Below are 133,035 nucleotides of genomic sequence, written 5' to 3'. Positions count from 1 at the left end.
AAACCGAGTACCAGGCACGTGCTTCAACCTCTCATACTGCTCCTCAATTATTGCCCTTTCTTACATTTTGTTCAGTCAAGTAAGGGATCAATTTATTAAAGGCTGCTCATACTTGTAGATAGAATTAAATTTTTACTTGTGTAGGTATTGGGTTTATGCTTGGCAATCTCGGTCTAAAGTAGTGTGCAAGTTGGGCCAGACCCTACCCCAACCCAAATTCGGGTTGGTTTGGGCCAGCCCAAGGCCAACTGAACCCAGATTTGTCCAGGTTGACCCACTCTCTCTCTCTCTCTGTGAATATCCTACCAAACAAGTATGCAATCGGGTAGGTCAAGCTAAAATAATCCGATACATATAAAGGAAAGGAAGAGAAGTTTAGGCAATAAAATCCGTTGAAAGGAAATATAAAGTTCTAGAAAGAGAAAGTTCAGGCAATAGCTTAGTATGCACTAAAATCCATGAGAAGTTCAGTTGATAAAAATGACATTCATATATAAACAATCAGATACATATAAAGAAAATTAAAAGGAAAGTGAACTTTGTATAGTATATAAGTGATTAAACTTCAGGGTGAGGCTTGCAAATCAAAATCTGCAATAACCCAAATCAAATAGATTTTTTCGATGAACCGTAATCTGATGCGACGCCAACACAAACACACAGCCTTAAACTCCTCCAACAAAACTCAGAACCCTTAAACTTCTTCAACAAAACATAAAATCAACAAACTCATACGTTTTGGGGACAGAGACCTCCTCACAGAATGGCGGTGGTGGATTGGCGAAGGCGACAAAGATCGGAGATGGAGACAGAGACCTTCTCAAAGAACAATGGTGGTGGATTGGTTAAGGCGAGCGAGAATGGAGTGGACTGTTTTAATTGGTCATGGCAGTGAGAGGCTGATCTTCCACTTCTATAGATTGAAAAACTAAGGTTCATCTTCCACTGAGAGCAACTAGGGTTCTCACTTCTCATTCTTGCATAATGATAAAAACGGTGGACTTCTCACAATAGGGTGGTAGGGTTAAGGGTTAGGATTTGGTTATGTGTAATATCAACAGTTGGAACAGATCATTGAACGGTTAAGATTTGTGGGTTTGTTTAATTTTGGGTTTCGGGTTAGGTTTGGGTCTAACCCAAGAGCAACCCAAAATGCACCCAGGTTTTTTGTTTTTTTGATAAGTAAAATGCACCTAGGTTTGAGATTGCCCAACGCGGTTTATGAATTAGTAAACCCCGGCCCAAAATTGGGTTGGTCTTGGGTTAGACCCGAACGAAACCCGAAATTAAACAGACCCCCAAAGCTTAACCGTTGAATAATCTGATCCAACGGTTGATATTACACACACCCTTAACCCTACCACCATATTTGTGAGAAGTCCACTATGTTCATCATTCCGTGAGAACCTTAGTTGCTCTCGTTGGAAGATCAATCCTAGTTTTTCAATGTATAAAAGTGGAAAATTAGCCTCTCACTGCCATGACTGATTCAAACACTCCACTCCTTTCTCTCTCACTTTAGCCAATCCACCACCGCCCTTCTCAAAGGTCTCTGTCTCCATCTCCGATCTCCCTCGCCTTCGCCAATCCACCACTGCCATTCTGTGAGAAGGTCTCTGTCTCCACAAACGTACGTGTTCGTTGATTTTATGTTTTGTTGAAGGAGTTTTAGGTTGTGTGTTTGTGTTGGTGTGGCATCAGATTAGGGTTCGTCAGAAAAATCTATTTGATTCGGGTAATTGTAGATTTTGATCTGCATCAAATATCATTGTCTGCGTCACCTTGGAGTTTAATCACTTGGATACTTTACAAGGCTCTCTTTCCTTTCAATTTTCTTAATATGTATCTGATTGTTTATGTATGAATTTGTCTTTTTATTGCCTTAACTTCTCAAGGATTTTAGTGTATACGAAGTTATTGCCTGAACTTCTCTTTCCTTAGGAAGTGCAGCTTGATTGTCGGGGGAATCAACAGGAAGGTAAAAATAAGGTAGATTATTCGATTCTCAATTTTTGTAACGAATTTGTGTTGGTCTGGGGCTGGGGTTGGGCCTTCCCAACTTGCACCAAGCATCCACTCACTACAATTTCTTAATGATGTAGGTGCTCTTTCAATGTTCTTACAAGAACAAAAATAATGCTGGAACTAAATTAACACTTAACAGCATGGATCATGTTCAAGTGTTCTTGATAACAAAGTTCTAATTTCGACTAAATGTTGAATTAAATTTTATTTCAACAAAAAGTTCCCATCTATCTCTTGTTTAATCTAACATCTTGGTAAACCATTTGTATTCTGCTTGCAGGTATTGAGTCGGTGTATCAGTGGCAGGGAGAGGTAAGAGTAGTTTCCTATATATATGTATGTATAACAAACACCCACGTATTTGAAAATGTAGAGGGGATACTAGTAGTCCTTCTGCCTTAAACTTCCATGAAAGAGGTTTAGAAGTTTTGTTATGCTGTTCTTTCCCCAAAGTTCTATGTGGTTTCTTCCAGATCCAGACAGATTCTGAGGAGCTGCTTATAATTAAGACTAGGGAATCTCTTTTGGAAGCTCTGACTGAGCACGTCAAGTCAAATCACGAATACGAGTAAGTGGTACTGTAATCTTTCCTGCTTAAATAAGCTAAAGCTTGTGCAACACACTCTTCTGCTTAAAATGCAAATTGTTGTGTTTTCCTCTTGCACACAGACATACACCTTGCCCTCCACTCCACCACAGACGAGAGAAAAACCTTCCCCACATCTGGGACCAAAACACCCACACACTACTTGTTACCAGGTTCCCAATCATTTATGCACTTGGTGTCTCTGTTACCAAATGTTAACATCCTTATATTGAAGTAAAGGACTTGAAATAGATGTAAGATTTAACAGTGAGATTTTCTACTCATCCTCTGTGATTTTTGTAATGCTCAGGGTGCCTGAAGTAATTTCCATGCCCATTACTGGCGGCAACATCCAGTACCTAGAATGGATCAAAAACAGCACAAGGGACTGAGTCTTCAAGCTACAAGATCTTGGATGAGCAAGGGGTATGAACACCAACAAAATTGGGACATGGTCGATGCAAATAAGGCCCAACTTGCAAAATGGTGTGGGAGTTTGGTATCAGCTAAAAATGTGTTCGGGATAAATTGAAGATGCTGATAATGTTAATAACTAAACTGAACAAATAGACCTCTCTGTTGTTACTATCTCTGTTCTGTTTTGTTCCTACATTGTGCTGTGTTCTTGTACAGATGATCGATCACTTGAGAAACTGCATATGTGCTTGAACGAGAAACATTCCCAACCCGCGCAAAATCGCAAAGGGTTTAAAACTTCTGCCTCACTTGATTACAGGAAACTGATTTGTGGTCCGATTCGGACCAATTGGCAATCACAAGGGGCCTGGTGTCGACCTTGCGGCACCTTGCGAGTGGTTCAAGCAGTCCAAATACGAAATATGAACTTTGTGTTAAAATTTTACAAGACGTGCAACAATGCAAGCAACATTTTGGCTGTCCACTAATAACTACTGTTTTTTTGTTTTTCAAGTAATCCACCAACTTAGAAGCCTTCATTTGATACATCAAAAGGCCCTCGATATGGAATTGTCCAAAATGTAAGCATAAGTGGTAGGTGCTGGATGATTGTGAGAGCAATTTTACATGCTAATTAGTATCAATCATTTTCAAATTTAAAACGGCATTACCCGCTGGCCTAGTTAGTTGAGTGTCCAGCTTTTCGAGAGAATGTGTTCTAGTTAGTTGAGTGTCAACTTCTCGAGTTATGTCCGTGTCCGAGTCCAGCATACCTATTCCTTTGAAGAATAAAACAATTTTTACACTTTTTTCCTTCCAGATAAAATTGCATTACTCCTTGCCTTCACTTGTTACTAAGAAAAGTTTCTTGCTTCCTAATTAAACTGAACTACAATGTAACACTAATGAGCAACCTTGTTCATACAATTTCACTTACATTCAAATTCTATTGCACTTATCGGATTGACGACAAATTCAAATTCATAAGAACTGCAAGAAGTTTATTTGAGAGTTTATATTTGAAATAAGTTGAGAAATAAGATTGCTTAAGACTGTTTCAAGGGCTAAATTCTTCCAAGGGAAAACATGTTTCCATATTTCTACACTTGTCAATCCAGGAAAGATACGGCATTCTGATTACAGCTTTTCATTGTCAACATTTTGCATCGCACGTTGTTTAAATCATGGATGCCCCACGGATGAAAGGCAAAACATTGCATTTCCTTTCACAACCATTCCAATTAGGGCAATTGCCAGTGTTGCTGCTATTTGCGCTAGCCCCCACTCCCATTACGGTGCTAGGCGCCTTTGTTTCTGTAACAGAGCAGCAGTGTCCTGCTCACCAAGTTTACGAAGCTGATCAAGAGAGCTACGAAATTCAAAGAAATTGTCTCAATCTTTCCATAAACTTGCAAACAGTAGTTTGCCCCGGAACAGATCTAGAACTACACTATGCACTCGCCCCCACTCCTTGTTTTCTCTCAGCAGGCAATTCACTGACATTACTTTATACACTAAAATGTATTTCTTACAAAGGAAACAGTCAGCCCAATTTTCCTGGTTGCAAGAACCCCAAAGGTGACAAGATTACATAATACAACCTTTTTATAAGAGTTCAAAGAGCAAGCATACGACGTTACATGATGATGTTGACAGCCCGTCATTTTCCAGTTTTACACGGGCAACTGATAGTGTTTAACCCTCTGCTTAATCCTAACTGCTGATCCTCATCCAATATATGTTGGTTGCAGAACCACAAGATACATATGGTGCATCATGGATATTACCATATCGAATGCTTCATCCCAAGGCCATTGGTTGTTAATATGAGGCCCTTGTAACGGTTTAGGTACTCCTACACACCGAAAAAGAAAGATTACTGACCAAGAGGAAGTAGAAGTGTAGAATAGCTAAAGAGTTTCATGTGGAAGAAAAAAAGGAGAAATTCTCACAATGATATTGTAATCATAGGCTTGTAGCATCCCTTTATTGTCATATTCTTGTCTTCTGATAGGATCACTAAGAACTGTTATAAAAAATCAAACACTTCATTGTTAGATATAAATTAATTCGTTATACCATCTAAACTGCTATTTCTTAACATGTATTTCAAAAACATCCAACAGAAACTAAAAAGAAATTGGTAAGCAGCAAACAGAATGCCCTAAACCAGTTACAGACCTAGAGATCATGATAATGGTACCATTCAGCTAGGCCAAGAATCTAGAATAGCCACACATTTTAAAAGTAGGATCAAACATAGTCGAGGAGGACTAATTTGCAAGTGTATGGAGTATATAGCTCTACCTAACTTATATTTCTCTCTATTTCTGAAAAGGTGAACATTCTGATTTCTCAAGTGTCAAGCCAAAAGGCTCCTGTCCAACTATTCAATATCTACAAAAAAGTTGTACATGGATATCTGAGTCGGACACTCGACCCTCTTTGACCCTTCTCAAGGCATTCTACGTGCATCAAATGGCTTTTCCTAGTATGGTAACGGGTCTCAAGAAAGAAAAGGGGTCAAGCTACCCCTTTGCATAAGATAAAAAGCTTCCTTCATATGCAAGATCCCAAAAGATTAGGCACAATAAAACAGTAAAGAAAGTGATACCATGGGTTCTAAAGGGGAAAGGCAAGATTAAGGGCATGACTTTTATCGCTTGTCAATCAATAATATAAAAGATCAGGCATGTACTGTCACCTATAGCAAGAGTAGATTAAGCAAAACATAGGGAGTACACATAATTCAACAACAGGGCAAGTAATAATATAGGACCGAATTGATGTTCTCTTTTTCTTCTTCCTCTTCATTTTTTTTTTTTTTTTTCTCCCTCAGATAGTTGATAAGACTGATAAGGAAGGAAAATTGTCCACTTTAGATGAATTGTTAAGGGAACCAAAAACATGCCTTGCTAATCCAGGAAAAATGCACCCTCTAAAGAGTGATGAAATCTGCTGAAAATACTGATAGGGAATAGGGTGTAATTCGCACACATGAGCTGCACGTTTTCCAACGTTATTTTTGGACAAGAGGAAAAGAGAAATAGAATTAGGAATTTTTGTAGCTTAGGGCTACATTATTATGTTCCTAATTATTTTTGTATTTTTCTATTTTAGGGATAATTTAGTGTTTTTCATATATCAGGATTTGCTTAAGGTTTTGCCTATATAAAGGCTTCTTTGTAAATGTACAATTCAGTTTTGAGAATACTGAATATTATCGTTGAGCATGCGAACTCGCTTTGTGTCTCTTCTCCTTCCTTGTTCTTGTTGTTCTTAATCCCTCAGTCTTTCTAACCTACCTCCTCCAATCTATTTTATCACCTCCTTCGTCTGTCTTTTCACCTCCTTTGTCTCGCCTCATCTCATCTTCTCATTCTCATTCTCATCCCCTTCTTTCTTTCTGGTTACTATTGGTTAGTAAATAGTGTATTCATCTTCTTCCACAATCAATTTACGTACCACCTACCTGCTCCATCTCTCTAGCTGAATTCGCCATTACTTTAGACCCATGACCCACCATCACTTCCATCTATCTCCCTATAAGACAAGTCCATTAAACCCATTCCAACCATCCTTTCACAAAACTCTGAACCAAAATGAAGCCTACAGTTCATTTATATCTATATATGCATATTTACACATACAGCGCTACATACTTCCCTATTAGCCGAGATCCATTGTCTAAAGATGCCTAAAAGCAAATGGGTCTCATAATTGCAGTGCTCTTCTCGCCATCTAGCAAAAATAGGTGAAAGATGATGTATATTTAATGTAGTGGGTGATAATATGCACAGTAGATGGTGGAGAGGTGGCTAATAAAGGTGGTTCTCTAGGTAGTTAAGGGTTTCTTTAAGGAATTATAAATAGAGAGAAAGGGACTGGCATTAAAAAGGAAATAAGGAGTTAAAAAGAGGGGTATAATGGTCTCTCTTTTATTTTATTTTTTTATAAAAATTACTAAAATAACTGGAGGAAAAAAACAACAAACTTACAAGCTCTGGTGACCGCATCTAACAGGATTGTTTGACAAAGGACTTCAATGTAAGTTACCCTAAATTCATCCATCAAAAAAATAATTCCATAGTCAAATGTGTGTAATATTCACAAATTGATATGTTTTAGCAGAGGCCACTTCAGTAATGGACACTTTTTTCACTAGATTTGGGTTTTTTAAAGGAAGACTAAGAGTTCAATGGACTTTGAAGGGACTGCATGTAATTTAATTTTGCAAACTTACCATTAACTTAACTCAATTAATATAAATACAGCAATTTGAAAAGGAAAAAATATATATTGAGTTTTTTTTTTTTTTTTGGAGGGGGGCTCTAATTCCGCCCCTGTATTTTTTTTTTGATAATTCCACCCCTGTATAAACTACAAAATGAGCTAGATAGGAGATAATATACTCCTTAAACATGCATGGATACATACCCGTATCGAACACACATACCCGTCCTCGTAACATAGGTTTCACTCCAAACTGATCTGGTGAACTAAAAAACGAACATACACCAACAACCTGAACCCTTTGGTCTAAACTTCTGCTTCATCGATATATTTCCCCCTCAATCCAAAACAAGCATAACTAATGACCTTATAAGTTTTGCATATGATAAACAAAACTGATTTACTAAACCCCAATCTTCTAGCGGAAATAAATTCACTATTTATTGGTCCAAGCGTTCCCTGAATTAATAAAATAAACATATAGGCTTGATCAAGCTACATGTTTCCATGGTTTATCGTTGCTGAAAGGAAGGCCTCAACAAATCAATGTCTATATATAAACATCAATGTTTCAGAACAACTAAAAAACAAAATAAAAATAAACAGCACAAGACTGACCCTGGTAAGCTTCGTTTATCTCTTGAAATCTTGAAGTAGCACAGTCCTGCTCTTTTTGCTTATCAGGATGCCACTTCTGCACAAAAGAAGCAGACCAGTTTATAATTGCCAAACAAGGAAAATAATGTTTCAGCTAAAATATTTGGACCATAAAGTATATGTAAAACCTCAAAAATGACAAGAAAAATAGCATCAGAAAGATGTGAACGCGCGTTCGCATTAGATTTGATTATAAGCAAATTTGACCAATTAAGCATATGGGTCTTTAATTTAATAATAACAAATGCAAGAAAAAACAGCACAAATTTGACCCATGAGTATATGTATAACCTCAAAAATGACAAGAAAAATAGCATTGTGCGTGCGCGAGAACGCATTGGATTTGATTATAAGCAAATTTGACCAATTAAGCATCTAAAGTATGGCTCATTAATTTAATAGTATCAAATGCAAGAAGAAACAGCACAAATTTGATAAATCAAATACAAACCAAAGCGAGACGGATATAGTTGTTTCTGATGGTGTCCTCCGTAGCATCATAATCCACTTCCAATATTCGATAGTAATCCTACATATAGAATCAAAAAGCGCGTCAGAAATAGAATCACAAAATTAGAAATAAATACAGAAGTTATATATATATATATTTCAAAAACACGAAATTGATACGAAAGCGATAGGTATATGTATGTGTATGTAAATAAACCCTAGTTTTGCTAAATATGATAAACTTACTTTGGGTTTAGACATAACAGAGAAGAAATCGAAGTTTATATGAGAGTCTTCTTGTTTTGTTTCTTCGTTTTCTCGAACAACGTCGTCCCATTCGTCCCACATCATGTTCGCGGCTTTCGGAATCGCAAAGGCGCAAATGCGAAATTGAGTGTGTGTGTGTGTGACAGAGAGAATGTGTGGTGTGTGTGTGTGTGTGTGTGTGACGGGGAGAGAGAGAGAGAGAGAGAGAGGGAGAATTCCTTGCGTTCTTTCTGTGTATGGGCTTAAGATGCGTACTCACTGTTTGGCAAATTTTATAATGGAAAATTCTGGAGAACACCTGAACGTTTATCCTTCTTTTCTTTTCTTTTCTTTTCTTTTCTTTTTCTTTTTAACCATCATTCACGGTATTAAAATAAGGGTCAAATTACATAAAACACCCCCCGAGCCCCGAGGTTAGCCATCAGCCATAAAACCAAAAGGGTCAAGTTGACCATTTTTTACTTTAGAGTTAAACCATTTGTTTTAAAAAAAAATTTAGAAAGTATTGTGTATTGGTAAGTTACAATTTTGCCCCTCAAAAAATCTAGTTGGGCTTCCTTTCTCTTTTTTCCCATATATATAACATGTGTGTGCGTGTATAGAAAAGCTTGTCTCTATATTTTTTGGACAATAAAAGTCCCTAATTTTGGTCATTTCATATTTTAATTTTGTTTTTTTTATTAATTTCATTTTGTCGCTATATGTAACATGCTAACAACACTATACTTTCCGGGCAGCCATGATTTCGACAAGATCATTTATTCCCCCACCACCACAATCTCCACCCCCGCAACCACTACCGTCGCCGGCACTATGAGTATTTCGGTAGATGAACCGCCACCCCTACGAGTAATAGTATGGCGAATCAACCACCACCAACTCCACACCCAAAACCACCATCACCACACCCAAAACCACCATCACCACTTTGCATTTGGGCAAATGAATCAGTACCGACACCATCATCTCCAACCAACAATCACCACCAAACAATGTATTTTAGGGGTGGCAAAATGGGTCGCAACCCATCAACCCGCTTTTTAATGGTCTTGGGTAAACCATATTTACAATTGGTCAAAAATGAGTTGGGTAATGTTTAACCACTTAATTTAAAGGTGAAGATGGGTTGAATATAGATACCCATATTTAACTTATATTTCACCTATCACATAATAAACCCACAACACACATCTATTCAATATTGCACTCAACTCATTTCTCTCTCCCTCAAATTATGTCTCTCACATCATCTCTCTCTCAATTTGTCTCTCATCAATCCCCCCTCTCTAAGTTTCCCTCTCTATAAATTTCTTTTCTTTCATTCACTTCTCTCTCTAAAACGAGTTGATAAATATTATATTTAACATTGTTTTTTTTATTTGTTACTAAGCATTAAATAAAATTTTAAAACCTTCCGAAAAAAATATTAAAAATAAAAAAATTAATTAAAAAAATAAATTTTAAAATAATTTATTAAAAAATTAAAACAATTAAAAAATTTTAAAATTTTTTAAAAATTAAGTAATTAAAAATAATAGTTAAAAAATAATAATTAATGGGTCCACGGGTCATAATGGGTTGACCCTATACAATTTTGACCCGCCCATTTTTAACCCATTCTAAACAAGTTGAATATTGGTCTTGACCCATACTTGACCCACCCATTTTCAACACAACCCAAACTCAGCCCAACTAGTCCATTTGCCACCCCTAATTATGGTGAATGAACCAACACTGTCACCACCACCATCTTCACCTCCATGGGAGGAACTATTCATGGGCTAATCTAGGCTATAGCCCAAGTATAATGAAAAATATATATTTAGTACTACTATTCCTATAAGCTTATGTACTATTCTTCCTCTTTCTTACAAACCATTCAGCCCAGCCCAATCCATTGTAAAACATAACTGGGCCAACCTAGGAAACCCTAACCATGTCAAGTCTGAATTATGTGATAATTGTGATCCATTCTCGCCATGTTATCTCAGTAGCCATATGATCTTTCTCTAACCCTAACCCCAACACCCTCTGCAAACCCTAATATATCTTCTCAATGACGAAGGTCAATACACATCGTTCCTTATTCATGATCTAAACTCTAAGATCATTCAACCCAATATCATTCGATTTCTAGGAAGAAAAGCTCATTTTGAGTTGTCAGTATTGATCATTTGCTTTGAATCATTGCTTAAAATCGTTTATTTCGAGTTTAGAAAGATATTTTTTGTTTTCAGTTGTAAGTATTGTGCCATTATCGTTTGGTTTTAAGATTTAAAGTAGATTGTTCAACATTTTTTGCTATTCTAAATTTTTTTTCATCAATTTTGTTGCCACTGCATACTAATTATAACACATTTCTTGAGGGTTTTCGTTAGTTGCTACAAACTTTTGAGGTTTTTTTCAAAAACTGTTGCAAAGTTTAGTGATTTTTTACGGGTGCTTTTCATCAAATTTGAGTCATTAAATTAGTTCCAATTTCATATGCTACCTCCACTGGTTTACCATTATTTAAATGTTCATTGATATTGTTGTTGTTATCATTATTATTTTCTTTGCTTGAAATTTTTTTTTTTCAGTAAATCATCTGTTTGAAATTTTGTTCATGTACTTTTCATTATTGTAGTTTCACAAATTGATAGATTTATAATGAGTTAGCAAGTCAATTCCACTCCATGAGTAAAAAAAAAAAACAAAAAATTGTAATCTTACTATTTACTTTATCCTGACTCTGCCCCTGCTCACTTCTAAACCACCGCCACCATCTCCAGCCCCACAACCATCTCCACCATCTCCAACCCAACAACCACCACCACCAAAATGCTATCGCCGATGATGCCGTATTGCAAAAGGAAATGAAGTTTTGGAGCTCAAGCCAATCGCATTGGCTTGTTTTGATTATAGTAGATATCGCAAACGCATTGAGCAAGAGTTGGGAAATGTGATTTGGTTTTTGAAATTACATGAATGCACACAATTTATTATGATGTGGTTATATCTAATGAGGTCAAACTTGTCCAAAAAACATGGAGACACGTTTGAGGGGAGGGGAAGAGAAGTGGGTATGGTAGTGTGTAAGTGGGTAACGGATCTAAACAAAATAAGGTTATTTTTGTATAGGTAAAGATAATAATTTAAGTTTAATGAATAAATAATTCGATTTTCTCACAAAAGAAGATTATTTTGGTTCAATTAAATTTTTACCCCTATTTGGTTTGACATTCAACATGCAGACGGAGGTCATCCGTCAATTCAATGAAACCACAAGGCTAGTTGACAAATATAATGCGCCAACTTCTATCAGCATGCAAGAGATGAAACTCTGGAGGGTAGTTTATGTAATTTGAACCGATAAATCGAATCGGACCAAATTGGATTATAAAGTTTGGTTCCATTTTTTCATGATTCGGTTTAGTTACAGTTCAGTTACGATTTGAAGTTCTACTAGACCAAACCAAATCGAACCGAATCTTTTTATAAGTTGTATATATATTTTGTAACTATATAAATAATAAAATAATAAGATTAACTTTTTAACCACTCAATTATATATCATAATAGGTTGAATTATAACAAAATTTAGAATCGTGAAATTAAACTGAACTAAGGCTGCGTTTGTTTGGACGTAAAATATTTTTTTCGAAAAAGATTTTTTTTTTTCAAATAAAATAGTTTTTATTTTTATTTTTACTCATTCGGTATTTGGCAAGGTCTAGGTTGAGGTCAAGTTTATTGGACGAAACATGAAAAATAATTTGCTAAAAATTGACGAGTAAGTTATATTTATTATAATTTAATATTTTTTTTCTTCGTAAATATTTTATGATAATAAAATATTAAAAAATAAAAAAATATTTAAAAAAAAAATATTTTACATCTAAATAAACGAGCCTAAACTATTTTCTCACGATTTTACTAGTTGGTTTCCATTGATTTTACGATTCCATTTGATTTTCGTTTTTATAAAATTGTAGGGAACAATTTGGTTCTAATTTTTTTTCAAATCGGTCGAATCTGATTGGCTTGGCGTGAAATGACATTTTGTGATGTCCTGGAAAATAAACAAAAGCTGTCCATGTGACAACTTTCTAAATTGATTCTGTGATGACCTGGCATAAATATGCTGAGCTGTCACACACCTCGCGAGTTCCATTCTGGCCTCGTGTTTCTCGTGTGAATCGTACGTATCAAAGAATACCCATTATCCAAGGACATTCGTAATACCATCACCAATAAAGGGCCATATTCGCAAATACATAAAACACTACCAACCAATCAACTTGTCAAGCCCGCACAAACCATCACCAGGAGAGAAAGCGAGACCTCACTACCTTCCGAAAATTTCCCCTCCTTTCCCTCCCCTACGGACTAACCATCTCCCTCCTCGTTTTCATCGCTCTCTCATTCTTTCTCATGGCGTCAATCTCAGGTCTGTGTTCTTCATCGTCAACATTCAAACCAGAAAAATTCATCTCCAGAACAACAAAACCGACTTCATCGCTCTCACTTCGCAAAGAATTGCTTGCATTTCCGAATCGATCGAAGCTCTCCGATCGATGTTGCGATCGGACTTCGAATCTTTCAGTTCATTCCGTCGCTCGGGACATTCCGGCGAGTCTGTCGAAGACCGACAACGAAAGTCCATTCAACGAAAAGAAAGGGTTAGAGAAAGACGCCAGAGCGCTGTGGCGAAGATACGTGGATTTGTTGTACCAGCACAAGGATTTAGGGTTGTATTTGGATGTGAGTAGGATAGGATTTACGGACGAGTTCTTGGAGGAGATGGAGCCGAGGTTTCAGGCCGCATTTCGAGCTATGGAGGAACTCGAGAAAGGCGCGATTGCGAATCCTGATGAGGGGCGAATGGTCGGTCATTACTGGCTGAGGAGTCCTCGGCTCGCGCCGAACTCGTTTCTGAGATTGCAGATTGAGAACACGCTTGAAGCTGTCTGCAAGTTTGCGGACGAAGTCGTCAACGGTAAGGTCAGTTTCTACTCAATTTCAATTCACTGCTTTCTATGAAGTTTTCAGATTCTAGAGAATCGTCTGGTCACTGAGTTATTATGCTAGAAATGTTGATGAGTTCAACTTTGATCGTGGGCACCAATATATACATTTGTATCCATATTTATGTGTGTGTCTGTGCGCGCTGGTTTGATCAGTTTATCTACTGTGTTCTTATCTGACATTGAAATGCAGATTAAGCCACCTTCTTCTCCAGAAGGCCCAGAAGGTCGGTTTACTCATATACTCTGTGTTGGGATTGGAGGTTCTGCTCTTGGACCGCAGTTTGTTGCGGAGGCACTGGCTCCCGATAATCCTCCTTTGAAGGTATATGGAAACTTTTTTAATGATATTTTTGCTACTGTTTTAATTTGTCATTCTTATTAGCTATTGTTATTCTTCTAAATTTCTAATTAGGCTCCTGCTACTTCGATTTTTGAACTATTTCTAGTTATATTATATTATATATATATATATATATATGTATATAGATTTACCTCATATATTTTTGTTTCCTGTTTGCATGTTATGAATCTTGTCACTTACCAGAAAAGGGTATGAATCTTGTATGATCAAGTGATTAACGCGTGGATGACATCCTTTTTTCTTTTCTTGATCAACTTAGTAAGGTGGTCTATATTACTCCTGCTAATGTATTATCAGTTATCACTAGGTTTAGTTTTTCAATTTTCTTCTTGTGTATGACTGCCAAATTCTTTGAACAGAATTGGCTGAATGATCCTTGTAGTAAGTATTTAGAAGGGATCCAAGATGGGTGAAAATTTATTGGCTGATATTTATCCACTACGAGTGTTGCAATAAATTCTGGTTGTAAGTGGCTGGGGGATGCAACATCCTTTTTTCTTTTCTTGATCAACTTAGTAAGAAGGTCTATATTTCTCCTGCTAATGTATTATCAGTTATTACTAGGTTTAGTTTTTCAATTTTCTTCTTGTGTATGACTGCCAAATTCTTTGAACAGAATTGGCTGAATGATCCTTGTGGTAAGTATTTAGAAGGGATCCAAGATGGGTGAAAATTTATTGGCTGAAATTTATCCACTACGAGTGTTGCAATAAATTCTGGTTGTAAGTGGCTGGTGGATGCAAAGTGCTCCCAGAGGCAATGCAAACCTTGACAGCCTTGCTGGGTAAAATGTATATTTCTCATGCAGTACTTGATAGTTAAATAACTTGTAGACTAATTTATTAAATTTGACTTGTTTTATCATATTGAAGACCGTCTGGCTAATGTTTTCTGTTCCATCACTGCCTCAGACTCTCAAAGTGCTTCCAGCCTAATAATGCAGTCAATTCTATTATGAGATGTCAATCCTCAAATAGTATAGTGAAATAAATAAATTCTATGCTCACGATTGATTGATGTCCCAACATTGCCCAATAAGCTTAATGTTTGTGATTAAGATGGCATAATATTTCCCTTTACATTTAACAATTTCAAATATCAGTTATTGTATATGCAACTGCATTCTATCTTTTATTTATCATTGATTACATACATACATACATATATATATTGTAAATGCCGACCCCATTCGTATGGGATAAAGGCAAGGATGACGATGATATGGATGCAGAAGCATCTTCTATCTGTTGTTTTGGAGGGAGCATTTTCCTTACAGTTTCAATGATTTTATATATTTAAATATTAGATTCCCCTTGAGGACTGGGTTCCTTAGCAATATCTATGAACTAAAGAAAATGTCCTTGCCACCAATTGTGAATAAATAATCCTCCTTACTCATGCTGTTTATTCTGGCCAACACCCCCACCGCCCCCACCCACCCCCCCCCCCCCCCCCCCCCCCCCCCCCCCCCCCCCCGGGTCTGTCCGTCTGCATCCCTCTCTATCTCTCTCTCGTGTTTGAGCCTGTGTGGATGCCTGGATAATGTTTTCTTTCCATGTTGCCAGATAAGGTTCATTGACAATACAGATCCAGCTGGCATTGATCATCAAATTGCACAGCTTGGCCTTGAGTTGGCTTCTACTCTTGTAGTAGTGACTTCAAAGGTCTGGAAATAATCTCTTATTTATTTATTTGTTAATTTGGGTTTTACAGTTGTCTCCTATGTCTTATTTGATGTTGTACTATATTGTACCCAGAGCGGAGGTACTCCAGAAACTAGAAATGGTTTATTGGAAGTACAGAAGGCCTTTCGTGAAGCTGGCCTGGAATTTGCAAAACAGGTTTTGATCTCAGGTTCTTGTTTCTGCTTTTATTTATTTTCTGCTCTCTTCAGGGTATAAATATAAAATTCTGTTTTGGTATGAAACTGGAGATAAAGTTCAGAATATTGCGGTTCTTGGTTGAGTTTCCTATGTAGTTTGGAATCCTCTTTTAGTTGCTTCTCTCTGAACTTCTTGATATCCTTCTGTAGTTCCCTCATATTTCTTGATTTCAACTGTCCAATATATTTGAGTTTTTACGCAAAGGAAATTTTCTGTCCCTAAAAATTTCTTACTTCTTAATTGCACTTGCTTTCATCATCTTTTCTTTTGTTAAGTCACATACGTGTCCATTTGTATAGTTGGGGACTTCAAGCCTTCGCCTTCCATTTGGAAGGAAGAGGAGATACCACTTGGGCGAAGCCTTTTGTGGTACTTGGTTCCATACTTGCTATATTTAATATGAATTAGTACTTAAAATTGTTATTATTAAACAAAATCTCAAGGCTCAATCAAAATTTCCAGGAATATAATATATATGCCAATACCTGAGCAACCATAAAAATCCATATTGTTTCTAATGCTTCTAAGCATCAAAATTGTTACAACAAACTATCAAGTATTATCTTTTTAACACTTAAACAAACTTATATAGATGAAGCTACAATCTGATATTCTGACAGTATGTTTGCCAACACAGTAATGTATTTGTATTCTATGCATGTCGAACTCACAATTTATTCCAGATTTCTGGCCCTACCTTAACAAATATTAGATAACCTGCTGGTATACATTGGGTCGTTTGCCACCAATAATTTTTTGGATATCATCCAATGAATGGGAAGCCAATTAGTTTTTTTTATATGCAATTTCCTCCCTTCTCTAACTGTGAAGGCGTGTTTTGTTGCTTATATCCGTTCTTGCACAGGGTGTTGCTATCACACAAGAGAATTCATTGTTAGACAATACTGCCAGAATTGAGGGTTGGTTAGCTAGATTTCCTATGTATGACTGGGTGGGTGGTAGAACTTCTGAAATGTCTGCAGTTGGTCTACTTCCAGCAGCACTTCAGGTGAGTGATCTTTAAATTCAGAGTTTGATCATTTTTAGAACTATTATACTTATTAGCAATTCTCGTTCCAGGGAATTGATATTAAAGAAATGCTTGCTGGTGCATCGTTGATGGACGAGGCAAATAGGACCACTGTGGTAAATCTGTCATTAATTTTTTTCTTGGACATGATCTTCTAATTGTAATTATAGTCTTGTTAACAGTATAGGATAAAGGAGTTTCTACTTTATAGAGTAATGGAAAATGCAATTTCTCCTCTCCTCATCCTCCTGATTCTTCCTTTTCTTTATATTTTATATTTGAAAAGGTTCCTCTTTCTGGCTATGTAACGAAAATGCTTCTGTTTCTAAGTCCTCAATCCCAATTGGATGCAGTGTTGTGCATACCATCTTTTGAGGTTGAATGATCTTTGAATGTTGTTTCCTGGAAAAAGTCCTGGTACACGTGCAAGGTCCATTTATCACTGCAGAAGCTTAGCAGGTTAATTATTCAAGACATAACCAGATGTAAACTTAGCATAAATATGAAGTTAGAGTAATTTTGTTCTCACAAACAATGAAGAAGTGAATTTAAATTCACTAATTATAATGTAAAAAATGTGGTTTGAATTTACCATAATCAAAGTTATGCTTGTAAAGGACCTTTCAGTAAGCTATTATTTATGCTTTTCATGCTCATCAACTTTTCTTATGCCGGGCTTCTGAATTCAGTTGTTTTGAAGCAGTAACTCTTTGCAAGGTCCTTTTCATTTAGCTTTGCGCAATGTAATTCATCAGTTCATATATTTGTTGTTTTATTATGTTTGAGTGTCTACGTATTGTTTTTTATAAAAAGGCCCATAAATTCCAGCACTTTAGTTGATTTGTAGTATCATTGGAAAGCAACTGGGACTATCTATTTCCTTCTCCACAATATACTTGTGGAGGCTCTTACCTGGTAGCAGTTCCTTCTAATAAAATTTAAGCTTCTACTTCTATTGTGAGCAATATGCACTTGATGAGAGAAACATCATTGACTGTGAAATGACTTAACTTGTTTGATTTATAGATTGTATTTTCATAGAATCCCACTTGATTAATATCTTTTGTTCAGATACGGAATAACCCTGCAGCATTGCTAGCTTTGTCCTGGTATTGGGCTTCTGATGGAGTAGGATCCAAGGTGTTAACTGCTTCAGTGAATTTATTATCAGCATTCTGTCTTACGTAGTTTTCCTTTGCAGTTTCACTCATAAGTAGATGTGCTTGTCTTCCTTTGGGCTTCTGTAGGATATGGTTGTCCTTCCTTACAAGGATAGCCTACTATTATTTAGTAGATATTTGCAGCAGTTGGTCATGGAATCGCTTGGGAAGGAATTTGACCTTGATGGTAATCGGGTAAGTTCAACCATCTCATGTTAATTTTTTTGGTTTGTGTTTCTATTTTTAAGTTGTTCGTTGATGCATTGTGGGCAAATTTTTTGAAGATTTTATTTTTGCTTGCCTGGTGGAAACTATTAATGCTATGTATTACTGGGTCAAGCGTTGCTTGATTTTGCTCATGAAAATCCAATTGGGTTTATTATTTTGTCAGAGGATATAATCTTCAAATTTTGTTTGTCCATATGCTTTGTTATTCTTGCTGCCCAGTCTTAGAGAGAACCTCATAATATCTGTTAGGACTAAAATCAATTTAGGTAGGTCACGATGTATATATATGTATATTGATAATTCTGCACCTCCTCCTTATGAAGTCACAGAAGATATTACTCAAGGTAGTATACATTCTTTGTGCCAAAAGGTAGAAAAGAAGCAGTATGATTTCCTTCAAGGGGATGGAGAGGAGTTCAAATGCCTTTTATTTCTTTTTTTCTTTTCTGATAAGTAAAAAAAAAAAAAGGAGATCCAATTTGAAATCCTTTCCCACCCGTTTGAAGGAAATGCCATCTTGTTGTTTTAAATACGGTATGCTCTCCGATTCAAGTAGTTGCTTTAGGAGTGATATGTTGAAGGTGTTTAATTAGGCTTTGGGAGTGTGGAAGACCATTTGAAGGGTTTGCTCAAAATGGTGATAATTAGTAGGTGTCAGGGGGAGGATTAGGAAACACTTGGTAGCATTCATCCACACCTTTTTGGCTTCCTATAGATGAGGAACTTTAGTTGCAAATGTTCATGGTATTGACACGAATAAAATTCTTTGGGATGTCTGATTTCATAGTAATGATTAGGGGGTTGAGTTAGTGGTTAATTTCTTGGAGCATTTATTAGAGAGGTTGAGGACTGGCATGATTATCTAGTTACTTTGTATTCTGTTTCTATCTGAGACCTAAAATAACATTTCAGCATCTCTAGTAAGCCAAAGTCATTAGTTAATAGATTATCTTCAGTTCCTTCCTCTTTATCAACCAAAATTTGATGATTCAGATACTATTTCAAATATAATTTTCCATCTTCATAATGTATTCTTCACTTGTTATTGATAACTAAAAATTTGGAGGCAACATATTGTTTTGTTTTATGATTATACCTGATGTATTATAAGCGTCCAGTTATTCTGATGCAAGACGTTGTTACCCGTCTGCAATAGACAAGATAAGTCTAACGTTGGATATGGTGGCAGATATGAGAAGTGGCCAAACTTTGTGATGGTTGCTCTTCATTAATCATGGTTAGAATAAATTTAGCAGTTCTTTTGGTTGATGATTTTTCTTATTAGCTTAAACTGTGAGTGTTCAAGCATGATTTTCCAAGATACCTTGTCAAACCTACACAATGATATTAACTGCAAGGTTTCAACCCAAGGGCATCTTGGTAATTTTGAGGATAACAACCTATTAATGTGAGTTTAACAATTTACTCGAGGGTTCTTATTCACAGATTTCTCACAAAGCTCAAGTACTCGAAGTTCATGTTCACCCATGGATTATAATGATGGAAATATGGAGGTCAAGATCATGGTTAGTATAGGTTGAGTGTTAGATTTGAATGTAAAATAAAGCATGATGCATGTGTTTTGAAAGCTGAAGTCTGGGACTCTAAAAATGGACTTAGGACCAAATGAATTAATTTCATATCATATTGTGGCCCCTAGAATGACTGACATTACCCTTGGACTTAGATGATTTAAATTATAAGGGTAAAATGGTCATTGAACTTGGTGAAAGTCACTTATCAAAAAAAAAACTTGGTGAAAGTCACTCTGAACTTCAAAAAGTTCAAATTCAAGATCATAAGTGACTTAAATGTCTTCATGGTTTGAACTGGACGCCTTCATGGCCTATGACAAATGAACTGAAATGCAAAAAAAGTTATAGACGTCTATAATGGTTTTACTGACATCAATACCTTCATGCTTTGGCAAGAAACTGCAGTGAGAAGTTTTCAGAAGAAGTCGTTATAAATGTCTACGGGCTTAAAATGCTCTCTGGTCTACTTATATTAAATAAATAAAAATCTGCAGATTCAGTGTTTTCTTTTTATGAAAATGTCTTACAGACTTCTATATCACTTAGACTTTTTGCCTTCCCGATTCTAGACTTGACCGAGGAGGCAATTTCTGAGCTTAACTCCTACAAACGTCTACTCGAAAGGGTGCAGATGTCTAACTATAAAGATGTAAGGAGTCATAGACGTCTATACAGACACAAACAGACGTCTATATGAGCACCAACTTTCGCCATCCGGGAAACCAAGTAGGCCTCCAAGTGCTATTACAGACTTTTCCCAATGAGGCTATAAATAGAAGGTCCTTGGCTCACTACCCTCATCTATTAACTGCTTTACTAAATTAGGGTATACATTTAAATATTTTTGAGCTTTCATCGCTTGCTACATCCATTACTCTAGAAAGAGCTTTGATTTGTTCTATCTATCCATTGAGGGAAATCTTGTGTACTTAAATCTTTCTATTCTTGAAAGTGTTGTAAAAGGGTTGGTGTAGCCCTTGAAGTCTAGGTGAGGTGTTCACTTAGCAAAGAGAGACAAACTTATGAAGCTTTGTAAAGTTGCTTTCCACCTGTGAAGGGAAGATGTGAAATTTTCTCTCCACAAGTGAAGGAGAGTGGTATAGTGGATTTTGGAATCCTCAAGAAGTGCTCTTGAGGGATGGAGTGATGGACATAAGCGGCGGTGCCAAACCAGGTTACGACTTGGTGTTCTCGTGATTGTGTTACTGTCAACTATTGTGCATGTCATATGTGATGCGGACCTATTATATATAATTTCTATGCTAGGATAACCACCAAGTTTGTTACTATAACTGTAGCTCTTGAAGTAGATTGAAATGCAACCCAATTTCCTTCTCGTCTCTTTGGTTTATTGTCTAGTGCTATCCACGGAATGTTACTTTGCATTTTATTAGGTTTGTGCCCTGAGTGGAATCTTGCTGCCAATATAGGTTCTGCAAACCTTGTAACCTTCTATGCCAATGTTATAATACGGTATGTTCTCTCTTCTTGACATTTTACACCTTCCTTTTTTTCCTGACAGGTGAATCAAGGTCTCAGTGTATATGGAAATAAAGGGAGCACAGATCAGCATGCGTGAGTTTTCATTCCCGTGTTGTAAATTTAATCATTTATATGTAGGTGCCAACTATGGTTAAGCCTTCCATGTATTCTGCAGCTATATTCAACAACTGAGAGACGGTGTGCACAATTTCTTTGTGACGTTCATTGAAGTGTTACGCGATAGACCTCCAGGTCATGATTGGGAGCTTGAGCCAGGGGTCACATGTGGGGACTACCTGTTTGGAATGCTACAGGTTAGCTTTCTAATCTAGTTATAAGCATTGTGGTATCAGGATACTGTCTGTGGTTTCTATGTGAAAAATTCCAAGGTGGGCATAGTGACTGACTGCAGTAGAGGTCTGGTGGCTGAATCTTTTTCTTTGATAATGTGCTACGTTAGGGATGGAGGAAAGCTAAAGTCAGATCCTCTTACTCAACTATATTTTTATATTAATTGTGAAAACTCTTCTAAAGATATGTGTGTGTATCTTGCATACCCAAAGAGGAGGAAAGAAAAGAGAAAGAAGGAAAGAGAAGGAAAGAGGAAAGAGAACTTTTCTGACATTCTGGTAGTAGTCATAATTTTCCACGAGGTTTGTAGTGAAATGGGATTTGTATTGACTAACAATCAACTCCCCTCAATGTATAATTGAATGGTGTTTGTGTTTATGTCCCTAATTAATGAGTTCTGTAATGAATTCTTTTTTGTTACATTCAACTCATAGTGCTAGAACCAGTGGTTGTTAAATATACTGGAGGTAAAGGTCCCTCTATTGGTATAATTGAATCTGAAGCATGATATTACTGCTATGAATATCATGATTTAATTTCAACACTTCATTACTTATTTTGTAAGATCTTCTTCATGTTAGTTACATAATAGAATTAAACGCTTATACTCTATAGTATGTAGTCAAAATAAATTTTACCACAGAAGGTTAATGCATGGTGCACTGTAAATTCTCGGGCTGTTAAACGTGAGAACACGGGTTCTAATTCTGGGAGCAATCACTTTGTGCAAATTATGCTAGAGGTTAGGTCTGTATTCAGTCTACCTTGCCAGCAGCCTCGATTAACGGAGACATACTGGGCTAGGATCCTTTTTTATATAGGTCCTTCATCTTCTGTGGTATTTCTAAGAGTAGTAAGGTGCCTAGATGCTTGTGGGGCTTATGTTGTGTATGTTTGGTATGGATGCTGATTTCAGGTAGCCTAGAAGTTGGATCACTCTGACCTGCAAATTTAATAAGAGGCGTGAAACTATAGACGGGGAGAGAGAATAATTGTCACCCCCCCCCCCCCAACAAAAAAAAAAACAAGAAGGAAGGAAGAAGAAATACACATTAAGATTTTAAATATGGCCTTGGAGAAATAGGAAGAATCTCCTATCAGTCTTTGAAGTATTGTGATTTTGAAGGAGAATTCGAATTAGATGTTTCTTTATACTTTCAGGAGAGACGAGATGCTAACAGTTTATAGTGTATTCGTTTGTACATTGTGTGTACATGGGCTCATTTCTTTAGGTGCTTTCTAATATTACTAACATGGATTTGAGCATGGGAAAGTACTGGTGCTTCAGGATTCGAATAACAAAAAAAGCCCTTGGTTGAGGGTCCATTTGAAAGCAAATTAATCTTTTATTTATATGTTTTTAGAAGTTAAAAGACAAAGCAGAAAAAAGTATTTGAGTAACTGCAGTTGGTGCCAGCCACTAGCCAGTGGTACTCCTGCATACGTGGGTTGCTCAGATGAAACACCCATGTTATTTTTCAGAGACGAGTGTTAAGCACATAACAAATATTAATAAATCCATAGATGAAAGTTCAACTTTATTGTATTGGTAAAAGTTTTGTTTTGTTTTTCTTCAGGGAACGAGGGCAGCTCTATATGCCAATGACCGGGAGTCAATTACAGTCTCCGTGCAGGAAGTCACGCCTAGATCGGTGGGTGCTATGGTAGCACTGTATGAGCGAGCAGTTGGGATATATGCTTCACTAGTCAACATTAATGCTTACCACCAACCTGGTAAATATTTATTTACTTTTTGTATTCCAATGGAAATTTACACAGGAACTGAGATCTAAATTGTTATTCTCTGGCTAACCATGCTTGTTGTTCTGGCTAACCATGCCTTCAGCACCAAGCTACGTGACCTAAAAGATAATTCATGCATCTATTCTATCCTTTCGAGTTAACTCATTACTTTAGTCTGACAAGCAGTTTTCATATTGGAGCTGTTATGGCCAGACTTGAATTGGCACTTGGCATTAAGAAGGATTATTATAAGAAATAACTGTAATATAGCAGTAAATAAATGGTGATAGGAAAAAAAATGTAATGCACGGAGGAACACATGCATTGTGTGTCCCTTCTCTCTGTGTTCCTCTTCTATGATCAACAATCTTTCTTTCCTGAAGGAGGACTTAGCACTTTATATACACAACTATTACACTAGTCCTTTGCACTAGAAGAGTGCTGCTGTTTGGGTTCTTAGTTTGATTGTTGCCTTCCATTTTCTTGTCTTTTCTATATCCGTGCTTTTTACTATCATCCCAGGTGTGGAAGCTGGGAAGAAAGCCGCGGGAGAAGTGTTAGCTCTTCAGAAGCGGGTTCTTTCAGTACTTAATGAGGCCAGGTACCTGTCATGGTTCTAATATCATAGCAATACGTACTTATAAAAAATATATATATTATAGCAATACAGGACTTTTGGTTCCTTTGTTTTAAGGCCTTGGAAAATTCTGTTTTTATGATGTCATAAATCTTTAACATTTAGCTTTAATTGAATAGGTCCATTGAGTGCGAAGTCCATTAAAGTGGTAATAAGTTTGTAGATTCCTTCTTCTTCTTCTACTACTACTACTTTTTACTTCTTTTTGTTCACTCTCTATTTGAAGACATTTTTCCATTTTAGGTGACAACTAATTGTTGATGTGATTTTGCATCTAGTGATATACATTTATATTTTTGAGAGTGACTGAGTTTTTGGCAAAGAAATGTGTCCTGGTTCCTCGTGTTGAATCCTGGTCCGGTCTGGCTGGTAGACAGGTGGGTTGGGCCGGATTTGGGCCGGGTTAAATATGGATGGGTCAAACATTCAACCCGTTGTAATAGGTCAAATATGGGCCGGGTCAACCCGCATAACCCAACAACCCATTTTAGTTATTTTTTTATTATTATTTATAAAATGACTTGTTTACAAGACTCTGACACGTTATAAGCCCAACTTGTTTTTCATAAATGATAAGAGTAATTTTTTTCTTTCTCTAATTAAATACTTCTAATGCTATGAAAGTCTAGAAGACTTGACCAAGGATTAATGTATTGATGAATCGCTGTGTAAATAAAAAATGAGAGAGAGAGTCCAGCATAATAGCTTATGCCTGCAAAGTCAAGAGAGCATTAATTAGGCATTAACAAGGGGCAAAAAAAAAGGATAGCATTAAAAATTAATAATCATGTTTTTCAAAAAGTTTCAATTTTTTTTTTTTTTTTTTTTCCTGTTACTGGACGTCAATGGTGCTATAGTTGATGAGATTAAGAAGTACCACTAGTAAAACTCTTAAATACCATGTTAAGATGTGAGCTTTTGAGGCATAGCATTGGATGACACATTACTGGAGACCTGAAGCATACATAATGAGAATGCACACACAAACACACACACACACACATATCCATATATATATATAGAGAGAGAGACGGCCTCACATGTGCACATTTGAACAGGCATTGTCATGTTGGAGTTGTTATAACATAGGCAGAGAGAATCTTAGAGAGAATTTTTTAGAGAGGGGGGGCGAGCCACAGAGAGATAATCTTAGAGAGAGAGGAGATCGTGATAGAGAATTTTAGAGACAGAAAGGAGGTGAATCTGGGTCTCTTATATAATGGGTGAAATATGGGTACCCATTTCCAACCTATTTATTCCTTTATAAATATGGGTGAATACCCATATTCAACCTGCATCTTAATATGGTTCACCCATATCCATTAAAAAGCGGGCGGATATGGGTGAGTTAGTGGGTTAGGAACCATTTTGCCTCCCCTACTGAATTGTGTCAATTGATCTGTTTAAGAATCCAGTTTTTCAAAAACCACCAATCAATCCAGGCAGGTCTATTACTTCACCTAGTGAACCGGCAACATGATTGAACCACTTGACCCAATGGGACACATTGCAAAAGGAGAAATTCTGTAGCTTTTGGCTTTGGACAGAATGAGAGGATTGATAAAACTGTATTTGAATTGATTCAAGAGAATCAGAAACTTTCTCGAAGTTTATTTATTACAATTTATTTGGTTAAATTTTTTTGACAATGGACTTTGAAAAGTGGTGAATATAGTTTTCTGACATTCCTGTTAGTGCACTGAGAGTAGTTACCTTTGGCATCATAAAAGCCCAACCAACCTGTTTTGTTGTTTTATCAGGGTGAACCAATCCAAATACTTGACCGGACCACATTTCCAACACTTTTCAAAACTGCTGCATGCATAACAGATTGCAGTAACACGTTTGATTCCAAAGTTGGAAAGGTTCAATGCATTTTTTTCCCCGACCTACCAACCCAGGAGCTTCTCTTGTCAGGCCTGAAACTTAATACTAATTGAAACCTGGTTAGAAAGAATAACCTTTACGGTGGGACATTTATTATAACCGTACAGGTTGTCTACCAGTGTTTGCAACACATTAGACTTGGATTATTGATTACCGAGCAAATGACCTGGTTGGAAATGCAATTCTCCTTTTGTGCTGCGTGTCTTTTGCCTTCCTGTTTAGGTTGAACACTGATAACTAGCATTGTGTTATTATGTTTTCCCAGCTGTAAAGAGCCCGTTGAGCCATTGACACTTGAGGAAGTAGCCGAACGCTGCCATGCTCCTGAAGATGTATGTTCTATATCCCTTGTATAAAATCCTTGCTAGATTGAAGCTATAATTCACTTTGGTATTTTACACCTCTATATAACAATATGAGTGAACTGTTTTTCTTTATTTTACGGTGGCAGATTGAAATGATATACAAGATTATCGCACACATGGCTGCCAATGATAGAGCGCTTATTGCTGAAGGGAGTTCTGGTTCACCTCGGAGCATAAAAGTTTTCCTCGGGGAGTGTAATGTCGATGCATTGTATGAATAAGTTTTATTTACGAATCCACTTTTCGAATTGAATGTGTGTTTCTGAGTTCAAACAATGAGGCTCCAATCAAATTGGTTTTGACCTTGAACTAAGTTGTTGTTGTTGAGAACCAAAGAGATTTTATTGAAATAATCAAGAAATAAAAAGTTGTTTCTCGTGCTCTACATTCATATTCATGTGTTATAATGTGTTATTAGTACTCATATTGTTGAAACCCATAGGTGGAGACCCGTAAGATGAATTCAATTCTCATAGGCCAAAAATAATTGGGTTTAAATGATTTTATCTCTGTTCCAAAATAAATGTCTCTTTTGGAAGAAAAAAACAAGACATTCTTTTTGGGATAGAAGGAATACATGTGATTTGAAGAACTTGATTGGTGGCTGATAGTACAAATACAATGGTTGGAACTTGATTGGTGGTTGATAGTACAAATACAACGGTTGGAGAAGTTCAAAGCTCGATCAATTGGTCATCAATGACTTATGCAAAATGGAACAATTTGATGGTCGTGGTATGGTGTTGTAGATTTGAATACAAGGATAGCACATGGTTTTAGACCCCACACATGGATGGCAACATCATTTCCTTTTTCCAAATCCAGGAAGAAATGGGGTTGGAAACTTCACCAACAGACAAACACCATATGATCACAAGTCCGTCAATTTTGTAGACAAGTTTGGTGCCAACATCAATTTAGAAGAAGAAGAAAAAAAAAGTTTGGTGTCAACTGCAAGATGAGTTTACCATGTTGTGTTGGTTGGTAACTCAATTTAGCGATTAATTACAATTTAAATATCACTTAAAACAGCAAGTATTAGTTAAAATTGAGAGTAAAATTTTAAAAAATCAACTGAATGCTCAAAACTGGAATTTTAAATAGTGATAATATATATATATATATATATATATATATATATATATATATATATATCATTTAGAAACTTTAATATTTAAAATTCAACTCTTAAAATTTTGACTACTTAATTTTCAATTTTATCGAATAACAATATATGAAAATAAAAAAGAGGTAGGAAATCCTCCCTATTTGGTAGAGGGAAAAGAGAATAAGACATGAAAGAAAATGATCTTATATTGAGATGAATATAACAAATGTTGTAATTAAGGATTGTTTCAGAGTCAAATTGAGTCCATAATAAATAAGTTTTTTGGGTTTAATCTAGGCCAAGTCATATTTCACAAAACGTTATGATTTATTTGGATTATTAAAATTTGCAACATGTTTTGAATATGAATTAATTTCATTAGACCCTATTTCGACCCGGATTCAAATACAAACGTTGAAATAATAATATCCGATTCAAACACAGACGTTGACAAAATTATATGGATCGGGACTTGAACTTATTCGAATAATAATTGGAACATAAATACTTAGGCCTGTAATGAAAAGGACAAAGGAATAAAAAATAAGGGAAACCAAAAAAAAAAAATGAAAAGGACAGACAATGCCTTGTATAGTTGTTGCTTTCCCACATGTGTAAGTATTACGTGCCGAATAATCTGATTAGGACAGTTCAACATTTTCTACTAGTATACTGCTGAAACTCTCTATCTTAAAAATAAATAAATAATTTCTTATTTTTTTTAAATCTCTGAGACACCGTGCATGGGCAGTATGGCATCTCTCCATACAAATCGAATAAAATGATACATAAGCCTGCAATTTCTTATCCTTTCTTAGGTAAAAGTATCCTAAATTTTGCTCGGGGTAAATAATATTTATTCTGACCTTTTCAAAATAAAATTGTGTTACTTGAAGAAAAATGCAAATATCATGAAATATAATGGAACAAAAGAGTAATGGTATTATCTAAATATATAGGTTTGTCATTGAAAATAAAAAAAAATCCATATATATATATATATATATTCCACCAATTATCCAAATTCATTAGACAAGAGTTACAAGAATTTGCAGTGCCCTGTACGTTTTAATTTTGCCAATATTACTAGTAGTGACAAGTTTTGGGCAATTTGGTCATTTAGCACGAGTCTTGAATCGCAAGTGACCAAACCAAACGACCACCACCAGCACGTCAAACAAATCACCGTTAAGAGAGAGAAACAAAAGAATGGTGGGTGGGACCCACCACACCATGTGGGACTCATTCTTCTCGTAGTAAGCATTAAAAGCGGGAAGCTAGTAAAAAGGTTGGAGAGCGTGTGTTCCCACTACTACAACGTTCGACTATTTTATTTCACCTGCCACGTCAGACTCTGCGCGTCGACGTGTTCTTTATCTCCTCTCAATTTTCGCTCATTTTCTCTAGATTTATCATTTTGTACACCCTACGTAATACAACGTCGTATTGTTTGTTGATAAACCCGACGCCGTTTAAGGGGGGATCACAACGGACATACAACGTCGTATTGTCTTACTTTGTAGGATTTGGTTTTTAATTGGGAATTTTTTAAAAAAATGCTGTAGTAAAAATGATAAAACTTTCTTTATTTTTAGAGAGAGAAATAGAGTGGCTTAGAGAGAGAAAAACCCCCTCCCAAATTGCAACTCCACTGCAATAGTAAAGCGTTGGCGTATTTTTGTCGCAGAGAGATGAGCTGAGTTGAGCAGAAGGGCTTCTTGTTTCCTTTCAATTTTGATCTGCTCTGATCTCTCTCTAGATCACATTTTTTCCCTGCTTCACTCTCTCTCTACAACACTCTGGTTCAGTTTGTAATCCGGTGACGGCCATTGGATCTCTGAAGTGTGATTAGTATGTGAGTTTTAGTGCTGTTTAATACTCGTAAGTAGTAGAAGATTTTGATGTTTGATTCTTGTTCGCAAAATGTGATTCCGATTCTGGGTTGTAGGTGAATACAGAGACTAAGCAAAAATATGTTCACTGAAGGACTTGACAGTGATGCCCTTCGATGGGTCAATGAGGTCAGACTTCGCATACTCAATTAGCATTTCGTTCTCTTTCACTTCAATTTTCTTTTCTTTTCCCTATTACATTTTTGGTTGTTCATGGTGTATTGTGGTATTTGGGCGTTGGTTGATTTTGCTTGCATTCTTAAGGAATGTTAATCTGAATGTTCTATGAATATTGCTTCAATTTTCTTTTCTTTTCTTTTCTTTGCTTTTCCTGTTATATTTTGATTGTTCATGGTGTGTTGGGGTATGGGCATTGGTTGATTTAACTTGCATTCTTTAAAGAATGATAATCTGACAGTTCTATGAATATTTGCTTGTTCCTTGTGCGCTGTGAAATGGGTGTGTGTTGATTTTTTCACATTTCGCCAAACTTAAAATTAAAACTGGAATTCAGGGTTCTGTCAATCGAAGGACGGATATTCCTAACTCAATGTCAAACCTAACACCTCGAATTGATCCCATTTCCAACATCCGGAGCGGCCATGGTGGTCGGGGCTTCGGCCTGCCTCCGCCGTCGAAATTACGGAGTGGGCATTTGTCAGGGGTAATTCCAGTCTCAAGAGCCATGCGTGGTGATGTGGATGATAGTGAGTCTGCGTCTGGGAACGATCTGACCGCTGATTCGGAGGAGGAGGTTTACAAGGGAAGATACTCACTAGATTCGTCACCACATGATGACAGAGTTCCTAGTAGTGCTGCTGCTCGAAGATACTACAGTCCTGCGCAGAGGCCACAGCAGAATGTCAGTGATTCTATGTACTATGACCGTGTTAGTTCATCAAGGGAAACACTTGGGAGAGGGCATTGGAATGTGGCAGAAGGACAGATGAGGGGAGCCAATGGGTATCCAATTGGACGGAATGATTTTACTGAGGATGAGTCATCGGATTCTGCCATGAGCTCCGAATTTTCAACCACGCAACTGCAGAGCAACAATAGAGGCGTGCCTCGTACAAGAGCATATGTTTCCAAGGGGCATGAGTCGAGTTTTGTTTCGGGGATGAGTGCAGAAACTGCTCCAAATGAGGTATTTTATGCTTTAAATACACTTTGGGTTCTCTTGTAAGTGCTAAATGATAAGTAATTGTGTTGATGTTGTGTGTTTATGATGTAGGAATTACATCGTAACTTGGTTTTTACTTAGAAAATACAGCGATTAATGATGCTAAACTAAACCTTGTTTTATAGAAAATTTCTGCATGCTGTATTAGTTATGCTGCTCAAGGTATTGGAATAAATGTATTGTAGTTTTTATTTAACTCACAAGAGTGTGCTGTAGATTTTGAGCTTCCATTCTAATAAATGTGGATTGACCAATTTTAAAAGATTTTGTAGCACCAGAACATTCACTTCTCTATTAACTGTAAAAATTAGTCTAAGGAAATCATTTTGGCATATTTCTCCATGTTTATTCTTTGTTTATCTGTTAGTGGGCAGAGAATATGACAGTAGATTAAATTATATATTTGCAACATTTGTGGTGATTTTACATCTTTAAAGTATTGAAATTCCCAAGCACTCATAAGGGGGAGTATGATGACATAAGACGTGAAAGAATTGTCAAGAGCATTTTCTATAACATGCAAGAGACAATATGTTCCCCCGCCTCCTCTCATTTTGTGGATGTTGATGCTTATGCTTACGCTTGGGTATTTTTGAATCGTGCTCTTACTTCTTGGGGCCTGCCTTCTCATGGCCCCAAGAATTGGAATTTTAAGTATTTCAAACTCATTTATAATGTAGATATTTCTTCTATTCTGATGGTATTGGGAATCCAAATTTGAAATCTTGAAGAATAAGAAGTTAGTGCTGCAATATTTACCTTTTGAGTCTGCCTGATTGTTGGAACTAGAATTGAGTCCCGTAATTGTGAGTGGAGAGCTGATATAATGCATCTTCTTAATCCAATTTTGAGTTGGAGTAAATAGTCATCGTGTACTAGTAATGTCTTTCATAAATCATGTTTTATGGAGTATTTCCTTTCTAAAGTAACTGCGTGATGAGTGCTTCAGAGTCATCCTTCAGGGTAGCTAATTGTTTTCAAGTGAAGCTGGAAATGGAGTCTATTTTATCACATTTATGAATGATCACATGTGATTTCAAGCATGATGGCAGTCACTGTAGAAATGATGTCAAAAGTTAGAACTATCCTTTGGAAATGGCCCGTGTAGGCAGTACATGAATTATCACTTGGCAAATAGATGAATTTATCAGAACAACGTAGACAGTGGCCACCTTTTGGATATGCTAAAAAATAATGATGCTTTTGATTCCTAAAAGAATGCAGTGAAAGCATTTAGAACGGAGAAAGATGTTGGTAGAAGTAAAACTAGCTTGTTGGAGAAAAAAGTGGCATTTATAGATTTATATGTCTTCTCCAGCTGAATAGAAAGAAAATCTGTAGTTCCTCCCAGCGGCCGACCCAGAACGGTACACATCTGGGCCATAAAAATGTTTAGTGTCTTTTTATTTACCAATGTCACACGGACATGGTGTTCTGATCAGGTGTGGGTACATGCCGAAGTGTTGTCAGCCATTTCATGTTGTGTCCTGCACAGGTACTTTATTTTTAAATAGTGTCCATGTAAAATAAAAATTTGCTGGAACTGAAGCATGAATCTGACTCTCAAGGTCATCTATATCGTTATTTGCTCTCGGAATTTCAGTGCCAATTATATATTTGTCTGAATTTAACTTTTTCTTCTATAATAGAAGTATGATTGCAGAATCATATTTTCATTACTCATTACCTGCAAAATTTGTGTTTGAAATGATCATTTCAAAGTTCAAATGTAGATAATTTGTTGCCAAGCTGATCACTGTTTTGCAGGACTTTTGTGCTAGAAACCTGCAGAGTGATTTTGATATTGCGAGTGCTCCCTTTTGTGGTTCTGCTGGGGAAATCAAGCAAGAGACTGAAGAAATTACAACGTTTAGAGCACATCACACACCTTGTGTGGTAGGTTTACATGATTTTTCGGTTAGAAATGAGCCAAATACTTCAGAAAGTGCAGCAACTAGGGTTAATCCAAAGGATAATACTGGACAGAAGATATCTAACCAGTCTGCAAGGTTTGTATAAATGTTGCAGTTTTCTTTTTCAGAAACCTTGTGTAATAACTGTTACATTGGGAGGCATATTTGTAAGCATCCAGAAGCATATTTTTCATATTGTTGTAATTTGGATTAAATATAATACCTTATGTTTGTTCCACAGGACTGAGGCTGGTGTAGAAAGCACTGTCCCTTCAGGTTCATTTCCAGCTCGCCTCCCCACATTTCGTGCTAGGTATTTCTTACTTACATTCTAGATGAAGATAAGCTGAAATATTAGAATTTTGAATATGGAATTGGTAATTATGTCATTTCTATTATCTGTACTTACATGCTGTGTTATTTAATATCAGTTCCCAAGGGCCGTGGCACGCTGTGATTGCATATGACGCATGTGTTCGGCTTTGCCTTCATGCTTGGGCGAAGCAATGCATGGAAGCGCCCATGTTTTTAGAAAATGAATGTGCTTTGTTGCGAAATGCATTTGGGTGAGTTAAATCTTTTCTTATCCTATTATACTACTTGTTTTAAAAAAAATATTCTCATCCTATTCTTTCACAATGGCATCATTTCAATTAGCATTTGTTGAGTTTTCTATTTATATCTGGGAGCAATACATTTTCTGAAAGGATTACTAATAATTTCTGAAATCATTACGAAAGATATTACTTATGTTGTTTGCACAAGAGAATATCAGAAGGATAATAAACGAGCAATATTATTGTTCTCACTTATAAAAGGAACTGTTACACGGAGCAACTGGACAGAATCGAAGTTAAATAATTTAATTAAGCTGATAGTATGAAAACAAAATGCGTAGAAGTTATTGGAGATTTTATTTGTAAAGTTTCTTAATTTTGTGAGTGTTTTATTGAAAAAAATTATGCTTCAATAGACCATTTAGAGTCTGAAATATATTTTATTGTCCAATATAGTATTCTATAGTGTCTTAACTCAGTTATATGTATTCAAGATTGATTTGCCCACTATCTTCAGATTTTAGATTTCTTATTTCAATCCATTCTTATCTCCACTGGATATGTTACTCGTGTAACATTTCAATTTTCACCACCTTGTCTATCATATTTTATTGGTGCTTCATTAGTAACCATACAAAGTTCTACATCGTTATCAGTGCTTGTTTACTTATAATGTCAATGTATCCTTTACTTTTTCACTCTTTCCTTTTTATTTTTTTTGGTTGTGCACCTAAGACCTAACCCAACCCATCACATCCCTTTACAACCTGCGTAGAAGTTATTGGAGATTTTATTTGTGAAGTTTCTTAATTTTGTGAGTGTATTATTGAAAAAAAAATATATGCTTCAATAGACCATTTAGAGTCTGAAACATATTTTATTGTCAAATATAGTATTCTATAGTCTCTTAACTCAGTTATATGTATTCAAGATTGATTTGCCGACTATCTTCAGATTTTAGATTTCTTATTTAAATCCCTTCTTATCTCCACTGGATATGTTACTCATGTAACATTTCAATTTTCACCACCTTGTGTATCATATTTTATTGGTGCTTCATTAGTAGCTATTCAAAGTTCTACATCTTTATCAGTGCTTGTTTACTTATTATCTCAATGTATCCTTTACTTTTTCATTGTTTCCTTTTTATTTTTTTGGTTGTGCGCCTATGACCTAACCCAGCCCATCCCATCCCTTTACAACCTGAGCCAAGGCCCAAGGACTTTTCAGAGAATGCATCTGCTATGGAATTTTTGTATCCCTTCTGCATAGAATATTTTTCAGTATTTATAGTCATTTAAGTTAACACCTTTATCTTAGTTGGGTGCATGCATATGCGAGCTAAACTCATCCAGCTAATAATCAACCTATTATAAGATCATACATGTCACTGCAGAAGTGAAAATATTTTGCAGTCTGAGAAATGATGAAGAATTCTGAATATATGAATAATTGCAGCCTCTCAGGGGGCTTATATTGTTGATATTTAGACTTACCAATAAAGTTTTCAAAATTTACAGGAGCCCATTGAAGTTCCAGATCACGTGAAAATGTTTCAACATTGGATTGTACTACGGAAATTAATTTGCTCAACTGTTCATTTGTCTACCTTCATTTAAGCATGTACCTGAAAATCTGACTGCTATGGCACTTGGTCTTTGTTGTTAAAGTACATACATTATAAAGACATTGTCTGTAAATTTTAGATTTTTAAAGCAATATTGACCTCTGATTTGTGGATGTTCCACAAGTTTTACTACAATTAGTGATTTTTTTGTTATTGTATATCACAGTTTGCAACAAGTGCTACTACAATCCGAGGAGGAGTTATTGGAAAAGCGCTATTCTAAGCCTGCTAATGAGGGATCTGCCCCTAAACCTAAGAAAATGGTGGGAAAGATGAAGGTGCAAGGTAGTATTGATTTCCAGATTGGACATTCTCGCTGGTCAAGTGCTTTCATTTGTGAAACTGTCCTGAAATTTTGTTCATTATGCAGTTCGTAAGGTGAAAATGGCTCTTGACCCGCCTACAGGCTGCAGTTTTTCATCCATTGAAACACCAAAGATTAAACTGGATTCTGTCCGAAGTCAGTTTTCCAGTTTACAATCAACACTCTCATCTGCATGGCAAGCAGTGAGGCAAATCCGTTTTGTACCTCGTTTACCTGCAAATGGCTCTTTTTCACGGAAGAGCCTGGCATACATGCAGGCTAGTGCTCAATATCTAAAACAGGTCTCTGGACTCCTGAAAGTTGGCGTAACAACCTCACGCAGCAGTTCATCATCTTATGAAGTGCAAGGTAATTGTACTTCATGCTTTATTCATGGAAAAATTATGTATTTTACTAATTTTTATACACAACTATTATTCATCCAAGCTGTGTTTCCTGGAGAGTTGCATTCTGATGGCAGCCTTTGAAGAATTTAAATTCCATAAAAATTAATAGCATAGAAGACATTCCTAGATGATAAATAGGCATATGTTGTTGGAATCAGTGGATTTGGGCTCTGATGGCGGCCTTTGGAGTAGTTTAAATGCAATAAAAGTTAATATTACCTGACAATTTTTTAGTTGTAGGCACCAGAGTTTTGGGCTCTGATTACAACCTTTGGAGTAGTTTAAATACCATAAGAATTAATATATACTGACAATTTTTAGTTGTAGGCACTGGAGTTTTCATAGTTATTCAAGGCATCGGTGCCCATCTTGATAAGAATACATTCGTAGATGATAAATAGACATATGATGTTGGAATCAGTGGACCATTTATATGCTGATCCCCATGTATTTAACTGGTTGCCTTTTGGATTTTTGACATGTTGAGCCCACCAAATGGCTAATTACTTTATATATGCACTTTACTTTGCAACTCTCACTTAAAGTGATTCTTGTAAATGGCATCAGAAACATACTGTTGTTTGCTATGGTTGAAAAGCTCAACCGAAGGGGATACTATTCAAATGCAACCTGGATCTGGTGAAACCCATGTATTGTATGTACTCTCTTCCTTTTCTTCTTCTTCTTCTTCTTCTTCTTCTTCTTCTTCTTCTTCTTCTTCTTCTTCTATATGTATATGTATATGTATAAATATTGAGCTGAAAGTATTGATGACTTTACAGCTTTCCGGATAGCCTAGGAGATGATCTAATTGTTGAAGTCCAGGACTCCAAGGGGAAGCAATATGGTCGTGTGCTTGCTCAAGTGGCTACTATTGCCGAAGATCCAGTGAAGTTGTCTAAATCCTAACTTTAGTTGTAAAATTTAGTTGGTACCGAAGATTGTTTTGGTGTGAGGCTTATAGTAAAGATCACTACAGGGTGACAAACTACGCTGGTGGTCTATTTATCATGAACCAGAGCATGAGGTTGTTGGCAAACTACAGCTCTGCATAAACTATTCAACAAGTTCAGATGAGAACAATAATCTGAAGGTGAGCTTCGCTGTGCTCCATGTAGAAAAACATATAATTAAAACAACCAATCTCTTAAAAAAAAAAAATCTTTTTAATAAGTTGCTGCTTGTAATTAATTTGTAGTTTGATTTAGTTGTGTAAGGCATAATGTTGTTTTGAGCTTGACATAATGCTGCTATATGTTCCATATAAGATGATTTAGGAATTAGGATGCAAATGCACTCTTTAACTACTAAAAAGGTTATTATATGGTGACATTTTGTATTACAATCTATTGGGAATTGTGTTAAAAATTGAAATGGAGGTAATAGTTCAGACAGCATTGAGATATATTGTAAATATGATGAGTATCTGTTTCACTTCTATCTTTAAATTTTTTAATACTTGGTAACTTTAGTTTTCGTCATACTGTTGATTCTTTATAGAAGAATTGACATACATCTTTTTATTAGATAAACCCCCATGGCATCACATCAATAGGTAGCCTAAAGATAATGTGTATCCTTTCGTTGCTGATATAATTTTTAATCAATGGTAGAGTCATTTCTAAATTCCATTATAGTATTTATATATTATCATTATCCTTTGAATATGGAATAATTGTTTCAAGTTTTCTTTTTTTGGTCTGAACTTGGAGACATGGGATCTTCATAAATTCCATTATAGTATTTATATATTATCATTATCCTTTGAACTTGGAATAATTGTTTCAAGTTTCTTTTTTTTTTTTTGTCTGAACTTGGAGACATGGGATCTTCATATAATCATGTCTTTGGAAGTAGTTTTACAATTTGTACTTTTTTTTGGTTTGTAGTGTGGTTCTGTTGCAGAAACCGTGGCTTACGACCTGGTTTTGGAAGTGGTGTTGAAAATTCAACACTTTCAACCAAGAAATTTATTGCTCCATGGGCCGTGGAAGTGGCTTCTGCAGGAATTTGCATCATATTATGGGGTCTCTGACATATACACTAAGCTAAGGTACCGAGAGTACTTGGTTGTCTGCTTGTTTCTATTTTTGGAATGTTAAGCCGTTAAGATGTATAAATTTGTAATTAATTCATCAGCTAGTGGCTACATCTCTGACTCTTTATTTCTTCGGCAGCAATATACTTTGGTAATGATGCCTCTCTTATACCTGTTTGTAGGTATCTTTCTTATATCATGGATGTGGCCACGCCCACAGCTGACTGTCTCACTCTGGTATATGATCTGTTATTGCCTGTGGTTATGAAGGGACACAGTAAGAGCACCCTGAGTCATCAAGAGGTATAACTCAAATTCTTAAATTTGTTATTATTATTAGTACCATTTCTACTGCTACTATTAATCCGTTTATGGCACTTATGTTTTTTTTAGAGTTGCTTTTGTGCTACAGCCATGTTCTGTTTAGAATAAGCTTCCTTCTGCCTTTAGTTCTTCTAACACTTTGCATGTTAATATTTGGTTCATTAGAATCGCATGCTAGGAGAAATTGAGAATCAAATTGAACAGATTCTTGCACTTGTCTTCGAGAACTATAAATCATTGGATGAGTCAGCACCATCTGGGATTATGGATGTTTTTAAACCAGCAACCGGGCTTGCAGCACCTGGTTTGGAGCCTGCTGTAAAACTATACATCCTTCTTCATGATATATTATCTCCTGAGGCACAGAATAAACTGTATAGCTATTTCCAGGTTCGTGAAACTGACATATGTGAAATGATGCTTGTTTTGGTTTCTACTATTCCATCATTTTAGTAAGTTGTGAAAACCCAGGCTGCTGCCAAAAAGAGATCAAGAAGGCACTTAACTGAGACTGATGAGTTTGTTGCTGGAAATAATGAAGGCATTTTGATGGATGCTGTTACTGTTTCCACTGCTTACAAGAAGATGAAATCCCTTTGTTTGAAAATTAGAAATGAAATTTTCACTGATATTGAGATCAATAATCAACACACTCTTCCCAGGTAAATTTTCTTGCTCACATGAACTTTATTTGAGCTTAAGCAAAAGTTAACCTGTCCATTCACAATTTGGAGCTTCATCTTCAGCCATAACTTTCGATATCTTTGGGACTTCAATTTACTATCATAAAAAATAAAATGCTCAATCTATTGCATGGAGCTAAGTGTCTAGGTCATATATTAGATTATATCATGGCATATAACATGACATAATTAATTTCCCAGATTTCATTTCACTAAAACCAATTATGTTAGTTGCAAATTGCAACTTTCTGCGGTCAAGTTGGCAAGATTTAAGATTTGATAGCATGTGCTCCAGAATTTTCATAACCATTCTCTGCAATATAGATTCTTTTATGTTATGCTTCATTGTTTTTCTACATTGAGGACAATGTATGAACAAGTTTGGGGGTATGGAACCAAATTTTTATTTTTGTTGTGTGGTTAAATCTTGTTAAGCAATGAGTTCATACCTTTGGAAGTTAAAATATATATATATATATATATATATATATATATAAAGATTTTTGGATCAATAGAATTGTACATGTTACATGTCTTCAATTGCTATTCGGGGTTAATAAAAATGTTGGAAACAGGGTTTTGATGCAAGTGATCCACACCATAGCTTAGATTGCCTATCTTGTAGTCACCGACTTCTATGGTACTTCACTTTGCACATACACCAACATCTTACTTGTGAGGCATGCACCCCAACTTTCTTTACATTTTGTAAATGTCCGATAGGATTTGATGAACCTAGCAAATAAATATCTTTGGCATGTTTTGTTTTCAAATATCTCTTCAAGAATAAATTTCGAGCCTCAAGCTGCCTTGGTGCATATGGTGGGCAACCGGTAGCAACCTTGGGCGACTAGTCGCCACCTTAGCAACTCAATGTTTGAGATTGCAATTGAATTCAGTATTTAGCATGGGTGACCAGTAGCAGCCTTGAAAGTTGGCCCAAGTTGCCCTTGGGCTTGAAATGCTTGGCCCAATGATATTGTTAGCATATATGATTCCACGATTTATGAAATGGCTTACCATAATAGCAGAGATTTGACTATGCATATGTTAGCATATATGATAGCCACAATTTATGAAATGACTTACCATAATAGCAGAGATTTGACTATGCTTAGAATATGCTTTAGAATATGTTGTGATTTGATTTAGTTTCCTTTCTTGTTGTATGAGCATGTGCTCTTTTTATCTATAAATACTAGAGCTGTGAATGAGTAATTCATCTCATTCAAGCATTTACATAATTCTCTCATTTTTTTCTTCTTTTTATATTTCTACTTGGTATCAGAGCCAACACCTTTCAACTACCTTGTTACTTATGCAACAACCACCTTAGGCTGTTTGTGACATCGTGTGACCTTGCCTACACGTGTTTTTCTATGTTGCAGTTTTGTGATCGAAAACAGGTATTTTTAAGTCTTACGATTTCTTTTTTACTCTTCTAGGGTTCGGTAAATTGGGATAGTTAGTCTCCAACACCTAGAAGGACTTGGGGAAAAAAATAATAATAATAGTCTACAAAGAGGCTCCGGATATTAAGAAGGAGGTTGTCTAGCTATATGTAAGTGGGCAGCGCTCCTTAAAAAAGGTATGTATTTGGATTTTTCGGGAATGGTCTGAGGAGACATTGTTATTGTTTATGGTCTGAGGAGACCCTTTGATTTATTAACAGAATTTGTGGTGTTTTTGGAGGTGTTTTTTGTCGTGCGACAAATTATGGCAGATTTAGGGTCCTCGACTGTTAATTCTCTTGGCTCAAGTTCTGTGAGTGGTGGTGCCATTTTTCTCACCAACTCATCAGAAAATCCAGGACTTCAAATCACCACAGTGAAGTTGGATGGTTCCAAATATTTGATTTGTTCGTTGGTGGCAAAGGCAAGATTAGCTATATTACTAGTTCTGAGAAAGAGCCAGCTGAGTCAGAGAAGGCATATCCACAGTGGTTTGCAAATAACGCTATGGTTATGTCTTGGCTAGTCAATTCGATGCAACCAAACATAGCTGTTGGCTATATGTTTATGAAGACTGCTAAGTAAATTTGGGATTTAGTTCAACGCACTTATTCTCAAAGGCAGAATAATGCACGAATTTCCCAGCTGGGGCGAGATATCCCCAGGATTTCTCAGGGTGACTTGATAGTTTCAAGTTATATCGCCAAGCTTCATGCTATTTGGGAGGAGATGTCATATTATGATTCCTTCCACTCTTGGAAGGATCCAGATGATGCAGTTTTATATGCAGGAATTGTGGAGAAGAATCGAGTGTTTCAGTTTCTTGCCAGGTTGAACGACGAGTTTGAGTATGCTCGTGTTCATTTATTGGGCTTATCTTCATTCCCCACTCTTGAGGATGCATACTCCTATGTGTTGTCAGATGAGAGCTGTCGGACTCATCCATTAGGTGTTGGTTCTGTTGATCGTTCTGCTATAGCAATTCGGGTTCCCAACCTTTCAGGAACTGCACCATCCCAGTCAGTTCAGAGCTCTAACACCGGTCCTCCTCTGGGACAACAACGCGGACGGTGTGACCTTTTTGGAAAAATTGGTCACATCAAATCTCGTTGTTATGCTCTACATAGACGCCCACCGCAACAAAAACAACAGCCTCGATTCTATGCACATTCTGTTACACAACCAGTCTCGTTGTCAACTCCTGACAACTCTGCCTCTACATCTTCTGCCACAGTTACCTTGACTCAAGTTGATTTGGACAAGTTTAAGCAATTCTTCAACCAAATGGAGGCATCATCTCAGCCAACCTCCACTTATGCCTACTCAGGTACTATTGCGTCTGCACATAGCGTATTTACATCTTCGACACCATGAATCATTGATTGTGGTGCTTTGGATAATATGACTGGTATGTCCTCACTCTTCCAATCTTATAGTGTCTACTCTGGTCATCGCAAGGTACGCCTTGTGGATGGCTCTCCATCTTCCATTGCTGGGAAGGGACACATATCAGTTACTGCTTCATTAACTTTGTCAGATACACTTCATGTTCCGCAGTTGACTACCAAACAATTAAATTGTAGTGTAACATTCTTTCCCTCTCATTGTATTTTTCAGGATCTGGTGTCAAAACGGACGATTGGCAGTGGGCGTGAAGTGGACGGTCTATACCTGTTGGATGCTCCTTTGTCACCTCAAGCACATTCAGCTTCATTTTCTAATATTGTTTCATCTAATAAAGCCCAGCTTATGCGTTGGCACATGCGTTTAGGACATATTTCTTTCAGTTATTTAAAACATTTATTTCCTTCCTTATTTTGTAACGTGGTAGTGTTAGATTTATCCTGTAAGACATGTCATAAGGCTAAACATGTTCGTTCCAATTATCCTGCTAGTAGTAATAAATCTGCTTTAACACCTTTTGATCTTGTTCATTCAGATGTGTGGGGTCCTTGCCCAGTTATTTCTAGTCTTGGATTTCGATATTTCGTTTTGTTCATTGATGATTATAGTCATGTTACATTGGTTTATCTTATGAAAACCAAAAATGAGGTATACACCTTTTTAAAAAAAATTATGACAATGGTTCAAACTTAATATGGTCGTACCATTAAAAAATTCAGATCTGACCAGGGTACGGAGTACACTTATGGGAGGTACAACAGTTATGTACAGAATTTGGGATTGAGCATCAAATGGCTAATGTTAAAACTCCTCAACAGAATGGTCATTTGGAGAGAGAGAGAATCGCCACATCCTTGACTTGGCCAGAGCAATCTACATTGGCATGAATGTTCCCCAGTCATTTTGGGGAGATGCAGTTCTTATAGTTGTTTACATCATTAATAAGACTCCTTCTAGGGTTCTTAACTTTGCAGCCACGCTTTCAATCTTACATCCCAATTCATCTCTCTTTTTTATTCCTCCGCGAGTCTTCCGGTGTGTGTGCTTTGTTTAGCAGTTGGGGCAAACTCGTACAAAGCTTGACCCCAAGGCTTTAAAGTGTGTGTTTTTGGGCTATTCTCACTCTCAAAAAGGTTATAGGTGTTACCATCCTCCCAGCCGTCGACGGTTTATATCCATGGATGTTTCTTTCTTTAAGCATACACCATACTATAATGGTTCAGTTGGTTCTCAAAGTGAATGGTTCCCATTGAATATAATGGATGATCACCTTCTTCCGTCTTCAATTGTTCCTTTCTCACAGGTTTATAGTCTGAGACAACAGATACAAGCTTCTACTGCCATGATCGACTGCCGTGTTCCTTCGGCACTAGCTCTGCCTTCTCAAGCTATTGTTTCGCTTAATGATTGCCCATTGCTCTTCGAAAGGATAAACATTCTTGTACATACCCTATTTTTAATTTTGTTTCTAATTATGCTCTTTCACCCTCCTATCGGAGTTTTCTTGTTTCTGTTGCCTCGGTTCCTCTTCCTTCTAGTGTTACAGATGCACTAGCACAACCTCAATGGTGTGATGCTATGACAGAAGAACTACAAGCACTTTGAGAAAAATCAGACTTGGGAAATGGTTCTGCTTCCTATTAGACAAAAGGCTGTAGGTTGTCGTTGGGTGTTTACAGTTAAGCATAATCCAGATGGGTCAGTTGCTCGTTACAAGGCCCGGTTGGTTGCCAAGGGTTATGCTTAGACTTATGGCATAGATTATCAGGAGACTTTTGCCCCTATTGCCAAGATGAATACCATCCGTGTATTATTTTCCGTTGCTGCGATTCAATCTTGGCCTCTATTTCAGTTAGATGTTAAGAATGCCTTTCTCAATGGTGATTTGCAGGAGGAGGTGTACATGGTTCCTCCTCCGGGCTTTCGTTCTCCTGCTCATTCTGGTATGGTATGTCATCTTCGTCGTTCTCTATATAGCCTCAAGTAGTCTCCTCGAGCTTGGTTTAATCGCTTTAGCACTGCTATACTCAAGTTTGGTCTCCATCAAAGTGCAGCTGATCATACCTTGTTTTTACGTCATTCAGGCGGTAAGACAGTTGCTCTCATTGTGTACGTCGATGATATTATTCTTGCCAGTGATGATACTACCGGAATTGCTGAGGTTAAGAGCTATCTTGGCCTTCAGTTTGAGATTAAGGATCTTGGTCCCCTACGGTACTTCTTGGGCATTGAGGTGGCTCGCTCCAAGGCTGGCATTTTCATCTCTCAACGCAAGTATGTTCTTGACTTGCTTTCTGCTTCTGGTCAGTTTGACGTTCGTCTTGCTGATACTCCGATTGAGCAGAATCATCGGTTGGCTGATTCTAAGGGGGAGTTGTTGTCAGATGTTTGTCAGTACCAACGACTTGTAGGGAAGCTCATCTATTTATCCATGACTCGACCTGACATTGCTTATGCCGTGAGTGTTGTGAGTCAATTCATGCACTCTCCTCGTGCCCCTCACCTTGATGCAGTTATTTGGATCCTTCGTTACTTAAAAGGTGTTCAGATTCATGAGAGAGAGAGAGAGAAAAAAAAAAAAAAATGTATTCTGTATGTATATCTTCAGCCCCAAAATGAGGCTTATATAAAGAATAAGGGTTATACCCTAATTACACAATATTACACAATAATCCTAAATACTATGGGTAATTACATAATGACCCAACATTCTAACACTCCCCCTTAAGCTGGAGAATATATATCAAATAATCCCAGCTTGGAATAGATAGTCCTTAACCGGTTATGACCCAGTGCTTTGGTAAACATATCAGCTAGTTGATCTTTAGACTTCACAAATGGAGTAGAGATAATCCCATTTAATATTTTTTTCCGAATAAAGTGACAATCAACCTCAATATGTTTGGTCCTCTCATGAAACACAGGATTCGATGTAATGTGACCAGCTGCTTGGTTATCACAGAACAATGGAGTAGGAGCTTCAACTGTCAACCCAAGTTCTTTTAGAAATTTTTGTATCCATGTCAACTCATTAGTGGTATGGGCCATTGCCCTGTACTCAGCTTCAACACTAGATCGAGCTACCACCGTTTGCTTTTACTTTTCCACATAACAAGATTTTCTCCTACAAATGTACAGTAGCCTGTAGTGGATCTCCTATCTAAAAGAGAACCAGCCCAGTCAGCATTTGTAAAACCTTCCACCTTGAGATAACCATTTGATTTATATAGTAACCCAAAACCTGGAGCTTGCTTGAGATATCGGATAATCCGAAGAACAGCAATCCAATGTGGCATTCTAGGAGCTCCCATGAACTAACTTACAACACTAACTGCATATGAAATATCAGGTTGAGTGATAGTGAGATAAATTAATTTCCCAACAAGGCGACGAAATCTGCCCGGGTCATTAAATAGATCACCCTCATCAGACACAAGTTTTGTATTTGAATCCATAGGAGCATCAACCGGACGACCACCTAACATACCCGTTTCTTCTAGCAAGTCAAACACATATTTTCGTTGAGATAAACTTATACCTTCCTTGGATCTAGCAACTTCAATACCCAAGAAGTACCTAAGTTTACCCAAGTCTTTAGTGTGGAATCGATTTTGCAGAAACAACTTCAACCTAGCAATGCCTGCAGAATCATCACCTGTGATCACAATATCATCTACATACACCACAAGAAAAATGAAGCCAGCTTTAGTGCGCAGATGAAATACCGAATGATCGGTTTGGCATCTGTTAAGACCAAATTCTAATGCCGCCTCAGAGAATTTTCCAAACCAAGCCCGTGGAGATTGTTTCAATCCATACGGGCCTTTTTAAGGAGACAAACAGCGTGACGATACTCCCCCTGAGCAACAAACCCAGGTGGTTGCTCCATATAAACTTCTTTAACTAAGTCACCATACAAGAAGGCATTCTTGACATCCAATTGAAACAACGGCCAGTTACAATTCGCAGCAATAGAAATCAGAACCCGAATAGAAGAAATCTTAGCAACAGGGGAAAAAGTCTCATCATAATCAACACCATAAGTTTGAGTGTACCCTTTTGCCACCAAACGAGCCTTCAACCGATCAATAGACCCATCATGAAGTATTTAACTGTGTAGACCCACTTACAACCAACCGTTTTGGAGCCTGGAGGTAAGGAAACAAGATCCCATGTTCCATTACGGTAAAGGGCATCCATTTCATCCACCATGGCTTGTCGCCAACCCAAATCAGAGAGAGCATCCGGCGAAGTCTTGGGAACAAAAGTAGCAGATACTTTGGATAAAAAAACAAGATAAAGAGGATGAAATATGACGGTAGGAGACAAAGTTAGAAATGGAATGCGCAGTAACACACGACCAAATACCTTTACGGAGAGCAATAGGCAAATCATCGGGTAAAGGCGGCGGATCCAAAGACTCTGAAGGAGATGGAGGGAGCGAAGTAGGCGGTCGAGGTCGTCGATTATAAACCTGCAATGGAACAGCAGAGCGAGGAGGTGCGGAAGGAGGAAACTGAGATGGAACCGCTGGCAGAGGTGGCTCAGAAGTAATATTGAGCGGGGTAGTAGAATCAGAAAAATATGGGAGAGACTCAGAAAATGTGACATCAACACTAGTGAAATAGCGTTGAAAATGAGGACTGTAACAACGATAGCCCTTCTGAGTGCGAGAATACCCAAGAAAAACACACTTAGTGGCACGAGGGTCGAGTTTATCAAGACCGGGTCCAAGGTTATGGACATAACACACACAACCAAAGACCCGCGGAGCTAGATTAAACGATACGGAGTCGGGAAATAGAACAGAATGAGGAGATTCACCTTTTAACACTGACGAGGGCATCCGATTAATAAGATGTCATGCCGTAAGAACAACATCACTCCAAAATCGTTTGGGAACATGCATATGAAATAAAAGGGCACGACAGACTTCCAGGAGATGACGATTTTTACGTTCAGCTACTCCGTTTTGTTGCGGAGTATAAGTACAAGAGGATTGATGAATGATACCTTTAGCATGAAAATAAGTCTCAAAAGGGTCCCAGAAATATTCTTTGGCATTGTCAGAACGTAAAATTTTAATGGAACACCCAAATTGAGTTTTTATTTCTTTGCGAAATATAACGAAATCCATTAACAGAAATATGTTTTATTGGTCCCCATACATCTGAATGAACTAATTGAAAAGGACTAGCAACACGATTATTAGCTCTCGATTTGAAAGATACACGACAATGCTTACTAAGCTGACATGGACTCAATATGACTAAGACCGGGGACTTGACGCTGCAGAACTGAGAATGATGGGTGGCCGAGCCGACAGTGCCACTGGAAAGAAGACAAAGAGGATTGAAGAGCCGTGGGAGATGGTGCAAGATCGAAGTAATACAAGCCACCCACTTCATGTCCCGTACCAATCCTCTTCTTCGTCTTGAGATCCTGAAAAATACAACATGTGGGATAAAATGTAACACAACAGTTAAGAGATTTAGTAATTTTGCTAATGGACAACAAATTAAAAGGGAATTGAGGGACATATAACACAGAGGAAAGGGACATAGAAGAGGTAAGATGAATAGTTCCCAAACCCAAAACTTTAGTTAATGATCCATTAGCAACAGTAACACTTTGAGAGGAAGGAACAGAATGAAAATCAGAGAAGAGATGAGAACTACCAGTCATGTGATCGGATGCACCAGAGTCAAGAATCCAGGGACTCTGACTAGAGGACAAAAGACATGCAGGGGCACTACCTGATTGGGCCAAGGACCCCATGGAAGATGAGGTGGAAGGCCGTTGGTGAGACAGAAACTGAGCATACTCATCGTGGGGAATCGTAACCATAGCAGTCTTAACAACCACATGTGGAGCAGTGGGTGTGGCAGCGAGAGAAGAATCCCCATCATGAGAAGTCACTTGATGTGCATAGGAAGAAGGTGGCGGTTTCCCATGAAGATCCCAACAGTAATTGACAGTGTGATTAGTAAGACCGCAGTGGGAGCAAAGTTTTGAGTCTCTGCCTCTGCCTCGACCACGGCCACGAGAAGACTGAAAGCAATCCTAGTTCACAACTAAGGTAGAACGTTCACTATTAGGAGGAGCAGTGACACCACTTGAAGCACCCCCTGAAGCGCCACTAGATAAAGTGGCACGCTGAAGTCGGGATAACATATCAAGTAGAGAGGGAAGTGCAGGGCTACCTAAAATCTGGGTACGAACAGGTTCATACTCTTGTGACAATCCTGTGAGAACCCGAACAACATTAAAATCCTCACGTTGCTGCTGCATGCTTTTCACATCAGATGTGATGGGTTGATACATATTCATTTCTTCACAAAGTCCCATTGCCCGTGAGAGGTATTCTTCTAAACTGTGAGTCCCTTGCTGGAGATCAAAAAATTGTCTACGCACCTCATAAATTCTGGTTATATTACCAGCACCAGAATATAACTGTTGGAGTCGGGTCCATATCTCCTTGGCAGTGTCCAGATATAACAAGTTGGAGCTAATATGAGGTTCAATACAATTCAGCATTAAGGAATGATCTGAGCATCCCTTTATTCCCATGAACTGAAATCAGCATCACTGCTTTTGGGTTTATCTTGAACTAAATGAGTGCCAAAGCCTTTGGCTTTCAGGAAAATGGCCACTGACTTGGCCTATAAAATGTAATTTTTGCCATTAAGCTTGACTGAAGTCATGGGAGGATTAAAGGAGGTAGAAGATAGCAGGTTTAAACTGGAAGCCATAGAGAAGAAGAAAAAAACCAAACCTGGGAAAAAATTGCAGAATCGACAACTGGGTCGAATCTGGGAAACCGGGTCGGACCTGGGAAACCGGGTCGGACCTGGGAAACCGGGCCGGATCAAAACCAGGTCTCTACTATCCCGGTTTTAGTAAACCAGGGTTGGAATAGCATAGTCTCGTAGCCAAACACAGCTATTCTTCTTCACAACCCCACCGACAAACTTTGGCAAGCACGCAGCGGCAACGGCAATTATCGGCGACGGCAATAATTAGCGACCAAGATGAAGCTCCGCAACTTCCGACCAAGAGAAAAGACAAATCGATGAAGCTTCACCTCTGCAAATAACGACGGTGGATGTCGGCAAGCTTGCTGACGACCAACACGGCAACAACACGAGCGACCAAAGGGGCTTCAAACCTGACGGCAACGAAGGAGGCTACAGATCTAACGACGACGACGAGTGATGTTCTCAACCTGCCGGCGACAAGAACTTCCGGCAAAGACACCAACAAAACACTCGCGATTCCGATCTTATACAAGGGCAACACAACTATCGTTTCCCACACCCATGAATCCATATTGCTCTGATACCATGTTCAGATTCATGAGAGAGAGAGAGAGAGAGAGAGAGAGAGAAAAATGTATTCTGTATGTATATCTTCAGCCCCAAAATGAGGCTTATATAAAGAATAAGGGTTATACACTAATTACACAATATTACACAATAATCATAAATACTATGGGTAATTACATAATGACCCAACATTCTAACAATAGGGTGTCCAGGCCGTGGTATTTTGTTTGCCAATCATGGTCACTTTAGGTGTTGAGGCTTGGACAGATGTTGATTATGCAGGATCAATTTCAGATAGGAGGTCAACTTCGGGTTATTGTACCACTATTGGTGGTAACTTGGTTACTTGACGCAGTAAGAAGCAGGATGTTGTCTCTCGATCTAGTGCAAAGGCAGAGTATAGGGCTATGGCTCTTGGGGTATGTGAGTTGCTATGGCTGAAAACCATGATGACAAACTTGTGCCTTCCAGTGTCATTTCCATTCTCACTCTACTGCGACAACAAGTCTGCCATTAGCATAGCAACAAATCACGTTCAGCATGACAGGACTAAGCATATAAAGGTGGACCGTCACTTTATTTGAGAGAAGATCACCTCTGGTCAAATTTGCACTCTATTTGTCACAAGCTCTCAGCAGCTTGCAGACATTCTTACAAAGGGCGTCAGCAAGATTGTGTTTGAGAATGCATTGTCCAACTTGTGCGTTTCAGATATCCACGCACCAACTTGAGGGGGAGTGTTAGCATATATGATACTGCGATTTATGGAATGACCATAATAGCAGAGATTTGACTATGCATATGTTAGCATATATGATAATCACGATTTATGAAACAACTTACCATAATAGCAGATATTTTAACTATGCTATAGAATATGCCATAGAATATGTTTCGATTTGATTTAGTTTCCTTTCTTGTAATATGAGCATGTGCTCATTGTATCTATAAATACTAGAGCTGTGAATGAGTAATGCATCTCATTCAAGCCTTTACATAATTCTCTCATTTTTTCTTCTTTTGTATCATGTCTTCAACTAGGCCCAGAATTGGTCATGGAATTGGTCCAAGTACTTGAAGTCTTCATCGGGAACTTGCTTGGATAGAAGCATCGTTTGAAGGCCCGAAATTCCTGATTCTACTTGATTTTGAGGATAGTTACCTGAAAATGGTAAAAACACGAAAACGAAATAAAAGCATAAAATAAAAACAACTAAATAACTAACAAAATGTAAATAAGACGGCTTGAATGTGCAACATTCGGCACTTATCATACATGCCAAAACTCCCTTTCTGTCCCTTTGTTTCTTTAATATAACTAGTCTCTGAGGCAGTTCAGAAAGCTTCCACACGAAGCTCTTTGACTAACTTGGCAGATATGTACCATATGTCCATGTGTCATGTGTGGGTGAGTTTGTGCTGGCACTTACTCATATACATATGCTTAATCGGCTACAAAGTTTCTATTAGGTGGTTATAGGATTTAGAATGGTGTTTCTTCTCTACTGGGCTTTATTAGCTCACCCCTATTATCTGTTCCCCTCCCAGATCGGGCACACATTGGAGGCTAGAGATGATTGGGATATCTAAGCTTGATGCTTTCTACTCACATGCTTGCTTGACCCACATGCCTAGAAGTAGAGGAGCTTCTGTGTGTTTTTGCCATATGTATATTTTAGCTTTTGGTTTGAAATAATTGATGATGTAAAATAAAAGGCTTGTAAATTTCCCATGTAAAGTTTGTATGTTTGGAAGTGGTCTGTAAATTAGAACTTAACCCTGTGTTTACTGTGCTTATGAGCTGGGAATGAGATATCTTTTATTTTTCTGAGTTTTGAGTATAGTAGTTGGATATGTTAATTATTGAATATCAAGAGTTCATATAGGTTCCTATTGCTACTAGAAGTTCAAAAGAGTAATGATAGACAACGCGAAAACTCCCCGAATCTGATTTGGCTAAGCCACGATGGAATTAAAAAAGAGTCCCCTCTTACATGGTATAAATGAAAAGAAGAAAAAAAAAGAAACAAAAAATTATATATATGGTGCTTTTTCTTTCCCCTCACAAACAGGAAACTAAAAACTCTCCAAAATTGGGTATATACAACACTTCTCCTCGAGCGTCACCTTTTGTAAAATTACTCTCGACCCCTACTTTTTTCCTAAAAGACATACAATTTGTAGAACTTTAATAGGATGAATAATTATAGATTAAAAATTCCTTAATATAAATTTTAAAACAATAAATATTTGGTTTATGTATTTGTATAGTTCTAGTAATTTCCAGTTTGTGATTATTTTCTTTTGCTCTCTCCATCCAATTTTGGAGAGTTTTTAGTTTCTTGTTTGTGAGGGGAAAGAGAAAGCACTATGTTTTTTTTTTTTTAATCTTTTCATTTATACCATGTGAGGATTGCTTTTTTAATTCTGACGAGGCTTAGCCAAATCAGATTCGGGGAGTTTTCGCATTTTCTATTTCGCGTTGCCTATCATTACTCAGTTCAAAATTATGTTGACATATTGCTGAAATTTTCACCAAACAGACGTTCTCAATGAAATGGATTTTAAGAACTTTGAAATGTAAACTCATTGGAGCAAAATGATTATTTTAGTAGGTTGAATAACCTTAGTTTTCCTAATCACCTAAATCCCTCTAATCACACCTCGGTTTTTGGTTCTCGAAATCCGGGGCGTGGCAGGACCCTAGAAAGAAAGGGGGAAAAAAAAAAAATCACTGCACATTGTCCCTTATCCTGAGTAACAGATTTAACAAAATTTACACAGGTACATGGTGATAGATTTTCCTAGGTTACTGTCTGATGCTATACTGATCTTATATACAGAAGGCAATCTTCTCTGAGCTTTAATATCTCTTGTAACTTCCAAGAAATTAGAAAAGCTTTGACCCATGACTAGATAAGTTTTATGTTCTATGGTTGAAGGTGGACAATTTTATCTTTATCTCTCTCTCTCCATCTTTTTTTGAAGAGTTGGTCATTAACTTTACAATGGTCAAAGGTTGCATTAATCAGAATGATACACAAGATAGGAATTGCTCTTTTCTCTTTCTTTTGTTTTTCCTTCTTTTCTTTTTCCTGGTAATTGATACAAATTGGTCCTGTCTGCATGCACAACTTTACAAGTTGCTCAATTGTGATTTTTTTGCTTGGTGTCGCTTGCTGGTTGTCTTATGTCGTCATCTGAATTTCTAATTTCTGCAGTTTTATAGACCTCCCAAGTCTTTCTGCATCAATATACAGCGCAGAACTTTGCAGTAGATTGCGTGCATTCCTTATTGCATATCCTCCAACAGGTCCATCACCTCATGTAGCAGAACTTGTCATTGCGACTGCAGATTTTCAAAGAGATCTTGCCAGCTGGAACATAACGTAATTTATTTGTCATAGTTGTGCTCATTGTTGCAAATTCTATTACATTAATTTTAACTTTTTTGCTCATTTCATTGTTCTTTCTCAGTCCTGTCAAAGGTGGACTTGACGCAAAAGAATTATTCCATCTGTATATTATCCTATGGATTCAAGATAAGCGCCTTGCTTTGCTCGAGTCATGCAAATTAGATAAGGTACACATATTGAGCAATGCACTTTATATGTGGTTTACTTTTGGTAAGTTTATGTCGTATGTTTCATGGTGAAAACTTGTAAATTAGATTTAAGCAGCATGCCACTAAATAACGCCCCTCAGCTTCATGAACATTTAAATCAAATTTCAGTTACGTTCAGATTTAATTCTAGAAAAAGGGGTGCATATTGCATTACAGGTAGCTGAATTTATTATGCTTGCATTTCTTGTTATTTTTAAACCAACTTAATAATGAGTATATAATGGGGCCATTTTCACCTGTAGTATAAACAGCGTAACACTTGATGCCACTTGTCTATCACGGGGAAGCTTTGATTTGGTTTTTCATAACTGCTTGGACAGAAAAGCCCATAATTAATATTTAATACATTTGACTGACTTATCAAAAAGAATACAGTTGAGCAACTCTACAGCTTTTCTTCCCTGTTTTTCATAAATGAAATTATTTTGCCATTATTTTGAAGGATACACTGAAGGAGTCTTTGGGATATATTGCACATCATACGCATTATTGCATATTTTCATTTGTGGTTTATTATTTTGATGCTTGAAAAAGTATATTCACTTGCAGGTTAAATGGTCAGGTGTCAGGACACAGCACTCCACAACCCCTTTCGTCGATGATATGTATGACCGCTTGAAAGAAACTTTGAATGATTATGAAGTCATCATTTGTCGTTGGCCGGAATACACTTTTGTTTTGGAAAATGTATGGGTTTTTCTTATCCTCTTCTTATTTATTTATTTTTAGTGTTATTTGTTAAACTTTGTTGAAGTATTTTCCAGCCATTTGATTTTGGCGATCAATTTACCTGCACTATGACTTGCATATGAATCTGAAGATTCTTGTTCCATAGGAAAAGAGGGTAGGGGTCCATCCTATCCAAGATTGGAGCGAGGAGTTATCCTTGTTTCTCATGGAAGATATCAAAAAGAAAAAAGAATGATGATATGCACTTTAATTTGTTGTCTTATTATGGACTGCTATTTATTGTTATTATTATTCTGTGATGTAATGACTCACATTATAACTTCATTGTTTTTGTTCTTTTCTTGGTTTTTCTTTTGGTTGTGTATCATTTACATAAAGGCCATCGCTGACATAGAAAAGGCAATTGTGGAGGCGTTGGATAAGCAATATGCTGATGTGTTGTCACCACTAAAGGGAAACACTGCACCGAAGAAATTTGGACTCAAATATGTCCAGAATCTGGCAAAACGATCCATTTGCCCCTACGTGGTTCCCAATGAGGTGAGCTGGAATAGTCAAATTCTCAACTTGTCACCCCCCTTTTTACGTTGAAAATTAATTTGCCCACACTTTTGCTTTCAGCTGGGAATTCTTTTGAATTCTATGAAGAGGATGCTTGATGTCCTGCGCCCCAAGATAGAACGTCAGTTGAAGTCATGGGGTTCCTGCATTCCTGTTGGGGGAAACACGGCCCCTGGAGAGAGTCTCAGTGAAGTAACGGTGATGTTAAGAACCAAATTTAGAAATTACTTGCAAGCAGTTGTGGAAAAGCTTGCAGAAAATGTGAGTATCATTCCTTATGTTTCATGTCTTACCTTGAATTCCTTCTCAATACCACAAATCATATTAAACTTTATGGTTTCCCCATAACATATTTGATTATTAGATCATCTAGGTAAAAGAAAGATACAAGTGGTCTTTTGAAAATGATTAAAGGTACTAAATCTATAATCATTTTGGTCGCAGATAAGGAAAGATATAAAACTCATCACCTGTTAAAGAAATACATGAGTGCTTGATCTTTCAGAAATATAGATGCTCGTCTCCTAGAGAATAGATGTACATGCAGAAATTAGTTTCTCAAGTTATCTTGTGAAAGTTGCAAGTACACAAGAATTTGTGCATAATCTGCTCGCTTATCATATGAATCCTATCTCTAGTTATTTACCATAATTGGGATTAAGCATGGGAATCCTGTCACTGGCTATCTTCCATAATTGTGTTTGCCAGCTGATGTTTGATCTACCAGGCATGGCCATTTGTATCCTCTATGTTCATGTATATTCTTTTGGGATTGGGATTTAATTTCCTCTGCAATCATTTTTCTTCAAATGTTGAAAATTATTCTTTTTACAGTGATATAACATTTTTAAATTATCCTTAAATTTCATTGAAAGACTTGCCATGAGTTGGTATCCTTGAAATGCAAGCTTTGAAGCGATTGGATAGAAAATAAGACTTCTTGTCAAATGTGATATTTCTATTTTGTGTGAATGTCTGCTCACTCATTTTTGCAATGTGCAGCTCACCAGACAATCTAGATTTCAAAATTAACTATCTAGATTTCATTTCTTGGGTATTTCTCAGTTTTATTTTCTTTTCTATGTTCCAGACAAGGTTAGAGAGTGCTACAAAACTTAAAAAGATTCTCCAGGATTCGAAAGAAAGTGTGGTTGAATCAGACATAAGGAGTAGAATGCAACCACTAAAAGACCAGCTGAAAGATACAATGAACCACCTCCACACTGTGTTTGAGACCCATGTCTTCATTGGAATCTGTCGGGGTTACTGGGATCGTATGGGACAGGTACGTGTTAATTGCTTCTGGAGATGAATCTTTTGTTGCATCAGGAGATTATGAACAAATATCACTCCAGGTTTATTGGTTTGTACCATTTTAAAAGTGTTTTTATTTTGTCGTAGGATGTTCTGAGCTTCTTGGAGAACAGGAAAGAAAACAGGTCATGGTATAGAGGTTCTCGAATTGCTGTGTCTGTAAGTATAGCAGTTCCTTTTAAGCCCAAACTCTATAGTTGATAGAGATTCTATTTCACACAAGTAATCACAGTTAAAACAACAGATACAGAAGCTGCATGCACACAGAATCTATCAATGGCTATCATTTGTTCTGCATAACTAGCACCACAAATGTGGTTCCTTGCATGCTCCTGTAGTGAGGGAACTTTAATTGAAAAAAAAATATCAAGTGAGGGAGATGAGTAGCCCAGTACTTCAACACTCTGTAAACGATCTGTAGTACCAGTGGCTGGATCAGGAGCCCCAATTACCCTGATTAAAAGATTGTAGCCATTGAATTACTGGGAGTGAGGAATTAATTGTCTTTTTAGTGCCTGAAGAGTAAAGGATTACTGATTTGAGCTAATCTTGGAAATTTAGTAGATGGTATCACAGAGGAAGTTCTAAATTGAGGAGGAAATCTTCTCTCCATTTAACCCCGTCAGGTCTTTTCAGTCCAGAGCTGGCTGTGTGTTGTGCTTTTTGAGTGATGCTGACAAGTACTATTGTATTATGTGATAGACATTACCTGATCATTTAACTTGTGCTTGTGTTTTCTGGGAAGTCAACATGCCTTAATCACTGAGAGGAAACCTATAATGCCCAGTTTGAGTTTACTAAACAGCAATAATATATATATATATAGATATTTCATTCTTGCCATAACTCCTTTAGATCGTCGCCTTTCTGTAAATTGCAGATTCTGGATGACACCTTCGCATCACATATGCAGCAGCTGCTTGGAAATGTTCTTCAAGAGAAGGACTTGGAGCCCCCAAGATCGATCAATGAAGTGCGCTCAATGCTTGGCAAAGACACTCCAAGTCACAAGGGCAACACATACTATTATTAGGCCATATTTTGGGTATAGATAGATAGATACGAGGGAACAGAGCGGGGAGAGGTGACAGATACGGGTATATGTTGTCAAATACAAGCACGAAATACAGAAGATATACGGCACCCTGATGAAAAATGGACACTGAGTTGTCACAAACTGCAGCTCTAACTTCTATACCACAGGCTATACCAATTTTGTAAAGAGTTGAAGCAATTTGGCTGCTGCAGTTACTTACCCCAAAATATATATATATATATATATATGTGGCTGCTGGAGGTTGTCCTAACCCCTTGCAGAGGACTTTTGTTGTTCTTGATCTAGTTTTGAAAACATAGGGAACCGGAAAAATTGATATAGGGTACCAGATTCAGTTTATATAGCTTTAGATTCTCAAATCTCAATGTTCAACCATTTCTGTAAATGTATTCAACAGGATAGTTAAAGAGACAGACAATATTGCATCAGGGTAATGGAATATAATTTTTTTTTTTTCCTTCCGGGTGAAAGCTATGAATTTTCGTTTTCCAACCAGCAGTTGAATGCTCAATTAAAAGCTTAGTGTGGCAAGAGCAAACAGATTGACAGACCAAGGCCAGAATTTTCTAAATTGACACCAATTTCCTAGGAGAGAATTGTTATTTACAGTTGAAAATATAGCATCCAGATTAAGTTTTGTTCCTAGATTTGTTCTATAAAGAACTTAAAGGTTTTTACATAAAGAAAATACATTTTCAAACCTCGATGCTGTTAACAATTCTCTATCTTAACCATAGATTCAGTTTTTGGGCATTATTAAGGCCTAGTTGTTTTTCATATAAATAGTTTTAGATACTCTAAATGGATTTTCAGAATGGTTTTTAATTCTGTGTTCAACCAAATAGGTCCACTCAGTCTCCCAAGATTTTATTCTGCCAAAGTCGCATCTTCTTGCAACTTTTCCCTTCTTTTAGTCTGCGAATAAATTGAAAACACAAATGAATCTTTGTAAAGCATTTCTGATGAGAAAAATATAATGTTCAAACGAGGCTCTTAAAACCACCATTAACAGGGAAATCTGAAAATGGCTAAATGTCATCGATGCCAATCGAAACCTAACAGGATAACACTTACACGTCACGCGTGAAGGATCACAACCTGATTGAAGATTTAAAGTGCTCAACTGAAAGGATAAGCCTACAAACCAATAATACATTAACAAGATCCCAATCAATTGTAATTGCACACAGAAATGACTCAACTGAAGAATATTTACAGGGTTAAATCATGTTAAAGCAATCAATGAAACAGCAGCCAAAAAAAGAATGGCATTTATGTTGTACAAACTGTGGAACACTAAAAGCTGCTTCGGCAGCACAAATACAACACTGAAGAATCCCAAGCATCAAAAATTTCTCCGAGCAGCACAGCAGATCAGAAAATTTTTGATATAACATGACAAGAAGTCCAGAAGGCTGCTGAGGCAGCCCTAAGAAGAGCTGGGTTTTGATAAATCCTGTTTGGATAAACACACAAGAGACTTGATCAGTGGTAGTTTACGTGTTTACGAAAATCTGATGTTTTGAATTATTAGGTGAAACCCCACAAGAGTTTAAACATTTTGGAAACTTGTGAAACACAAAAGGATATTAAATAAACTCAAAAAGACAAAAGAAAAGAAGGATTCATAATAAAACACATGAAATTGAAGAGCATTAAGTGAATCATCGAAATCTGGCTTATGCACCAAGTCTCCCAACCTCCCATGTGTATACATTACACATTGTTCAGACATAAATCCACACGTGCTCACATTCAATGAGTTGTAAACTTTTTTACTCTATTTCCTTGTCAAATTTTTTAATTTTTAATTGGTGGTAACAAGATTGCTCCTCAAGATGCTTAGATGAAGTTAGTTCGTTGTAGTTACTCCACTAGCTCAAAAACACATTTGCAAACCAACTTTGATATAAGTTCATCGATTGGCAGCATCATATAAAGAATACTACCTCCTAGCGACAATGTTACCAAGAGAGGTGAACACCCCACTAGAAACATTTTGCATGTTTTTGGTAGGCTGACCATGAACCCTTTCCAAAGGTTAAGAGAGAATATTTCAACCAAATAACTGAAGCCCGTGTCAATAGGCGAAACTGCAACGTGACAACAGAACACACTTGTGCAGCTGTGCTGGGTGAAAAAGATTCCAAATTCAGCTCTCGTCGTATACAAACCTTTGATTCACCAATTAGCACCCTTTTAATATATATTTTTATCCTTTCCCTAATGCAGTTTAGCGTGGAAGTTATACAAAGTCCTTATTACTAATTTAGCATGCCGAGTTATATCATTAGATTCGTTACTCTGTTTAGTCCTCAAATATAACAATGTGGAAGAAATTTTTTTTCCTTTTACCTTTTTGCAAAGCCCTAAGAGATACTAATATTTATAATATTAGTTTATTCTTAAGCTCAAACTTTAATGAACAGTGTAGTCACCAATATACATGATTTGTTAGTTGTTCAGACTGAAACCATCAAACCCTTTTAACCTGAATCAATATAAATAACCTACCCGATGGCTGTTGCTCCCCATGATGCTACATTATAGATAACTTTGCTTCCATCCCATGCCTTTCGAAGCTTTCCCTTTTTCTTTTTTAAAGAGAATGTCTTGCACAAGGCTAAAAGAAAATTCACAGATGTCAGAACTAATTTTCCCCAATCTCTGACAGCCACACTCAATGAAGGTTAAATATACATAATTAACAAAACCAATACAAATTATCTTTTCCTTTTTTATTTCCATTTTTTTTCTTTTACATTATCTATAACATCACAATGAAGCAATAAAACTCACCGTCCTGGAGTTGATTAGGGGTCAAATCCTACAGCCAAAAAAGAAAATGCAATGAATCAAAGCCAGAGATCCCCAAAAAAAAAAAAAAAAGGAGAGAGAGAGAGAGTGAACATCTAAAAAAAATATCCATAAATCATCTCAGAATGCCAAAACTATTGGTTTCAAAAAGATTGGACAAAAAAGCACTGATATGGATTCACAAAGAAAACCGGCACAAGAACCAGATTAATGCATATATTTTAAAGTATGTTCAAGATAATCACCTAACTAGTTTTTTTGTGGAATTGCACTTGGACAAACAACATATTCATTTATTTGTCTCATAAAAAGAATCCAACTTTTTATCTGGAACTCGGTAAAGATGGCACATATCTTTAATAATGGCAGAAAACATAGGACGTATGCTATCTATTGACTTGGTTGATTGAAATGAGAGAAAAAAGTACTTTTGAGTCTAGTGAAATCTAGAGAAATCAAGATCACACAACGAGACTATCTACGAACAACTAAAGGTAACCAAACAAGGTGTGGATCATGGCAAAGTACTATAGCTGATTTTTAAAGTATCCTCCTTTTAAGCATAATAAAAAAATTTACCATGGATTAAATGACACACCTAGCCTATTGCAAAAATATTCCTGTTTTGGCGAAAATTCTTAGATGCTTTCTCTTACCTCAGACAAATATTTACTCTTTCAGATGTTATTGTGTTTAGCCGCCAATTACTCGGTTTAATTATTAAATTGTCCAAAATTTTAACTCAATAGCTATACACATGCACAGGGCTTTAAAAGTTTTTTTTATAAAAAAAAAAAAAGCAGTTGAAGCCAATTACAGCTGGTTGAAAACAATATAGACATAGTATCCTGATTAACTAACTAAATAGGAAAAAGACATGGATAATGCATGTGAGAGGAGGCTTTTGTTTCCAAGTCCCACATAAACTCCAGTCATTAGCACATGACAGCTCGACTTTGGTTTGAATCAGTCAGTCTAGGGAATATTGTAAAATGGCAAACAATAAGCACATTATCTAGGATGAAACTGGTGCAAGCAAGAGAACAAAAAATTCAAGCATGACAGGCCAAATTCTGGAGGGTACTACTTGTCAAAAAAAAAAAAAAAAAATTCTGGAAGGTACCAATGCGTATTAGAAACAAGACAAGAATAAGAATCTAAGTCAATGAACCATGTTCATGAAGCCATCAGTTATAAGAATGAATGGATGATAAAGGGAAACATACCCACAAATAAATGGAGCATTACGAGTAACATAAGAGACACAATCTTTTTTCTCCATGTTAAGCCACCAAAGAAGAAAATCACTGTGGTGGCTATGTGCAACATAATTCTAGACAATATTGCCAACCAGTAGCTCAGACTAGGCCTGCTAATTTAAGTTTACTAGAAAGCATGGCAATCAAGGCAGAGTAAAATCAATTTAAGTGATAAAGTTTAACCTTTTTTTTCTTTCTAAATCAACCAAGAAGTAGAAATTTCACATACCTTTGTTTGCTTAAGGGATAACAGGTATGCAGCCATGAAGCATGCAATACCCTCCACTATATCTTCTTGCCTAACTAGAACATAGTCTTCTTGGTCCAACTCCATATTTTCACCTTCCCACAGATCATTTTCACTTACTATGTCCCAAGAGCTACCTTCTTCTGCTATCATAAATGGATTACATTATCATTTATCACCAATCAACACGTTTTGAGGGTAAACTAGGTGTTCAAATTATATAAAATATAAACTTGTCCGAGGTTAAACTTTAAAATTAAGAAAAGAAGTAAGGGCGGTATGCATAAAAAATATTGACAAAGAACATCATACAATGATAAATTCTCAAAGTGAGTTTCTAGATGCATACCAGTCACAATTTGTGGAACCGACACCTGAGCATTCTCTAGTTTTTCCAAGAAATCAGCGCATTCAACTCTAGATTTAAGAAGATCGCACAGCTGCAAATATATGTGTATATATATATATATATATATATTAAAAAAGGACACAGTTACACAAATTTGAAGTTGATAAGCCGTCAAAAGGAAGTGATTAACATTGTCTAGTGGAGTCATTCATATTGCATCGCAATTTTAAATTTTAAATTTATCAAAGGAAATAATTTGATTCGGAAGCTATACTGAGTGGATGATGAAGACGTTTTCTACTTTAGTCTAAGTCAAATTAACTGAATTTTATACATTAATATTATCGATGTGTCTGATTGTTGAATTGCATCACAGATTCACATCCATGACACTTACATTGACAACCATATTGTAATAAATAAATAAAATTTTAGAAAAAATAAAACAAAAAGATGCATAATGATAGTGCTAAGGACCATGATATTCATTATCAGATATATGGATACATCTTTTCTATGTAGCACAGACATGGACAAGGCATGCGAACAAGACATACATCAACACAATGTCCTACAAAAGTAGGAGAAGGACACGGTATGGACAAGGCAATATATAAATATATATATTTTTATTTGTATACACTTATTATACAACTGTATATATTTAGTCAATTTTCTAATTTATATGTTAAAAATTGCATAATGTGGAAGATTCTCTGAGGGTGGCCCAAAGAGAATTCCTCCAAGATGTGAGGTGAGAGCCTTATCATTAGGTTATCCCCTTGTGATTTATATTCTTGTCATATATTGAAAATGATCATTACATAATTGATTTGTGGTTGCCATGTGTACAATGTCGAGTTCTTGATTTGTGGCTGCCATGTGTACAATGTTGGACACTTTGGGTGTGTTAATCTTGTTCTCAAGATTGTTGAATGTGGCTTCCTTAAAAAAATATTTGTGCTACACTAAGTCATTAGTAGTTAGTATCAAAAAATTGTTGACATGTTAAATAAAATGAAATCTATCCGAAATCAAGGAAATGGACTATGTCGAAAACATATGAAGTGTCAGTGTGCAAAACAAGCGCACACGCTAGTGTTCCTGCTTCTTCGGATTTTTAGGCTTGATAGATATGCAATGTCAGACAATAATAAGGCACTACAACACTAAATTATGCTGCATTAGGAGTGCCAAGTTAATAATCTATATATGATTTCTGTATGAACGATGTGAGAAAAAGGAAAAACAAAAGGATATAGTATAAAATTTAAGGATTGAGGGTTCTAATGCATTTAAAACCCTTTTCTTTTCCCCCAAAAAATCTCAATTCAGAAATAGTTTATAGAACAGTAATCAAATGTAAATTAATTTGCTTGATATTAAATATGTGATATATTTGCCGATAATTAAAGACCCAGTCACTCCAGTAGTATAATTTATATTGCTACAGTGATAGAACAATAAAAGCTAAACAAATTCTAGACAGACACATAATTCAGCATAATCAAGCCCTAAACACGATCCAATCCACAACAGAACCACAAATTCGCAAAATTCCCCTCACCTCGTCGGTCTCCCTGTCCCGGCACGGACCCGACGAACCCTCGGCGCTCTCCTCCGCGGCATCGGCATCGGCATCGCTCTCGTCGTCGTCGTCTTCGACGCAGCCGGTGTCACTGAGCATTTCAAGAGCTCTCTGACATTGCTCGAGCACTACCTCCAAGGTTTTCCTCTTCACGCGAACCCGATCCGTCTCCGACTGAGCCCTCTCGAGTCGTCCGCCATTAGGGTTCGCACCTGCGACCTCGACCTCCATGCCCTACCAGTACAAAACTTACATATACGTATATATAGGTATATGTATCTTGCTGTCTTGGTTCTTTATAAAACCCTAGAGATGATGGTCCTTTGAACGTGTGATTGTTTTCGTACTTTGGACAATTTGTTTTCTTACACACTTTTGTTTGCTTTTTAATTTCGTTTAATTGGAAGAAGAATTGTTTTTTTCTGAGCTACAGAGATAGGAAGAGGTCAAAGTCATTTCTTTGTCTCAACCTCTTTCATTTCCGTTTCGTTAAAGCATTAGAATTAAAGAAAATACAACCATTATTAAAACACTATTAATTTAGGATTGTATCTAAATAGTTAAAATAAAATAAAAGTGCAATGACAAAATAAAGGGAAATAATGAGTAAAGAGACAAATAAAGGGAAATTCATGTTTATTTATTTTTTCACATCAAATAATGAGACTTTGAGCCCTTGTTAATGTAATGGTGCCACGACACTTGCTTGCGTGACACCACTTCTAAAACAAGTTATTATTAATAAGGGTGCCACGACGCTTGCTCGCGTGGCACCATTTCTGAAAAAGATACATCTGGCCAGAATCTGTCTAGTGTAACCCTGAAAAGGACCAAGTGATCTCGAGGTACTTGTCCTATGACTGAACTTGCTGAACGAGAAAGGGTTTGCTACCCTTCGCTCCTCTGTGAATGTACCCCTCTCCAGTCGAATGGGTCCCTCCTCCTCTATCACTTTCGAGGTTCCCTCTTGCAGATGGAACCTCAGACGTTTTATACTTTCACCTCGAGCTCCCCCCCCCTTAAACTGAAGGGATCTCGAGGACCAGGATTGGAACAGGGTCTTGCGGGCTCGAGAAGGCAGCACCCCGAAGGGACTTCTTTCCCCATCTCCAGGCTTAGAAATTTGAGGAAATGTGGACAGGTGGCTGGGATTCAAAGAGTCGTCTCTATAAAGGGCCATGCAAACGGGAGAGGATATTGATACCCGAGGTTGAGCTCTAAATAGGACTTAAAGGGTAAAATTAAATGTGAAGATGAGACTTGCATTAAAGAGGGAGAGCCAATTACCTCTTTGGACCAGAGGGCAAAGCGCCTCAGCCCACTTGGCAATGTCCCATCTGTCAGGGGAGGAGATCCTTAAACCTACAGGCAAAAGGGAGCTCGCCCCTGTGACTAACGTGCATTAACCAAGGTAACAGGCATTATAAATAGGAAAGCATTAATCAGCCTTAAAGGCAAAATTAGAAAACTCTAACAACCAACTACTACCGAGCTCGAGTCTACTTGGGTATCAGATACTGCCTTCCCTTTCTTAATCTTTGACTTCAGACAGTCCCTTATATTACTTGGATCCCCACTTGGATACTGATCTCAGCACTCTCGGCTCACGTGGAACACATTCCTTATCCTACAAAGAACTACTATCAACAATCCTCAACTTTCACTTTTAATGCTTGACATTGTTATATTGCATATGGAATGGGTACAAGGTCCATTATAAATTATCAGGTCCTATCTTTAATCTCTGATGTCATGTAAAACATCCATACGATAAGGCGTCCAATTTGTTATTAGATCATCTCTTTAGTTAAGATATGGAGGGTTGAGTCGAGTTGTATTCGAATTGTTGCTAAGTTCACTACTCAGTTAAAATGGTGAGGGTTATGTTAGGTCCGTATTCACGTTGTTATCGAGTTCTCCAGCCAATTAGGATGGGGAGGGTTAAGTTAGGTTAGTGTTTGAGTTGTTACCGAGTCCTTCATTCAATTAAGATGGGAAAATCGTGTTTGTATAAGGGTGATCAGCTGAATCAGTGTTCTAGTTATTTATGGGTCCTCGTATTAGTTAGGACAGAAGGGTCGTTCTCTTATTACGCCGATAAGTTGAGCCTAGGGGTAGCAATATTTTACACAACACGCTAACACGATATTAACACGATACGAGATAAGATGGTTTGGGTTTTTGCTAATCGTGTTCGTATCGTAATCGTATTTACACGGATTGTCCAGTTAATTAAATGTGTCGTGTTTGTAGTTAACCCTGCTAACACGATTATGACACGATTAACCCGATTACCTAAATGCGTCGTATTTGTGACAAAACGACCTATTTAGCTAAACGTGTAAAATAAATGTGTCGTATTTGTGTAAAAAATGACTTAAACATATCTTTTCGTATCATCTTGTGTTGTGTCAAGTCTTAACCTATTTATTAAACGGGTTACACATGTCGTGTCGTGCTACACGTATAATAATTGTGCCATGTTTATGTCAAGGGGTCTTGACACGATTAATAATCGTGTCGTGTTCGTGTCGACTCTACTCGTACGTGTTCGTGTCATAATCGTATCAACACGAACACGACCCGTCAACACGAATTGCCACCCTTAGTTGAGTCCGTGTCCTGGTTGTTACTAAGTCCTCCTACCGGTTAGGATGGAGGGGGTTTTGACCTTATACGAGCAAGTAGGCAACTCTACCTAACAACTTATCTATTTGGGTGGATGGTAAGAGTTCCGTCCAATACAACTGCACTTTTAATGTTGAAAATTATTTTCAATTACGTAGCCAAATAAAAACCAATTGTCTTACCAGATTGAAAATGAATCAAGATTAAAGAAATAGTTGTTTGGTTTGTAGCTCTAAGAACAGTTTTTTGTTTTCAGAAAATTGAAAATTGTACAAAAAATTCTACTTGAGTCAGTTTTCTAAAAAATATTTTCTAAAAACTCAGTTATAAAAAAACCTTGTTTTTAGATAAATGCCTTTTATAGTAATCTGATAAAAGTTTTATGTTCTCTAAATTCATGAGAAATGTTTTCAGTTACTTAGAACTATTTTCAGAGTTACAAACTCTTGAATTGTATTGTTTATTATGCATGCTTTTTGTCCCAGTTGGTAGGAAGCTCCATGGTTTGGTGTGTGAGTCTCGTTTTGAGCCACTCAGTGTAGCACTATACCGGCTGGCAATGTGTATGTGAATTGTTAGCCACATCAGCAATTGTGCTAACGTGGCTATTTACAGTGTCTTGCTGTCCGAAATTCACGGTACGGGCTAACTACTATTAATTCTTTTTTATACATATTTAATATTTTGAGTAAAAAAAAATTAAAAACACATTTATTTTTTTGTCTGTTTTCTTCAATGGCTACTTTTCCAACCACTTAAAAAAAAAAAAAAATTATATTTGAATGGAACAATTTTTTAACAAATTAAATTAACATAAAAAAAAGACATTACATATTTTCTCACAACTAAATAAATAAAATAAAAAGACATTATATATTTTCTCACAATTACATAAATAAAATAGAAAAAACGTTACATATTTTTCTCATAATTACATAAATAAGATAAAAAGACAATACATATTTTTTTCACAAATAAAATAAATTATATATGACCACCCCCTTGATTTAGTTTATTTAAAATTTGATTTTGTCGTTCAATGGTCCACGCTTTTGATGCTTCTATTGGAGCCTTTGATGAATTTTGAAGCATTATTATATCTCTTTCAAACTCCACTTCAACCATCATTTCTCTCGTTTTTATTTTCAATTGTTTAGTCCATTATTTTTCCAAATTCGATTCTATTTCCAGATCACTCCATAGAAAGTTGAACTCTAATCATTTACCAAACATGATGCCCTGTTATGTTACAGCTTCCAATTGTGTAAGAATATATGTTTGAAAAAATTCTAATTTATTTTTACGAATCTTCCTTGCTTTTCGTCCCTCGGGCGTGAGATATTCGAACATTTAGTATCAGTTGGTGGGTCGTCATGCCAAGGTTTACCAAAGCTGGAGTTGATATTGCAAAAGTTGATTAACCTAGTGTTGCCGAAGTCAATTGGGACCAATTTCCAAGCTCATTAATATCCAGATCAACGCCTATCTTCGCTGGTTGTTCAGTTGGATTTTGTTTAGCATCCCGAAAAACATTCCAACAATGCTCGTAAATAAAATTATAAAATATAATAAAAATATAAAAGCAGTAAACATAACAAAACTTAAAATAAAATTATAAATTATAATAATAATATAAAAAGTAATAAACATAGCAAAATCCAAAATAATATATTACTCATTTGTCCTTAAAAAGACATGAACTTGACAATTTACCTTGGATTACATCACCCTTGATATTTGTGTCGATTGATTCACTTCCATCTCTATGCAATGAATATAAATTACAAGACTTCAACCTTAACAATAAGGCAAAAAAGCGGAAAAAAAAAAAAAAAAACCCTCAAACTATTCCATTGTTGCATAATGTCTCCCTAAACTATTTTTGGAAACATGTCCCTTTAAACTATCAAAAGTAAGCAAAATGCATCCTTAAAGGCCACCGGAAGCTAGTTTCCGACCAACTAAAGAACACAATTACTAATTTACCCTTACTTTTTAATTTATTATAAAAAAATCAAAATATATACTATCATGAAATGACCAATTTGCCCCTATTTTCTTTCCCCTTTCATTTTTTTTTTTCTCTGCGTTTTTTTTTTTCATCTCTCTGCTCTCTCTCTCTCACTTCCTTATGCTGCCACCCACCATTGCCACCACCCCTCCTCTCTTTTCTCCACTGATGTTGCCACCCATCATCTCCACAACCCAATAGGAAAAGGAAAATACTAATCTGGTGTAACCCTCTTATCTCTCTCCCTTCTCTTTCCTGTGGAGTGATGGATGTCGGTGATGTCTGTGTGCGCTGATTCCTGGTGTGATCGGCGTTAGTGAAGTGGATGAGAGGAGTGAGGACGTCGATGTTGTTTCGGTGGGAATTGGTTTACACTGATGACCATTCTATATATATATTCAAACATATATTACATTTAATTGACACTGATGAGTTAATTGTTTATTAATATTGGAAACGGGGACTAGGGGTGCACACGGTTCGGTTCCTTACGGTTTTGGTCGAAACCAGAACCGGAACAGTTCACAACGGTTCCTTAAAACGGAACCGGAACCAAAACTGTATAGTATGGAACCGAAACGGTTCGGTTCTATGAGAACCGTTAATTGTTTGGTCTTATTTACTATCAAAACAAAAATCTAGAATAGGGTTTCTTAAGCACACTCAGTATCACCAAAAGTGCACAATCATACATGTGTCTATATATATATATATAGATACATATAAAAGATGAAGATGTGGATGCTGAAAAGAGCAGTAGCTTTACCCGGATTGGAGTGAATCAAGAATTGTAGCTTTCCCTTTCCCTCATCTGTGATTGATTGAAGACAACAAGTATGGGTTTTGGGTCAAAGGCCAAAAACCACGAAAACCAAACAGGTCAACGGTCAGATGGGCATTCTCACAACAGAGGTTCTTAACAGATGGTCAGATGGGCATTCTCACAACAGAGGTTCTTAACAGATTTGATTCTTCTTGCTATCATATCTGTTCAAAAGCTATGGCGCAAGCTCACATGGGGAGAAAGAAATTGATAAAGAATAAGTCTTCTTCTTTTGACATTTTTTCATACTTGCCGGACTGCCACCGCAGGGGAATCTCCGTTGCCAACACCAGAACCATTTACTCGGCCAATGTGGACGACATAGTGGTCGGACTATTGATTGATGTTTTGAGAAAAATCACGGCCAGTGATCGGTATGTTCATGGTGGGCTTTGGCCGATCCAAGGAGACTACCCTCTCTCTGAGTCTCTCTATACATATATGTACTATATATGTATCACACATCTGAGATCGGAGATTGAGAATTTAAGAAGAGACGAGGAGTGAGGACTGAGATATTTAAGGCAAAAAGACTAAAAAATTATGTTTTTCACGTGGACCAGTGTACTTTTAGTATATAATTAACTATATAATATATATCTATATGCAATTCCGGTTCTTACCGGTTCCCATGGCCTAGAACCGAGACCGGAACTGGAATCGTGAGAACTGGGAAAAACGGTTCCGGTTCTTTTGTGCACCCCTAACGTGGGCATTAAAAACATAAACTTTGGATGAGATTTTGAATAGATTCCGCTAAGAATTGTTTACGGATCTATAAACGAGCGCGTTCCTCTCCGTAAAGAGATGAACGCGGTATATTTACTTTCTCAAATCTGTTTCCGGGTGAATGAGAAATTAGCTCCAAATTTGATAAGCTTAAATGGATTTACAAAATGTGAAAAATATTTGTCCCACATTGAAAAAATATTAAAACCTAAAGGCACCGTAAGGCCTCCATAAACCCCCCATTGGGTTCATTCCAAAGCACTCTAAATCAGAATCATTTTCTCTAATTCTAAATTCTCTCATTCCTCTCTCTTCTTCTATAAGTGTCTGTGGGTACGAATCCTTCTCTTTGGGTTCGAGCCTTAGTCAGTCACTCCTACTCTAAGTTTAGTCGGTCACTCCGAGTTCGAGTTCGAGTCAGAGAATACTACACCGAGCCGGTTCGCCCACTCCTTTGGTTTGTAGTGCTACTACCGAAGGAAGTAAAAGTTGTTGTATCCTAAGAGATAGACGCCACTAAGTCCGTTAGCACCATAGCGGGGCGAATCTGTCTTAAGGATATAGAATCAAATTCTTACCTCAACTTATTTCCAGGTTCTTTTATTTTGTTTTATTTTATTTTATAAGATATTATATATATATAGATTATTATTTTATAATAATAATTATATATATACACGTATTTTATTTATGTATAATATTTAAATAGTAATACTATAGTGTATGGTATATTTAGGCCTTATTTTTGGACTACAATCTTAATACAGATCTTGCTTATACTATATTTAATATATACTGGACGAATGGCAAGTACAAGTACAACTATGCCTAATGTTCCCGTCAGTCATTGGGAGAAACTCGAAAAATTTAATGGGGCGGAGTTTAAAAGGTGGTAACATAAAATGATGTTCTACCTTACAACTCTAAATCTGAGCAAGTACCTAGCTGAAACTGCCTCAATGCTTAAAGAGGGAGAAACCGACATTACAAAGCTAGGAGCTATTGATGCATGGAAGTATGGAGATTTCCTATGCAAGAACTACATCCTCGATGGATTGGACAACACTCTATAGAGCGAAGTACTGAACCTCTAGCATTAATTTACAGTGATATCTGTGACTTTAAATCTGTGCCAACCAGAGGTGGAAAAAAGTATTTTATTACTTTTATTGATGATTACATAAGATACTATTATGTATACTTGTTAAAAAACAAAGATGAAGTCTTGGAAATATTTAAACATTACAAGAATGAGGTTGAAAATCAACTTAGCAAGAAACTAAAGGTGTTTAGAAGTGATAGAGGTGGTGAAAACGAATCACCATTCGCTAATATTTGTTTAGAACATGGTATTATTCACCAAACTATCACTCCTTATTCACCTAAACAGAACGGTGTTGCTGAACACAAAAATCGTACCTCAAAAGAAATGATGAATGCTATGTTGATAAGTTCTGGTTTAACCTATAATTTATAAGGGGAAGCTTTGCTTTCTGCTAATTATGTTCTCAACAAAATACCTCAAAAGAAAACAAACGTGACACCTTATGAATTATGAAAAGGTCAAAAACCTTCTTATAAATTCTTAAAAGTGTGAGGGTTCCTATTCCCAAGAAAGTTAAGATATGACCAAAAACATTTGATGGTATTTTCATAGGCTATGTATGGAATAATAGTACATATCGTTTCCTTGTGTATAAATCAGGCATTCCTGACATCCATGTCAATACAATTATTGAGTCAAGGAATACTTATTTCTTTGATGATATATTTCCTTGTAAAAAAATCATCTTAAAATAAATCATGATATTGCTAATAGCAATATACAAGAGAATATAGACCAAGAGTCTATAGATGATGAAAATAAGGAAGAACTTAGACGTAGCAAAAAAGCTAGAACATCCAAGTCATTTGGTCCTAATTTTCTGACATATATATTGGAGAATGAGGCATAAAGCTATAAGGAAGGTATGTCTTCTCCTGAAACTCCTTTATGGAAAAAAACCATAAATAGTGAAATTAAATCCATCTTGCAAAATTATACTTGGGAGTTGGTGGATCTTCCTCTTAGTATTAAACCTTTAGGGTATAAGTGAATTTTCAAAAGGAAGATAAAGCCTAATGATTCAATAGATAAATACAAAGCTAGGCTTGGTACTAAGGGATACAGGCAAGAAGAAGGCTTTTATTATTTTGATACATATTCACCAGTCACAAAAATAACATTCATTAGATTATTACTGGCTATTGCAGCATTGCAAAATTTAGAAATACATCAAATGGATGTTAAGACTGCATTATTGAATGGTCAATTAGAGAAAGAAATCTATATGGAACAACCTGAAGGTTTTATTGTTCCAGGAAAAGAAAAGAAGGTGTGCAAACTTGTAAAATCCTTATATGGATTAAAACAAGCACCTAAACAATGGCATAAAAAATTTGACAAAGTGATGTTGTCAAATGGTTTTAGAATTAACGAGTGTGATAAATGTGTTTATAGGAAAAATACTCAAAATGGATATGTCATTGTGTGCTTATATATAGATGATATGCTAATAATGGGTAGTAATGATATTATAATCAAAACTACTAAAAAGATATTGACCAAAAATTTCGATACGAAAGATTTAAGCATAGCTGATGTCATATTAGGAATCAAGATTTATAGAACATCAAATGGTCTAGTATTATCTCAATCTCACTATATTGAAAAAATATTGGAAAAGTTTAATAAAGAAGATAGTAGTTTTGTGAAGACTCCTGTTGATGTAAATCTTCATTTATCAAAAAATACTAGTCTTAGCATATCATAACTTGAGTATTCTCGCATTATAGGAAGCTTAATGTATTTGATGAATTGCACACGACCAGACATAACATACTTAGTTAATAAATTGAATAGATATACAAGTAATCTAGGAAAGAACCATTGGACTGCAATAATCAGGGTTCTAAGATATTTAAGATATACCATAAATTATGGATTACATTATTCTAGATATTCAGCAGTACTTGAAGGATATAGTGATGCTAATTGGATATCAAATACGAAAGATTCTAAATTCACCAGTGGCTATGTCTTTACTATTGGAGAACGTGTCATATCTTGAAAATCTTCGAAACAGACTTGTATTGCCAGATCCACTATGGATCTGAATTTATTGCTTTGGATAAAGCTGGTGAAGAAGCTGAGTGGCTTCATAATTTATTAGAAGATATTCCTGTTAGGATATGTGTGCCCTAGCATAGCAAATTCTAATTTTGGATTGTAAAAGTCATGGTTTCTTATCTGGGTATTATTATTAAAGCATTATACAATTAGTGAATGGAATGTATTGTTTTTCGATTCTTTATGGAATTGATGGTGTCCGCTTGATTACAAAATATATTTATATATGTATGTAATGGCAATTAATACTATGGTATAAATTAGTAATCATAAATGGTTTAAAGTCGGTAATTATGGATGGATATTTAATTAGTTAAGACTTAAACCGAGTCCACGATAGATTGAGATATATTGCGAGAGCTGTCGTATGCAATTGCTCTCTATCACAGTCATGGCTTTTGACTCTCAAGCATGAGAGAAGTATAGACTCTTTTATTAATTAATAATTACTTTGATTTGTTCGGCGGATACCTCGGGATCCTTAGATCGACACTTTGGGTAGTTATGTAATTAATAATTAGAGGTCTATATTCTCAATATTTGCATCAGTGCTATTTGTATTTATTTTGTTTTGATTATGGTTGATCACAAATTAAATTCGAAGGCCTTCGTATGTTTTAGACAAATGTTTTATATATATATTTATTTAATAAATTATTATTATTTTTTGTCAAATAAATATTTTATTGTGATCGAGCCGGAAATAATCAAAGGTAACAAAATAATTATATTAATTATGTTGTCGGATTGATGGCTTTAATTATCCGATAAATAATTAAGCATAGAGGGGTCAAAGTGCAACATTGACTTAGAGGTTATTTACTATTTAATTGGAGTGCAATTAATTTCTTTTAGTGGAGTATAAATTAATTTATGAATTAATTGAATTGGGTCCATGGTTTAATGGACCGGACCAATTATTAATTTATAGGAACCAAGAAAATAGTAAGCCCAAAAGGATTCTCACCAATAGCCCAAGTTGATATTGGAGTCATGTTAGGATTGAGAAAGTTGAATTAAAGATGGAGAATGATTTATTGTTTCCTTATTCTTATTTTTATTTTGCCTATATATACATGAGTTCATGTATATTTTAGGGGGACTTGGAGAACAAGAAAAAGGAATACACTTTCTCTCTCTAGATTTTAGGGTTTTGTTTTCTCTTCTAAAGGAGGCTACCACCAGCCTAGATTCCAAGGTCATTCATCAAGACATATTGGTGATTCCTAAAGGGAAGATAATAATCTAACGGAAGGAGAAAGGATCTTGCTAAAGGGATTTACAATAAGTGAGAACATTCACTTCAGAGGAAAGTTCAAAAGGTTTACTCAGACCTTTGATGTAAGTATTCAATCTGTTTATTGAATTATGCATCATCTTTTATTTATCTTTGTATAAAACTTGTCTCTGTGTGATGAATCAAGATCTGTGATTGCAAATCCCGCAAAAGTTTTAAAAACTTGCCCGTTTCCCAACAATTCCAACTTGGCATAAATCTGTGCCCGCTATATATATACATTGCGATAGCCAATCAGCAATTGGAAGGGTACAAAGTAATATGTATAACAGTAAGTCTCGACATATACGTCGACGACATAATACCGTTAGATAATTGCTCTCAAGGGGGATAATCTCAATAGATTATATCAGGTCAAAAGATAATTTAACGGATCCGTTTACAAAAGGTTTGACAAGAGAGCAACTGTATGTTCATCGAGAGGAATGGGATTAAAGCCGAAAGCTAACGAGTCATCTTAATGGAAACCCAACCTAGTTGATTGGAGATCCTAAGATCTAGGTTCAAAGGGACAACATAAATTCTGAATGACTCACCAGAAACACTGGGAAGATTTAATCTTCAACCCATTACTATGATGAGACAGTGTTACCTATAGCGATTGGTAGGATAAGTTATACTTTTAATGACTCTTATACCTTGAAAATTCAAGTGGGGTATAGTAGGATATTCTTAATAAGAAGCCACCTATATGAGTGTGAAATGGGGCTACTTCTATGAGAACTTTTAAGGTTAAGTATTATAGAGCACTCATGAAACACCATGAGTTGTTCATAGCTATATGAACACAACCATGAGAACCGACTTTGTGCGGGAAGGAACTGTGTGTTTGCTATTGTCTTGGTTTATATCAACGGTTGAACAGTTCAAGACATCATGTTCACTGGTTAGCCAGTAAATCCGATAGTAATACACTAGGAAAGGTTCAAGGCCAAAAGTTACCTATCCCGATGCAGTTACTTTCCAATAGTACTCTCTCTAGTGTCTGTATCTTCTTCATTTGTAATTTACGCAAATTTCCATTCATGTGGGGGATTGTTGGAAACGGGGGCATTAAAAACATAAACTTTGAATGAGATTTTGAATAGATTTCGCTAAGAATTGTTTGCTGATCTATTGACGAGTGCCTTCCTCTCCGCAAAGAGATGAACGTGGTATATTTACTTTCTCAAATCCGTTTCCAGGTGAATGAGAAATTAGCTCCAAAGGAAAGTGTTTGATAAGCCTAAATGGGTTTGCAAAATGTGGGAAATGCTTGTCTTATATCGGAAAAATATTAAAACCTAAAGGCACCATGAGGCCTATATAAACCCCCCCTTGGGTTTATTCCAAAGCACTCCAATTCAGAATCATTTTCTCTAATTATGAATTCTCTCATTCCTCTCTCTTCTTCTATAAGTGTCTGTGGGTACGAACCATTGTTTTTGGGTTCGAGTCTTAGTCAGTCACTCCTAGTCCAAGTTTAGTCGGTTACTCTGAGTCTGAGTTCGAGTCAGAGAGTACTACATCGAGCCGGTTCGCCCATTCATTTGGTTTGCAGTGCTACTACCGAAGGAAGTAAAAGTTGTTGTATCCTGAAAGATAGATAGACGCTACCGAGTCTGTCTTAAGGACATAGAATCAAATTATAGCCTCAACTTATTTCCAGGTTCTTTTATTTTGTTTTATTTTATTTTATAAGATATTATATATATAGATTATTATTTTATAATAATAATTATATATACACACACATTATATTTATGTATAATATGTAAATAGTAATATTATAGTGTATGGTATATTTAGACCATATTTTTTGGACTACAATTAATTTATTCACAAATTAACTTAACGAAAAATAATAATAATAAAAAATAAATAAAACCTTTCCACCAGCTTCATATTGCTCAATCAATTGGAATGTTATGGTACTTAAACGTACATTAATAAAGATACAGTTAAATTGTACAAAGAAGCCAGGAAAATCATGACATTAGAACAGAATGAAACTATGAGATATTGAAGATCGAGTTTCATCTCTGTGGTATAAAAAGAAAAAAGAAAAAAGAGAAACACATGGAAGATAGATATATACAATACAAAATGTCCTTATTATACATATAGATTGCCGGCATATATAGTACAATACATTATTCTATCACACCAGGAATCAGCGCACACAGACATCAGTGGAGAAGAGAGAGGAGGGGTGGTGGCAATGGTGGGTGGCGGCGGAAGGAAGTGAGAGAGAGAGCAGAGAGATGAAAAGAAAACGCAGAGAAAAAAAAAAAATGAAAGGGGAAAGAAGACAGGGACAAAGTGGTCATTTCATGATAGAATATATTTTATTTTTTATAATAAATTAAAAAGTAAGGGTAAATTAGTAATTGTGCTCTTCAGTTAGTTGAAAATTAGCTTCCGGTGACCTTTAAGGGGGCATTTTGCTTATTTTTGATAGTTAAAGGTGATAACTTGCTTTAAAAAATAGTTTAGAGGGACATTATGCAACAATGAAATAGTTTGATGTTTTTTTTTTTACTCTTATGCCCAACAATAATGATGAAAAAGCTACTCCAATTAATCCGAGAACCCCAAGCCAGGGGGATGTTCAAGTCAACAACACGATATATATATATATATATATATATATATATATATATATATATATATATATATACACACACACACAATTCGATGCCATGGGGACGAGGGCACAGTTAAAACAGACAGAATGAAAAAAAACATTACTATATTATTTTTAGAATAATTAATGGTGGGGTTGGCTAGAGAAAATTCTTACACACAAAAAAAAATACCAACAAGAACATGGAAGAATTTACTAACAACCATTTAATCCCTCACTTGCCTTTTTTTATCCCAGGGTAAAGGATGAATGTGTTTTTATGGTTGGTAATTAATAAGGGTAATACTGGAAACAAATTCTTACCGAAAAAGAAAAATACCAACAAGAACATGGAAGAATTTATTAACCATTTAATCACTCACTTGCCTTTTTTATCCCACTGTAAAGGATGAATGTGTTTTATGCATAATTGGTACTTTAGTAATTAATAAGGGTAATACTAGAAACAAATTCTTACCCAAAAATAAAAAAATACCAACAAGAACATGGAAGAATTTACTAACCATCTAATCCCTCACTTGCCTTTCTTATTCCACTGTAAAGGATGAATGTGTTTTATGCATGATTGGTACTTTAGTAAGGGTAATACTGGAAACAAGGTTCAATTTTGAACTAATTTAAAAATAAATTTCAAAAGTGTAACTTCTTTATGCCAATAAAAAAAATTATAGGTTTTATATTCCGTTTAGTAGAAGAAGGAAGAAGAGTGGAGAAAAGATAAGAAGAAATAAGCAAAATTCATTCAGTTGGTAGAGACTAGAGAGGAGGTAAAAGAGGAGATAAAGAGGATGCACGAGTCATCGTTCCTCCTCAACAAATTTTCTTCTCTAGATATAGCCGGAAGACATGAAGAAAGAAAGACAATGTTATTAAAAATGTTTTTAAATTACAAAATGGTCCTTGTGATTAACATTTTTTCTTCCCTTCTTATTTAACAAACAAAATAAGATATCATTCTCTTCTCTTCCAATATTTAACCAAACAAAAAGAGGGAAGTATACAAACAAAAAAAAAGGAAGTATACACTTTCTTCCTTAATTAGGAATTTCTCGTTCATCTATTCCTTTAATTTAATTTTCTTCCATCATATCAAACAAACAGAGCATTAGTTGTCTTTAAGGTGCAAAAATAGGACTAGAAAGTAATTTCCCTAGATTTAACTCCCCTCTATTTACTGCATCAATTTATGAAGTCGGTTTCCTTATCTTTCCTTATCTCTCCTTATTTTCTCTCTCATCTTCTTCTTAAACTCATCCAATTGGTTAGGGAGAAGAACAGAAAAACATAAAGGATTTAATATGGCCATAGTCGTATTAAAAATGAGTTGGTGACAAATTAATCTTTACCTATATCATTGCAATGATTGAAATCAATTAATCCTCTCTTAAATCACAACTAGCCACCTCCCATTTTATTTCATTAAATTAGTGGCCCATATACATGGTGCCACTTGCCATGCACTATTTTTCATGGCATCTGGCTAGTATTACAAATGATTCGAGCCAAGTTCCACTAATATTCGAATTCGGTTTGTTTGTTTGTTTACAAATGAAGCTAATTTGGCTCGTTACTAAAAGACTTGACTTGTTTAACACTTAAAGTCAGCGTTTAGATTTAATTTGAGTTCGTCTGAGATTTATTTTGTGTCATTCATGAATTTAGACAAGTCTATACATGTTTGTGTTCACAAACATATATTCATGAGTTTATTTTCTTTATGAACCAATGTAATTCTATGTATTGATGAACATATGTGAGCCTGCACAAGCCCGGCCTAATAATGTTCGGGATCAGATTTTTGCATAACACCCCATGTCCTCACTGTGCCATTGAAAATTAAATGGTACAAGATCATATGCAATTCACGTGACTTGAAATTTTTTTGAAAAATTAGAAATTAAACAACAAAATTATAATTACCTTATGACCATTTCTTATCGGGTGAAAAAAAACTTGAATGGAGTAGTTGTAAGCCCTAATTTCCGAATTCAAATTCACTCACCCAATTCTTTAATGTGCATCGCGATTGAAGAAACTCTACTTCAGTTCGTTTTACTCACTGTTAATTCTTTCTCGCTCATGTTTTAAAGGTTTGTTTTTTTGTTTTTTTGTTTTTTTTTTGTCAGGGAAATTTTCCACGGATGCTATTGGAAGAGACACGCAAACTGGCATTCGCATGCACATATTCATTGCACGATTGTGCTTGCAAGAAATAAATAGGTTGTTTGTGCAAATTGGTGTACAACTTGACAAGCCATAAGTTTAACATGGCTTGTTAAAATGCCTCAAAGTGTGGACCACAAATGGTGTACATTTCTTACCCACTCACCACATGCAATCAAACTAAAATGAACACCTAGTTGTTTGTCCAAATTGGCGTACAACTTAACTTGCAATCACTTTCAACATGCCTCAAACTAGAGGCCAATGGAGTGTACCTCTGTCAACACAAACAAACTAGTGTTGTAATGACAAAAATGTCCCTTAATATAATTTAAGAAAAATTTACTCCTTTAATATATCATTAAAATTAATATAAATAACTAATACGGTATGGTATTGTTAATATATATTTTTAATTGTGTGTCTATAAGAAAATAAAAATATTTTGAAATAATTTCAAAGTTATATTAAATTTTTATTTTTAAAAAATTAATAAGGAAAATAAAACCTAAAGTAATAATCATTTTAAAGTTTTTTTTTTTTTTAAATGTATATTAAGGGTCATTTTTGTCATTATAACATCACTTTAATGGTATGTAATTTTCAATATTTTTAAAAATTAAATTTATATTAAAGAGCATTTTCGTTACTATAATATCACTTTGTTACAAATTAGATACTTAGGGAGGTTTTATATCAACTTTTTCTTTTCTCCTTTATTTATTTATTTTTTGGGGGTAAGTAGTAACCACACACATATCAAGCGCCTTAAGTGAAACTTGAACTCTAGACTTTCCCTTTAGAGAAAGAACCAGTACCACTAGGTCGCTTGACCCTTTGATTTTAAGCACGTATGCATGGGTACATTGAAGAGGTTGAAGAAATTGGTCCGAATGCACAAAACCTATGATCCATGGTTTGAAAAATTGAAATGGTGAATTCATTGATCTCATGTCAAAGGTTTTTTAACAATGGCACCATTGCTAAAAAATTATATGGGCTCCTACTTTTTAAAGAAAGATTAGATATTTAAGTTTCAATAGAGACATGTGTTTATAACAAATACACCGAAAGAAATCAATATGAGTAACACTGGTAGATTAAGTTATCAAATTTTCATTACTGAGAAATTTTCATTCCATTGTATGAGTAAAGTTGTAATTTTGACTTTTGCCATGACCTTATTTGTCCATTACTTCTTGGGTTTTTATTTGTAAACATAAAATTTGTTTCTTGTTTAACGTAAAGAAAAAAAGAAAAAATATCATCCACATCCAACTTGTCAAGATATAATTTTTAAAGGATAAGACTAGCTCACGGTAAATAGGTTATTCTTACTCACCCTTAATATGGTTATATCATAAATGCACACATAGTTTGTGATTATTAAGTGATAAATAAAAAAATTAAAGAAAAGTGACTGAATTTAATGTAAAAAACATCTTCTTTAATTTCCTTATTTATAGTTTTTTTGATTTTATAATTACAAATTATTTTAACTATTTGTGATTAGACCAGCAACAGAGATGATAGACAAGTCTTGCCTATTTTTAAAACCCCATATTCCTGTATATTCTTGTCCGAGTTCATCCAAATTAGACAGCCCCATTAATATTAGTTCAAATACCAAAAATACCCGTCCCAATTTCCCTCCAACAGACGTTCTCCCCTCCCTTTCCTGTATATAGATAGATATTTAAAGTATAAATATATATATATATATATAGAGAAAGAGTGAGAGGAGAGAGAGAGAGGGGGTCGACGTGTAAATCCGACGCATGAATACCACAGGCCCCGCTCAAAATGGGGGTGCCTCTTGCTTGACCAACGGGTTTCCGTTGGGGGAAAAGTCTGGGGACGTGAGAGAGCGAAGAGAGAGAAAACAAACAGATTGATTTGATTTCTCTTCTTCTTCTTTTCTCTCCTTTCTCATTCTTTCTTCATCACAATCTAAGTTATAGTCACTCATTACACATATAATTAATTATTTAATTATTTATTTATTTGTTATATGTTTATGCAGTTTCTATACCAAGGTACGTACACATCTGATCTACATTCCCCTGAATCTTTACGCATTAAAGAACCCTAATTTCAATTACTTTCTGATATGATCAATGTGCACACAGGTTGTTGATGAGTGGTTTTGATCTGATGACTACTCGAAACACAGAACCTTCTCAGGTATGAATCATCAATTGATCAAGTGTTAAATTCCATTGTGCATTGTAGTGTGCGTATATATATATATATACACACACATACATACATATACATATACGTATTTATATAATTATTTTGCTTTATAAATGTTTTTTTTGGAAAATATTTATTTTGCTTTATAAATGTTGAATTGAGGATTGGTGAGGTTTTTTTATTTATTTTTTATTTTTTTATTTATTTCAGGGTGATGGTGTTCACTCTCAAGCTCATCCGGGACCGCTTGATCATCAGCGTTCTGTTGGTGCCAATAAGGTAATTATCATCCTTTTCCTCGATCAGACCAGTGTCATTATATGAATCTATATGCAATGCGATCACTAGGCTTGTTTAGTTGTTTATTATCATTGTGCTGTTGTATCTCAGAGCGATGGCGGTCACCCCCCAGCTCCACCGGGACAATCCGGTCCACCCGATCAACGTGCCCGCGGTGGAAACAAGGTAACTGTGTCTCTGATCCCTCCCAGATCAGCTAGTGTTGTAGAATTGAATTGGCAATATGATCACTAGAGTTAATCTTGTTCCGGGGATGGCTTACTACTGAATTGGGCACTATTTATGTTCCAGTTTTTCATTTGATTTGGCTGTTTTTCGGTTTGCCAGGTTTGAAGCAGGATTTGCTTTATTTTTTAATCGGCTTCAATTAACCTTTTTAAATGGATATATAAATGTGGGATGAAGTAATTAAAAATGATTTAAAAAAATTAAATCTAAGAGAAACAAGTGTATAAACATAATAGGAAAGAATTGAAGAAAGATAATTCATGTGGCCAGCCCTATCCATATAGGATAAAGGCAAGGATGATGTTGGGGATGAATAGTGGGTCTAAGATGACTATGATGAAGTTCAACATGTTGTATAATAACATTGATTTGTTAATAGTCTGTGTTGTTAAGCATAAAACGGAAGCGAAGAGATAAATAAAACAAGTGGAACACACAGATAGTACATGGTTCAGCCACTAGGGCCTACATCCACGGCACAAAGAGCCCAAAGGGCTACATCACTTCTATAATAGTCTCTCAATTCATGCACAATATAATGGTGGAGGCTCCTATATATAGGAGAAAAAATTTATGAGAATGAAAAGAATTAGAAAATAGGAAACAAGGAGGATTTTTCTCCCCTGATTCCTCTAGTAACTTCAAATCTTCAATAATAGGAAACAACATCAATTATTGAAAGATTCTCCTCCATTGATTCCTCTATTAAATCTTTAATACTCTCCCTCAAGTTGGAGCATGAATACCCAACTTACCATTGAGATGACGAGTAACACGAAGTGTGAATGATGAAGAGAGAAAAGAGAAGACGAAGAACAATGCTACCGAACACTCTGGCAGCCCAAACAAGTCAACAAAAAACTGATGAAGACACGGCAAAGGCGAAGACAATGTTACCGAACATACCGGCAGCCCAAATAAGTCTCTATAAACTGCCGGAGATATGACAAAGACAAAGACAATGCTACCAAACACACCGGCAACCCAAACAAGTCAATAAAAACTGCCAGATACACGGCAAAGGCGAAGAACATTATTGCCGAACAAACCGGCAGCTTAAACAAGTCACAAATAGTACCGAGAAACCCTTAGCAACATTTCAGATGCTAAGGGAATACCCCAAAATAGGGGTCCGAACCTAGGGAGAGAAGTTAGGCTCTGATACCATGTTGTAAATAATGAAATATAAGTGAATAGAGAAATGAAATAAGAAGAACACATATGTTACGTGGTTCAGCCACTAGAGCCTACATTCACGGCACAAAGTGCCCAAAGGGCTACATCACTTTTATAATACTCTCTCAATTCATGCACAATACAACGGTGGAGGCTCCTTTATACAGGTGAAGAAATTATGAGAATTAGAAAATAGGAAATAAGGAGGATTTTTCTCCACTGATTCTTCTAGTAACACCAAATATTTAATAATAGGAAACAACATCAATTACTGAAAGATTTTCAATAGTCAGGAACTCCATTTTGCGAAACTGTCATTTTATCACATGATGTAATTATTATATTCATCATATGCAGCGAGTTTCTTGATACACAGATATGCACTATGTTTTGCATGTTTAGTAATACAGTAGTCTTGCTTACAATGTTGTTGACTCTGTTTATTCTGCATCTAGATTTGTCCTTCCTCTACTCCTGGTTTTCAAGAAACAGGAAAGCTTATGCAATCTAAAATTTAAACTGCCTTGCAGGTTTACAAGAGTGGGCCGCTATTTATATCATCCAAAGGTCTGTTTTGCTTCTTGATTGGAATAGTTTGCTTAAAAAGAAAATCATTGATGTCAAGAAGCTTGAATCCAAATGATTTACATGTTTTTCTCAGTTATCTTGTTAGATTTAACGTGTTCTTTATCCCTTGGAACTTTAGTTATGTGTTTGATTTTCCATCATTTTAACCTTACGTTGTCTTTATTTCAAGAAAAAATTCATTGTAAAAAAGTTTGTTACACTTTGGTAGCTGTGCGCACTGTGCATTAGACTGTACATTGTATATGTAGTATGGCCAAATTTTTGTATTGAAAATGTAATTTTATTCAAAACTTCTATCTTTTTTTTATAATGTAAACATTAAACTTACAATGGCTTTCTCAAGCCATTCACATTGTGCAAATTTTTTTTATTTTTTTATTTTTTATGAAAGGGGAGGAACATGCTCTGTTGGTAGCACTCTTCTAAATACTAATTTATTACTATTATTATTATTATTATTATTTTTTCTTTCTTTCTTTCTTTTTTTTTTTTGTTGTTGTTTTTTTTAACAAGTTTTACATCAGTAAGAACTAAAACAACTATCTACTACACTTTCCAGGGACCAATAAGGCTTTTAACCAGCGTGGACCTTACATTCTTAATTTCAGGCTTGTAATTCCGATCAGTAAATTACCTTGAAGCTTCTTCATGTGCCAGTATAGCATCATTCCTCATTTTAGTGATCCTTCCAACGAACCTGAAGCTTTTTCCATTTGTTTAAAATCCTCTACTTTTTTGTTTTCTTTGATGGATTGTAAGAAATATGCTATGGCAGGAACTGTAGGTAAGCCCAAAGTAGAGAATTGAACACATTCAGGGAAAATAGAGAGCTTTATTTGAACTATGTGTATTAAAATCTGATAGTTGGGATAAGGATCTGTCTCTTGTTACTGCTTCATGTTGTATATGACATATTCATCCAGATACATCTATGTTAACGAATGCTTGATCATTGCTCTGTTACATTTTACCACTTTAATCCACCGGAACCAGATGGTGCAAGTTTTGTTGCCATATGGTTTGAGCTTATTTTATTACTTGCCTCAGCTTGGTGTTGACCCTTCAGGAATTGATTTCAAATTCTTTTGGAGGCTATTTAGTGGTAGGAGAGGAAACTGCCATGAACATTGACCGACACCAGTTGGCGACGTGGCGTATAGGGTAACCTTTCCTATTGTGTATTTCAAAGCATTATTGGCAGGTGTTCAACAACTAGCTTAGGGTTGAAGAGTCAACCTAACTCAACCTGGACTATTGGCACTGCTGACCAAGCCTAGGTTGAACTCGTCCTCGGGTTAGGGAGACCTAGCCCGAGCTAAACTATGGTCGGGTTGGCAGCAATGAAAAGATTAACATGTTATACCATAATGCTAGGACCTATTTGCCTGATAGGATATCCTCCCCCACTCAAAAAAAAAAAAAAAAAAAAAAAAAACTACCACCCTTGTCAGTGCTAAATGGCAGACGGACGCCGGACGTTACTTTTTGCATGAATTGACATTTCTGCATGAAATGACAACTCAGGGCAAAAATGTCAATTCATACAATTACCACTCTTGTCAGGCTAGGTGGCACATTTGTTGGGAGCTTGGCCTATTAAGAGGCAAGTGAATTGTATTAGAAGGAGAGCTACCTAAGGATATAGAGAGTGTTGTTAGGAATGATATGAGAATTTGATCTTGTATATCTTTCCTATATAATTTAATAAATTCTTGCTTTGTGAAATAAAAAAGAGAAACCTATGAACAAAAAAAACATATGAACAGAGAGGTGTTGCCTGAAGAAGTGTCGGAAGAAGATGCGACTGTTGGAGGAAATTATCTTAGGAAAAAGAAAAACAGAGACATATATAAACAAATATATATTTACATGTATAATGAATTGAAGAGACAAATAATCTAACAAAAATAAGAGATGTATATGTATATATAGGTATTAATAATTCTTTGAGATCATGTGTATACCAATTTGGGTATGTATATACACACAGTTGTATTCTTTGAGAAAGTTTATACATGTATAAATTTATGCACACACAATCTCAAAGAATTAACTAGCCATTTCTCTCTCTCTAAATTCAACTCAATTACTCTTTTTTCACATAGCTGCCATAAGACCCATTTCTCAATCATATCTCCTTTTCAACAAACCCCAATTTGAAACAAGAAAACTCTATCCCACTTCCATTGCAAATCCCAATTTCAATTCTAGGGTCTTCACAAGAAATTCCTCCTTTTTCTACAGTACAGGCAGTGCTATTGTGATGCCTTTGAAAAAGAAGATGGTGGCTGTATCAACCATGGTGGCGGAGGAGCTGAAGAAGAGGTACCTGGAGTGGCCAAAGGATCACGAAGGGATGAGAGAGAGTGTCAAATGGAATTTGGTATTTTGAATTTTTTTTTTTCTTAACTGTATTGACGTCTAGATAACGTAAGGGTGAATTTGAAATGCCACGTCATACGTCAGGGTAGGTTGGTGTAATTAGGCCTATTTTCGACCACCGTGTGTAATTAATTTAGAAATTCTTGTTTATTCGAGTAGTCTTTCTGAAATGTAGTTGCAGTTGTGAACTTGCTCTTATGCTTGTCTGATTGCTTATCAAGTTATCTTCTATAAGATGTAATAGACATTTCAATACGAGGTTCAGTACATGATTTCCTATTGTTGTGAAGATGATAAATTCATCTGAAACTATTATTTTGTGATTTTGCTAATGTAGGAATTGGATGGACATCCTGGAAGAAAAGGTGGTTTATTTTAACACGTACCTCATTGGTCTTCTTTAGAAGTGATCCGGTAAGTTGCAAACAGTAAGTGTGCGTGTTCTTTTACACCATGATCTTTCATATCTTAGATAGATGTAATGTCGAAAATTGCATTTGTAATCTTTTATATTTAAGTTGCTGTTACCATAAGACTACTGTGAGTTATTCTCAGAATTTTTTGTGTGTTGTTGAGGGGGAGGAGGAGGGGGTAGTATTTGTTATCTCAATGAATTGTTTTACAATCCTCGGTGGTGCATCCTGTATCTCTGTTTCTCTAATTTGTTATTTGTTCTGCCTCTCCCATCACAATTATTGTGAAGAGACATCTACAAGCACAGAAATTATACTATGCAAATATCATATCCTCCACCTTATTTATTTTGGAGTGCTTTTAATTTCTCTCACATTGAACATGCTGCATAGGAAACAAAGCTGTTGTTTTTAGTTCAGTCAGCATCGTGCGATTTTGGAGTCCGTTGATTGCACATTTGTGGCGAATAATGTGATTCTGATTCTAATGCTGTTGATGTTGATATTGGTTGTGATGGTAAGCTGATACTTCTACTGGTGCATAGGTCACGATTTACCATATTTGTGTGGTGTTATAGTCTCAGTTTAGCCTATTCTTTTTTGGATTTGATATATGTGGCACCTACTTCAACATGCCAGCCTTGATAATTTGAGAAGGAGCTAAGTTTAGGATGTTCGTAGATGAATAGCATACTGCAACTGAGGGATTATGAAGAGATAGGTGGGTTCAGAATCATATCGATTGGTATAACTTATGGCACATTCCACTATAGTTGTAGCTGTAATTGCATAGATTGGACTGCTTGAGTAGAGGGACAACAGATATTAACAAACAAAGAGTAGATATGATTTTAAATTTTCTAGTGTCACAATCAATTAGGTTATTTATTAGGCTTGCTCTCAATTTAATCAGCTAGAATCTTTCTGCTTTACATCTATGGTGTCAAATCAGGGTAGAAAGAGGCGGGTTAAGAAAGTGTATTTCCTAATATATATATATATATATATATCACTTTTTAATTCTTGACAGTGCCATGTTTACACTCCAAATTTTTTGTTGTCTTGTTCTTCGTATTTGATCTCTATTAGCCCTTTTTGTTTCTATTGTGTTCTGTTTTGCATTTCAGCCTTAGAAAGTGTTATTCCATAGTCTATCATTCATAAAAATTCCCCAAAGGATCCACGGGGAACTGCAACCCTAGTTTAGATTTTGATAATTGATCATCTCTTTTCCAATAATTTTTTTGATACTGAATAGGTAATTCTGGTTGACTAGGAAGCAAGGATACGGACATGAGTATGACACGAGGCAAATCTAAAAAAATTAGGACATGGATACGTCAAAAAATAATAATATAATATATTATTATATAATTTTTTTTTTACTCATTTTGTCCATACAATCATGAATGAAATAACTTTTTTGGAGCTTAGAGCTAGATGTTTGTTGCTTTTGTTTTCTTAAATTATATATATATATATATATATATATATATATTTCTAATTAACTCATAATATATTTTAAATTCCATTGAATCCTATTCTTTTAAAAAATACAAAACCACCCCACCGTGTCCATGCCGTATCCTAATTGTGTTCAAGAAAAAAAAAAAATTTTAAACTTCAAGACACTTCTAGCCGTGTCCGACACGTGTCCAAAGTGCCCGACACCTTTACGACACCCCTAGGTGAAGTGTCGGTGTTTTTCAGGTGATTGAACAACGCTTGAGACGAGAGACGGAAGTGTCAGAAAATCAATTTGGATTCATGCAAGGTAGGTCAACTGTAACAACCCTCACCTTACCTAGACACAATATTGTCCGCTTTTGGCTCCCCCGGACTAGAGACTTCCCAGGGAGTAACCCATCCTAGTACTACTCCAGGTTAAGCATGCTTAACTCTGGAGTTTTGGTGAGTTCACAGCCATCACAGCTTTAAAACGCGTTGTGCCATAGAAGGGTGTTGAATCTACATATAACACTTGCCCTATCCACACCCAGGCGATGTGGGATTGTGCACCTGTAGCTCGCCCAGTGTGATAGCCTACTGGTGTTATCTACACACGCTCACACATACCCGCACACAAGGTCTCCGCACACAAGGTCTCCACAATCACCCTCCTTTGGGGCCTAACGTACTCGTTGGCCACACTTTCGGGTGGGCCAGACTCTGATACCATTTGTAACAACCCTCACCTTATTCAGATACAATATTATCCGCTTTTGGCTCCCCTGGACTAGAGACATCTCAAGGGGTCACCCATCTTGGTACTACTCCAGGTTAAGTATGCTTAACTCTGGAGTTCTGGTGGGTTCACAACCATCACGTTGTGTCATAGAAGGGTGTTGCATCTATATATAGCACTTGCCCATCCACACCCATGCGATGTGGGATTGTGCACCTGTAGCTCGCCTAGTGTGGTAGCCTACTGGTGCCACCTACACACGCTCACACACACCCGCCCACAAGGTTGCCACATAAACGATGGAGGCTACTTACTTATTGAGGAGACTAATGGAAAGATATAGAGAGAAGAAGAGTGATCTTCGTATGGTTATTATTGATTTGGAGAAAGCTTATGATAGGATACCAGACCTAATATGGAGAGTTTTAGAAAGGAAAGGAGTCACAAAGGGTTACATTGACTCAATAAAGGTCATGCATGATGGTTGTGCGACTATAGTTAGAACGTCTGTAGAGGAAACAAGTGAATTCTCAATTATTGTAGGTGTAAACACCAAGGGTTAAGTCCATACATTTTTGCCTTGGTAATGGATGAGCTGACAAGACTCATCTAAGATGAGATCCCGTGGTATATGTTATCTGTGGATGATATTGTTTTAGTTGATTAGACTAGAGAAGGAGTTAATGCCAAATTGGCGGTTTGGAGAGAATCTCTATAATTAAAAGGGTTTAAGATAATTCGAAATAAAACTGAATCTAGAAAGACAAATGAGGATGTAGTGTGGATTGAGAATCAAGAGGTACAAAAAAGTGAACATTTTCGTTATTTAGGCTCAATTATTCATAATGAGAGAGAAAATGGAGATGATGTTAACCATATAATCAAGGTAGGAGCCGCATGATGCATCAAATGGAGGAGTGCATCTAGTATATTGTGTGATAGGCTTATTCCCTTACGACTGAAAAGGGAGGTCTATTGAACAACTATTAGACCAACCATACTGTTATGACAAAAGTCGTAAAAGGGAGGTCTATTGAACAACTATTAGACCAACCATACTGTTATGACAAACGCAACGAACCCAAGATAAAACCAAGAATCACGACAGAAAAGTAAACACACCAAACAAAGAACACAAAGATTTAGACGTGGTTCGGCAACAACCTATGTCCATGGTTGGGATCCGGCGAAAGTTTTCACTATATGTAAAATCGGAGATTACACGTTTCAGTCCCTCACTCTGTTTCTGTACAAATTTCAGAGTCTTTCTTACACCACTCCAAACCCTAAGCACCCTTATATATCGGGCTATAAGAGACTAATTAGGGTCCACGTCCCATGAGCAAAAATGGGTCAAAATTTTTTTCCATCCAATGGGTTGTCGGGTCATGAGCGGGTTGTAATACGACCCGACACCAAATTCGGTCCACAACATCACACATACTTTATGGTATCGAATGTTGGGCAGCTAGGAAACAATATTTGCATAAAAGTGAGTGTGGTAGAAATGATAAAATTAAAAATATTCACATTTGGGAGATTGTTGGAGTAGCACCAATTGGAGATATAATGGGAGAAAATCAGTTAAGATGGTTTTGACACGTTACAACCCTCACCCTACCCGACACAATATTGTTTGCTTTTGGCTTCCCCAGATCAGACTTCTCAGGAGGTCACTCATCTTGGTACTACTCCTGCATAAGCACACTTAATTTCAGAGTTCTGATGGGTTCACGGCATAGTTGTTAAAGGCGCGCCTAAGGCTCGAGGCACCTTTTGCGCCTGGGCATAGCTTCAATAAGGTGCGCGCCTTTGATGCAGGTGCACCAAGCGCAAGGCGCAACAATATTGCCTTCTTTTTTGTGTACTTTCTTCCTTCTGTTATATCACTATTATCATTGAAAAATTGGAAGCCACTGATTAATTAAGTGAGTATATATGATGCATGGTTGTTGAGAGGCTTAAGATATTATTTATTTGCAGTCTTTCGTTATAACTTCAGACACTCAATTTTTATCTTGGGTAGTGAGTGGACAATAATTACTCCATGGGCTTATAGATCAAATAAGCGGTGATTATCCCTTTTGTTCGGAAGTTAGATTTATGTATGGATTTTTAGGTAATTAAAAAAAAAAATTGCATAATTTACCCATTGTCTAAATGTCAGGGGTGGTAACGGGTCTCTTAGGGTCGGATTGGTAGGTTTGTGTTATAAAATTGTTTCATCATCAGGTTCGTGTGGGTTTTCAACAGTTTTTCACTCTTAACCGGGGCATGTTTGTATAAGGTCTGCTCTGGAATTTCACCCCCACGTATTTGCTTAGCTTTTATCCATTGGAGGGCATGGTTTCCAAAGTAGTGTCAAAATGAAATAGATCAACAAGCTTAACGGAATTTTGAAAAGTCAAAATTTATACTTATAGATATATGTGTATGATTATTGGCTTTCTAAATTACAGAAGCCTAGATCCATGACTGTGCTTATATCACATGTGTGTACTTTATTTAAACTTTAATAGTTTCATTCATACGTTGATTTAGTTAGTTTTTGCTTAGTGTGTCTGTCTATGTATGCTTATTGCTTTGTGTAGATGTTGGAAGGTTTCATTACCATGGTTTTGCTTTTCAGAGTGCTATCCCTCAAAAGGAGAGTGAGGTGAATTTGACCCTTGGTGGTATTGACCTCAACAATTCAGGCAGGTTGGCTTTCTTCTATGAATTTCACATTTTCCTATTATAATGATATTCTGCACACAGTTGCTATTGTGTCGGTTTTGGGGGGATCTTCACTTACCTCTTGATGTTTGTTTGTTTGTTTTTTTTTTTTTCTACGAGGAATTCTCAGTGTGGATGTAAAAGCAGATAAAAAACTCTTGACCGTGCTCTTTCCTGATGGTCGTGATGGGCGGGCTTTCACACTTAAGGTGCCATATTTTTTTGTCCATTTCTAATGTTGCCTTTAGCAAAATGTTTGAAAACTGATTTTCCTGTTTTTTTACTCATTGGCCAGTTGGCTTTCATAGTGTTAAGTGTGCTTTCTTTATTATCATCTTTTCATTCCAGCTGCTCACAGAATAAAAATATCCCTTTATGTTTTTAAAATTCAAGTGTGCGACCATCACTATTTTAGTATTTTTATGGTGGTTAACACATTTTGATAATTTTATTTGATTTTTAAATTTTGTACCTCAAATCTATGTGGGGTTCCTGTTGTAAATCTTGACAAGAATATAAGATACTTAAGGTGTGCAAATTGCTCATGCCAACAGACCACTTCCAAAGTTTCTTTTCTGCTTGGGAAACAATTATTAAATGAGTGCATTCATGAGCAATTGAATGGCATAGACAGATGCTTTTGGTAGAATGGAAGGACAAAACAAGATTGTGCTTTCAACCTTAGTCTATAGTTAGGTGTTCTCTTTCTCTCTCTCTTTTTGTTTGGCGGCAGCCACCCGCAGGTGGGGGGCAGGCATGTGGAGGATGGTTTTTCCAAGTATTAGTTCATTTTTTCCGCTTCTTTTTCCGAGAAGGGGCCATTAAGTTCAGAGTGAGACTGTCAAGTCGGAATATGAGAACAATCATTTTGAGCAAATAGTATGAAAGGTCATATTCAAATCTACCCCTCATAGTGCCCTTGATTAACAAGGGGCAACATTGGTAATAGCCTTTAGATCTTATTTCTTTTGGAATTATTGCTGAAAATTTGAAGCAGATCAGTGCCAACAAAATATATTCGCTCATAAGGGAAAGAATGTTTTTGAAAAAATATATAGGAGAATAAATATACGTCAGAAAATAGTAATGTTTAGTTAACTTATTGAATCTGACCTGATAATGACTCAAACTAGAGCTTCTTGGGCTCGTTAGTGGTCAAGCCAATGAGTTAATGAGTGCAACAAAGTTATCAGGGTTTTCTCGACCGTCTTGGCTTGTTTATTCTATTAGAGCTGCTTGGATAATTATGATTAATCTTGGTTGAGCTTCCTTAGACTGAAACAAAGTTAACTATGAAAGTATAATGTTTTCATGCAGTCTCTTATCTGTAGATATTATAACGACTTACATAGGGGCTGTTTGGCAACAGTTTATGTTGTGTTTTTGATTTTATATGAAGCAGAAGCAATGTTTTGCTGTGCTGTGATTTATTCTGAAACAGAATTGTGTTTGTTAACTATAGGACTCCTTACTAATTGGAATCGCTTTCTGCTTTGCAGTCACCTGAAAGCAAAATTAGTGAGTTTGATTCTTAGAGTTGAAACAAAAAGCAAAATCACGTTCAGTAATACCTATTCTTATCAGAAATTTGAATGCAAAAAATAGAATGTGTGCTTAATCACAAATTTTCAAAGAATTTTTTATTTTTTAAATGATTCTAAAATAATATGGTTTTTACATTATATTGGCTTTTTAAATTTTTTTTTGCCACTACAGTTGTTCAACTATAGTAGTAAAAACAATTGGTTTTTATTTTTATTTTTTATTCTTATTCTTATTATATTATTTATTTTTTGCTTCTAGATTTGGGCCTTTTTTTCTGAAGTAAATTTGGTAATGCACAAAATGTAACACATGTTACCAAACATGCTTTTTCCACTTGTTAATGTTTTTCTCCAATTTGGTAACAAAAGCATGAAACAAAAACGGTTGCCACAGAGAGTGCTTTTTTGCTTCCTCCTTTCTCTATTTCTCTTTCTCTCTCTCTCTCTATATATATGTTGAAGGGGTAGGTAATGGGCTGTGAATTTTCCTGGCTTGAGGGTTGGTGGTCTAGGCCGATTGGACTTAATTACTGCTTAAGGTTGGCTACTTTTGTGGCATAATTGGGATGTTTTTAAATTTCACTATAATTTGACTAATTTAAACTAATTTTTGAGCTATTGTTGAGCTTATTTTGTGCTAAATACAGCTGAATCAATATTATAACTATTTAGTATTTAAGTTACTACATAATTATTTATATATCTCCTTATTAATTTTTAAATAATAGCTTGTTACTTAATTATTTTTAAGTTATAGTTAAATATTAATTAGTAAGTAATTACTCTTTCTGTCCCCATTTAATTGTCCACCTTTCCTTTTTTGGCTATCCCAAAATAATTGTCCCATTTGAAAAGTCAGAATATAAATCCATTTTTCCATCAATAACCTTTAAATTTTAAAAAATTTCCTACTTTATAACATGCTCATTCAAACTTAAAAGGACAACCTAGTAATTTTAAATGGGGACAATACATTAATTGCATGTTCCCTTATAAAGTTCTACTCCCCAAAAGGGACTTTATGGGACAAAGGGAGTACTTGGTAAGATAAATATATAAATTATTAATATATGAGGTATAGTATTAAAGTATACAAGTTATTTAGTAATATAACTTATATAAGTGTATTTTGTTTAAGTTCTTCCTGAGCAAGTATTTGCTTTTTCAATTGATATGGAATGAGACTTTGAATCAAAGAACGATCATTAATGTAAAGTATATTGTCTCCTGCTTAGACTGAAAAATCCAAAAGAAATTGTTATATCCTCTATTTAAAGGAGAGAAATGTACTTATTTTTATGAAATTCTGGGCTTCCGTACTGGGCCAAGCCTTCCTCTTGTGGGCCTAGGGGGGTGGGCTTAAATCCCAAGCACAGCCCCTCCACATAATGAGCTGCTTGTTCCACCATTGGGCTTGGGCTGAGCGGAGCAGCAACCGGGCTTTTAACAATATGATGTAGCGAGAAAGGTTACTTAAAGTTTATAGATATAGAGTGTGTCAATTGAATGTTAAAGATTGATGGCTTCTTAATGAATAATGATTTTTCAGATATATAAATTTCAATTAGGATTTTAGAAGTAAACACATTCTTGAGATTGTTGAAGGAGTACCAACTGGAGATAAAATGAGAGAGAACTGATTAAGATGGTTTGGTTATGTGCAATGACAGGCAATAGCTACACTGGTTAGGAATAGTTAGGATAAGTTACATGATCCTATGTATGGTAATGGTACTGGAAGAGGAAGACAAAAACTAACATGGGTTTAGATACTTAGGAAAGATATGAAAGCATGTGGTTTAACTAAGACTATGGCCTTAGATTGGAGTACTGAAATAGGATTCATGTATTCATCCCCAGATAGTTGGGAAAGGGCTTTTTTGAGTTGAATTGAGCTGAGTTGTGTATATAGTTGCCTCCTGCCATATAACTGTATCCATCTTGGTTCTGTATAGTTGTAGGTCTTGGTGGGAAAATGATAAACATATAGATTTGCAACCTTTTAGACATAACCTGGTTGCAGTATTCTGGCATACGTAGATGATAGAAACAATTGCTTTTTGGGAAAAATAGTGACAATTCAGTGGAGTTTGAGATGCTTTAGTTTAGCAGGCAACTTATTGGGAAGAAGAATAATCTTGTTGAAATTGGAAAGACTTGGTACAATTGTAAGAATAAGAGTCTTGGGGCCATAATATTTGAGAATAGAGACTCATAGAAGAAAGCACACTTTTGCATCTTGGTGATAGATTGGTTGATAGTTGTTTTATTCAAGAGGGATAAGCATTGAGAAGAAATTGGGGAAACTAGGTGAAATCAAATACTGTTGGAGCAGAGTAAATGCAAAGGAGATTGTGGCGGTGAAGTGAGTTTTTATTTATTTATTTTTTTAATTAATGATCCTGTTCGTCATTCATCATCATCACTACCACCACCGTCACTGTCATAATCATGATTGAGGCTATAGTATTTTTATTCAAGCTGTCCAACTGCTGCTGTGATGCACTCATTAGCTTTTGATCTGCAGGCTGAAACTTTGGAGGATTTGTTTGAGTGGAAAACTGCACTTGAGGAAGCTTTGGCACAAGCACCAAGCACCGCTCTTGTGATGGGGCAAACTGCCATATTAAAGAATGATAAAACTGACACAGCTGATGATTCTTCTGAACAGTGTATGCTCCTTGTTAATATGGCCATTTTTCACATTTATCATTTGATTTAGCTCCTATCTTTGGTTCGCATGCAGTAGATTTGTTGCGTCTGAACTCCTTGATGATTTGTAAAAGTGGTTTGTTGGCATAATCAATGTAAACACAATAATAATTAATCCCTTAATTTTCATGAGTATGCAACATTTATGGCTCATCTACTCTCATATGGTTGAGTATGCTTGGAGCTTGACCTTTTTTGGGGTTTAAAGGGTAGGGGTGAGAAGCTTGACTTCGTTTCAACTCTGTTCTGGTGTAGAATTGTTTGAAAGAATATTTATGACAGTTGTGAAGGTTTTTTCATGGACTTGAAATTGGGATGAGTTTTTCTGATGTGGATGTGTCCTTGGATAGAAACCTGGATAGTTGCTTGATTTGCAATTGTGCTTTGCTTTGTCAAGGAACTGACGTATATCTTTTTTTCTAATTCTCAACAGTGAAGGATAAACAGTCGGTGAAACCCTTGGTGATTGGTAGGCCAATTTTACTTGCTTTGGAAGATATAGATGGAACTCCATCGTTCTTGGAGAAAGCCCTTAGGTTTACAGAAGTGCATGGTGAGATTCTCTTTCTACTGACATTAAAGGTTACACGCTTTTGAAGTTTCAACTTCTTAATTTACTTTACCTTAGAGTAAAAAAAAAAGAAGAAGCAGATGCAGTTCTTAATTCTGTAAACTGGATTGCTTTATTACACACAATCTCTTGTGAATTAAATGATTTTCTAACTTTTTTTTTATTAATATTCAGATCTCATATTGTAGTGAATTGTATTAGTACTTTGTCTAGCGGACAGGCTTTAGCCTTGCAATATAAATACCATTCCAAGGTCTCAAGCGCTGTTTCTTTAAATTGATGACTGGATATATTACTGTATAAGGCATGGGAACAAAATAGTTTGTATGCAATACTTTATTTTATTATGACTTTATTGGAAGCTATGCTTTTCATTGCTTGGTGCAATGGTAAATGCTGAGTTTGAGGAGTCTCAGGAGCAGCCAATTTCTGCATGTTAATGGCAAAAGTTAGTATTGTCTCCTGTCCTCCCCTTCTAGCACCCAGTGTAATACCAGATGAATTTGGAAGGTGTGTTAGGAAGTCATTGATGGAGATAGTATCTTGATCTATTTGGTCGATTTGCTTGCCAGTTACTGATAAGTCAATACACATGCTTACCAATAAGTTAATACACATGATAAATCAACCGTGGTGGAATTTTGAATTAATATTTTTTCTAGTGTATTAATGATCTTTGTATGGCTTATTATGGCCCATTAGAGTTAATTGTAGAACCTGTATTAGGCCTTGTTTTGTTTTCTTCCTTCCCCACAATTTCTTAAAGGTAAAATTTCCACCAAAGACTGTCACAAGTGTCTGCAACCAATTATAAGTCCTTCCCTTTATACTTTTCAAATAGATATATCTATTTTTATGTATGTCTATTTTTCTTAGCATTTGGCAATAATGTTGCAGGAGTCAAAGTAGAAGGGGTCTTGCGGCAAGCTGCAGATGTTGATGATGTTGAACGTCGAGTTCGAGAATATGAACAGGGTTTGTTTGCTTGGACCCACTTGTTTTTGTGATTGACATTTTCCTTTATGTTTATCATTAGTTACAACTTCTTTTACTCACCGGAAATTAAGTTACCCTTTTCATTTTAAAATATGAGTTCATTTTTAAAAATGAAATGATAAAAGCATCCAAAGATGGGGGCCATTTTCTTGGTTGTTTCAGCTATTTATAGATCCTAGTTTTTGCAAATCTAGAATACTACTTTTAATGTTATTATTTTTCATGAAAATTCTTGAAAAATAGTTTTTTAAGCACATCAAAAAAATTTATCTGCATGGTTTTCATGTTTCCATTTTAAAATTCAGAATACTTCTTGGATGATAATGTTCAATGGGCCTTTAGTGTCTCTTCCTTTTGCTTTTGCTTAAGTGGTGTTCTCATGTAGGGGCTGAAATATGGATCATCATTAAATGGGTTCAATCAATGAATGTTTTTTGTTTCATGAAACTTCAAAGATAAACTTTACCGCAACATGTTCATAATTATAGATTGACAAAAGAACTAATAGTACACAACTCAACAAAGTCTTTTCCCAACTATTTAGAGTTGGCTAAATGAATCTTGTGTTGCCATTTGCTCCACATAATACTATAACCTCAGTTAAGACACATTTTATAGTTATCTCAGTTCATGTAAGTTTTGTTCTTCCCCTAGCACTATCATTAGTAAGGATTAAGCACCATGCCACTTTTGTCAACAGGTGCCGCTACTGATTGCTGATGCATATAGACAAACCATTTTCTCACATTTTATCTCTGATTGGTGCTACTTCAACTATCTCATGGAAGTGTTGATTTCTAATTTTATCTTTTTATTGGTTCTTGCCACAAATTTTTTTTTTTTTTTTTTTTCCTAGTTGGTACTCACACAAACTTGTCTCTTATGAGACTTGAACCCCTGACCTCCCTCTGGGAAGTAAGAGACTAAGACCGCTAGGCCACTGGCCGTTGGTAATCTTGCCACATAAAAACCTCAACATTAGCATTTCTTCTATACTCATTCTGTGAATATGTTGTGATACTTGTAAAGTTAGCTGGTCTAATGGCTGTTTTGTGAAATTTACCTTTCAAATTTGAGAGGTATATGCTGAGCATATAATATGCCAGAAGAATTCCTCTAATTCGAATTGATATCATTAACAACTAAAGTTAGGTCATGTTTGATAAAATCGAAATTAAGTATTGAAAAAATTCAAGAGCTGTGTTTTAAGTGCTGAAGTTATATCACCATTTCCCTCTCTTACCCACGACCGCGCACACACAAATGCCCACATGCACATGGACTGGATGGCTTAAGTTACTTGAAGTAATATCATGCACAAGGTTAGCGTCTTCAAGCAAAAAGGCATGCCCTTTTAATTAATTTAAAGTACTTTCTATTTGTTGTTTCCTCCAAAAAAGTAGTATTGCATGATGCAATTGTAAAAGGTCCAGTGGACAAGCATGGAGCTTTGCTACATGGACTGAGTTATTTGTATTGGTTGTGGGTGTGTGTCTAAGTATCGGACATCCCTGATTCTCAAATCTTTGGAGACTTGGTGTGAATTGTGTGATCAAAACTTCGATATGGCTATGTAGACACATCTTTCACATTTAAATACTGGTGAGGATCTCTGTGTCTAGTTTGGTTATGTGGATCAGACACATCCCATACCAATATCCATGTCGTGTCATGTGGACTGGGACACGGATACATTGAGGGGGAATAGGAGAGTCCATGTAACATAGGCATAGGGATGCAACTTTGAATCTTAGAGCATCTATTTATACAAAGTAATGCCAAAGATTATGTATATCTCCAGTTTTTCCCTCCTAACATCCATATTGCCAAGATCAACATTGGGGTGATGGGAATTTTGTTTACTTTCTTCTCTTTTTCTTTTTTAAAACTTTCCCATCATTTTTTAAAATTGAAGATTGAAACAAACATCCTTTAATTTTTAAACAATTTAGAGGGGTTAAATAATATAAATTTGACCTCACTTAATGCTGTGGGTGGCTTTTCTGCAGTTGATGACTCGAGGGTTGTGATTAATGAGTATAATAATTAATTAGTTTTTTTTTTTGTTAGAATACTGTCATACCCATGAATGAAGTTTATTATCTTGTATATATGTGTACATAAACTTTTACCGATAACTGGAATCAGGATACTTTTGGAAAGAACATAATCAAATGGTCAAACACGGAATAATATCATCTGATTGAGTATTGTAGATTAGGAAGCTGATTTGTTTGGTGGTGTCTTGTAAGAGATGTTATATGTTTTCAGTTAATCCACCACGTTTTTCTTAATTTCTTATTTCAATCATGCTCTATAATGTAGGAAAATGTGAGTTTTCTCCACAGGAGGATGCACATGTTATTGCTGATTGTGTCAAGGTATCATTTTTGGTTGAAACAAAATATGTAACTATTTTCGTAGTTTACAACACATCTGGAACCTGTGTTATCTTTATTTATTGTTTTCTTTATTGCACTGTTCCAGTATGTTATCCGCGAGTTACCATCATCTCCAGTTCCTGCATCTTGCTGCAATGCTCTAGTGGAAGCATGTCGTAAGTTTATTTTAACAGTATCTGTTTTAATAGTTCTATTTTTTTTGCTGCTTCCTGAGACACTTGTAATAATGAAAAAAAAAACAAAACCATTACATATTTTGTTGGATGAATCTCATTTGATAGTTTGATGAGTGCATTGAAGATATTATTTGTATTCATCCAGTATATTTAATTTTTTTCATCTCAAGGATCCTTCTGCTACCGATTATGTAATTTTCTTCATGCTGTAAAACCTGACCTACCATTTAGTTATCAAGAACAAAAAAATCTGTCCTACCATTAAAATTAAAATGCAACTTTAACCAAAATCTTTCTTTTTTTTGAGATTTAATGAGATGCAAGCTGTTCAGGAAAACTTGAGGGCTTCAGTGAAAGTATATTGAACAAAATAAAAAATTACTGAAAAGATCACCATCGCTCATTCCATCTGGTCATAAATTTGGATGTATACCACAAAAAACATCTCCTGGCGTTAAATTTTTGTTTTAGTTGACAGAGGAATGTAAAAGAAAAAAAATGATAAAAAGTCCATGCAACTATGTAAATAAATGTATGTATACCACTAAAAACCATCCTGTACGTTCTTCTTTTTTGCTGGGAAGTTGAACAAATTTCAATAGACACAATCGTTATGTACAACCTTGGGCATGTATGTGTTTATATGCATTCTTGGAACTTTGTAGATTTATGTTTTTATTCTCTAGAATGACACGTGGTATTATTGTTTTAGAAACACGTTTGAATCCCTCCCTAGTTACCAATTATAAGTGTAAGAAGTTTGAAATCTTGAGCACCTACAGGTCAATTCTAGGACTTCTCTCTTAAGCCTGTCTTGCTTCTAGAATTTCAAGCATCATACATTACCCAATGAACAAGGAAGGATTTAGCTTTAGCAGGGCAGTGATGAAGGGCAAAGAATGCGTCAGCGTAATGATTTATTTGGGAATTCTTTTTAGTGGGAGGAGAGGACAACCTTACACAATAAGTTATATATATATATATATATATATATATATATATATATATTTTTATAGCTGGATGAAGTTTGAATTTAATGGAAGCACAGTGGGCATGTTGTAAGATTGCTTGCAAGCTGAACACTTACTGTTTACAGGGAATCCATTGAAGTGGAGTATACTAAATGGAGCCTAAGTTGATGTTATCTTACAAGTTTAGTGAACTTTGAAATAAAATTTTGGTAGTTTGGATTGTCAATTGCATCAGAAAAGGATATATCGAGAACTTGCCAATGAAACAAAAAATATATATCTAGTACTGGCTTAGCTAAATTTCATGAACTCTTCCAATAAGTACCAATGGCCATTTTCCAAAAGAGGGATCAACTAAAGTTTTTTTAGCCCTCTAAATTTTTCTATAATGGTAGATTAAAATTCTTTATAACTTACGTAGGCCTGTAGGCTAGTGGTACTTCCTCACCTTCCAAAGTAGAAGGTCAAAGATTCAAAACCCTATAGGGGCAAAGTGGGTGTGTGAGTTTCAACTAGGAAAGAAAAGAAATTCTTTATGACATCTACATTTAATATGAAAGGAAAATAGGATACCGAGTATTTGGAAAAAGTATATGTGGGAAATTTCCAAACTACGGAGAAGTCCTAGTTAAAGTCACTAATATGCTAGGTGCTAGAAACCAAAAATGATAAAAAGAAAACCAAATAATTTAAGAAAACAAGTCAAAAAATGAGAATAATTTCTATAAAAAAGTCATTTTTTAAATAAATAATTATGTAGAGAGCATTTCATAAATAGCATATAACTTTATATATGCATCATTTGAGAAATGAACATCACACAACATGCTTGACCATAGACAAAATCTTCATTGAGTTGCTTGTAACTTTAAATATCTTCACTACTCATGTATAACTGCATGTTCAACTCAGTGTGCATGCATGATAGCTTTGTCAAAAGTAAAAATGATAATATTGTTGAATCATTTGAAACTCCTAAGTTGAAATAATTTGTAACATCATTTGTTTTAATATAAGCTATATGACATAAGTTGGTTCCTTCATTTTTTACATTTAAATGATACTTACTTGAGACAAAAAAATGGCATCATATTTTGTCAGCGCTAAGTTCTAAGGCTGAACTTCAGCTGAATATGAATATAAAAGGCCATTACTTAATGTGGTTGATGAGGGACTTTAAAGGAAGCCCCAAATAGCTGAAAGTTGAAGGATTTAGAAAGAAAATTAAGAATATATAGTACTGGAGTTTACAGTAAGATTGTGGATATGCACGGTGATGTAGGACAAGAGCAACCTCGAATAATTGAAATTAATTGGAGTTATTGGCTGAAAATTCAGATAAATAGAGCTATGGTTCAAGATGTGTTAGTAGAGAAAAAGATTGGAATCAAGAAAAGGATTGGAGTTATTGGCTGAAAATTCAGATAAATAGAGCTATGGTTCAAGATGTGTTAGTAGAGAAAAAGATTGGAATCACACCAACAGGTCTAGGCATCACATCTAGAGAAGGCCTCACACCTTCATATATTGTGAATCACTCACCAAGAAATTTCATATAACATTTTTATTCATTCATTCATTGAGTCACCAAGTTTACATCCTGTCCTTTTTATAGCGTTCTTAGTACTGTAACTCATGTCTCTTGGATTACCCCATAATTGGGGAAGTCAATACTTGACTCTTGGATTACCCCATAATTGAGGTTATTAATATTTGACTCTTGGATTACCCTGTAATTGAGGTAAGCAATACTTGACTCTATAGCATAATAAAAGTAATCAATACTGACTGATGCAATTTGACCACAATTGATGCAATTTACCATAACTATGCAATTTGACCAAACCCCCCAAGTATTCAAGACTCCAAGTGGACCCCACATCATCTAGCACATGCCAATTTTAGGCTCAAGCCTTAGAACCCTCCTTCCCACGCCTTTTATACACTTTTAAAGGCTGGTGCCACTCATCTGTATCATAGGGACTCAAATTTGAAGAGAAAGGTGCTGATTGATAAAACTGAAAATTAGTTTAAAAAAAATTCAAGAGCTGAATTTTAGGTGCCGAAGTTTTTAAGTTATGATTGAAAATAAAGTTTTTATTTTTTGTTTTTTAAATATATATCTTTTTGAATTTTATGCGTTCAAGATTCAGTGACAAGTGAACTCCTGTCACTTAATATTTTACCCAGTATAAGTGGCACTTACCTTTTTTAAGTGATATTCCAATTCGTTATCAAATGCACCTGACTGGATAACCACTTAATCCGTTCAAAAATAAGTGCTGAATTGGGTTATCAAACAACACCAAAGAATGAGGAACGAGAGTAAACTGCTGGAGTTACTAGGCCTAGGCATCACATCTAGAGAAAGTCTCACACCCACAAAATTTGTGAATCACAAGAATTTCCATCCGACAGCTGTTCATTGAATTATTTAATCTGACAAATATTATACCCCCTTTGTTTATATAGTAGTTTCTAGGATCACACTTAAAGAAGGTCACACTCTCATAATTTGTGAATCATCGCAAGAAAATTTCATCATAAAATTGCTCATCCAATCATTGATACCAACATTTCGTTATAGTTGTTTCTGCTCATAAATCATAACATGACTCTAAGATTTACATTATAGTGGAAAAATAGTTCTACTCATAACTATGACCTTTAGACTTGAATCATAATGGAGGTAATCCATAAAATTCACAACTCTTAAACTTTTTAACTAATTACTTTTAGAACCATAACTTAAATAACATTAATAAATTGCACATAAATACTCTAGGATGATAGCTTTAATTGCCTACAAAACTCATTTAAATGATGCATCTTGACCAAAACCCCAATTATGCAAGTCTCCAAGTAAACCCTACATCATCTAGGATATGCCAAATCAGGGCTTGGGTCCTGGAATCCTTATTTCCATGGCTTCTAGTATGGGTTTAAGAACTGTCCTTTCAATGCCTTGTATACACCTTTCAAGGTTGCTGCCACTGATCTCCATCAGTGGTTTGCATTAATTGAGAGTGTTGGTAGGGGTGGATCTGGTAGAGAACTAGACTTTTACATTATTTACAGAAAGGCCCTCAGGCTCAAACCATATCCTCATGCTTGACTAGCCTGAGCTTTAACCTCTACATCAAGCGAAGTCAGCTGAATATGGCATTCTTAACATTGTGTGAAGTATGCTGGATAAAGTTTTTGTTAAACTTCACTTTTTCATTTTAATTCATTAGGTGAGAAGAAAAGAATTCTCCCCATTTTTGGAGACAAAAGTAATATCCAAGTATCAAAATTAAGCTGTTTATGACATTTCTTTCTCATAACCATGTGAAATATGTGAATTTATTTTTTTTATGATCATTACTTGAGTCTTGAGATATACAATTAATGAGTTGATATAGGTATAGTCGGTAAATTAGTGAAAAACAAAGGAGCACTTGCTATCTTGTGTGCTTGTTCTCAGCTTCACCTCTTTTCAATCAAATTGATGTAGCAAATTTTCATTGTTTATACGGTACTATAACAACTGGTCAAAGTCTCAAAGCCTGTACCTCGGATTTTGAATGAACAAGCTGACCATGGAAGATAAGAATAATGAAATTAAAAATTCATTATCACTTCTTCACCATTGGAAATTTTGAGGGATTAATTTAGAACTTGTTTGCTTGGAAAATGTAGTACTTACTGAAAAATTAATGCAACAAAGTGATATAACAACCATTTTGGGCCTACTATGTGAATCCTAGTTTTCTAATCTTCTATATATAGTGTCACTTCTACTGCTGATGGAGAGACAAACATACATCAGAATTTCTTAAAAATAATAAACCAATATTTCTTTTGAGCTTCCACTTGTTCTTCTAGAGCCTTCAACCAGGAACCATGTAATTTACCTACTGGGGCTGTTACTTGTCTCTGTTGCACAATAATTAAAGCACTCAAGCTTTTTTTCTTTGGTCCTTACTCGATCCTCTTCCGTTTACTAGTGCTTCCTGTATTTTTAAGTTCTTTCATTTCTTATTACATTATTTTTTGTTTTCCATGTTACTTCCTCTACCCCAGTTCTGTTGATTTGACAAGCATATTTGTAATATTGGTCAAAATTTACATCAATTGTTACTTTGGTTATGCTTGTTTGCAATTGGATCATATTACTCTCAAGCCTTAATGATGAAGATCAAGGTGCAACTGAAGATCTAAAACCACATATGACCCGTACTAATCATTGGAGAAGCGGAAAAGAAAGATAGAATTAGGGATATTAATAAATTAGGGGTTTTATTTATGCTTATGGTTATTTTTAATAATGTTTTAATTTTAGGGGCATTTTAGTACTTTATTGTTTTAGGGTTTGTTTATGTTTTGCCTATATAAAGGCTTTAAATGTTATCAGACAAATCAGTTTTGAGAAATTGAATATTATCATTGAGTTTGCGAACTACCTTTGTGTCTCTTCTCCCTGTTGTTCTTGCTGTTCTTAATCCCCCTGTCTATCTATCCTACCTTCTTCAATCTGCTTCTCACCCCTATTTGTCTGTCTTCTCTTCTCCCTGTTGTAATGTTACATTTGATTTTGTACTATATGTCTTGTGTTCTTTGAAAACTATGGTTTTCTTGTTTTTTCACTATCAGATAATTTTATTGTCGATTAGGAACTGATCGAGGCATGAGAGTCACTGCTATGCGTTCTGCTATATGCGAAACATTCCCCGAACCAAATCGTCGCTTATTACAGAGGTACCAGAGAGCATGACTTCATTCCTTTTTCCTTGTTACACCAGAATTTGATCATTTTTTGTTTGTAGTAGATTTGTTTACAGTATACCATTTTTTTTTTGTAATTTCCTTTTTGTTCTTGTTCAAATATAGCATTCTTTATTTCTTTTTATTATTATTTTTTATTCTGGCCAAGCATGGACTAATGCTCCAATTCTCTACTATTTGATATTTCTATATATAATTTTTACATTTTTTTTGCCTTTTCCTTTTCTTTAATGGCTCTTATTGGAACAACTGGAGCTCCAAGGTTATCTTCAGGTTTTGTTTTGGTTCCTTGGAATATTTTAAGCAATCTGAGAGGAAAGAGGAAGGATTTAATCTACGACCTTGGTTAGGGTTAGCTAGGATGTACAGGTATTGAACTAGAGTAATTATCACATAAGAAGTTTGAGAATCAAATCAGTCAAATTTCTCTTCCAACTGAGCTTGTGTTCCTTTCGATTTTTGACATCTACCCAGGGAATAATTTTAGTGAACTCATTTTAAAGTTGTAGTACTTTCTCTGAATGATTTTGGCTTCCAAGAAGCTTTCATTTGATAATTGAAATCCACCGACTTTCTCTTAGGCATTTTCCTCATGTGTGTGGTTTTTTAACTTTTCACTCCCTTTTCCTTTGTAAAGTGACCAACCATGTTTCCTTTTCTCTCTCTCTCTATATATGTATATATATATGTTCTTGATCTTTTTCTAGTGAAGAAGTTCTTTTGCTTATATTGAAGATTTCCCTAAATCTTCAATAGCTTAACTAACGTTTCATGGTTTAAATATGCTGCATTTATTTTTAATGAACCACTAATGGAATATTTGATTTTGTTTTTCATTGTTATCCCTTCTGTTATGTTATGACGTGAAATAGTGAAAGGATGGACATGTTGGGAGAAAAGAAAGAAAATCAGCAGTAAATATTTCAAACGCATCATCGCTAAGATAATCATATACTTGATCTATTTGTCTCTTTATACTTTAATAATTTTATGATTCATATTAATTTGAAAAAAAAAAAAAACCAATAAAATAATGTCTTGTGCCTTGAGGACTACACAGTGTTCATAAAGATTAAAATGGCTTGCCTGATCCTTTTGCTTCTGAAAACACTAGTCAAAAGTAAGCATTTAATTCTGTCCAAATCCAAGAAGTTCGGCCATTGTGAGTTCCAATTTTTCTAAGGATAAGTTATAACGAGACGCCAGAATGGCGAAAGTGAGGTGTTGAAGTAATCTACTGTTCGCAGATACTTTATTGGCTTTTTGGTTGTTGTTGTTGTTGCTTTTATATATATATTTTTAAGTTCCAATTTTTCTAAGGATAAGTTATGACAAGTCAGATGCCAGAATGGAGAAAGTGAGGTGTTGAAGTACTCTACTGTTCGCAGATACTTTATTGGCTTTTTGGTTGTTGTTGTTGTTGATGTTTTTGTTTGTTTGTTTGCTTGTTTGTTTTTTTTTGTTTTTTGTTTTATTTTTTTTTTTTCAAAATTGTTGTGCAACAATGGTTGTTTAATTATTTTCAACTTTGTTTTTTCTTAAGTTTTTATTGGTCAATGACTTTTGGCGAAATTAAGACATTTAGTTTTATTTTTCTTTAATTTTTTCTGGGAGAAGGGAGAATGAACTTTTTTAATTTAAAATCTATATGAAATCATTAAGAAACTATTTTGATTGTGATGGTGATCAAAAAAATAATCAGAACTTTTGGCCCATGCTTCCCAGAAAGAACAACGTAGGTTTGCCCCTGATCACTTTGACATGCCAAAACTATCATATTGTGGTGGTAAAGGCATCTGGAGGGCTGGCCGGATCTGGGTAGCAAACTCTTACTGCCAACGAAGAAACAAAAAACTCGCAGCAGCATGCGAACACAATAGGATTTTCGTTAAATTACGTTTTGGTTGCAGTGCAAGAAAAAGCAGTTTCATTTATTTGCTTAAAATTACCAATCTTTAAAGAGGGTTCTTATGGATGATTCTCCATGGAATAATTGTGCAGGATTGATCAATGGCTCCATGGTATAATTTAAATGCAATATATAGAATTAGCAACTTTTCTTCGTTTTTATTTTTCTTTTTATTTCTTCCCCCTCTTCCTCTCCAACGGAAAAAAGAAAGAAACTATAACAATTATAAGCAAGATGCTGGCTATGTTTCATGAATTATGATTAAAATTGAATTAGTATTCTTGTCTTGTATCAAGGCTCTGTTGGATTGGTGAAGCAGTGTTGGGCTAATATGCCCTATTTCGTTTAATTGAAGTTCTTGCTTACCCTGACTTTATTCGATACTTTTCTCATATTTATATACATTGCCTTTTTAATCTGTATCGTTTGTTCATATCGTTCAGAATTCTTTTGATGATGCAAACTGTAGCTTCTCACAAGGCTGAGAATCGAATGAGCTCTTCAGCTGTGGCAGCTTGCATGGCACCCTTGCTTCTTCGTCCCCTTCTGGCGGGTGACTGTGAGCTCGAAAATGACTTTAATGTGGGTGGTGATGGCTCTGTTCAACTTCTGCAAGCAGCTGCTGCAGCTAACCATGCCCAAGCCATTGTTGTAACTTTGCTTGAGGAGTATGATAACATATTTGGGGTATGCTTTTATTATTATTTATAAATTTAACTGCAGTTATTATTTTAAATTTTTTTCTTGTATAGCTATGAATACTCATATACAGGTACTTATGTATGTAAATGCATTCATATCCACATCTCTATAGCTCTAGGCTCCAAGGAACAGGATATGAGTCCAACTTGACCATGTTCTGGGAGCTCCTTTTGATTACTGATGAATATGTGACATAGTATATCCTATCATAACCTTACCTTCCCCTCTTTTCCCCTTAGTGGTATTGAGTTTCATTTCTAAATATTTTTATCACTTGAATACTTTATCACTTGACAATAAACAACCACAAAACAAGAAAAATCTTGTCAACTAGTCAAAGTGTCTCCTCAGACCATAACCAATCAACAATATCTCCTCAGACCATTCGCAAAACTTCCAAATACAGACTTTTTTTTAAGGAGCGCTGCTCACTTACATACAACTGGATAGCCTCATTCTTAATATCTGGAACCTCTTGGTAAACTTCCAATAATTTATCCAAGCCCATCTAGGTCTTGGAGACCAACTATACCAACCTACCCAACCCCCCTAGAAGAGTAAAAAAAAAACTTGTAAAAAACTTAGAAATACCTGATTTCGATAAAAAAAAAAAAACAGCTACTCGCATGACCATGTGCAGGCAGCGTCACCGGGTGTCGCAAACAGCTTAGGGTGGCTGTCACACAAGCCGCAAGGGCCCTTGCGCAGGCCATGTGGCCTAGGTGGCCTTGCGCTGGTCACAAAAAGGACTTAGGTGTCCTTCACATACGCTGCAAGGCTGCTAGAGGTTGTGAAAAGGTGATGGCTCTGATAGCAAGAAGAAATATAAGAGAAATATGTAATGGCTTGAATGAGAACAATCACTCATTCAAAGCTCTGGTATCTATATAAGCACATGTTAATTTTACAAGAAATGAAACTAATTAAAATCACTGCAGATTCTATGCCGAAACATATGCGTAAATTGAGTCAAATTTCATGATTCTATGCGATCATGTCTCAGCTAACACATAGCATAGTGGGTAGTCAACAAGCGATGACATGTTACATTTCTAGTTGAATTTATGTATGTGGATGCTTCGAGAGAGAGAGGTTTGGAGAGGATCCGTTTCCTCGACCAAATGACAGCATTAAGATGAATGGTTAGCATTAGAAGAAGAAAAGAAAAAAAAAAGAAAAAGAAAATCACATATGTAAGAACCAAAAGGTGGTAGTTACTTGTGATAAGATGAAGAAAGTTTCTTAAGATGGTTTACTTGGGTGTAACAAAGAGTAATTGATATATTAATACCAGGCAACAATTTTCCTCTAGTTGAAGGCAATATACAGCTAATTAGGATATATTCACAGGCGCAAATTGTTGATCAGAGTTTTAAAGTCTCGATTAAAGAGGGAATGATTATCTGGGGAACACTGACTGGGTGAAAGAATCACTTAAGATTGCTAACTGCAGTCACTCAATGCTACCAAGCAAAATGTTTGATCTGGAAGGGGGGAATCACTTCAATCCTAAGAAAGAATATTTTGACATAGCATATGATGTTAATATCACAAAAATTGGTTTAACTCATTTTAATTGATTATAGAGATTACATTAAGAGAAATTTGGGACAAGACTTGATATAAGACTGACAAATTCCAATGTAACAAAAATAAAAACCTAAGACAATGCCCCATCAAAGATAGCAACCTCTGGAAGTCAAAACATTTTTCTTTTGGTATCTTAGATAGAATTCAATTTGAAAAAAAAGAAAAAGAAAAAATAAACTTTGACCGTTGAATAAGTTAAAAAGAAAATAAAACATTTCCCACTTGGAATACTCTTTGGTCCACTATGTTACTACATCAGGGAGGCCAAAAGATGGGTTGAGAGATGAGAAAAGACGCTATTGTTATGAAAATAACAAAGGGAAATGGTTGGTAAGAAGGCTTTGTTGAGTTATGCTGAGTTTACCTTTATCATAATAGCAGAAAAATAAATTAATAGATATTGGGGTAGCGGTTCCCTTCTTCATAAGTTCATTGTCATTTATCTGCTGGATTTGAATCTAGATCAAATTTTATTCTCTTGAATTGATGCTATCCATTTGACATCTCAACAAATAACAAATTTTCTTTTAAATGGAATTTCTAGCATTCCCCATACATATAAAATTTCTTCCTGCATTCAAATAAATATTGATACCTTAACCAAATAAAAAATCTTGTATTGTAGGGGTTATGGTGAGGGGTTAGAGGCAAGCGTGGTGTAGTCGAAATTAGATCACAACACTAAGTGATAATATTGATGATTGTCAAAAAAAAAAGAAGAAAAAACGAAGAAGATAAAGTTACACATTTTTTATGAATTGATGGATCATGTCTTAAGGTTATGTAAAATCAAGTTATTGCAGTCTTTCTGTCTATATATTTCTATTATTGATAGCCCAAGTCCAACAATTTTTTTTTTTCTTTCAACTTTCTTCTTTGTTGGTTTGAGCTTAATTAACAAATATAAATGTTGGCAGGAGGGTTCCATGTCGCCCGAACCATACACTGACTCAGAAGTTAGTGGAAGTGAGAGTGAGGAGCTAAGTGATGATGATGAAACCTTCGAAGATGATGAAGCAATGGGGGGCTCTGATGCTTCTGTAGATGATGATCTTGAACATGCATCGAGGAGAACTTGCAACCAGGCTGGTCATGCTGGAGACGATGATATGCATGACAATAAGGTCGGTCCCTTACATCTCAAGTTTACCATCTATACCAAAAATAAAAATAAAAATGGCAACTAATCTGAACCAATGATGCCTAGCCTTCCCATATTCCTGATGCCAGTCTCTTGCAAATGCTTAAAAAGATACACGGTGATCTTGTATGCTAGGTTGTTGGAATAATATGGTAAATTGTGGTGTGACCGCTCTTTCGCATCGACTTATACCCACCATTTCATTTTTGTTAATAAATTCCAGTTATGCTGTTGAGTACAATATTCTTTTCTTATTTTGCTACATCTTGTCTGTGTGTCTTTTCTTCTGTGTTTGCAGCCTTCATTTTTTTGTGCTGTTTGTCCACTTGCAACATTATTTAAGGATGTGAAGAATTTCATTCCTTGACAACTCCACGACTCAACTCTTATATTTTACCATCCTAATGCTGAAATAAAACATGCTTGTGAAAACTTTAGGTCTTAGATCAATCTTTCTTCTATTCTTTTCTTTATGATTTTCCTCCAAATTTTGTGTCACTTACATCTTTCACATTCGATATGTGCTTCTATTTGTCCTCCTTCGTTTCAAATGAGAACAGCACCACCTTTCCAACATCGTGTCTGTGTTCCATCACACGGTTCATCTTGAGTATATCTTTGGTGGATGATTGTATTTGTTTAGTTTTTTTTATTGCTATTTCTTTCTCCATGGACACACACATACCCTATACTTACACTAGGAATTTTACAGATGCAGAGTTCTGACCCCGAAGAAAGAAGTAAATCTGCAACTATATCAAATGAACCTGAACATATAGTTAGGCGACCTGCCGCTTGGGGACGTTCCTCTGTGAGTTAACTATGCTCTCTATTCATGATGCTGTTTCATATTTTTGGGTCTTTTGCTAGTATTCATTCTTTAAATTTTATTCAATTCTTTTTTACTATATAATTAATTAGATGTAAGGTCTTTGTCTCACCAATTTAACTTTCCACAGCCCATTAATTTTGAACTTTCTCTGCTAGAATTTTTTACCTCATTGGTAAAGTAATATTTCTTTTTACACATTTGAGTCCAGGCAAAGAAGAATCTTTCTATGGAATCTGTTGACTCGACTGGGGATGAGTAAGTACTGCTTTATAACCCATTTAAAGCAAAATTTATGCATAGTTGTCTATAAAAAAATTTGTTGTCCTTGAATTTTGTCCAAGTGTAATTGAATGCAGTATAACTTGAGACTATCACTGCTATTACGGATTGATTGGACGATTTAACTGGTAATTGTACTTTTTGGAAAGAAGATTTATTTGTGTTATGGTACAGATTCAAGAGTTTAGGCAGATTTACATCATGTACCACTGCTACTGGCCTATATTATTTATATGACACAGGCACACCCACAACTTGAAAATCTCTGTATAATAATCTGTTACCAAGAATGTTGTAACCTGAACGGGACTGCTTGATGATTGTCACATGATTGTCATAATCTGCAAGGAATAATTTATACCTTTTTAAGAATTTTTTTTTTTTTTTTTGCTAAAACCTTGATCCATGTATATCCATGATTTCTGAATAGTCCTAAGCCCTGGGAAAGAGTGAAAGACTGCAAGAAAGCAGTTGTGAAGACTGAAGGTCTAGCAATTGTTAGCAACATCCCATAACAAACCTGCAATTAATTTTATGGAATTTTTTGAAATTCAAACTTTCAGATTTCCGCTTTTGTGGTCAAAATTGAAGAATTACTATTGACAGAAATTTGAAGCCTTGTCTTCACTTGTCTTTTTCAAATTTAGGAAATACTGCCTAGAGCCACTACTGCTCTCAAGGATGATGTAGTCTTCTTTGGTAATTTGTTTGTGTAATGCAGCCAAATGAGGTTCTGTTTTGAAAATCTGCTTGTCTGTTTATAGTACTTTGCTGCTTAATTCATGCTGTTTTCTTTCTTATCAAGTATGGCAAATATTCTTTTCCAGTTCAATAAGTAGTTTTCATATATTTGCATTGCCTGCTTGTAAAGTATAATTTGATGGTCATAAGCACAAATTTGAAGATGATTTTCTTGTGTATGGAGTTTATATACAGCCAACATTAAATCCCAAGATTAGGTTTGTATGTACCTTCTGAAAGCTTCAATGATTTTCCTTGCAATCTGCATATCATGTCTATTTAATCAACAGGGAAACACATCTGATCTTGATTACTTTTAGCTTTCTCTAAAAATTTTCTATAACTTGGTTCACATTTATGACTTGACTCTTTCTAAATGACTCAATATTGTTCACTACATCTAATTCTTTTGACCCATCCTTAGGGATGAAATTCAGAGGCACGAGGACACTAAAATTGACTTCCAAAGTAGAATTTCAGAAGAGGTAGATACTTCAATTATATTTTTCTTATGAAATAATATATAGTGGAATTGGTTTCTAATATTTGGTTTTCATCATACACATTCTATTTCACATTATAGGCTCAAGGGAATGCAATTCTACAAGAAAGTCTGGAAAGACGAAAGAAGTTTTTGCATGAACGTCATCTAGCTTTTGAGCAAGATGTAAGTGCTAGATAGGAGAATGTCCTTTCCTACCTATCATATTTTTAAGTGTATTTAGTTCTCTTCTATTTACATTTTGTTATTTATGCTAGTCTAATGTCGATTTGGTTAGTAAAAGTAAAGGCTTATGTTCTGATTTTAATACAGTTTGTTCTGGCTTGGAATATAATTCAATTTAACTCAATAGAGCCTTGTCCCGCAATATCGAGTAGGCTAAATGAATCCTGTTCTTTCGACTTTATCTAACACTACACCATTAATAATGCACACGCTATTGAATCTTTTCTTAACATTTCAATTCATATTAATTTTGGTCTTCATTTTTTCCTAACATTTTAACACTGACTGTGCCACACTTTCTTGGTGGTCAGTTTTTGGTCCTCACTGCACATAATTGAATCATCTTAGTCAATTTTTTCTTATTTTGTCTTCAAGCTACTTTAACCATCTCAGATGTAATGTATTTCTAGTTTCCTCCTTTTTTACACCACATCCGGCTCATTTTATATGCTTCTTGTTTTTAGCTACCCAATGTTTTGTCTCATAAAGTAAGTTGAGTTTGTAATTCTTTTATAGAACTTCTCTCTGACTGCTCAATATACTATAAACATTCCTCAATTTATCTCATTCTACTTCAATTCTGTTAGCATCATCACTATAATCTCTCCCTCTTTATGAATAATCAAGTGTATGTAGTGGATCGCCCTTTGATATCTCTTAATTCTCAATCTAAATTACATTCCGCCTTGTATTTCTTTGCTAAAATTACATTTTGTATATTCAGTTTTAGTTTTACTTACCTTAAACTCTCTTTGATTTTAAAGCTTCTCTATAATATATATTTGGCAATTATCCTAATTTAATATATTAATCATGACAATATTTTTATCTAATAAAATGCACCTTGGGAACTCATTTTGAATGTATTTTGTCAGTTCATCCATAATTAGGAAAAAAATTAGGGTACTAAGGCTAATAATTGATCTACGCTTACAGGAATTGAAAATTTCTTTTTTTTCTTCATTCAGTTACTGTGGTTATAGCTGCATTATCCTATCGCTAAATCTATTTATGACTCATTTATTTTCTAAAATCAACCATATTATATTTCCAAGGGTCTTATAACTAGTTTTCTTCATATTTATAAAAACCATATGAAGAATCTTCTCCTTACATCCTTCCATTAGTCTCGTTAGTAAGTGTTCATAATCATATGAGAGAGAGAGAGATTGTATCTTGTATATTCAACATAACAGACCTAATAAGCCTATGCAGGCTTATATAATGATTACAAGTCTTACTTAATAACACAAGGGCCCTATCAACTTTCTGTAATTACATAATGACCCAACACTTATATATATATATAACATTCTAACACTCCCCCCTCAAGCTGGAGAATATATATCAAATAATCCCAGCTTGGAACAGATAGTTCTTAACCGGTTATGCCCCAATGCTTTGGTAAACATATCAGCTAATTGATCTTCAGACTTCACAAATGGAGTAGAGATGCTCCCACTTAATAGTTTTTCTCGAATGAAGTGACAATCAACTTCAATATGTTTGGTCCTCTCATGAAACACAGGATTTGATGCAATGTGAACTGCTGCTTGATTATCATAGAACAATGGAGTAGGAGCTTCAACTGTTAACCCAAGTTCTTTTAGAAAATGTTGTATCCATGTCAACTCATTAGTGGTATGAGCCATTGCCCTATACTTAGCTTCAGCACTAGATCGAGCTACCACCGTTTACTTTCTACTTCGCCATGTAACGAGATTTCCTCGTACAAATGTGCAGTATCCTGTAGTAGATCTCCTATCTGAAGGAGAACCAGCCCAGTCAGCATCTGTAAAACCTTCCACCCTGAGATGACCATTTGATTTATATAGTAACCCTAAACCTGGAGCTTGCTTGAGATATCGGATAATCCGAAGAACAACAATCCAATGTGGCATTCTAGGGACTCCCATGAACTGACTTACAACACTAACTGCATATGAAATGTCAGGTCGAGTGATAATGAGATAAATTAATTTCCCAACAAGGCGACGAAATCTGCCCGGGTCATTAAATAGATCACCCTCATCAGATACAAGTATTGTATTTGAATCCATAGGAGCATCAACCGGACGACCACCCAACATACCTGTTTCTTCTAATAAGTCCAACACATATGTCCGTTGGGATAAACTTATACCTTTCTTGGATCTAGCAACTTCAATACCCAAGAAATACCTAAGTTTACCCAAGTCTTTAGTGTGGAATCGATATTGCAGAAACAACTTCAACTTAGCAATGCGTTAAGAATCATCACCTGTGATCACAATATCATCTACATACACCACAAGAAATATGAAGCCAGCTTTAGTGCGCTGGTGAAACACCGAATGGTCGGTCTGACATCTATTAAGACCAAATTTTAATGCCACCTCAGAGAATTTCCCAAACCAAGCCCGTGGAGATTGTTTCAATCCATACAGGGCCTTTTTAAGGCGATAAACAGTGTGAAGATACTCCCCCTGAGCAACAAATCCAGGTGGTTGCTCTATATAAACCTCTTCTGCTAAGTCACCATGCAAAAAAACATTTTTAACGTCTAACTGAAACAGAGGCCAATGTCGATTAGCAGTAAGAGAAATCAAAACAGGAATAGAAGAAATCTTAGCAACGGGGGCAAATGTCTCATCATAGTCAATACCATAAGTCTAGGTATAACCTTTGGCAACAAGACGTGCTTTTAGATGCTCAACAGACCCATCTGGAAGATACTTCACAGTATATACCCAGCGACAACCAACAGGTTTAGCACCCGTAGGTAATGGAACAAGATTCCACGTGCCATTCTTATGCAAAGCATCCATTTCATCTTGCATTGCTTTCCTCCAGCCCGAATCAGACAAAGCATCCTGTACAGTCTTAGGAACAAATGTAGTAGACAACTTAGAGGAAAAACATGAGAAAGATGGCGATAAGGAATTATAAGAGACATACTGAGCAATGGGATGTTTAGTAACACACGAGCGAGGAGCTTTACGAAGTGCAATAGGCAAGGAGTCAAACACAATGGAAGGTGTAGGATCCAAAGACTCTGAAGACGATGGAGGAGGCACGACAGCAGATGGCTTTGCTTTTCGAGTGTACACCTGTAACGGGGCAGGCGAAGGAACCAGAGATCGAGGTTGAAGAGAAAGTGAGGGAAGAGGAACTGCAGAAAGATATGACTCAAGAGTATATCAAGAAGTGAATCAGTATTTGAAAAATATGGGATGGATTCACAAAATGTGACATCCGCACTAATAAAGTACCGTTGAGAAACAGGACTATAGCAGCGATAACCTTTATGAGAACGAGGGTAGCCAAGAAATACACACTTTGTGGCACGTGGGTCTAGTTTGTCAAAACCAGGACCAAGATTGTGGACATAACATACACAGCCAAAGACCCTAGGAGGAAGAGAAAACAAGGGAGAATCAGGAAATAAAATAGAATGTGAAGATTTGCCATCTAATACAGATGACGGCATACGGTTAATAAGATGACAGGCAATAAGAACAACATCACCCCAAAACCGGTTAGGCATACGCATATGAAACAAAAGAGCACGAGTTACTTCTAAGAGATGTCGATTCTTACGTTCTGCAACTCCATTTTGTTGAGGAGTATAAACACATGAATTTTGATGAATAATTCCTTTATCACTAAGATATGTATCAAATGGAGTTGAAGAATATTCCTTAGCATTATCAGAACTTAGAATACGAATTGGACATCCAAACTGAGTTTTGATTTCTTTGCGAAATTTTTGAAAAATTAAAAACAACTCAGAACGATCTTTTATTAGAAACAACCAAGTCAGGCGAGAATAATCATCCACAAATGTCACAAAATAATAAAATTTATTGATTAAAGAATGTTTTATTGGACCCCATACATCTGAATGAACCAAATGAAAAGGACTAGAGACACGATTATTAACCCTAGACTTGAAAGACACGCGATGGTGCTTACTAAGTTGACAAACTTCACATGACAAGAATTTCAAATGACTAAGACTATGAACTTGACGCTTCAAAACTTGAAGTGACGGGTGACCAAGTCGACAGTGCCACTGGAATGGAGACAGAGAAGACTGAAGAGCCACAGGATAAGGTTCGAAATCAAAATAATATAAGCCACCAGCTTCATGTCCCGTACCAATCGTCTTTTTCGTCTTGAGATCCTGAAACACACAAGAAGTAAGATCAAATGTAACAGAGCACTGGAGAGATTTAGTAAGCTTACTGATAGACATTAAATTAAAGGGAAACTGCGGAACATGTAAAACGGACGAGAGAGACAATGAATCACTAAGTTGAGTTGTCCCCAAACCTGAAACCTGAGTGGATGAACCATTAGCAAGGGTAACTCCTTGAGAAGGAGGTACAGAATGAAAATCAGATAGAAGAGAAGAACATCCGGTCATATAATCAGATGCTCCAGTGTCTATGATCCAAGGACTGCGAGTGGAAGACAATAGACATGTGTGTGCAGTACCTGACTGGGCACAGGTAGCTGTGGAGGACAAAAATTGAGTATACTCATCCCGTAGAACAGGGACCGTATCTGATTCAGCCACGTTGTGAGATCCTGAAGCAACATCATTTGGAGAAAAGGAAACTTGATTTGCATAACTAGATGGTTTCCCATGAAGGTCCCAACAAAAGGTCACAGTATGATTAGAAAGACCACAATGAGTACATTTTCTTAATTCCCTGCCACGGCCACGTCCTCCTCGTGAATCACGACCACCACGTGTGGAGCGTCCCCCACGACCTCCACGGTAAGCATTATGTTCACCCTTTGAAACTACCAATGCTGAACGCTCACTGTTCTGTCCAGCATTCAAATTTGACGTATCACTTGCTAGTGTAGCACGTTGAAGGCGAGAAAACACCTCAGCAAGAGAGGGAAGTGTTGGACTGCCCATAATCTGTGCACGAAAAGGCTCATATGCTGATGATAAACCAGTAAGAAAACGGACAACATTAAAGTCCGCACGCTGTTGCATACTGTGAACATCAGCAGTGATGGGCTGATACATATTCAGCTCTTCACAGATTCCCATAACTTTGGAATAATACTCTTCTGTACTTTGAGTACCTTGTTTAAGATTGAAGTACTGCTTATAGAGTTCATAGACACGAGTGATATTACCTGTCCCAGAATACAATTGCTGCAATCTGTCCCATATCTCCTTGGCAATATCCAAATAAAGTAACGTTGAACTGATTTGGGGTTCAATACTGTTTATCATCATAGAGAAGATCTGCGCATCTTCCTTTTCCCATGCATCAAAAGAAACATCAGTTGCCTTGAGTTTCTCTTTAGTCAGATGAGTACCAAGACCTCTGCCTTTGAGAAAAATGGCAACAGATTTAGCCCACAGTATGTAATTCTTCCCATTGAGTTTAACTGAAGTCATGGGAGAATGAAGACTGTTCGTGGGAGAAAGCAAATCTGAACTGAATGCCATGTTGAATCCAGCAAAACAGAGAAGAAAGAAAAAAAAATAGCAGAATCTGTATTCTGGCCGAACCTGGAAAACGGGCCGGACCTGAAAATGGGCCGGATCTGGTCAAACGAGCCGGATCTGGTCAACTGGGCCGGATCTAAGCTATCCCAGGTTTAGTAAACCAGGGTTGGAATAGCTATATCCGTGTAGCCAAACATGGGTCTTCTTCGTCACACCTTCACAGACGCCGGTGAACAACGCAGCGGAGACGACGGCAAGCCACTTACAATCAACGGTCGAATCAATAAGCAGAGATCGCAAACCGAGACTGTAGATGTCGACGAATCAAAAGGATGAACCTCACCTTTGCAAATCGAGACTATCGATGTCGGTAAGATTGCTGAAGAACAAAGAGGAGTTGTTGGTGACGATGAACAAGGCAAATACGACGACGACTAAGCTGACGACGACAGTGAACAAGCTAAAGACGACGACCGAGGCTGTAGATTTGACAACGACGGTGAACGATCTTCAGATCTGATGACGAATAAGGAACTTCCAAGACCACCAACACCACAATTGCGATGCCGATCTCATACAATAACAACCCAATTACAGACTCTCACACCCATGATCGCAGCGCTCTAATACCATGTTCATAATCATATGAGAGAGAGAGAGATTGTATCTTGTATATTCAACATAACAGACCTAATAAGCCTATGCAGGCTTATATAATGATTACAAGTCTTACTTAATAACACAAGGGCCCTATCAACTTTCTGTAATTATATAATGACCCAACACTTATATATATATAACATTCTAACAGTAAGTAAATAGCTTTCATTGTTTTTGATCTCATCAACATATGTCAAAATTGATTTTCCTACACTATTGTTTCAAGCACTAGTCATTGTCTGAATTCTTTCATGACGTTTCATAATATAACTCGTTATTTTAATATTGTGATATTATGCAACTTTGATTGTCTCCCTTAATTTTATATATTTGTGTTAACCACCATCTACTCTAAAAGGTTAAGCTATTGGAGAGGGTATAACTTAAATATTTAAATCCTTCAACACTTCCCCTAGATGGACCAAGCCTTGGCCTAGCATTCGCATTTGCAGGAGCTGGAGTAGGGTGACCGTGTAGATTCCAACATGTTTCCTTAGTGTGGCGCGTATGCCCAACAGTGATCCCACCTCAATGTGCTCTTGTCATCCTACTTCCCTCTTTTTGGAGGATTGGTCTTGTTCCACTGTTGTGTGGCAAGAGCAAACCTCTCAGACAATGTACTTCTAGCTTAAGCCTAGTGTATATAGGTGCAGACATAGCCTTCATTTTACTCTCTTCAGCTTGAATATACGAAAACACATCTCTAACAGAAGCAGGGGTTGGATACCTGCCAAACACTTGTACCTTGACATGCTCGTTTCTCGGATGCAGACCACCCAAGAACTTATAGATTCGATTCCTCTCTACCATAGCACGAAATGCTTTAACATCATTTGCACACAGGTGATGTAGTCTTGGTAGTGATCTAACTCTTCCCATTTACCACGTAGAGTGTGGTAATATGTAGCAAGAGTTTGGTCTTCTTGCTTAAATCTTGAAATCTATTGTTGGAGTTCATACAGTTTTGCAAAATTACCAATCGAGGAATACGTCTCTTCCACAGCCGTCCATAGCTCTTTAGCTGTTTTCATAAACAGAAACCCTTTACTGATTTATGGCTGCATTGACTACAACAACGACGTTATATCTAGTGCATTATTTGCACTCCACTCCTTGAATTTAGGATCACTCTTGGAGGGATACGTGACAGTCCCTTCGATATGGTCGATCATCCTACGACCGGTGATATGCATACGAGCAGATTGAGCCCACTCCATATAGTTCGTCTCATCCAGCCTAACAATCGTAATACAAAGGTCCGAATGGTGATCACTACTACCTCCCAATACTGGAATCAAATTAGGAGAAGACCCAGCTTCTTTTGAAGTCACCTCTGAGCCAAACATTTTATCAAACAGTTTATGGGTATACAATCCTCAGAAACAAAAGCAGCAACGAAATCCGTAGAGAACCACCTCTCTAACACGCAAACTTCAACTAGAAAGATTACCGTCTTCTAAGAGGCATAAAAAAGCAACCACACAATCACCACACAAACCTTAGAAAGCAACAAAGTAGACCATACCAGAATCGCGAACGAAGAAGAAAAAGCCGTTGTTGTAGAACCACGCAAACACGAAAAAAACACCAATTGAGATTGTAATAGATCAAAAACAGGTCCAATTTTTTTTTTTTTTTTTTTTTTTTTTTTCCCTACGTGTGGATGTGATTAACACTATCTTGCAAACAAATCCCATCTTAGAATCTCTTCAAAACCCTTCACACCCACAAGGGTTTACACAAACTTGCCCTAGGGTTTCAACTACACACCTAGAGCTTAACAAATCATGCTCTGATACCATGTTGACTTTAAGAGATAATCAAATCAAGAGTAAAGTATAAGAAGAAGAAGAAAAAGAGAAGAAAGAGGATGAGAGAAAAATAGTGAGAGTTTGGGGAAAGAGAGAGAGAATACTTTCATCCTTCTACCACATTCTATTTATACTAACAAGTTTCAGAAATTAGACATAAGCCCCAACATTATATAAGTAATAACAAAGAAGCCCCTGACAACACTTGGCCTACACACTCACTAGCAACCAAGACCGAGTCCAGAATCTGACGCCCTCCAATGAAAGCATTCTGGGATTCCGATATCACCTCGTCTAAAACTCTCCTCAAGTGGTTGGCTAAGACCTTGGCAAAGATCTTGTATACAGCACCAACCAAGCTAATAGGTCTAAAACCTTTTGCCTTGACAGCTCCACCCTTCTTAGGGATTAGGGTGATGAAATAAGCATTGAGGCTCTTCTCAAAATGACCATCTGAGTGGAAAGCACTGAGAGCACCCATCTCCTCTGTCTTCACCACCTCCTGATTATGTTGGGAAAATGCCAAAGTGAACCCGTCCAGCCCTGGAGCTTTGTCACCATCACAGCTCCTCAAAGCATCCAGGACGTCCTCCTCCCCAAACGGCTTCCCAAGCCAATCCCTATCCTCACCTTTGATCCCTGCAAAATCAAGCCCATCAAGTCCTAAGTGTGATGTTAATGGAGTTCTAAGAATGATTTGTAAAGTTACTTCTTTTATTTTTCTGCTTCTATGCTTTAAACACAACGACAAGATCTGTTGAACCCCTATCGTACAGCTCAAGATTCTACTCTTACATTTAGGGGGAAAAAAACACTAAGATTCTACTCTTACTACCCAAACTCCTCGCCTAATTAAACTATTCAACCTTTAACACTTAAATGCACCAAAGCCCATAATAACTATCAAGCCAAAAGAACCCCAATATATATATTTTTCTTTCTTGCCTAATTTAATCCATAAATCGTTAACCCTTTTTTCCACCCTTTATAACTCCTAGAACCCCAAATTGACACTAACCTTTAACCAAAAAACCAACAATATGCCACCCTAAATGACTTTCCTTAATGCTGTTGCACATCAACCTCGTTATGGCTGAAGACCTAGTAACTCACATATTTGAAATTAGATGTCTAAAAACAGAAATTTAATTGAAGCAGTAGACCTTATGGAGTAGGGATGTTGAGGTGAATGATGAACCTTTCCAGAACTAGCTAAGAAATTACTAGCGTCCATCTCTCTTCCAATCTTGATATAATCTAATTCAACACTTAATTCTGAATTAATTAACTGATCATTTAATTGAGTGGTTCGCTAATGCAATTTGGATTTCACTTAAAAAAATAAGATTCGTTTTAAATGGGGAAAAACTTTTTAAGCGGGGAGACTTTACACTGAACCATCCAGGAAAAAAGAAAAGACTTTACACTGAATATTCAAACAAATTTCATTGGAATCCTTAATTTACAATTAACACTTAAAATTCAGTTCTTAAAGTCTTTAGGTGTTAATTTTAAGTTTAATTAAACAGTACCAAATATTTGGTGACAAACAGAAAATTGTAAACTAAGCACTTAAGTGCTAATTATAAATTAAGAATTTCTTTCATATTTTTTGAATTATAAGTGTAGTGTTCAGTGATAAGTGGAGTCTCACACTCAAATATTTTACTCCATTATAAGTGGACTTACTGGTTTTAAGTGGTATTTATATTGCATTATTAAACACACGTAATTGAGTAAGTAATAATTTATTCAGAATTAAGTTATAAAGCAGCACTGGAGTTATCAATTTAATGAGATTCTCTACTTCTACTCATCGAACAAAAATAATAGAAGAAATTTTCTGCTTCTAGAAGATCTGGCTAATGCGGGTGTGACTAGAATCTTGCTCCCAAACACCACAGTTGTCTTCAGTTAATTCCTTTAGATCAACATTATCACCCTTAGGATTGCTGTGTATGGAAATCTGGAGTTAAACACTCTTGCGATGGCATTCCTAATTGTGGTATCATCTCTATTATGTATGGTCTGAATTATATAATGATAATCAGCATTTGTGTTCTGTTATTCGTTCTCTTGACATGAGGAAAGAGAATAAAGAAATAATGTATAGATTTTGAGTTAGTTGGTAAAGCTTACTGTTATAGAAAGTTTTCTTTATTGTATGATTTAAGAAGCCCTCAGTACTTACCTGGGAAAAAAAAACATAGTAAATACAATGTGGCACAACAAATTAAAAAGAATAAACCAAAAAAAAAAAAAATCCTTTCTGGTGGGGTGCGCCAGCCAAGGCAATAGTGCGACGCCAAGGGGACGCAAGGACCCTAGTAGCAAGCTACTGTAATGGGTCCTTCCCCTCCAAAAATTAATTCTAATATCATGTGGGCCATTGACCCACGTATCAGTTTGAACAAAGAATAAATCAATTTGTGAAGTCTTGATATTAATTTTCATAGTTTTTTATTTTCCCTTATATTGATCTTTCTTGATCATGAAAATTTCCTTTCCTCTTCTTTTCATTATGGGATAATCCTATTAGGTGTGTCCAATTCTTTAGATCTAATGTTGCAAGGCAAGATAATGCTAGAAGATATGGGAAAAGATCAGTTTTGGAATTTTGCTAGTTGTGGAGTTGGCGCCTCTAAAGGAAAAGTTCTGATTTAAGGTATTGGCCATCAAATAGTTGTAGCTGCATAAGCATTAATACGAGCTATGGGGCTTTTTTGTGGGTTCTAAAGGATGGTGCAAGTAGCTTGATCTAATGATTGATGGACTTGTTCCGTCTTTACCATATACATCAACCTTGGGACCAGCTAACTGGTCCAGTATGCAACTCTAAATCTGGGGTCCTGCCACTTCATGTCCCTTTAAACCAAAGTAGGCAGGCCTGCTTTGATCAATTCTAAAAAGTTTGGTATAGAGGGTGAGATAGGTTTCTTTGATCAATGGACTTGTTCCACTTATAGGATCAACAGTGCAAAAAGATCGTTGTTACCAATTTGCCATTGATTAATGCCATTTTTTTTCTTCAAAATTATAGATGAATTGAGTTCTGAGGATTGAAGGTTTGCGAATAACTTAGTCAGACCCTAGGTGATTGTCGGAATTATAGTGGAGGTTGATGAGTGGATAAGGAGAAACTGAGGCCTTTTATGGCACTCTAAATGGCATCAGAGTAATAGCTAGAGGCTGAAATATTTTTTTCCTCAAATTTGAGATAGTTGCATTATAATGGGAAACTATCTTCGCACTAAATCTACCCTACGGTTTGCTTCATGTCATCCTTTGAACCCAGAGCATTTTATACTCTATCTTACTCTTCAAATTAGTTTCTTTGTCACACTAAAGCGTAATGACCTTGTGCTTGTGTTTGATGGATGAAAATGAATTTCAATAACTGCCTCTAACTAATATTTTTTATGCTTCTTGTTTTTATGATTGGAAGGCTTTTACATACGTCCTCCACTTACTATATACTTGGCAGAGGATTTAACTGATCAAATGTGAAACTGTTTTCACAGGTGGCAAGACTACAGGACCAGTTGCAGAAGGAGAGAGAACTAAAGGCCGTGCTTGAAGCTAAAATGTCTCACGGGCCCTTATTTTCTTCATCTACCATTAATGAGAAGGTTAGTCAATCTTAGAATTACTGTTTTTATTGGCTTTAATCGTGCAGCAAATTACTAACTTGCAAATATGGTAAAGATGAAGGCAGAGCTTCACGAGATTGGTCAAGTGGAGGCTGATCTCGTCAATTTGCAGCAGAAGGCTGATTATCTTGAAGTGCAGCTTAATCATCAACGTGAATATAACTATAGTTTTATGCATGTCTCATGCTATCAACCCCAACAAAATCATCAAGCAAAACTGTAAGCTTTGTTATTTATTTAAATACAATATGCATTGTACTTCATCCCTCCACCCCAGCCCCCAGCCCCTTTTCAGTCAGATCTTATAAATGGATTTAACGTATAAAGGGTGCTCATATTTAAGTAATTGCTAGTTCTAAATTTGTTTCCTCATTCTTTTAAGCCTCAATTTGTTTACAGGAAGGATGAAGAGGACATTGAATTTGTAGCTACTTCACGTACTCCTGAAAGGTCAACAAGAAATAAGGTAAGCATTTCATGTCTGCACCACTTTCATTAGTGGCTGAAATAAGGCCTTCTTACTTTTGTTAAAAAGTTTTACTTTTCTATTAATAGACAGAAAATTTATATAAGTATATAATTTCCAGAAGCTAAATTACAGCCTGAAATTTCAAGGTTTTGGTTGAAACTTTAAATTTCTGGAGGTTTTGGTGGATTTGGCTTTGGGACCTTCTCCAGTGAGTCCCTCTCTTGTTTGGGTAAGTGACCAACAAATTCAGTCCATCTCGGCATTATAAATGGATCAGGACCATCCAACTATCGTCTGAATAGGTTTTAGATCTGCGATCCTAACTTATCAAAAAGAAACAAAAGAGTGACACTTTGTGGCTGTATAGCAGGATCAATTGAATCGAGAGTCAAATTAGGATTCTACAATACCTTTATCCTTTAGGGATTCCATAAAGATTCTACCCTTTGGGATTTTATGCGGGATCTGGATCAATTCAGTACTTTTGGATCATAAATAGTAGGTTCATAAGATCCGGATTGGGGTTTTAGAAACCATGGTGCTGCACCAGAATCCTACTGGGATGAACTAACTATATAATATATATTTATATATATATATATATATAAGTCTTTGTCTATATATTTATATAAATAACGTAATATATTCTGCAATATCAGTTGCGTAATGCAACTATGCTATGTTTTCCAAAATTAGTTTACTCCTTTATTTTGAGTGAGCAATATGCCTTGAAATATGTACTTTGTAAACTGTATAATAGAGAAAAACTTTCATTATGTTATTGCAGCTTATACATGTTAGACTTAAAGAAAATTTCATGCATCATTCAGGTAAAAAACGAAAAGAAAAGAAAAATGCCTTTTTGTAGGTTATTAGGCCAGATTAGCACACTTCTTAAATTTTCAACCTTTTCAATTCTGAATGAACTGTGTTTAATGATTTTAAAAATCGTGAACAAAAAATTGCTAGATCTCTTAGTATTTCTTTTTCCTTTTAAAGTTAGTGGGCCTCACCTTGAGTGCCATGATGTATCAAACATTGGTATATTTGTTATTGTATTTGTTCATCATTTCTTTCATTTTGAAGGCCAAAGGATTCTTTTGAGGATCATTTTTATTTTCAATGTAAAACTCAACTCATTCCAAATGCAGCAGATGAAATATATATATATATATATATATATATATTAACATCACTATATATTTATGCACATATCAACCCCAGAAACTTTAGTGTGATATTTGGGGCAAACAGTCTATCCTCAAGCTTTGATCAAGCTGGGCCCGAGCTCAACTTACCATCTTTAGTTAAGACAACCGCCCTCTGCCGCCGAGTGGAAATTTGTGTTTTTGTGTGCGCGCTGTTGGGTGTGGGGAAAAGGGGCTTGAACTTGTTTACTTATGTAATTGAGCTTTTGAATTAACACGTTTCAGTATGCTATCTTTAAGAGTGCAAATGGACCTTTATAACATTCTTCCAGTGCTTACTAAATTCTTATGTCTACTTGCTGGCTTAGATATCACCTTTAAATCTTCCTTTCTGGGATCTTTTCCGAGTAAGTTGGCATTTGTTGCTACAGATGCACAATGCCTGTTTCAACTGGTAACTTGAGCCTAAACATGTTGAACCTGACATTGCTAAAGCTTGGCACAATGCCTACAGATGAACTTGGGCTTGATTGATACTCCAGTTTGATCTCGACTTAATATGGTGGGTGAATGAGCCTAAATGAGCTTCTTGAAATGCCCGAGCTGCTCAAATGGCTCTATTCATTCATCAATGGGTGTGAACACTACATGGATTTGATTTTTTGTGTTCAAATATCAGTTTGGATGGAGTGTGAATGCCTTTTAGTTTCATTTATTGTCATAGAGTTTGTATATAATTTAATTCCCAAAACCACCGTCTACATTTTTATGCACAGCAAGATAATTATTTGTACAAATTAGAGAGTGACAAAGATATGAAACAGGAGACTCCATCTTTACCAGATATACATCAACCTTGGGACCAGCTAACTGGTCCAGTATGCAACTCTTAATCTGGGGTCCTGCCACTTCATGTCCCTTTGAACCAGCAGTAGGCAGGCCTGCTTTGATCAATTCTAAAATGTTTGGTATAGGGGGTGAGGTAGGTTTCAATAATTTGCCTATGCCAGTTCTTTATTTTTTTCCTGTACTTCTTTAGATGTACGCTTTGGAGAATTGATTGGTTTACAGACAATACACTGATTGATGGAATAGGTGTCTTGTTTGTCATATGATTAAAACAATTTTACTTCGTATTTATTGAGTTTACAATTGAGTCCGGATCCACCCCCTTCCCCTTTAAAAAGTCATTTTGTTGCTTTATGTGATCAATTTCTAGAGTTTCACTAAACGATAATACTATTATTTGGTTCCAAAAGGAGGGACTGGATTGGAGTGGGAGATCTGATCTTCAAGGATAGGTTTGTGCCTGTGCAAATAATTAAATGAATGCAAAATCAAATAATTTCATATGGTTATTTCATTTCCTCCATAGATATTTTGCTTATTTGCTCTTCAAGTGTCCAGATCTGTAAGAGTGTCTCCATCTTCAAAAGTAAGTAGGACCGATTAAGTTACGTTAACAACACTTCAGCTGTGTGCATGACAGGGTGCCGGTGGCAGTGCCAGTTCTACGACTTCAGCACTTTCAAAACTAACAAACAGACTCAACTTCTTGAAGGAACGACGTACCCAAATTACAAATGAACTTCAAAATTTGGACAAAGGTCGGAATTCAGGTCAACCTGTCCAAATCGTTGAAAGAGGTCAAGGTTCAGAATCTCGAGGATCATCAGGTCAATCCTCGGAGAGAGGCAGAGGATTTGACAGCGGCCAGTCTCTCCAGAACCAAGAGAAATGTGCAGCAACAGAAGGCCAATTGGTCCAGAATACGGAAACAGTTAGAAAATCAGATGGCCAATCACTCCAAAACCTGGATAAATGTAGAAGATCAGAATCCGTAACAGTAGCCCTAGACAAAGGAAAATCAGAAAGCTTTCCAAGTGCAAGCAAAGGTCGAGAAGGCCAATCTCGCATGCAAACACCAAGGACATACTCCAGATGATGCAAGGTCTGATTTTGCTCTTTTGGCATTGTTTCTGCATACAACAACAACATGACCTATCTCATCGACTATTTAGGTCTTGGTAGGAACTCTAAAGAATTGATTCTGATGTCCATATTTATGGTAAGTGCTGCTGAAGTTCATACAATGCCAAGGATGTATAGATCATCTAGTCTTCTGTAAGTTGATAATTTGAAAATCCTGATTGTTGGGTTTCTCTAAGTAAAGGTCATTTCCGTAATTTGTCATTATCAATGTGTTTTTCGTTGGAGTTGGTCTAAAGCTTGTTAAGCCCAATGGATGCTGTATTCAGATCTTGGTTTCAAGTCTCCTCCAGTGGAGCTTGAGCACCTTCACTTGATTACCAAAGGAGAGAGGTTTTGTCATTCAAATGTAAATGAAATGGGTGGGATAAAGTTGTTATTTGTTGAGTTAACCTGTTGGCCAATTGTGGAATTACTTTTGCTTGAAAGTGTCAATATTGCACCTTTTTCATCCCCATCTGCATATCTAATTATTACACTCAGGTTACGACCGAGTCGCACTTTTACCATGTTTTGGAGTACTTAATTGGTGGTTTGAATTTAGAATTGGAGTAAATTTAGTTAAAAATTTGAACTAAATTTTCTTTAATTCAATATTTCAATTATTAAATGGGTCGAGGTTAAACAATTTCACAATTTCTATTATGACGGAATCACACTTTTGCTATATTTGGGAGCACTGATGGTGGTTTGGATTTGATTTTGAAGTAAATTTACTCCAATTTAAAGCTCCAATTCGGTTCTTCCACATGCAATATTTCAATTATCAAATAGGTGAGAGGTTGAACAATCTATTAATCTTGATCAAACTCGATTTTATTAACTTTTAAATATTTTAGGGAAACTCATTTTCGGTAGACAAAACCCATTTTCTTAGACAATTTTATCTTTTTTTATTTTATTTTTATATATAAAGGTAATTATACTTATTCCTTTATAAATTTATACTTATTCCTTTATAAATCTGTCATTGTCAAATATGGTCGCTGTGAACGAATATTATTGTAAGATTAGGATTTTTTTTAAATGTAGTTGATAGGGAAAAATATAAACCTACCCTTCTCTCGATAAGATTGATTAGATTTTCATTATCAAAGATAATGAAATCTGACGTGGTTCAACAGGTAAGAATAATCCTATTATAACTGGAAGAGGTCAAAAGGATTAAATCATATCCCCGACAAATCTGGCAACAAATCTCCTATGATTTTGCACAAGTGGAAGAAAAGATCAACCATCGACATTGGCGGAACGATTTTGATTCCAATCGACAGCCATAAATAGGGCACCAAGCTATTAAAGAAGGTACGACGTAAAAACTATTATTAAGCCTTGCCTTCTTTTTAGGCTTCCGTGACTAATTTGATCGTCGGAGAGCTCATGGCAGGCACCATACCGGTGCCGTCAAGGTTCATCGATCTTCTCCTCTCTTTCTTGTAGGAAAACGGTATCGTATTGGACTGCGCGAATTTCAGCCTCAACAGTTCGCGCCGTCTGTGGGAATGACGATTCCCTTAAATGAATTAATTACTCGTTGGGTATATACATTTGCAGTCCGGTATGGTTACTGAAGGAACACCGACGCAGGGATCTTGTCAAAGGGTAGAGTCGGGTGAAAACCTGTACATCCCAAACTACCAGGCACGGTTTGCAGCGTTGGAACTGCAGGTTCAAACTCTGAGTCAGGGTATGAACCAGTTGATCCAGCAAAATGCAATGCTCTTGCAACACCTTGTTCCACCGGTTCAACAAAACTTTCCAGGACATGATCTCTTAAGTCCAAACGGAGGTAATGGGAATCTTGAAGAGAAGGATAATCATCCCCCCCAAAATGAGACTGAAGTGGAACAAAGTTAGGTGGGAACCTGACATAGAGAGGTGGTTCACCCATCTCTCCCACGGAGTTCCCGACCTCCTAAAAGTATAGCCTTCTATCTTAAGGAAAAGACAAAGAAAGTTACCCATCTCGACTTGCAGATCAAGGATCTCAAGGGAAAAATGGAAGATGTAATGTAGGCTATGAAAGGGAAAGGTCCTGCCGCCGTAGATGACCTGGTACAAAGGATCAACCTGCCTTTCAGCCCCGTCGTTATGAAATGTCCACTACCTAGCAAGTTCAGGTTGCCCTCGTTTGAAAGCTTCGATGGGACCAAAGATTCCCTCGATCACTTGGAAACTTTTCAAGCTTTTATGCATTTACACGCTGTGCCAGATGAAATCATGTGCCGAGCTTTTCCTACTACACTTAAGGGATCAGCGAGAGTTTGGTTCAACAAGTTGAAGCCAGGAACCATCAACACCTTCGAAGAATTGAGTAAGCAGTTTGTGAGCCACTTCATTACAGGTCAGAGGCATAGGAGGCCGGCTACCTATCTGTTTACCGTGGAGCAACAAAAGAAAGAGTCGATTCGGGAATACATCACCCGATTCAACGCAGAGATGTTGCAGGTAGAAGAGGTAGACGACAAGGTAACTTTGACTGCTTTCATAGGAGGACTCCAAACCTCCAGATTCTTGTTTTCCTTATCAAAAGAACCTCCCACCAGCATGATAGAGTTGCTGGTCAGAGGGCAAAAACACATCAACGCTGAAGACACCATGAGTGCACGGAAGGAAGGAAGAGGCCAGCCCCTCTCGCCAGGGATGAAAATAATACCAAATATAAGAAATCGTTCTTCAGCCAGAGCGACAGCACATATCATGAGAATGACTCAGATGAGTATATCGATTAGAAATTGTCTCACGGCTGGAATTAGCCTTATCAAGTCATTCATAATAAAGACTGGGGGCATCTTAGTTAATCATTTTAAATAGAGGGTAGCTCCATCACGTGTTATTTTGTTTTTAATAAGCCTTGAGGCAATGATGGTCTTTAATAAAATTCCTTTTAGTTTATACGTGCAGTATCCTCGTACTATAAGGGATAGTAAATGAGTGTCCTATATTACAAGGACCCGGATTGAGTGAATTCTGTAATCTGTATCCCCGTACTATAAAGGATAGTAAATGAGTGTCCTGTATTATAAGGACCCGGGCTGAGTGAATCCGTACCCCCGTACTATAAGGGAATAGTAAATGAGTGTCCTGTATTACAAGGACCCGGGCTGAATGAATCCCATAATCCATATCCCCATAATATAAGGGATAATAAATGAATGTCCTGTACTACAAGGACCCGGGTTGGATGAATCCCGTAATTAATATTCCCTTAAAATAAAATAAAAATTCTTTATTAAAGAGGTGAGTTGAGTAAAACTCGTAAAGTTCAATTCCCTTATTAAGGAGTGAAATTCATACAATTTATTTCCTTATCAAAGGAAGAGTATTGTTCCCTCGGGTGGCAAAAAAAAAAAAAAAAAAAAAATTCCTGAGTTACTATTCACGTGAATAGTGCCGCGGGTACTGTTCACAGGGGTATCAAAAAAAAAACTATTCATGAACAGTATTGTAGACACTAAAATTTTAGTGAACTTTAATTTGGACAAATAGACCCATTAAATATGGGCCCAATGTTTAATTAAGTTATTTAATTGGCCCAAGTATGGTCCACTTAAATTATTTAATTAAGCCCAGTCTAGAGTCTAGATAGTCAAATAAGAAGAATAATTATTCCTAATAAAATATATTTGGAATAATTATTTTTAAGGATAATTATCATAATATATCCGGCCCGGCCCAATTATAGTTTTTTTTCCTTATCAGGAGATGACACGTGTCATCATCCTATTAATCCAAGAAGCCTATAAATAGAGGCTTGGAGGAAGAAAAAGGAGAGAGGATTCAGAATTCAGAAGTCTACAAATTCAGACACAAATTCAGAATTCAGAAGTTCAGAGACTCAGAAATCCAAAGACTCAGAATTCAGACACAAATTCAGAATTCAGAAGTTCAGAGACTCAGAAATCCAAAGACTCAGAATTCAGACATAAATTCAGAATCGAAACCCAAAAGCGAAGAACATCAAGCACATCCAACAACGTGCCGTTCTTCATCAAATTCCACATTGATTCAAGAACAAGCTCGTGCAGCCCTTGGATCCAACCAACCAAAAACAAGGAGATCGAATCAGAGGACCATTCTTTTTTTGTAAAAAGATATTACAAAGGACTGTACTCCACATTCATAAATTAATAAAATTCTATTTGCTCCATATTTTATTTCTATTGCAGACTTACAAAATTTGTGTGTACAAATTTGTGGCACGCCCGGTGGGACCACCTTTGCCTCTCATCTCTTTCTCCTACCATCAAGTTTCTTCTCTATCAGATTCTATGGCTCCCCCTAAGATTCAGACAGACAAGAAAGCCCAAAAGAACATCACTATTGCAAAGGTCGACGCTAAAGCCACCATGAAAAGTGGTACGAAGACCAAATTAAGCGATGGAAGTACCTTGACGGGCCCTGTGACACGTAGCAAGTCCCAGGCGATGGCGTCATTCGAACTTCAGCAAGATGTGGTGAAAACTAATCCTGCAACACCGGCGAACGTGAAAACTCAACATGTCAAAAACCTTGACATTATTCCAGAAGAGGCTCCACCACCAAATTCACTTCGTTCTATCTATGATGCTCACTCTAGTCTCGGTTCACCCCCAGAGTCACCACGTCCGACTTCGGAGCAATCAATCACTTCAAGGAACGTGGATTCTCAAGGCCTATCATACTCAGATGTGGTTGCTGCAATGATGACTGGAGCTGCTACGGTGGAGGAACAACTAGCAACTATGGCTCATTCCATTGAGAACCTCACAAAGACTATTGAAGAAAAGGACTTGCAAATCGCTACACTAATGAATAAATTGGAAGTTCAGACCTTCGGTGAAACACCAATGCCATCCGGGAATCGTGCAACTTTCACACCACCACCGTCTGGGAAACCTACATCTTCTACAGCAATACTAACGGAGAATCCTAATTCTATAGCACAAGGTACTCACAGGGAGAATCCCAAACAGACGCCGGTGACAGAACAAGCGACCAGTCAAAACCAGACGCTGGGGATAGAACAGGCGACTGGTCAAACCAATCATACCTCTTCTTCAGTCTCTTCATTATCTGTCGAACAATTGCAAGATATGATAACGAATACAATCCGAGCTCAATATGGTGGTGTCTCACAGAGCACTCTCATGTACTCAAAGCCCTATACAAGGAGAATCGACAGTATGAGAATGCATGTAGGATACCAACCTCCGAAGATTCAGCAATTTGACAGAAAAGGTAACCCCAAGCAACACATTGCCCATTTTGTCGAGACTTGTAACAATACCGGAATAGAGGGGGACTTACTAGTCTAACAGTTTGTCCGGTCCCTTAAAGGAAACGCGTTTGAGTGGTACACTGACCTAAAGTCAGAATCAATTGATAGTTGGGACCAGATGGAACGAGAATTCTTGAACAGGTTCTATAGCACTCGTCGTACTGTTAGTATGATAGAGTTGACTAACACGAAGCAATGGAAGGATGAGCCTGTAATCGACTACATTAATCAGTGGAGAGCCTTCAGTCTTGACTGCAAGGACCGTTTGTCAGAAGTATCTGCTGTGGAGATATGTATGCAGGGAATGCATTGGGGCCTACTCTACATTCTGCAAGGCATAAAACCTCGCACATTTGAGGAATTGGCTACGCGTGCCCATGACATGGAGATCAGTATGAAATCCCATGACGGCAAAAGTCTCATGACTATAGAACCACGCAAAGATAAGAAGGACTGGAAGAAGGGCGACAAGTCATCAAAAAATGCGGCTAAAGATTCAATGGCTATCTCAACCACCCCAATTAAGATATCTGTTAAAGATGACAAGAAGGATGATAAAAAGCCTCGCCAGTTTCAAGAGAGGGAGAGACAGCGTCCTACGCTAAAGGAGTTAGAGAAGAAAGAATACCCCTTCCCCGATTCCGATGTTCCTGGCATCTTGGAATGTTTACTTGAAAGTAAAGTTATAGAACTCCCTGAATGCAAACGTCCTCCAGAGATGGGATGTATCAATGATCCAAAATACTGCAAATATCATCGCATTATCAGTCATCCAATTGAGAAGTGTTTTATCTTCAAGGAGGTGGTGATGAATCTGGCAAAACAAGGAAAAATCTTGTTGGATACAGACGAAGTTGTAACTTCAAATCATA

The 133,035-nt window shown here is 36.2% G+C and overlaps 7 protein-coding genes and 1 pseudogene across 10 annotated transcripts in view; 5 read left to right on the top strand and 3 right to left on the bottom strand.

Moving 5' to 3' along the window:
• The window catches only part of LOC132278577 (protein CutA, chloroplastic), a 6,925-nt gene extending 3,704 nt beyond the window's left edge, over positions 1–3,221 (top strand). Inside the window, exons 3-7 of one of the 2 annotated variants that reach the window (XM_059780398.1) lie at positions 1–14; positions 2,306–2,337; positions 2,499–2,593; positions 2,695–2,784; positions 2,922–3,221. The exon at positions 1–14 is cut by the window's left edge and continues 49 nt beyond it. In XM_059780398.1, the coding sequence (XP_059636381.1) occupies positions 1–14; positions 2,306–2,337; positions 2,499–2,593; positions 2,695–2,784; positions 2,922–3,003 (313 nt within the window). In that variant the 3' untranslated portion in view covers positions 3,004–3,221. The remainder of the gene's footprint in view (positions 15–2,305; positions 2,338–2,498; positions 2,594–2,694; positions 2,785–2,921) is intronic. The other variant, XM_059780399.1, reaches the window with a different exon arrangement.
• A 1,184-nt stretch (positions 3,222–4,405) lies between these two features.
• On the bottom strand, positions 4,406–8,910 carry LOC132278579 (uncharacterized). The gene is made up of 5 exons (XM_059780400.1): positions 8,615–8,910; positions 8,370–8,447; positions 7,880–7,955; positions 4,981–5,054; positions 4,406–4,883 (listed from the first exon to the last, which is right to left on the bottom strand). The coding sequence occupies exons 1-5, from the start codon at positions 8,717–8,719 to the stop codon at positions 4,812–4,814; spliced, it is 405 nt and encodes a 134-aa protein (XP_059636383.1). The 5' UTR covers positions 8,720–8,910; the 3' UTR covers positions 4,406–4,811.
• A 3,990-nt stretch (positions 8,911–12,900) lies between these two features.
• LOC132275870 (glucose-6-phosphate isomerase 1, chloroplastic) lies at positions 12,901–26,691 on the top strand. The gene is made up of 14 exons (XM_059777041.1): positions 12,901–13,618; positions 13,835–13,966; positions 15,571–15,669; positions 15,763–15,846; positions 16,754–16,897; positions 16,969–17,034; positions 17,990–18,058; positions 18,166–18,273; positions 21,364–21,416; positions 21,499–21,637; positions 23,252–23,408; positions 23,940–24,018; positions 26,207–26,273; positions 26,393–26,691. Exons 1-14 carry the CDS (start codon positions 13,049–13,051, stop codon positions 26,525–26,527), a joined length of 1,902 nt encoding a protein of 633 aa, XP_059633024.1. The 5' UTR covers positions 12,901–13,048; the 3' UTR covers positions 26,528–26,691.
• A 2,302-nt stretch (positions 26,692–28,993) lies between these two features.
• Positions 28,994–56,230, top strand: LOC132279312 (uncharacterized). 2 transcript variants are annotated; one of them, XM_059781251.1, is made up of 23 exons: positions 28,994–29,265; positions 29,363–29,435; positions 29,821–30,453; positions 32,257–32,498; positions 32,644–32,715; positions 32,834–32,968; positions 34,753–34,871; positions 34,957–35,259; positions 35,865–35,952; positions 36,080–36,185; positions 36,277–36,390; positions 37,187–37,350; positions 37,518–37,638; positions 37,825–38,049; positions 38,131–38,321; positions 51,744–51,911; positions 52,000–52,105; positions 52,697–52,834; positions 53,216–53,377; positions 53,459–53,659; positions 54,489–54,683; positions 54,800–54,871; positions 55,593–56,230. In XM_059781251.1, the coding sequence occupies exons 2-23, from the start codon at positions 29,388–29,390 to the stop codon at positions 55,743–55,745; spliced, it is 3,756 nt and encodes a 1,251-aa protein (XP_059637234.1). In that variant the 5' UTR covers positions 28,994–29,265; positions 29,363–29,387; the 3' UTR covers positions 55,746–56,230. The 2 variants fall into 2 exon arrangements, with proteins under 2 accessions (XP_059637234.1, XP_059637232.1); XM_059781249.1 differs by having other exon boundaries at positions 28,994–29,269.
• LOC132279314 (uncharacterized) lies at positions 39,796–41,539 on the top strand. Its single transcript, XM_059781254.1, has 2 exons — positions 39,796–41,120; positions 41,411–41,539. Exons 1-2 carry the CDS (start codon positions 40,523–40,525, stop codon positions 41,446–41,448), a joined length of 636 nt encoding a protein of 211 aa, XP_059637237.1. The 5' UTR covers positions 39,796–40,522; the 3' UTR covers positions 41,449–41,539.
• Positions 56,231–56,903: 673 nt separating the features above from the next.
• On the bottom strand, positions 56,904–62,470 carry LOC132279313 (WD repeat-containing protein JIP5). Of its 2 annotated transcripts, none has more exons than XM_059781252.1 (6): positions 62,009–62,470; positions 60,442–60,532; positions 60,075–60,238; positions 58,569–58,596; positions 58,284–58,392; positions 56,904–57,225 (listed from the first exon to the last, which is right to left on the bottom strand). In XM_059781252.1, the coding sequence occupies exons 1-6, from the start codon at positions 62,258–62,260 to the stop codon at positions 57,144–57,146; spliced, it is 726 nt and encodes a 241-aa protein (XP_059637235.1). In that variant the 5' UTR covers positions 62,261–62,470; the 3' UTR covers positions 56,904–57,143. The 2 variants fall into 2 exon arrangements, with proteins under 2 accessions (XP_059637235.1, XP_059637236.1); XM_059781253.1 differs by having other exon boundaries at positions 60,075–60,235; positions 62,009–62,464.
• Positions 62,471–79,177: 16,707 nt separating this feature from the next.
• Positions 79,178–127,295, top strand: LOC132278575 (rho GTPase-activating protein REN1). The gene is made up of 24 exons (XM_059780395.1): positions 79,178–79,511; positions 79,605–79,659; positions 79,882–79,950; positions 80,062–80,136; positions 81,906–81,942; positions 84,683–84,759; positions 89,573–89,643; positions 89,789–89,867; positions 93,730–93,874; positions 94,348–94,467; positions 95,383–95,460; positions 97,807–97,862; positions 97,969–98,038; positions 103,686–103,770; positions 106,150–106,393; positions 108,916–109,122; positions 109,852–109,950; positions 110,180–110,226; positions 111,416–111,476; positions 111,575–111,658; positions 123,169–123,276; positions 123,353–123,516; positions 123,697–123,763; positions 126,404–127,295. Exons 2-24 carry the CDS (start codon positions 79,612–79,614, stop codon positions 126,857–126,859), a joined length of 2,547 nt encoding a protein of 848 aa, XP_059636378.1. The 5' UTR covers positions 79,178–79,511; positions 79,605–79,611; the 3' UTR covers positions 126,860–127,295.
• On the bottom strand, positions 121,920–122,086 carry LOC132280248 (U2 spliceosomal RNA; annotated as a pseudogene).
• Positions 127,296–133,035: the final 5,740 nt, after the last annotated feature.

This window comes from Cornus florida, unplaced genomic scaffold (assembly GCF_030987335.1).
Source record: "Cornus florida cultivar Cherokee Brave unplaced genomic scaffold, ASM3098733v1 CherokeeBrave_3.0.0_Hap2_Chr10, whole genome shotgun sequence".
NCBI classification, from domain to species: Eukaryota; Viridiplantae; Streptophyta; class Magnoliopsida; order Cornales; family Cornaceae; genus Cornus; species Cornus florida.
The sequence above is the reverse complement of the archived record's forward strand: the minus strand, read 5'-3'. Positions and strand labels throughout refer to the sequence as shown.

Coding starts and splice junctions, on each gene's coding strand:
- LOC132278575 (XM_059780395.1), top strand. CDS start 79,612: ATGAGTGGTTTTGATCTGATGACTACTCGAAACACAGAACCTTCTCAG. Junction 81,943..84,682: donor GCTATTTATATCATCCAAAG/GTCTGTTTTGCT, acceptor TTGCTAATGTAG/GAATTGGATGGACATCCTGG. Junction 123,764..126,403: donor AAAGGTCAACAAGAAATAAG/GTAAGCATTTCA, acceptor TGTGCATGACAG/GGTGCCGGTGGCAGTGCCAG.
- LOC132279312 (XM_059781251.1), top strand. CDS start 29,388: ATGTTCACTGAAGGACTTGACAGTGATGCCCTTCGATGGGTCAATGAG. Junction 36,186..36,276: donor CTACTATTGCCGAAGATCCA/GTGAAGTTGTCT, acceptor AGATCACTACAG/GGTGACAAACTACGCTGGTG. Junction 54,684..54,799: donor ACTGGGATCGTATGGGACAG/GTACGTGTTAAT, acceptor ATTTTGTCGTAG/GATGTTCTGAGCTTCTTGGA.
- LOC132279313 (XM_059781252.1), bottom strand. CDS start 62,260: ATGGAGGTCGAGGTCGCAGGTGCGAACCCTAATGGCGGACGACTCGAG. Junction 60,533..62,008: donor GGGACAGGGAGACCGACGAG/GTGAGGGGAATT, acceptor ATATATTTGCAG/CTGTGCGATCTTCTTAAATC. Junction 60,239..60,441: donor GGTTCCACAAATTGTGACTG/GTATGCATCTAG, acceptor CATTTATGATAG/CAGAAGAAGGTAGCTCTTGG.
- LOC132278579 (XM_059780400.1), bottom strand. CDS start 8,719: ATGATGTGGGACGAATGGGACGACGTTGTTCGAGAAAACGAAGAAACA. Junction 7,956..8,369: donor ACTATATCCGTCTCGCTTTG/GTTTGTATTTGA, acceptor TCTTTTGTGCAG/AAGTGGCATCCTGATAAGCA. Junction 4,884..4,980: donor CCTATGATTACAATATCATT/GTGAGAATTTCT, acceptor TTCGGTGTGTAG/GAGTACCTAAACCGTTACAA.
- LOC132275870 (XM_059777041.1), top strand. CDS start 13,049: ATGGCGTCAATCTCAGGTCTGTGTTCTTCATCGTCAACATTCAAACCA. Junction 21,417..21,498: donor GGGAGCACAGATCAGCATGC/GTGAGTTTTCAT, acceptor TGTATTCTGCAG/CTATATTCAACAACTGAGAG. Junction 24,019..26,206: donor TCAGTACTTAATGAGGCCAG/GTACCTGTCATG, acceptor ATGTTTTCCCAG/CTGTAAAGAGCCCGTTGAGC.
- LOC132279314 (XM_059781254.1), top strand. CDS start 40,523: ATGTCATATTATGATTCCTTCCACTCTTGGAAGGATCCAGATGATGCA. Junction 41,121..41,410: donor CTCCACTTATGCCTACTCAG/GTACTATTGCGT, acceptor TGTATTTTTCAG/GATCTGGTGTCAAAACGGAC.